Raw genomic sequence first — 121,620 nt, 5'->3', positions numbered from 1 at the left:
TCTTAATACCCAAATGGTCACTTAGGGCCGTTACATTAAAACATACATGGGACCCAGTAAAGGCACTTTTAAAGTGGGGTACTCGCCCATAGATGCAATTTAAAAATTTTCTTATCATTTTAATATGAACTCTGTAAAGTTAATGTACCCTGGCATATATTTTTCTAAAAACTGCCTTCCCTGGGTACCATGATGTTTAAATGGAACAGCCCTTTTCAGGTTTGACTTTATAATAAAATTTACTTATATATTGGTATGGACAGGTAAATGTTTAAATAATGAAGCATCAACATCCCAACAGCTTCTACATGACCCATCATTCACTTATTGTCATCTCACCCAGCTGTGAGGCTGAGCAAGCTTATGATATGGTCTGTGTAAGTAGTGCATTCGTCAACATTTGCTTGATATCACTGGTTGCCATAGTTCTGATTTGACTTAGATCAGACTTGGAACATGGGCTTGTTTCGTCAGGATCTTGGATAAGTTTGATAATGAGTGAAATTCACAATATCAGTGATGTGACATTACATTGGACTTGTTAAGTGATTGCTTGTTGCCACTTTGGAAGCCATATTTCTGATTCGGTTTTGATAAAATTTGATACAAGGTTTATATGATAAAGATTTCACATGAACTCAAAAAATGAGCAAGATCTTGGCTCAGATTGGTGGAGCATGTTACCACTCTAGTGATTGTATTTTTGATCTGATTTTAATTAAACTGGGCGTGTAGACTTAAATCATCACATTTTTATGAGCAAGATCTTTGCATATTAATTAGGTGATCTTGTACCTGATTGACATGTACAGATAAAATTGACATGATATAAAGTGTGAGAGAAGTTTATGTTGGTTGTGTTCATAGAATTAACTAAATAAACCTGCTTAATGTACTGGCCAACTATTGTATAAACTTAACAAAAGATATCAGACCTACTTGTTTTTTTTAAAATAATTAAAAAAAATATTTGCTCTTAAAAATACTTAGCAATGATATGATATATTAATTTGGCAGCCCTGAGTGGCCGAGTGGTCTAAAGCACTCACCATTCCGGATTACTACCATCTCACCTCTGTCTGCATGGGTTCAAGTCATGGGCTCAGATAATGTGGGTACGTGAGAAAGCTTGCCAGTAGCTTCTTGTGGGTCGGTGGTTCTTCCTGGGGTTTTTCAGGGTTCTTCCTCCACCATTAATACTGGATGCCATTTATAGCCTATCGTGTGCTGAAAAATGGCATTAAACCCCACAACAACAACAACAACAGTAGCTTCTTGTGGATCAGTGGTTCTTCCCAGGTTCTTCCTCCTTCATTTATACTGGCTGCCATGTATATCCTATCTTGTGCTGAAAAAATGGCGTTAAACCCTACAACAACAACATATTAGTTGAATGATATCTATAGATTTTTACCATATTCTACAGAGTTATGGCCCTTAATTAACTTAAAATTAGGTACCCTTATGTCTAATCAAAATATTGTACCATCTGCATATTTTGATCAGTTTTATCAGAAAAGCTTACCTGGACAAACTCTTAGGCTAGTGTTATGTAGCAGAGTTTTACTATATTTTACAGATTTCTGACCATTGACTTGAATAATCTGATGGTTTTTGGAATCTGAAGTATTTTTATTTTAACCCATGTGGAGGCTTTATTTTGGCTAGGTCTTTGGTATAAACTGCAAGAAAATGTTTGCATGTATGTTTCAAAGTTATTGCATACCATTTATTTTTATAAACTTTTAAAATTCCCTCATTTCAGAATACTTTGGCCTTTTGGTGACAGTAAGTAGGGATCATTTTCCACGTCAGTGTGGCAACTTCTTGTCAGTTTGGAAATTGAATCCTGCTAGTCAACCAAAGTTGTCACTGAAAAAATTTGAGGGATTTCAGTGATTTAAAGATGTTTGATGTAAAGCCAGATATTATGAAAACCTAATTTAAGTTTGATTTTCATTTTTATCTTCTAAATTTGACTGAGTTAAGGATTTCTGTTTGATTTAGTAGTTTGCACTATGAACTAAAGCTTCTGCCGAATGTTTTTTTTTATAATGACACTTTCTTTTTTCGATTTATATTATAACTATGCTGTTATTTATATCTTACTGACACATTTCCTATTATCAATTTTCTTTTTTTTTCTCCTTTTTATTTAGTTGAGAAGCATTTGACTATCATTTTAGGGTATATGTTGATTTCAATAGATGTAATGTGGAAATGGATGCACTCTTGAGTTCAATTATGTTTTAATTTTTGTGCCCCAACATTATGGTATTATCAGGGCATACTGTGTTACCCTTGACCATTCAGATTATGGTTTGCTATCCTTAGGCACAGTCCAGAATTGCAGTGTTAAAGACCCTTTTTTTTCCCATTAAATAATAGCAAATTTTACTGGAGCTTTTTTCACATTTATGCAAAATCTATAAAATCTGCTACCTTAGGCAGCTTCATTGTCTGTCTAATGGGAAATCTGCCACCTTAGGCAGCTTCCTTGTCTGTCCAATGGGAAATCTGCCACCTTAGGCAGCTTCCCTTGTCTGTCCAATGGGAAATCTGCCACCTTAGGCAGCTTCCCTTGTCTGTCCAATGGGAAATCTGCCACCTTAGGCAGCTTCCTTGTCTGTCCAATGAGAAATCTGCCACCTTAGACAGCTTCCTTGTATATCCAGTCGGAAATCTGCCACCTTAGGCAACTTCTGTGTCTGTCCAATAATAATAATAATAATGAGGACTTTGTATAGCGCCTAATTTTTAGAAGCTCTAAGTGCTTTACAACATTAGACAACACCTATAAGATAAAAAACATATATAATGGTATGATTGCAAACACAAACACCATGAAATTAGAAAACATAGAAAAAACATGCTGAGAATATTTAAGGTAGGAAACATTATTAGGTCTTTAAGTTTGTTCTTGCAGTCGAAATAAGTGAGTTTTGAGAGCACTCTTGAATGGGATCACTGTGTCTTTGTGTCAAAGTTCAGTAGGCAATTCATTCCAAGTTGCTGGGCCCTGGTATGCAAAAGAATGCTGTCCATATGACTTTGTTTTCATAGTGGAAATAATGAGTGTACGATTGTCAGAAGAGGAGAGTAAGTATCTTGCTGGTGTGTACACATGGGTGAGGTTGGATAGGTATGTTGGACTAGAATCCATCAGTGAAATGTAGCACAGAGAACAAATTTTGTGTTTGATTCTGGATTGAGTGGGAAATTGCCACCTTAGGCAGCTTCCTTGTCTGTCCAATGAGAAATCTGCCACCTTAGGCAGCTTCCTTGTCTGTCCAATGGGAAATCTGCCACCTTAGGCAGCTGCCTTGTCTGTCCATTGAGAAATCTGTTACCTTAGGCAGCTTCCTTGTCTGTTCAATGAGAAATCTGCTGCTGTGTAGAACAAACATAGATGTACTCCTACATGCATCGTGTTGTACTTGAAAATGTTTGATAGAGACTACCTCATAAAATGTTTTTGAAATTATTTCTGAAATCTTGACCATGGTGGGTGTCCAGCATATTGGAAGATGATGGTTCCAACATATCGTTACCATTAGATGAACCAATAAGAGTACTATACCCTGTCCATTGAAAGCATGTAAGAATTAATATACTTTATAAATTGCCGGGATTTGCATGTCTTAATATCTTAAAATGTTTGAACTATGTAAAATTTCAAATAAATCAAGAAAATAAAACTTGTTTTATGGGTTTTTCTTTTGAGAAGAGAGTGTCATGTTTATCACTCATAAAAATGCAATGTATTATGATAATGTTGAAGGAAAAACATGATCCCTCAATATAAGTATATTGTAAAAAGATATGGACTGTGACTGTCAATAGGCATATTCATAACTGATACATAAAGCAGGTAGGGAGGCTTGATAACAAATTTACACTGTTTTATTTTTGGATTGAAGTAAATGTGTATAAATTAACATAATGTAAGAGTTGTGTAAAATTCCAAGGTGTCATTTTTATTTGTGCTTCATCTACTTCATCATATCATGCAGCTTGCATTTCCTTGTTATTTTCTGCGGCTCAGTTGTTCTTGATGCATCATCTACAATGAAATTGATGAGATGGCCCTGTTTGACAATATTTCAAGTTTGCCATGATATAGGGTAGCGGAGTATAGTTGTCAAAATCCAGATGATGCAAACTGGGATGTATGATTCAAAGTATCTAGACACAGGCTGGTGACAGGGCTTTGTAACACTAAAATCCAAATGGTGCAAGGAATCAGTGTATGATTCAAAGTGCCTAGACACAAGCCGGTGACAAGGATTTGTAACACTAAAATCCAAATGGAGCAGAGAATCTGTGTATGATTCAAAGTATCTAGACACAGGCTGGTGACAGGGTTTTGTAACACTAAAATCCAAATGGTGCAAAGAATCGGTGTATGATTCAAAGTGCCTAGACACAAGCTGGTGACAAGGATTTGTAACACTAAAATCCAAATGGTGCAAACAGGTGATTCAAAGTACATAAATACTTGCAGGTGACAGGGATTTGTTCAGTTTTGGGCATGTGTCATCCATTATAGAGGAAATATAATTGATTACAGTGAGGGAGAAAAAATATTCATTTTTATTGTTAATGTAAATTTCAGTTCTCTAGACTGCACCACTAGTCCCATTATAAAAACTATGCCAAACACAGAAGTATAATAAAACAAAAATTTCAATAACCAAGCAAGCATTGCAGGAACAAAGTGTTTTCTTAATATGTGCATCTTTAATTGATGACCATGTAATATGTAAACTGTAAAGGTTTAACTTCCTGCTTAAAGAAAGTGAATGGGAACATGTTTGTTTTCATAGCTTCACGATTAGTTGTGTAGATTGATGCAAAACTAAGACCTGTAGCTCAGCATAGTTAATTTTGTTTAATTCATGTTGCATATTGAACTGATTCATATGAAAAACAGCTATTATCTTGATTTTACTGCACTCGTTGGAAACGCCTTTTATGATGTGTCAAGCATATTATTTTCATTTTTAATTTCTTAAATCAGTAATCACTGCAGCCAATTGGTAACCTAAATATATGTTGTTGTTTTTTTTATAGAGCCCTTGCTTTTGTTTTTACCAATCTCAAATAATGTTAACTTTTTAAAATTAATTTCTGATTGATAGTTGATACTCAATCCTAGGCATGCGATATAAATTTTATAAAACAAAGGCCAGATCCAGAATGGAAAATTAAATAGTGTAATCCTTTCTTGTCTACTAGATAATGGTACAGGTATGGGTGTGTGTGTGTGTGAAAATTTGAACTTACTTAGGAAATTATAGAACCAACCTAAATTTGATATAAGAAAAGACCAAGCTCTTAGATCAACACTTTTGCAATAATTGATACTTGTAGTGGAGTAAACGTATTGTTCTCCAAAATAGTGTATTGCAGGTATCTGTGTTCCGACTAAATGGTCTTGAACTAAGTAAAAGAAAAGAGCAAAACTAACGAGTTTAGTAAAATTAAAAAAGTAATATGTTTCCGTAGAATGCAAGGTGAAGGTTTAAAAAGAACTTGCTGTATTGTGATTTAAATCCCAAATAGTCCTAAAAGTTCCATCACAAGTCCAAAAGTATAGTGTTCCAAAATTAATTCCTTTGGTGCTCAGAATGAATTCCAATCTTGAACGTGCTGATGTACCTATAGTCTGAAATGTGGCGATGTGCTAACAGTCCTGATGCATCATAATGATATACTACAGAATGCTTGTAAGTATATTCACAATAATTCCAAAAATAGTGATTTAATTCAAAAGTCAATGAGGACTGTTTACTTCCAATGATTAATTTAAATAAATCCTCTCCAATTATAACTGAACACAACTAAAAAATTGATTTCGCTACAGATCTTAAGATAGGAGTAAATAATTCTGCTGTAAACTGTCTTAATATAAGAACCTTGGGCACACTAAGAGGACCAGGATGATGGTCACAATGTTCTGGAAATGAACTATTAAGTTGTAAAAAAAAACACAATTCATTTACTAAACGTTTAGTGGGACCCCGAGTGGCCGAGTGGTCTAAAGCGCTCACCGTTCCGGATCACTGCCATCTCACCTCTGTCTGCGTATGTTCGAGTCCAAGGCTCGGCTAGCTTGGGTACGTGGGAAAGCCTGCCAGTAGCTTCTCGTGGGTCGGTGGTTCTTTCCTGGGTTTTCCAGGGTTCTTCCTTCACCAGTTATACTGGCCGCCATATATGGCCTATCTTGTGCTGAAAAATGGCGTTAAACCCTAAAACAACAACAACAACTAAACGTTTAGTAAAGAACATAATAAATATCATGTAGACCAGAGATTTTCAAAGGGGAGAGCTAATGTCTTGAACTTGGTTCAAACTAAATATGTTTAGCAAAACAATGCCATTAGTAATGCAGACCCAAATTCCTACCCTCAATTATGGACTAAGGTCATTAACACAATGCAAACAAAATGGACATAACATCTGAGAGACTTAATTTAATCAAACCATTCGAAAAGTATATAAGATATGATGCATGGGCTTCCGGTTTCTCGGAGAAGAAAGTGCAAATTCTGGTCCCTTAGGTTACATAACTATGTTTAAAGGTAAGGATATATAACATTTATCGCACCGGTACATTTTCAATACAGCATGTGCAGTTTCAATTTTTTTTTAAATAGGACAGCATGTTAAAACAGCACTTGATGCGAATTTGATTGGTTCAAATAAGTTCATGAAAATTTTGCACATTATTCTCTTTACTATTTGTTTGCGATCATTGGAAGTCTTTTCTTACCCAACCGTTTGGAAGTTTTGGTTTTTACTATTACTATCAACATTTTTGTGGCAATTTTTCGAATCGATTTTCCAACAGATATTGGGGAGAAAGGTCACGTCTGTCTGAATGTGGCCAATTTACCTCACAGGGGCTCGTTACGCCATACATGGCATATCATGCACTGACAAATGGCACTAAACCGAAACAAGAACAACCACAAATCAAAGTAATAGACTTGACTAATTGAGAGCAGGCGCTGGGAGAGGGGTGGGCAGATTACATTTAGCATGGAATCCATCCTATGTACAAGAGTGATTTAAATGTAAATTCACCTCTGTTCACAGAAGAATGTAGACATAAATCAGTCTCCCACCTGACAACGTTATCCACACAAAGCCTGTTAAGGCAGTGAAGTAGCTCAAACCATCACATCTTTGTTATTGTGTGACGCCATTCCTCTCTAAGTACAATGTGTCTACATCTACTGCAGTCTACATTTCCAAATTCAATAATGCAAATATTCGATCACAAAAACATTAATGGAGATACGATTATCTGCCTCTATAGTCATCCCTTCACATGAATATCCAACAACTGGGATGCTTAGTAGTTAAACTGACACACTTTTGCTGCCAAACTATGTGATATCATACTGAACTTGTATAGACATTCTGTGTTGAAAATTATTTTTTGAGTCAAATATTCTATTTCATAGGAAGGACACTTGGGTCTTTGAATAATAACTGGTAAAAAGATCTACTTATAACTGCAAAAATACCACCAGTCAGGAGCTATTTTGTATGTGCAACAAAGTAAAGTTGCAGTGTCTGAGTCAGAAGGAACGAAATTATTTGGGGTTTTTTCTTCTTTTTTCTCTCCAAACTATTTCCAATAAAATAAAAGCTTAATTGATAAACATAATCTTAAAAGAGTAGTGATTTAATATTGAATTCAGGAAACTCGTTGAATAATGCACAGCTTTTGCGAGCGAAGGCTTGAGAAAGCTGTATATTATTAAACTCATTTAATAAATACCTAACAGATATGAAGATCCTAATTATTCAAATGCGAAAATTCTCGCGAATTGCAATCGCCACCATAGGCCTATTGTTATGTATATTTGCATTAATTTATATCTGATTTATATGTTTGTAAGTTTAAAAATCTTTTATTTAAACTTTTATTATATGTCAAAATAATGTTTTGTTTACTAAGAACTCAATACTTTTCCAGAAAATAGTTTGACCATGACTGTTTATTTGTAAACACATGAAGCTGACCTAGCTCCCGACCTTAATTCAAAATTAGTAACAGTCATATGAACAAGTTCTTTTTTATTATTAATTTTTATTGTGGGAATAATAAGGGTGAGATCGAGACTGTATTGGATACGTGACCCTCCACTTGTAAATAGTTTTTAGTGAATTAATCTTAGAGTAAAACGATTGGTTTTTGTCAGGACCACGTTGAGAGTACGTGATTTAAACATGATCACGGGACCATCATCCGGGTACCTGTTTTGCACAGTGTTCAGGTTTTATATCATTGCTTTAGAGAAATAATCTTAGTCTGGGCTTAAAACATTTGATGTCAAGTTGTTTCCTTCTATTGTGTGAGTTTGAAGTTATTTTAATGATTATTTGAATTATTCGGATTCAAAAGTATTCATTCTTTTTTTCCTGGAAATATGTGTGATCATATCGAATTCTTGAACAAAGACATTTTTAAAAAAATGAATTAGGATGTCCAACACCGGAGTGTTATGTCTTGTGTTTCTATAAGGAACAACATTGTACAGGATACAACATACGTCATCGCCTTCCATCTTGAATTCTTCGTCGGGACTAGAACTTGAATTCATAACTTCCAGATCTCTTCTTGACATTCATGAAACATTGTAAAGAAATTTTGATTCTGTACTGATGTTATAATGGTAAACAAAGACGTAAAGCATTGTAGGTTGCAAACAATTTGAAACCTTTCAAGAAATGCAGTTAGTCATAACTCACAATATAAATAATGCAGTGCTTTTTGCCGCAAAGTAGTCACATTCCTAAAAGCATAATACCATTTTAATTTTCTGCACATCAAGTTTTCCTTTATACCATTGTACTAGATAATGTCTAAACATGTGATATGTACACAACTTTTGACATAAACCGTTTTCAGCCAAATTCTTAAAGTGGCAGGTACAGTTTCGTAAATTGTTCCCTGGCAAACTTTTTAACTTAAGGCTATGTTGTGACTTTTTCAGCTATTATTGTTTACTATTTATAGATATGGGTATATTTGTGAACTAGGTGTTTCGGGCTTGTGTTTTTCTTGAAATTGATGTCGGGCATGTACACCTTCCATAGTTGCTCTGCAGTATATTAATAGTGAAATACCAATAGTCGGCTAGGAAGAAGAGCTAGCCTCCCATAGCAGTAGACACGTGGGTTCAAGGCAAGTAGAATATCTCAAAAATGGCTTGGAAAAATAATATTCTGAATTGCATCAAGCTATTTAGTAGACAATATTTATCAAAATTTTCATCCAGGGAAAGAACTTGCGTTTGCACTGTGAGCACCACATGCTGTCAAAAATGTCCTTAAGATGTGAAAAATGCATGTATAAAATAGGGGTTGGGGTGCTTAAACTTCTTCTGCTGTGAACTTCCATAGACTTCTCTGGTCAAGTGGATAATATTCTTATGCTTTGTTTTAATATAGGTATCTAAAATTATGGACCTTTTTCACCTCACTTGTGTATTTGATTTTGAAGATTTTTTTATACTAGGTCGATTATTAAGGCATTGAATTTTTACATAAAAACATGCCCCTGCCCCCTAAACACAACATCAGTAGGACTCGGTACGGACCTCCTTTGTCCACTCTTAGCAACAACCAACGCTGAAACTGTCAATTTGACGGGTTTGTGTGACACAGACATTCATATCAGTCGTTGAGTTTCATCTCATTATTTCAAGTGTACACTTTAACAACAATACTATGATTAAGTTCTTCAGAATTGCTGAGCAAGTGTTTAGCACAGGAAATTCCATATCACCATAAATGAGTTAATTCATTTAGACTGCGCCGGTGGCCTAGTGGTTAGAGCGTCTGCCTCGGATGCCTTAGGTTGTGGGTTCGATCCCCGGCCAAGTCATGCCAAAGACTTCTAAAAATGATACTAACAGCCGCCTCGCTTGGTGCTCAGCATTAAGAGGTTTGTGTTAGGACTGGTCGGCCTGGTGTCAGGATAATGTGACTGGGTGGGACATCATGCTACATGTCTGCGGCATGATGCCCCCGTGCTAGACATCACTATAAACTGTCACACTGCAGACATCGTAGCGATATGACTGAAAAATTGTAAAAGCTACGTTAAAAATGTCTAGCACTGGGGCATCATTCCGAAGACATGTATCATGATGTCCCACTGTCACATTATCCTGACACGAGGTCTACTAGTTTTAACACTAACATTTTAATGCTGAGCGCCTAGCGAGGCAGCTTTTAGTACCAGTTTTGTAAATCTTTGATATGACTTGGCTGGTGTTCAAACCCATGGCATCCCGCGTTAGAGACGGACGCTCTAACCACTAGGCCACCAAAGCGGTCAAGTTTTCCAGCTTTTTTCTTCTTCTAACCTAATCAAAGAAAGAATTTTTTTGTCTGTAGAAAACTTATAAAGATTTGCTATTTGAATATGTCAAATCAGTGTATTAATTTCTCTAAATAAAATATGAACCGACCGTTTTTATTTCGTTTCAAAAGCATGCAGTGTATATGCCTTTCGAGTCAGTCTTTACATAAGTTACTTCGCACGTGACTCTATTTATAGAAGTATAAAGTAGTTATAGGTTACTGCTTTTGAATGGAAAAATATGAGGTTTTTTTCTTTCTCGGATATATTGCACGGCGTTGGGAGTGCAATATATCCATCCGACAAAACGAGTTCATATTTTCCTATACAAATGCAGTATTCATTTTATTATATACTCATTTTATAATATTCTACCAAAGGCTTAATTATTTAAACAAAAATACATTACAATGAACACAGTGATTACATTTACGCTGTATTTCAAAATAAATACACAAGCGCAGATTCATCAGTACACAACAGCACTATTAATGCGCACATAACTCTGCCCATCGAAATTTGAACTTAGTCGCGCTCTCGACATCATTTTTTGAACGAATTGTCGTTTTGGTCTACTTAAAATTGAAAATTAGAGTCATATTATGAATGAATGTTCATTGCAACATCTTTTCCAGTTGGTCTGGAATGAATGGATTTGGGTTGTTTTCTTGTGTGCCGATTCTACTCAGTTCCGAGGGATTTATTAGTTGTTTCAATTCCACACAAAATGCACGTGTCTGTGATTTGAGCAGTTAGTCTGTGGCACATTTTGTCTCAACTGCATGTGCATTTCCGTTCTGCCATTGATTGTTTGGAGTCATAATGTGGGAAAATATGAACTCTTTCAATTGTAATTATCAAAAAGACGCTGTGGAATTTCACGTTCATTTCATTTGAGAACAGTAAGCAGAATGCACTTGGAACGTAGTCGAAATTACAGTACAGTTTCGATAAATGTGTAAGCATAAACTTCAGAACCCAAGGCATAGATCACTTAATTCGGATTTGCAGAACGAAGAAAGTACATTCTGAGAAACTTTAAGATGCAAAATTGTAAGTATAGTTTTGCCATTCTTATTACCAGCTCAAGAAAATATAGTTATGCGTGGTCACTTGCATACTTCCCCAGTTATTTTATGACCTGTACTCGGTATCATGGCGTCTATCGCTAATCTAAATCCGAAACATTGTATCAACAAAGTTAATGCTGAAACTCGCAAAGCTTCTGGTGTATCACAAAACTTTCACCCAGCGGAAATAAGAATTCTTCGTCGTCTTGGCTTATTGGCTCTGATGATATTACTTTTCTAACAAGACCTTTATTCCCCCCCCCCCTCCGGCGAATTTAGTACTTTCCCGTAGAAAATGATACGTATCTGACAGATAGCCCTTGCCCTCACTATGCTTGTATATGCTATATGTACATACATAAGAGATCACTGGTCATAGTCTGAACCATTCCATCTACGATAAGTTACGAACATTTCTCCTAAATAATTGTTTCAGTGATCAGAATGGTATTTTCAATACTGCGACTCTCGCGTTTATAGTGGATATTGTGAATACCGCGTTCATTTGTTTGCTTGTTTTAAAATTCCATTTGTGACTCAGTAAACTCGTCCACATGAATGTATCGTCTTTACTTTAAAATACACGAAACAGCTGTTTTAGTTCATCCACAAACAATTCTTATAAACTGAAACCTATAAAGTCTACTACATGAGTGTACATTGTTTGTTTACAAAGTAGTTCCCTTAGGCGCACTTGTCATGCACGTGCGTGCAGTATAAGTATTTCTTGGTATCGTAAAATACTGCTCAATTCTGACAATGTAAAGTTAACGGAGAAAAAAGGAGTATATATAATAATTCCCCATACAGTTTTATACAGAAATAAACTCAGTTGGGTCTGATCACATGGTTACGTTCTGACCAATGGAAATCTTCTCTACATTTACATGAAACTAATTATAGCTTCTTCAACACTGAACGCTTGCATGTATTGAAATGAGTGCAGATTATAACCAAGCGGAATGACTCGCCAACCAAAGGTAAATAAACATTTTTAATGTGCTTACAGTTATTGAAGTTATTATTCTACTTTAATTAACATTACTACAACCATTACATTGTATTTGTTCTACATCACTAACTCTCCCCTTTCCGTTGGTCGATTTTGCTAACTTACTATTTGTAGTATTGTCGCATGAGAGAGAGAGAGAGAGAGAGAGAGAGAGAGATGTTATGTGGGCGTTAAGGGAGAATTAGCGGGGGGGGGGGGGGGCTTTTTTGTTATTTATCAATTCCTATGTTTCTTTGTTGGTCGATTAGTCTGCTGCCGGACCAACGAATACAGTGAGTGAAAGTGTGAGGGGGCGCCCTTTGAACATTTTCATAAATAAAAATAATCGTTTGTCAGAACCTTATTATATGTTTATGATAAAAAATAACAATAAGAACAAAACAAGCATTACATAGATTATAGTATGTGTGCCTCAATCGTAACCAAGAAATTTACCGTTTAGTGAGGGTCGACAGGTATTTCAACTTTATATCATTGATACGATAGACACTGTGGATAAATCCCAAGGAAAGTGTACATACAATTAATACGAATTAGGTTCTTGTAGGTTACTTAGTGTAAGTTAAATTTCAAGTGTTTTCATGAAGCCAACGTCGTTATTTCTCTCTCCAGATTTCTGTGTATTTTGGCTCTTATGCGGGGTGGGGTGGGTGGGTGGGGTGGGGGTGGGGGGTGTTGTTACGGAGGGAAGAAAGGATTGCGATGAAATTGTGTACCATGTTAAATTCATTTAGAAAATGAGGATTATTACTATTTGAATCGTTATTTTCTTACGTCATTAAAGATTAATGAGTGGAAATTCATCACTGATTTGTAAAATCGATATCATACAGTTGGTATATAAAATTGCGACATACCAACACCGTGGTATTTTTAATATATATATATATATATATATATATATATATATATATATATATATATATATATATATATATATATATATATATATATATATATATTAGGTACTTATGTGCACCACATCAGTTACAGCTGCTGGAATTCAATCCCGGATAAGCCCATAGCGTGTCCAAAGACACAGTATTGGCTCAGTATAGGTTCAGAGATAGTCCAATTTCAAAGAAAGTCTCAAATACTTATGCGTATCTCGTGCTTCTAACTGACATCGAACTTACATCAGATTGATTTTTCTCACATTATCACCAACTCGAGCTTCGAAGTCTCTGGCAGTTTGACTCGAATGGCAGCATTCTGATCAGTAGTATCACGCGTTAACTAACTCGACTACCGCAAACACTTAGCAAGAAAATGATACAAAACACGTATTTGAAGTTAAGAGGCTGATAGAAAAAAATGCGTGCGCATCCTCTCTATGTTCAGCCAATGCGAAGGCAACGCCCTTTTGAATAGCTAGTTCATGGCTTATTATACACGTATTCATACATAACTCTGTAACAGTAAGGTTACATATTCTTATAAAAAAATAATTTTTGGTGATCTCTCAAGATTTTGTTGCACTTCCACCTGCCAATAACTTGAATAGCTTTCACGCTAGTGAGTATCCATTGTGGCTGTATAAAGACAATAAATGTATAAGACAGTGGCATGCGAAAATAATAAATATCTTGATAAAGTCTATTCTTCCTCTGACAACTGTATGGCACACGGAACGAAGACATTTAATACATCCTTATGCAAAGGCCAGTTCCCCTAAACTAACAAAATATAGTCTATATGCAAATATTCATCGGTCTTAACTAAAATCTACACTCGTATTCAAAGAGTCCGTTTGATACATTTCCATACTCGTGTCCACAGATTGTACTCAAAAGAGCATTGATACAAATGATGTATGTACACATGTCTTGGTCATAAACCATGGACTTTGTGGTCCGTAATATATGACACTAGCGGTTTTGTTGATTGCTAATCTAGGTTGAAGTCTTCTCACTTTTTGTAAAAAGTTGCGCCGATTCATCAAGTATGGCAGCAACGTTGGACTTCTTGAAAATTTGTTAAGTTTACACCTGTAAAATTGATAATAATAGCGACATGAGGTTTTCTTTAACTTCTTATGACATCTAGTCGATCTGAAATGAAAATTGCTTCGTTTTGAACATCCTGGAGTGCTGCTTCTAACAGGATGGGTGTATTAACATGGGGCTGCCATTAAAATAGTTCCTAGAGCGTATAGCTTTTCCTAAATAACAATTGTAGCGATCTGAGATTCAATATTGTTACAACGACTGTTATCTTGAAGTTTTTGTTATCCCGTAACCGTCTGTACGGACAAACATATTGATAGGTGAATTTTATTTTAATACGACATACGATATACTGATGTGAAAATCAGTCTGAAAGCCACAAAATTCTACTTCTTAATGAACTGTCAGATCGAAACAAGGTGAGTTGGACTGAGGCACCGCCAAGAATGCCACCTATAATGTCTAGCTGTTCCTACATGAAAATGGTCCAGATCTGACATCCAATTTTGAAAATCATGTTATGCACTCTCCTTCAGAACAGATAATCGCATTGCCATGGGATTTTCACAGAAAGACTTCTTATGATGTCTACTTGATCCTGACCGAAAATATGCAGCATTCGCTGTTTCCGCTGAGGCGGCCACCTTGAAATCATTATTATGGTTAGTTCGATGATGATATCGACGTGGCAACTTCACAGACCTTCAGTAGGGTCACAATGGTAGTCATCTTGAAATACAGAGATGGGTAATGCTTCTGATCAGATGCTCATATATGCGTGCGAGTTTTACATGTGGCACCATGTTGGTCCTAAATAAACAGGAAGCTAGGTAGCCGAGTGGTCCGAACCACTTGACTTTACAGAACACTCACATCTTACCGTCCGTTTGAGTTCCAGTCTCGGCTAAACCAACATGGGAGAAGGCTTGTCGGTAGATTGCAGTGTAATTTTGTTTTCTTTCCTTTTTCTTACATGGTTCTTCTCCACCTAATATTCTGGCAGCCATATGTAACTTATCATGTGCCGAATAATGGCGTTAAACAACACAAAATCAAACCAAACCTAAACAGTGGTGGCCTTCTTGCCAGTCTTGTTATCACTATTTCAATTCAAATGAATATATTATAGATATGGGGTGTTCACTAAAATACTTCTTAAAATACCATGTAGATGGTCCTCAATTAAATAGTCAGATGAATCCCTCAGAATTTGAGAAATGTAGTAACAGCTAACTCAGCAGGATGGATTGCCCTGACAACATGCAAGAAAAGAAATAAATCTCATGTTCTATAGTTATTACTATACGATAATGGCTCTGATCAAAGCACCAAAAATAGATGTCTTCAGGGCCATCCTATAAATCGTTCTATGGCTCCTTCTCCTGAATTGGTGGTCGTATCAACATAGTATAATCACTGAAACACTATAGACCCTTTCAATAACCTAGTTATCTCCGTCTTATATTAGGGATTTACTATTTTCGGTAGGTAATTGAGCCGCTGGACAAGAAGACAACTGCTATCGTCACTAACGAATCCGTCTTTGGCAAGTGTTTTATCATTAGTTATGTTAATCATATTGCAGGAGTGATTTCTAGCCCCTCTCACATTTTACGATTACTATGAGGGAAAGGACTGGGGAAATACATATGCATACAGTGATGCAATGAAGAAAATCTCTCTCTCTCTCTCTCTCTCTCTCTCTATATATATATATATATATATATATATATATATATATATATATATATATATATATATATATATATATATATATATATATATATATATATATATATACTATGTACAAAAGCGTATACAACTTTTATCCCTTACATTTTGTTCCCCTTTCTTTACGTTAATAAGCAAAGTAGATAAAAATGTAATGCAAATTTAAATATGTAAAATGGTCATTCCTAATATAAACACGATATTCCAGGATTAAAACAATATAGCACACACATATAACACACACAATACATTAGATTGGTCCTTGGCCAAGATCCCTAAAATTTAGGGACCATGATATAGAAACCAGTCGAAGACCTAGTGTCTGAGGAAGGAAGTATATGTTATAAAGGAATATACTCGGAAGGAAAACAAAGGGACTAGCTCCAGGGAGATTGTGAGTACGACACATCGTAAAATAATAAAATGCAAATAGCAATGAGCAACCCGTGAACAAGAATAATAAATACCTTGTTTCTTCCAAATTCTTTTTGATTTGTTACAGATCAACAAACACATACACTATGGGGGATACGGAAAATCATTAGAGCCTCGAAAAATTTTCTATGGCTGGGGGCAGGCGGGCCATTTCAAAGGCCGATGGCTTAACATAGTTAAAGGGCAGGGAATGCCCACAAATAAAACAGAATACTGCTCACAGTAAAGTAACTTTGATAAACGGTCCAGCTATTGTGGAACGTGATCAGTGGATTATAGATATGTATTACTAAAATACGCAACGGATATATGGAATGCAGCTGGATTGATTGATTGATTGATTGATTTTTAACGGCGCATCAGCACTGTTAGGCTATTTAGCGCCAAACAAAGTGTTATTTGTATAATCTTTTAAAACTTATAAAAGGTCCTATATCGACCAGCGATATAAAAGAACAAATGGTTGAAATTAAAAACGGTAGAATGGTAACGGTGCAAAATAAAGCTTCCCGATCAACGGGAGATGTAAATAAGATGAATATGTATTAAAATAGACGGTATATATATTGCATAAAACTGCACAAGGTGATGGGAATGCAGCTGGAAATAAAGTAAGTAATAGAAATTATTTTTGTTTTAATTTTTTCATTGGAAAATTCAAAAGAAGTTTTTAATCATTAGATACATATATATGTTTGAATTGCACCACAAAAAATAGAATTAGTTTTCAAAACTGACGGTAATAATCGTATGAAACGTGCCCTTTTGAGAACGTATGCAATCGTCGTATGCAAATGAAAACTATCACATTAAATAATGTTCATTGCCGAAATGTTTCAGTGTATAAAGCTTTAACACAATGTAAACAAAGTACGCAGTGGAAATTGTTTATTTTATTTGTAAATGATTAGTTAAATTAAGGAAGGTTAACGGAAGGATTTTATTATACTGTGCATATTCTAAGCGTTCTGCATAGCTTTGAACATAATCATGAATGAATGTTCATAATTGACGTACTTAAATAAAATACCGCTTTCAACATTAAATTTAACTAATTGTTTTTTTGGTTTTTATTACATGTTTGTGTTATTCTATTGTTGTTGATTTAACAGTGAATTGTGTGTTCACTATTTTATTATTCCCAAATTATCTTCTACATTTAAAATATTTCAATTGCAGCTATCTGCACAGGTTATACACATACCCTTTCATATATGGTTGCATACATTGTGCCTAACACTTATCTGTTAATTACTTTATCGCCCATTTTGTTTTCAGGACGTTTAATTGGAAAGTGTGCCCATGGAGAGAAATATAATTTCATTCACTTCGTTCTGTTTTGCAATCAGTGTATGCCGACCTGCGGCAATACCTACCGGAAATTCTTCTAGAGCAACCTCTATACACTAAAGAAAAGTAAGGGCAGACAATGAGGTTACCGAAATTGTATATATTGTATATAGTCACTCCAACCAACACAATATATCCCAACTAACTACCGAGAGTCGTATAAATCTTTACAAACAGCAAGTCGTACAATTGCGGTCTCCCTAAACACAGTAATGGACAGTAATGGAGAGTAATGGGCTGTAATGGAGAGTAATGGACAGTAATGGAGAGTAATGGGCTGTAATGGACAGTAATGGAGAGTAATGGACAGTAATGGGCAGTAATGGAGAGTAATGGGCTGTAATGGACAGTAATATACAGTAATGAGCTGTAATGGAGAGTAATGGACTGTAATGGATAGTATTGGGCTGTAATGGACAGTAATGGGCAGTAATGGAGAGTAATGGACAATAATATACAGTAATGAACAGTAATGGACAGTAATATACAGTAATGGACAGTAATGGGCTGTAATGGAGACGAAAATACTATAATGTAAGAGAAATTACAGGAATGGAGTAAATTACTGGAACTAGTTTTATAAGATTTATATGCAGAAATTGATTATCATTTTTGTTCCATCACGATTGTTATTTAAAATTTTACATTCCAGACCACATGATTCACTATCCCTCTGACTTTATCATTCTTTCATCCCTCTCATTTAATTCTATCTATGTATGTCAACTGTCTTGACTTTTTTAGAGACCTCAAGTATGTGTGTTCATTAATTATGCTTATAATGGAGTAAAACTGGTAAGTTGAAAAACTTATGTCCAATCCATTTGCTCTGTATACACACATGTGATCTTCTGGGGGAATCAAATATGTATAACAAAACAAACAAAATATATATGTTGGCACTTGTGAACGGTATATACTAATCTATGTTATCAAATAATAATAATATCCAATAGACATATATTCCTTATATAAGAAGGTTGCAATTTTCAATTTTGTGGACGTTTGTAATATCTTGGATATTATCAGAATGGTAAAAGGAAAGAACAAGAAGCAGTTTCCTTGCGTTGACTTTAAGAAAGCTTGTGAGTCGGGCTGTCTTTTATGTGAGGTATGTCATCTTTTGAATTGCTTATATATTGTTTAGTTTCCATTTAACGATCTTTAATATATACCATTATTATTATATCATCCCTGCAAAGTCTTTGAGCTGTCTGTGCAATCATTCATTTGAATATGCAAACCTCATGTTATCTGTGTTTAGCATTAAACAGTATCTACATAAAATACATAATTGCCAATAAAATGTATCAGTTGTTGTCATTTATATTAAACAGAGTGCTTCAATAATATGATTTCAAATGTTAAAAGGAAAGATGAAAGAAGCGATTAGAATTATAAATAATATGTTCCCAAGCGTATATATGTCCTGTTTGTGTAATGTTAACAACATCACATGTAAAAATTAATTAATAGCAGTACATTTCTTAAATTCATTTAAACTTGGTAAAGTAGATGTTTTTCAGTATTAATTGAATTTTGTCATTAGCTTTATTATCGGATTGATTATTGTATGTCACTGATCGCAAAATGATGAGTTTTAGTCTTTAAATTAGCATTCTATCTTTCCGTCTTATAATTGAGTCTTTGATAAGAAAATTTGACCAATTCCATGTCATTTGTTGCCCATTGTATACCGGTATGTATCTTGAAAATTATCAATGTAATGTAGTAAAATCAGTTTAAAAGAAGAAAATGTACTGAATGTCATAATAACATTTTGGGTGATGAATTCCATTACCTCGATAATACATGTTCTCTCTCTGTCTCACTCTCTCTCTCGTAATGGTATTCATACATCTCAGCAACTTTATGTCAGATGATACATAATGATAAACATATTAGGTATTTTACTGCAGTAATGTATTATGCTGTTTCTGTATTTTTGTGGCAAATCATCCATGTTGTAATGACTCAAGCCTTTTTTAAATTATGTCGGTAATATGCTCTCTAGAATTATTGTCGAATTGTTGTTTTTAATCAGGCCGTTAAATAAATCATATTTTATCTTTCTCATATAGTATTATATTTAAACTTCCAAAATTATCCGCTGGAAATATTACAAGAAAAGATTATCTATCTTCTCATTTATTCTTTCTGTATATCTATATTATGTATATTATTTTCAACATATTCGATTCTTTTAAGAGCCCACATGATAAATTACATTTTTATGTTTATGTCAAATCTTAAACCATCTGATATATCTAAATTAGATACACCCACCACCTTTCTAGAACTAATTGTATTAGCATCATAAAATAAAGTTATTATTATTATTATTATTATTATTATTATTATTATTATTTTATATACATATAAACGTTAATAGTTTACCCATTTCAATTTGTGACTGCCGGTAGTTTGCATCTATACATTTTAATTCAGGTATGTGATTCCTGGTTCCACTCTACGTGCGAAGTGATAACAAGCAAAGACTTTAAGACCTAGTCATCCGCTGATGAGGGATACATCTGTCGTCAGTGTCGTTCGCTAGGAAGCAAATGTGATTACTTGATGGGTATCACATGACTTCAAAAGGTAATGAATTATTTTATAAGTATTTAATTGTTTATTTTCTAGGCTATTCGATAAGTTTCTCCCAAACATTTATAATGGTCCTTTTATTAGACTTGTAATTATATAACATCGATTTCAATTTCTTGCCACTTTTCAGGAGACCAAATATATCTTTGATTGTAATGATCTGTAATTTTAGGAATCTGTAGAGTTACTGAGACTTACTGAAATTTGATTTTTAGTCTATGTGTTTACTTACTGAAATATAGTTATATGTGTACATGCCTTGTATTTATTATTGCGGAGTACATGTTGGATTGTGTCGTTTTAATCAATATATCTACTGTTTGAAAATGATAAAATTACCAGTATATTAGATATCTGGTTGACATGAACTATTTCATTTTTATTGTTACATTTATTAAATTTCATTTTGATCTTTAAATAAATATCCTCTCAAGAAATTCGTAGTAGAAAACCTATGTTTGAAATAGATATTCTACAAATTTATAAATGTATAATGTTTTATTTTTCTTTTTCTCATTACAACAGGCTGCTAAGATTGGACTTGAAAACCCCAAAGCTTCAGTTGAGCGTTAGGCTTTGCTGACTGATGAAAGGTACCGTTCTTGCGAGTATGCTGAACACTCCAGTCTACCAGAAGATGCAATTGCTGCTGACATCTTGTTCCGGTACCATGGTGAGAAAGGAATACCATTAAGAACAACTGGGGACGGATACTGTCTTTTCATCGCCGTCTCAATCCTAAACACTCTTTTCGATGACGAAGGAATTGCACAGGCCGATAATTCTGTAGTATTAGAAGCAAGAATAAAACATGCAACAGATGTCATTTCGGAAAAAGCGCCGGGTTTCCAGCCTTACTTCGAAAAACGAATGCTTCCAATACTGAAAGATCATGTTAACTATCCTGCGAGAGTAAAAAAAATGATGACGCCCACTGGACAAATAATAATGCAGAGTCTGCGAATAATATCATGAAGATTGGAACCAACTGGAAGCACAGAAATATATCCGATCTGACAGACGTACTACAATCGATTGTCAGTTACCAGTATAAAGACGCCGAAAGATCATTGATTTTACGCGGCAATTTCAAGCTGGCATCCAATTATATGCATCACAGAGTTTATATTGACGTGTGGTGTCAAGAAATAGAAACTAAACGAGAAGCAATATTTAGAAAGTTTCTTAAAAACAAGGGTACAAATAAGTTAACAGTTAGGTCGACAAATGGTAAAATCACTATACCAAAGACACCTGCAGGAGGGAAAACCTCACCAGAGAAAAACGATGAGAGCTGAGCGGAGTCAGACTAGAACAAAATAAAAAAGGTGGACAGTCTTATATATATATATATATATATATATATATATATATATATATATATATATATATATATATAGAGAGAGAGAGAGAGAGAGAGAGAGAGAGAGAGAGTTGTTCAAGTTTTGGCAATATTTTAATTAAAGTGTATTATGTGCACTAATAAAACAATATCACAACCACACTTGTTATTTATGATTTATGTCTCTGAGTCCGTACAATAAAGATTATAATATTTAATGTACATTACCTTAATTTCTTTCGCAATATTATATTTTTTCCCCATTACTGTCCATTACAGCCCATTACTGTACATTACTGTGTTTAGGGAGACCCGTACAATTGGGGTGCCCCAAGACAAAATTGTTAAAATTAGCGATACGCGAGATATTGAATTAAAAACGGGCTGAACTTTATGCGACCTCTAAAGTAAAAGTAGAGAAGCCAAGTATTATAAAATAATACGATAATGCTAATGTACTTTTAAAAGCGTCAACGTTGATCTCAGTGTAACTCCGCTAAAATATCAACTTTACCGGTCGTATCCACATGGTCATGCGCTAGCGTAGTAATTTCGTCATTGAGCACGTAACGTTTATCATCATAACAACTCAGCCTGATTTTGTTGAGGGCACACGTGCATAGTGTGTGGTTAATTGATTTTATCGAGTTCATGGAGGTTCTTTGTAGTCTGCCCTGTAATGTTTTTAATTAGTCTTCGTGGAGGTTCTGTGTAGTCTGCTCTGTAACGCTTTTAATTAGTCTTCGTGGAGGTTCTGTGTAGTCTGCTCTGTAACGCTTTTAATTAGTCTTCGTGGAGGTTCTGTGTAGTCTGCCCTGTAATGCTTTTAATTAGTCTTCGTGGAGGTTCTGTGTAGTCTGCTCTGTAACGCTTTTAATTAGTCTTCGTGGAGGTTCTGTGTAGTCTGCTCTGTAACGCTTTTAATTAGTCTTCTTAGAGGTTCTGTGTAGTCTGCTCTGTAACGCTTTTAATTAGTCTTCGTGGAGGTTCTGTGTAGTCTGCTCTGTAACGCTTTTAATTAGTCTTCGTAGAGGTTCTGTGTAGTCTGCCCTGTAATGCTTTTAATTAGTCTTCGTGGAGGTTCTGTGTAGTCTGCCCTGTAATGCTTTTAATTAGTCTTCGTGGAGGTTTTGAATAGTCTGCCATGTAACGCTTTTAATTAATCTTTTGGGTCACTCGTCTCTTGACAATGTTCTTTTATATTCCTTTCGCCCATTTCTTATGCTCCCATCTACCAGTTTGACATTGTACAGTTTGCTGTGCAGTCTGACAAATTCCTCGATGGGTACCGATGCTGTATCATACCGATGCTGTATCATACCGATGCTCTATCCTCCTTAAACTTTCCAATAACCTTCTTATTAACTGGGTTATAATGCTCACTATTCTGAAGATAATCCAAGAAATCAAAGAGCTCTCGCGCTCCATACATATCAGCGTAGACATTTTCCGTCTCGACTTCGTAACAGAACCTGTCTGTGTCGGTAAACACCAATTTCGCTCGATCACATATTGTTTTTGATGAACAGGCAATGACATTCGTCCATCGTCAGCTTGGATAATTCCAGCACGGTAAATCGACAGTAGATTGGTTTATCGAGCTGGACGACCGTCATGTTTTGTTTTGTTTAACTTCAGTTTTTCCTTTTCAATGCAATCACTAATTCTGGTGATACCTATCAATAGTAACTAATTCTGATTTGATATATGGAAAACTTTGGCCAGCATTAAAGGTGATTTCACTGATGGAGCAAAACAACCAGGTAAAGTAATCGATACAAAGAATATATGAAAACCTAATTTTTACCACTAATAGAATATTTTGAAAACTCCCAGTTTAACACGTATGTCCATTGATACTGGATATAGAGTTTGCAGTTGGTATATCTACAAATATTCTCTATATCTTTACATTTAACATAGCTGGTAGACAAATTCCTGCCACACAATATAGTTTCTACTATTTTATATTGATCCCAATCTATGGGGTGAGATATGTCGAAGTATTTAGATACGAGATATCTTATTCTGTTCAGATATCCCAGAAGGGTTGCACAAGTTTCATTAAAATTTATAGTTACCGCCTATATATTGTTTACCGCAAGTACATGTAAGTTAATATAAAGAATGATATAATGATCTGCATATTTCAGATTTGTATAAGTTTTTCGATGATCTTATATTTATTCAGTTGTGACACAAATGCGCAACTGAATTGATGAGAAGCTTTACCCATGTCAGTATTCGACTGGTAAACTTTTTCGATAAAGCTCTGCATATCGTTCCACGAATTCGGTACAATTGGTAAACCTTGGCGGAAAGACGATTTCAAGACCTCATATCAATTTTGTGTTTTAAACTTCACCGTTGAAGGTATTTAGCTACCAGGTGAAGTTTAATGTACTTGAACTGGAATTATATCATGTCTTCATAAGACAAAAGCGAAATGCTTGGGAAGTAGCGAATGAACTGTTTCTCGCCTCTTTATTCTTGTCTTGCGGAAACCATGTATATTTTGATTTTACTATCAACATGAACATGCGTAAAATGATTTTAATTCTCCTACACCGTTCAAAATTTGTGATAGAAGTATAATATGCATTGACCTTTGAAGAATTATCAGTGTAACGGACCATTATTTGCTGTTTTTTATCAAATTTTCCCACATCATTTGCTTTAATTTTTTTTTCTTCTTCTTCTTTTTCTGCTTCTTCTGACAGATGGATTTCCCACCTCGAGAGTCGGGGAAAAGAAGAATTTGCCCAACGCTGCTGGTGATTGTGTTGGTATGTGTGTTCCTGACAGCGGGAGGAACCAAAGACTCTAAAAAAAAGCAGCGTTCTAGTTATCAAAGAAATCAACGGGAGTAAGTTTGCATAATTTCATATCTGGTAATCTTCCAGTAGTTATTGTATGTTTTGTGAGTTCCCTTTATGACTTCATCGTCACATATACGCCTCTGCGTGGCTGTCAATTCATGGGCCGCTACTATGTAATGGTCAGACACGTATTTAGCCTTATGTCTCTGATTAGGCGACCGTAATTTCATGGGCAGGTAATGTAATTCTGTCAGACACATATATGGCACATATATGTCTGTGAGTAAGTGCCTGTCAATTCATGGGCCGTTACTATGTAATTCTGTCAGATACATGTATAGCCATATATGTCCGTAATTAAGTGCCTGTCAATTCATGGGCCGTTAATATGTAATTCTGTCAGATACATGTATAGCTATATATGTTTGTGATTAAGTGCCTGTCAATTCATGGGCCGTTACTATGTAATTCTGTCAGATACATGCATAGCCATATATGTCCGTAATTAAGTGCCTGTCAATTCATGGGCCGTTACTATGTAATTCTGTCAGATACATGCATAGCCATATATGTCCGTAATTAAGTGCCTGTCAATTCATGGGCCGTTACTATGTAATTCTGTCAGATACATGTATAGCTATATATGTTTGTGATTAAGTGCCTGTCAATTCATGGGCCGTTACTATGTAATTCTGTCAGATACATGTATAGCTATATATGTTTGTGATTAAGTGCCTGTCAATTCATGGGCCGTTACTATGTAATTCTGTCAGATACATGTATAGCTATATATGTTTGTGATTAAGTGCCTGTCAATTCATGGGCCGTTACTATGTAATTCTGTCAGATACATGTATAGCTATATATGTTTGTGATTAAGTGCCTGTCAATTCATGGGCCGTTACTATGTAATTCTGTCAGATACATGTATAGCTATATATGTCTGTGATTAAGTGCCTGTCAATTCATGCGCCGTTACTATGTAATTCTGTCAGATGCATGTATAGCCATATATGTCTGTGATTAAGTGCCTGTCAATTCATGGGCCGTTACTATGTAATTCTGTCAGATACATGTATAGCCATATATGTCTGTGATTAAATGCCTGTCAATTCATGGGCCGTTACTATGTAATTCTGTCAGATACATGCATAGCCATATATGTCCGTAATTAAGTGCCTGTCAATTCATGGGCCATTACTATGTAATTCTGTCAGATACATGCATAGCCATATATGTCTGTGATTATCTGTAAAATGAAGATATTTTGTTTCAGGTTTCTGTAAGACATCACCTCGTAATATATCAATATCTTGAATGAAGAAGTCATATTTTATAATTGTAAGTTTAGTATCATTTACGAACACATTTTAATGAAATAGTTAAACCAAACGAAGGACTGTTAATTAGAGATTTGCTTGTAATGTGTACATGCCGAGTCAGTCAATTGTAAAGCAGACTTAAGGGTTATATTTTCCATAGATTTTGTAAACTAGTCTCTCCTCCTAATTTAGTATCATCATTTTTAAAATATGTGTTATCACATGTTTAAAGAATGTGTTATCAGATTTTTTAAGTATGTGTTGTTGTTTTTTTAATTGAAAACGTAACTGTGTAACTGACTTTTTTTTGTGCACCGTGAAAACATGTTTTCATGAAGACAAAATATAAACATCCTATCAACAAGCAAGCAAATTCCACACCATTGGTAAACGTGTACAATTAGGTTTGTTTACACGAGTCTATTATGCACCAAAAGCAAAGATCAATCTAAGAAGAATATAATTGGTTACCCCAACGTCATGCTTACATCTCCATCTCCCAACTTTATTTCACTGCACATAAATTGCAGGGTGTATTTGACTTTGGAATTAGAACATTATTCATCTGAGTTGCATGTAATATGTCTACGATAAAACAACGGATGTTATTGTCGCAACAGCAGCATCGCCCATGCTCAACGTGACAAGCAGGGCCGGATCAGGTCAGTTTTTTTTTGTTGGGAGGTGGCAACATTTCAAAACGGCTAATGACTAAAGGGAGGCTGTTCATTCGATGTATCTAGTTACTTAACGTGTGCATAATACCCAATAAACACTCCCAAGAATAAAACGATGGTCAGAGTTACATTCAAAAAGTAACGCATTGGAAATATTTAATTTTTACAACAAAAGTGACAAGTTACAAGAGTTGAATTGGTAAAAGCAACAAGTTACGTTTTTAAATTAATACATTTCAATAAATGTAAATTATGATAAAACATCGTATGATCGGTAATGCTTCGGCAACTAAATTGAAAAGGAATATCCCAGGTATTTATAAATTTCCTAAGAGACCAAGGTTAGAGACTCTAGATGTCTTACCATCTACGATGAAAAAAAACCCACAAAAAATGTTGTTTTAAACATTACAATATAATATTGAAAGCATACATTGCCGGAACAGACACATGTGCCCCCTTTTTTATGCAGATAAGTCTAAAATTGAGATTGTTTAGCAGGCCATAAAATTAAATTCTGTGCACATTAATTGGTTTACCAAAGAACATAATCCCAATTTAGATCATTAAATTTCCTAAGTACAAATTAGATAAGGATTATACAAGTTCGATAATGATTAAATGATTGATCCCCCACCCGGTGGATTCGGGGATTAGAATAGGCTCAACGAGCCTTCATGCCATAAGAGGCGACTGACGGAGTAGGGAGATACGGAGTAGGGAGATGAAGCGAGGACTCACGACCAAAAGTGTGCAGGTTCGAATCCTACAATCGGATCAGCTACGGTGATGTGTTCTTCTGCAAGACACAGTGCTCCAATAGCTGTGCCATAAAACGTTAAGCAAAGCGATATCAATCCAGTGGATAAGGAGCAAACATGCTCACATACCCACGTTGATGGAGCTGAAACTCGAACCCACGTAGACAAAACTTGAGGGAGAAATGACAGTTGAGATAACAGTAACTATGTTGCAATTTAATTTCTGCAGAATGACAGCCGAAAATATTTCCATGAATATTATTATTATGAGTGTTTTATCTTATTGTTTTTATTAGTTTGCAAGGAGTTGGAGTGTATTATCACATGCTACCAAACAATCCGCACGTCTACCCGTTCGTTTTGCAAAGTAACAAGAGTTTCACACCAGCTATCATGATCTAATGTTGTAAATGGCTTGCATTCTGGGTACTGAAAAAAACTATTGATTTCAGCAGCAAAGAGCTATGGTCTACGTCAATGAATAAAAGAAGAATAAAAGTGTTTGCATAATAACTTTAAGATTACAATACTGGACTAAACTTTGTCAATGGCTTGCACTAGGAATAAAGTAGAGGTCGAATGATTTGGAGTTCAGAGATCAAAGGTAAATGTTTCTGTGAGTGAACATACATGTTCTGCTCAAAAGTTTTAATTCTCAAAAATGTTCAGAGAGTTTGCGGATGGCTTACACTTTGAGAGTATAAATAGAAACCCATTGAGTTCAGAGGGTCAATAGTCGAAAGTCAAGGTCACTGTAATTAAACAAGAATTTTGTGTGCATATTTGCTTTAGTTCAAGATCATATATATATATATATATATATATATATATATATATATATATATATATATATATATATATATATATAGAGAGAGAGAGAGAGAGAGAGAGAGAGAGAGAGAGAGAGAGAGAGAGAACTGTTTGTGGAGGGCATGCACTAAAGGTAAGGAAGTGGCCTATTGTTTTGGGGTCAACAATCAAGTTTACTGTGACTAAGAAATTTTGGGCACACACTTGTGGACGACTTGCACTAGGAATAATAGAGAAACCTATACATTTTATAATATGAAGATGAACAGTTATGGTCATGATAAGTCTAAAAAGAAAATAATTGTTTCAAGACAGTAAATTTGAATATCGCCTACACTGACACAGACGTCAAGGTCAACATGACCAATTGGTCAGTAATTTCCTAAGTCAACAATGCAAGTCAAGGTCAATGAGACCAATTGGTCCTAAGTCAGCAATGCACTAGTAGTGCCTACATAGACGACTATTAAACATGGGGGTGCAGGGACATTTACTACTCAATTAATGGGGGCCGTTTTAGATTATAGCTATTTTGATTAGCACTATTGTTGGTAGTGTATTTCATTTTTGTAGAACTTTCTTTTTGAATTTTGGCATCTAAAACATTGGTACCAAAGAATTCGGATTTCCCAGTTTGTAATCTTAATTTTCATTGGTCTAAAGAAAACATTCATATAAAAAATAAACTCTTCTTTTCCAGAAACTGAAACTCTTATTTTAACAAAATGTGTAAAGTTACTAATGTAATAATCAATGACTATATGAAGAATATACAGGAGATAAAAAATCATATTTAAGACGCTACTGATATCATATGACAGGAACATTGCCACATATACTTCTTGCCAAATATACTTCTTGCCAAATATACTGCTTGTAATGCTTTTGATTTCCTTAGTTTCCTTCATGAACAATTAAATTCCCATCAATCATATCGCTTTCTTTTAAGAAGAATGAGCACAGCGATTTGAAAATTTAAAATGAAAGGTGCTGTTGTGGGTGTTGCAGGTGGAAAATGGTGGATCAGGGATATATAATTATTCTAACCGAAGGTGGGAAAACGTGGATTAAAGATGGATGAGTGAATATCTTGGAGGCTGGGGGATAGGTATTGCTAGTATGCAAATATCTAGTGTTTGCTTTATTCAGAATTGAATTTTCTGGTTTTCAGCATGGAGAATGCATTTAATCGCATTATGAAAAATCTAAAAAAGAACAAGATCAGATCTAACTTAAGGTAAGTATTATTTCAGAACTTTGCAACTTCACCGATGTTATAATAAATGAAATGGAAATAAAATTCACAAGTTACGGTGGGCGACGATAATAAAAGTACTCCTGTTAAAATAGAAGTTCACTCTTCAGAAATTTTGAAATTGAAGCTTTATATTTCAGTTTAAATAAACTAAAATTTGGACTAAAATATTTCTTCCATTTTAAAACAACCGCATGCTAAAGTATGTACTAATAGTGTCAAATATCTTGTTTTTTTTAAAAAAAATTCTAAATATATGTGATTATATAACTAGATAGAAGTTTTGTTTACCTGCATGGAATGGTATAGTTAGATATCAGTTTTGTATCGCCGTATGAGACCTTTTACTATATGTAAGTTATTTGTAGCGGTATATGATTATTTAGCTATATATGTTTTGTATAGCTTTATGAAATTACATTGCTAAATTTATTTCATACAGTTATATTTAATTATGTAGCTAGATATAAGATTTGTACAGCTTTATGAAATTACATTGCTAAATTTATTTCATACAGCTGTATTTAAGTATGTAGCTAGATATAAGTTTTATATAGCGTTATGTATATATTGTGTACTTAATGCAAACCCATAAATTGAGGGTTGGAATATTTGCATACCTGACATTTGTCATTAGTTTTCCAACCTGTCTTTTGTTTTGAATTTAAATAGGAAACGAAGTGCTTAGTAGAATTTGAGTTGAAGAGTTAGCTGAATTTTTTACTGCAGAGTTTGGTTTTCGAGAACAATCTATTGCATCATTGGTTAAGCTGGTGATTATGTATGTCTGTATGTCTGTCTGTCTGTCTGTATGTATGTATATATGTATGTATGTGTGTGTGTTTATATGTATGTGTGTATATGTATGTATGTATGTATATATGTATGTGTATGCGTGTATATATATGTATATATGTAATGTAATAGAATAATATATATATATATATATATATATATATATATATATATATATATATATATATATACATATACATACATACATACATGCACACATACGTGCAAGATGACGCTTTGTTCCAATTAAGATTCACCTGAATACGATTCCTTGTGATTTTCACAACAATTATATAGATATAACACTCAAAACTTTTTAAAAATGCCAAGATATATTTTCTCTGCGACCCAATGACTTGTACCAAACGATAGCTGAAGATATACAGTGGCGTCTTACTGAAGATCCGTATACTGAGCAAATTGTTATTTTTGGTATGATTTCGTTAGTTTTACACAACTTAGATAACATGCTCAGCGTATAATACTGGTGTATTCCAATTGGCAACTGTGGTTTCGCTATGTTAACATCCACAATATGTAACAAGGCCACTTTCCGGTAAAATTGTGGTTAATACCTGTTCATTTTATGTTAATATAGCGTTGCCAGGGCACCTTTGTTATCGTTAACCCCCCTCCCTCTCTCTCTCTCTCTCTCTCTCTCTCTCTCTGAGCTTCAATAAAAAAAACCCAACCCAACCCCCCCCCCCCAAAAAAAAGCAAACAAACAAAAAACAAACAAACAGAAAAAACACAAATAGTTAGACATAAATTACCGAGGGCGAGGGAGAACACTGCTCCTGCTAGTCTTCAAACAAGACGGAGACCCTGATATTTAAATAGCGATGGGTCGATGTCTTAATGCCAGCATATGCGATAAGTGGTGTTTGGTGACTGGAGATCTCGGCCTATTACAGATTTCATCCAGACAAATTTTGTTTAGAAATAATGACCGTAAAAGTTGGCCCATTCCGAAGTCGACCTATAACAAAGTCGGTCCATTACAGATTATATCCATTCAATTTTAATTTTAATTTACTATTACGGTTAGCCCTTACTATCCAACAATGTCGGTTTCGGCGACAAATTTTAACTTTTTTGCGATCCTTACCTTTGCTCTAGTTGTAACATAAAGAAGCCGGGTATAGATTAGATTTTAGCAAAAACACCGAAACAATTTTGTGAGTGAGATGTTTATATATAATATCATCAAACGATGAATTAACCTGACATCAAACTCATGCGGATATCGTCCAACTATTGATTTAACAAATTTATGCGCATTTAGTTAAACCACTATGTTAGGAAATACTATTGTTTGTGGGCTGGAGCTAGTCAGAAAACGCAACTTCAACTCGTTATCAAACAAGAATCAAAAGTATGGAACTTATAACCAAGCATGATTGATCTATCGCACTGTCACCTTGGAGGATCAATGTGCAGAATTTGTGCAGAATAATGAAAAGTGTTTCATCTGTCATCAAAGGTTTCAAAGTCTATGATTTAGACAAATATGAATAAAGTATGACTAAGTCAATGAAAGCATTGAATATGTACAAAATTATGAATAATGTTTCATCCATAATTGGACCGCTCCGTTGGCCTAGTGGTTAGAGAGTCCGCGTCGGATGCGGAAGGTCGCGGGTTCGAACCCCGGTCAAGTGATACCAAAGACTTATAAAAATGGTATTAACAGCTGCCTCGCAAGGCGCTCGGCATTAAGAGGTTAGTGTTAGGACTGGTCGGCCTGGTGTCAGGATAATGTGACTGGGTGGGACATCATGCTACATGCCTGTGGCATTATGACCCAGTGCTAGATATCACTATAAACTGCCACACTGCAGACAGCGATATGACTAAAAAAATTGATAAGGCTACGTTTTGAAAATCTAAATCTCTCTCTCTCTCTCTCTCTCTCTCTCTCACACACACACACACAAACACACACACACAAGTAGGATATATGTGTATTATTTATTTGCATTCGTATAGTGATAGTGAATTATCGATTACGCCAAGTGTATCATGTACCGATTTGAGGTAGTCCGAATTAGTTGTAAGCCGAGAATTAAGTGTGCAGACGCCGGTATAGGCCGAATAGTTCTGGAATCGGGGTGTTTGAATAGAGTGTTCTCCGGTCGGCTGACCTAGGAACTAGGGGTCAAATTAGAAGCAAATTGAAAAAAAATACAATAAAATGTCTCATATACTTGGCAGCCCGTATTGACACTGCTGAACTGATTAAAATTTAATTGCTTCAGTCGAACTATACTTACCAGGTCTTTTTCCTGACGGAATGATGTCCTGGCACAAGGAAGTGGAAGCGTTTAAAAAAAATATCGACATACATTTCGGTTGATCGTAATGCAATGGTAGCCGATCAAAATGTGATAAGATTCTTTACCGAAACGGATCTTTCTAAGAGATTTTGTCATATTCAGTGCGTATATTTTGAAGATCAGTCACATTGCAAATGCTAATTTCATTTGTTATCATGACGCAACTAATGATGTAATTGTGCGTCAACTGACCGAATGAAATAAAAGTTACGAGACTGGAATCAAATAAAATGAAAAATAGATCAGACTTCAATATTAACGTGTCACGCATTCAAACTCGACTCCTATAGCAAAATGAACGAAACTGAATGGAGCATCTATGCATTCTTGGAAAAAATAAGAAATTTTAAGCGGAAATCAATGAAAATGATAACAAATCAGGAAAAAGAAAATATTATAAAGAGTCTAGAACGTTCAAAAAGGAACAAGTATGGCTTATAGCAAATTATTCAAGTAATCATAATACGTCAGCTGCAAATATAGTCTATCACCGAATCTTTCTCAGTGTCCCTGTAACAATGTAAACCTATTGTTTTATTGTTATTCCCGCCAATGTTTACACAGGTTTCAATAATTTTTTTATTATACAATTACTGTTTATTGGTACTAATTTTAATAGTTCGGATATGTGACTCAAGAAGACGAATACACACACACACACACACACACACACGCGCGCGCGCGCGCACACACACACTATTTCGCACACAACAAAAGCACGCTCAATATTTACAGAACTCTTGCTTGAACACCTCGGTTCATAATTCGCATTTCTCGAGTATTACATTTCGAAGGAGTGATGACCAATTTCATTACGACAAAGGTGGAGCAGACAATCCTTGGGACTCTACACACCAATTAATATAGGGAATCGATCATTTAATTTAATTGCCGGGGTGGGTTTTTCTTTCTACCCGAGATATTTGTTTTTCGTTAACCTTACAATCTTTATTTCTTTCTCAATTAATATAATGGATATGAAAGGTTTTATTAAGAGCACAGAGTAGATCAATCAGATTTTCATTTGGACTTGGACTGTCGGTTGACTGAATGTTTCTGACGCATAGCACTTATGTTTCTTTTTCTTTCTTCTTTCTGTTCGGCTAATAAATGAGTTTAGATGGTTCGAGTTGACAAATGTCTTTGTACTTGTTGCCATTTTATGTAATAATTATTTATACACCAAGACGTAAGATCGCTTTTGTTACGTTATAGGCATCTTGATATAACAGAAATGCAGACTCGGACGTTGTGCATAAGTTGCACGATACTTAAGGCGACACAGTTCGCTATCTCAATAGCCAGCATCCGTTTTGTATATGGTCCTACCCTCGAGTTTTTCTTTCTTCCTTCGTCTGATTTACGATACTGGCTTAAACAAGAAACGAAACTGAAACTTTCAAGTTATGCTGGTGCTGCTGTCAGTTTCTTATCAACGATAATAAACAAGTTACTTCAGTTACCAGCATCCGTTATACATATTGTCACACATTCGAATTTCCGTACTTTGTCTGAAACCGACTAAAGTTACGCTGATGGCAAATTCATATCAGCGGCTGTAAAAATGCATGCAGTCCCTCAAATACTAAGTGAAATGTAAAATATCAACGCACCCCGCTAATTGTACCTCGAATGTAAGCATTCATTTTTTATGCATTTTTTTTCTCAGTTGTATTTAATATACCTTTTTATCCTTGAGCTTATTAAATTGCAAATTTACTGCATATTTGGGCTGGAATTATTGAAATTGTAATTGCTTAAATATTCACAATTTATTGATGTATTTTAGGTTGATGAAGGGCAATATGTTTGTGTAAATTGATACAAATTGGTGGATAATAGCATTGATCTGACATCCCTTAATTGAATCTTCATGGTATCTTTTTGTTAATAATCATTAATGGTGCCTCCCGCGTACTTTAAAATTAGGCTAGTTAAACTCCGACCATGGCCCATTACTTAAAATATCATGTTAATATCGAAGTTATTTTCATCCGTTTTAAGAAAGAGCTTCACAGAAAATTTGATTCCATTAAAATAAATAAAATAAAAATAAAAAACAGCCCCCCCCCCAAAAAAAAGCCTCCCCAAAAGATAAACAAAAACAAAAATTTAAGTTGTATATAAATTTATATGCAATCTGTGTTTTGTTACCGAGAAAGTCTTTATGATGGAGCAAACGGTGTGCACATTCAATGTTTTAACCAATTACAAATACCAATTTCCAACTCTTACATTGTAGGACTAGTACATGTAGCGGATATGTAGCCACGACCAAAATCATAAATGTAAAATATAACGGAGCAGATAAGACTTAAAGAGTAATATGTTTCCTGGTACTTTTATAATTTTAACATAATTTCTAAAGTTGAAGATTACACACACACACACATACACGCGCGCGCATGCCACACACACACACACACACACGCCTACCTGTCCAGGCAGCAGACTTCAGCAGGTTTTGTCAACGTTAGGCGACTCACAATTTTACAAATACGACAAAAGAAAAACGGTCGATTGATCCAATGAAGAAAACATCATTATTGTACCACTCTGTGAAAAAAGTCATTCATCTTCAGTAAAGAAGAAAAATACATAATAACTTGCCATAATCCACAAAAAATAAAATACATCTTGCGAATAATTGAGACTACGTCATTTCTGCTCTAGAGAGTTAGACGTATGTGTATATATGTGGGTGTATGCATGTATGTGTGTGTGTGTTTGTGTGTGGTAAAGAATTATTCATTCCTGTTTCATATCAGTCCTCGGGAATCTATGATCAGAACTTGCAGGTGTTCAGATGTAATTCTAGAATAATTATTTATTATATTCATTGTAATTACAAAGTGCTCATTGACCTTTTGGGCTAATAAACTCTTCTTTCTTAGAATTATTGAGAACATATTGAAAGACATCCTGAATTGCATCACTGTGGTACATCAGGGCATTTAAGACTATTGGACTTGATTGGGAACAATTCTGTGTTTTTTGACTTGTGATTGGACATTGAGAAATCTTTAGGATTTAATTCATAATACTGCAGGTCACTTTGTAACTTAGAGAAACAAAGTGTTAGTTTAACTTCCTTTCTGTTACATATTTTAAGGTCTAGTGTCGTAACAATAGCTTTATGTAACTATATTTAAGTTGTATATACTTAATGTAATTACATGTATATAGCTAGATTAAGTAATTACATTTATATAGCTAGATGTAAGTAATTACATGTATATAGCTAGATGTAAATAATTACATGTATATATCTAGATGTAAGTAATTACATGAATATAGCTAGATGTAAGTAATTACATGTATATAGCTAGATGTAAGTAATTACATGTATATAGCTAGATGTAAGTAATTACATGTATATAGCTAGATGAATGTAATTACATGTATATAGCTACATGAATGTAATTACATGTATATAGCTACATGAATGCAATTACATGTATATAGCTAGATGAATGTAATTACATGTATATAGCTACATGAATGTAATTACATGTATATAGCTAGATGTAAGTAATTACATGCATATAGCTAGTTTTATACCATCCACTATGCTATCATTCACGCCCATGTTACTAGGAATTACACCGGCAGGCCAAGATTGACAGGAACAGATGGCGTACGTGATTTGGTGAAGCGCATAGCCCAGCAGTGGAAAGATCATGGACTGGACAAAGTGGAAGTTACACCCTATGAAGTCCTAATGTCATACCCTAACACTTCAAATCCAAATCGAGTGAGTCAAAAAGCTTCTTTAGAGTTTTATTGTCTTGTTTTAAAACTAAAATCTCGCAAGGCATCAACGTGGATACTTTGGATGGCTAATTTGAGGGGAACGTTTACGTTTGATTCAGCCATTTTTTTTTTTACAACACAACACACACAAACAGCACCACACCGGACAATAATAACGATAACGAAATGGGGATGGGAGCGGAAACTTTCACCCTGAACTTTTGCAAATCGAAAATGAGTACGATCCTAAGTTTCATGCATGTCGGGTTCAAGGCTAGAAAACAATCACAAGCACTAGTGTTTGCAAGTATTGGCCTGAGAATGGAAACTGTCATAAGTACCGAGTGGGAACGGAGTACAACTCAGAACCATTATGCAGGGACAACTCGAAGAATATGGCGAAACGAAACAAAGAACAACCCTGATTAAAAAGGAAAAAAATCACACATGAAATCCACAATTGGGAGGACGGGGGATACATAAATTACAAAGCATGACCTTTAGAAACGAAAAACAGGGTGACACCTCCAACTCTTTACCAGCATCTGCTGGAACGGAGTCATGGGGTGCCAACATGACTTGTACTGCATGATGATAAGTAAATCTGTTGACGATGAAGACAGTGTCTTGTGGGGTCTACATAATATACCATGTGGACCCTGAAGACAGTCTGGTTTGGTCTGCATAATCCAGTCTGCGGACTCAAAGAGAGGGAGTTTTGTTTGATCTATTTAATTTAGTCCGTTGACTGGAAGAGCATGTATATTGTGGTGTTTATATAATTTATTCTGTGGATTGGATTGGTTTTTGGATAGTTGTGGTTTCTGTATTGTTCAGTTTGTGGACCCGAACGTAGTGAAAGAGGACTATATAATCTAGTCGATGGACCCGTAGCGAGATGATGTGGGGTATCCATGATTCATTGTGTGGACCCTGACGAGAATGTGTATTTTAGAGTTTACATAATTCAGTCTGTAGAGTGTGAAGAAAGGGCGTAGTGTGGGGCATTCAAAATAAATTCAGTCTGTGGACCCGGACCTGGAGTCTTGTTGGGTCTACATAATTCATTAATTCATTCTTGGGACAAAAGAGAGAGAGAGAGAGAGAGAGGGCGTCATGCGTAATCCACATAATTCGGTCTGTCAGGGGTGTAACTACCGTATATCAAAATTATGTAAATCAAAGGGGCCTACACAATTTTGGACCCGCAAAACTGCTATTAGCGTTGCAGGGGCCCATTAGTAAAGTGTGCATATGCTACGACTCTACAGTCTGTGAACGCAGAAGCGAGAATGTCTTGTGAGCTATATATATTTAGTTGGTATAGTCTGTAATGGAGTCTTTTGGGATCTACCGAATTCAGTTATTGGTTCCCGAAGAGTCGCTCGTGGGGGCTACATAATCCTGTCTATGAACGTTGAATAATGATTGTCTTCAGGTGTCTGCATAACTCCATTATGCTGACCTAGAAGCGAGAGTGTCTTGATGGATCTACATAATTGTTTTCTAAGTGCCCTGTCGAGATAGTGCCTTATTGCGTCTACTTAATTCAGTCTGTGTGCCCCAAAATGAGGGGGTCTTGTGGGGTCTAAATAATTCAGTATGGGGCCCTGAGGAGAGAATTATTTTTTAGTCTAAATGCTGAATTAAATGTGTTCTTCCTGTGGAGTAAGCTTCATGTTGGATCTATATAATGAGAGAGAGAGAGAGAGAGAGAGAGAGAGAGAGAGATTATTTATAGTATTTTCACACCATCCCGATGGTTTGTACCCCCCCCCCCCATGCCAATTTTAAATAAAAAAGACATCAAGAATATAAAATAATGCACTAAACATAGTCATTTCATTCTTTGATTTATACATTCTAATCTGATTGTCACCGGGGAGGGGTGTGTGTCTTATCTTAAACGTGGTCAGCATTTTGGCGTTTCGAATCAAACACGGTCACAATATTTGCCTGGGACAGACTGTTTTTTTTTCAAGCATCAGCTGTGATATAGTTCACCGTCTTTGATAATATCAGTAATTCCGTAAATGTTTGAGTTATCTCTTTGAACACATGAGTTTTTGTTGTCTTTTTATGTGTTCAGTTTGTTTTAGAAATATAAGTAGACATTGAAAATATTGGATGCAGACAATTCTTTACTGAAATAGACTGATATATAAAGCAAAAAATGGACTGCTTGTCCACCGCAGGTGATTCCGTTTGCCTTGAAATGCCAGTAATTCGACATTGTTTGGGAACCCTTGGCAACAATCAAGTTAGAAATTATAAATCAATGAATGAGTTTTGTGCATTGTTTTTATGCTTGGTGCTTTTCGTTTTAAAAGTAGGTAGGGATTACAGACAAACGGGAGGGTATGCTAATACTAAGTGAGGTCTAAATGGTGAATTAACAATGTTTACCATTAGACCTACAGTCACCACAACAGTACTTAATACATGGTGCATTTATTTTCGTGGATAATTATTAACCACAAAAAATCCTCACTGATTATTTATAACTTAAATTGCAAATATCTATCTATCCGTTGAGGCAGTCACATTTGACTATTAAGTAACAGGTCGTACATAGTCAAGACTATAAGAAGGACGAGAGGACAGACAGACGAACAATGATAGAAAAGGTAAAAGTAAGCACAAAAGTGCCAGCCTATGTATTCATCCCTTCATTCTCCAACCAATCCGGCTATCGTAGCGGCGACGAGATAGACAAACCTCAACCGACCCAGCCCTGAGAAACACTAACATATTTCTTAATGTCTTGAGTTCATCTTTTACCGCTCATACGCCGACACCGCTAATCATCAACCGTTCGACGTCTCGTCTTCTGGATTAATAACGTTTCGTAATTAATTTACACTATAATTATAATGTTTTCACTGCCAAGGAAAAAAAGGTGTATTCCACAAAAGGTGAAGTATAGATTGGAATACAGCCAAATTTGGTCTTGCATTCAGTCATCAAACATCGATGTGCATTCTGCTTTTCACACACAGTAAATGTTCCACGAATTTTAGAATATATATATATATATATATATATATATATATATATATATATATATATATATATATATATATATATATATATATATATAATTAAGAGTACCCGGCAGGATTCACTCTGGATTACTTTAAGCCTTCGACTGAAGAACATGCAAGCAACCATTGCTGAAGCATTGTGAATTTTCTTGTTGAACATAATCTGCCTTTCTCTGTTGGAATCAGCGACAGCAAAAGAGTATTTTCTGTCGTGGGGAAAATAAGATGGACTTAGGTCCTCCTTAGGTGCTGAAAATTTGCAGCAATTTTAGTAACCAAGATCAACAATCAGGCATGAAGCCTGAACTTTTTTTTAAAAAAATATATATATATAAAATTACAATAGCCCAAATTGAGCAAGTTCAAGTCTGCCACAGCATCACATCATGACAAATAGCATGAAATTTGTGTATATCAGTAAATTTGGCTACAAATAAATTTGTACATGTAATTAGTGTAAAAAGATGTGTTTATGTTTGTTTTGTGGGGAGAGGGATTTTGATATAATGTATACTGACCATTAAGTGGATGAAGCTGAAGTCCTGGTATAATTTTTCACTAATTGCATTAAAAACTCACTAATGTTTATCCCTCTTTTCACTAATTGCGAGTCTGGAGGGTTGGCAGCTCCGCTCATGTTTGTGATCTACCAAGTCAGGAGCTTAGGCATTTATTAATGGTAATTTGTCCCAAGTCCCCATTGTACGTGGAAAGAAGGTGAACTTGAAACTGTTTGTTGATGCTGATTTCAGTGGAAATTTTTTCTGTGATTTGCCCTAGTTTGGCTTTACGCTAGGGTCTAGTATTTGTCCGTGGGTATATCCACTAGATTGTTCACTATTTTGTACAACACGGTTAGGTGGGCCTTGGCTCACCTGGATTTAAGTGATTTCTACTGGAGATGATTGTACTGATGCTAGTATTTCTGTATCTGTTTGTGGTGAATCTAGCGGCTTTCTGGGGCCCCGAGTGGCCGAGTGGTCTAGAGCGCTCTCCGTTACGGATTACTGCCATCTTACCTCTGTCTGCGTGGGTTCGAGTCTCAGATTCGGCCAATGTGGGTATGTGAGAAAGCCTGTCAGTAGTTTCTCGTGGGTCGGTGGTTCTTTTCGGGGTTTTTCCCGGGTTCTTCCTCCACCATTAATACTGGCCGCCATGTATAGCCTATTGTGTGCTGAAAAATGGCGTTAAACCCTACAACAACAACAACAACTAGCGGCTTTCTTCTAAAACCCCTCTATGTTATTTATTAGATCTCTGTTATATGGGTTCCACATGGTTGAGCAGTACTAAGGTCAGGTAATACAAGCGAGATATAAGCTTCACTTTTAACTTCCTTGTTGTTGATTTGGAGGTTGCGGTGCAGAATTCCAATGTTGAGTTCTCTTTTCACCATCTTGTAGAATTGCATCCCAAATTATTTTGTAGACAGATCAGTAGCTCCTTAAGAGTGTATTTGGAATTTGGACAGGATCGGTGATTTCTTCCTGTAAACTTCAGCATTTTTCTGGGTGTAAGGTCATATCCCAAGTTCTTTCCTAGAGAGCTAGTCGGTTCAGGACTTCTTGTAAGATCTCGCAGTCCTTGGAGATTGATTTCCCGGTAGACTATAATATCGTCTGCAAACATACGTCATTGGACTGGATACTGAAATGTAGGTCATTGATGAACACCACACTACGTAACGACTTAATACGGTTCCAAAATCTCTTTTGCTTGTTAGGTTGTTGTTCTTGATTTGAGTTTCCAACTTCTATCAAGTTTTCAACATATCTACAGTAAGCCAGCTGTTCTAAGCATTGGGATCTTGCGTTTGCTTCTTGGTAAAGTTTCAGAAATATGGCCTTTTCTACTATTTACTGTTTTGCAAACAATTTGTTCCGTCTTCTGTGTTTGATCTTTAGTCGATCCCTCTATCCAAGGCTTGTTTGTCTTGTTTCCACACATGGCTTTGGGTGAGCAGCACAGAGAGTGAACAGAGGAATTTGGTGTGCAGAACGAGCGAAAAATGACGCACCCCTCCCCCCTTCCGAAAAAACAAAACAATGCCCCGTTTACAAAACCGGTCCTTTTTTAAAACTTTGTTGGTAACGTTCGTTAGTCAATTCTGAGGTCTCTACAGCAATTTAATGTTTCCTGCATTATCAATTTTCTTGCCCATGATGGCCTAATTAGGAACTTAGATGACAGTAGCATTGCAACCGAAGTGTGTATCAGATATATTTTTTATCAAGATTAGTAAATTAAAATAAGAGCTTCGTTGTGGCCGATGTACATGTGACGTTTGTGACATATAATACCAAATTAGTATGAATATCAAATTTTTTCAGCGGAACTAGCTGATAACAACTTTTTTGTTTGTTTCACCGGCGTCTAAATTAGTAGACTTAACTGGCTTGGGTGTATTGTCGTGTTTGGCAGCTGCCCCAAATGTATTGATCTCACTGCGAGTTACTGCTGTTAGATTTGCTAAATCATTATCTGCTTTATTGATGTGGTTGATAACAATACCATCTCCAATACCGGCATTATAACATTCGTAATTAAATCGTAAATATTTTACCACCGACCGTAACATATTTTTTTTAGTGCAATAGTCGCAATTACTTACATTACCAAGTGTTTATTTTATTATACTGTGTCTAATGTCACCTGATCTGCTTGATTCATGTTGCTCATAAATCGAGTGTCTTCTAAACTCATAATCGGTGTTCTCAATTTTTGTTTGCTTAATAAATACATTATTGGTTTCAGATATTGTATTGTTGTTGTCATTGATTTGTTTGTCATCATTGTTGTTTTTTTTTCTTTTCGGATTTCTGTTTTGTCATTTTTGATATAGCGAGCAATATAATCTTGAATGTCTTTGATTTTTAAGTAATCGTCGGCATTTCTTAACTCAAAATATCTTTTTAGCGTTCGTAATTTACTTGCAACACATTCTGCACATAACCGTGTTTTCCCATTGACGCCAACACCGCAATTCAGACATGGCAATGGTCCTGTACTGCCGTTTCTGACATAATATAAATGAATACCGCGATAATTACCTCTGCAGTTTTTGCCACATGGTAATTTTGATCCTATTAACAACGAACTGCAAGTGTTTTTATTTTGTGACATTTATATAACATGTATAATCTTTAATTAAACGTAAGTTCATTTAAATAAAAGTAATTGAATAGCATTATTTATTATAACAATGGGACGATGAGACGAAGCTAAATTACTACAGCAACACTATTAAGATCTCACTGTGAACAAAATCACACTACCAAAAACAAAATCAGATATAAAAATCATAAAAGATTACATCAGATCACTAGAATCAACACAAGACGAGTTCACAAAGTTACCGGCGATCGAAGCAGAGTATACATCAGGACTGGATTTCGACATACTGAACGACAACAAAAAACATACCGTTCGAACTAATTCATCAACGATGGTGCTTATCGTGTTTGGTCGACGTTTAAACAAGATGGCGGTGGAATATTTATTGACTTTACAATGAATCATAATTTTGTCAGTAAAATAATTAATAATCTGGAAGACAACAAAAAAATTTTTTTCAGGATACAATTTATTATAAAGCAAGATGATCAATGGATAATTACGAGATAAATTAGATCCGATAAGAGTATCACGATCATCATATATTGTTATGTTGGATAAACACACAAAGCCAGGTTTGTTGATAGTCGTCGACAACTCATTTTATAAGGTTGCTTATCTGGTAAATGCAGCTGTTTACGCAATTTAGAATATAAATGATCCAAATATATCTGCGTTAGCGACAGTGAAAACAGGATTGTTAAATTGTATTGCTGAAAGTCTCATGGAGCATTTTGTAAACTCAAAACGTGGCAGCAAATTAACAGAATCACGAATAAAAAAATAAAAGCTGGGAAAACATGTCAGTGAAACTGGAGTTAGCATATATGACATAGCTGAGTTAGAAAAGTTGTTATAACTCGAACAAATATATGCGTGGACAGAAGCAGTAACCAAATTCCCACAAGAAAGAACAATTAGATTTTACGACGACGATATTTTTTCAAGAAATTCACAGTATTAGTGTGAGTGACCCTTTGTCGGTATGGTTATTTTACAGTGGCGGTGTCGAAGACGCTCGCATAAGTAGCTTGTTATTTTGTTTTCATAATTTCTTGCAAACATTGTGAAATCTTGTTAGTAAGATGGCCCAAGCAGGTACTCTGACGCACAAAGGGGCACGACTCGAACAGTGCTTTCATGTACATATCGAGAAAGGAGATGGAAGAAACATCCTTATTGCCTCCCACCCTAGAGGGTGCCAGATGTTAGATTTCGGGAATATTGCAGAATGCCCCAGGCAGTCGGACATTATTACCGCCCTTAAGGCAAATGGCATACCCATTGAAGGGATTGAGGGCATACAAAATGGTGGGAGAAACAAGTTCATTGTATATCCTACAGATTATGACACCCTCCTACTTGACATGACACAAACTGAAGTAATGGGGCTAATAGCAACAGTATCAGAAGCACCCCCAATAACCCGAGGGTTAGAACCCAGAACAAGAGAAGTCATGATCTCGGTTCTCCCCTTGGAGATCGACAATGAAGTCCTAGTTGACAAAATAAGGCAGAAATTCAAAATCCCCATCAAAAACCAAAAGATGGCGACCGTATGGGGTTACCAAAAAATCAAATCAGGGGTAAGGATAATTACAGTGGCCAAGGAAAACGCCGCTAAGCTGCCTACGTTTTTCTATGTGTTAGGTTTCTTGCTTAAAACATGGTACAGGGGATGTGAATATGAGCGACCCTGCACACGCTGCCGTAAGGTTGGGCATGCACCCAAAGATTGCAAGGAACCAATGGCACAGTATACTTATGAAAGTGCGGCGGCACCCACACCAGTCGAGAAGACTGAAATAGAACTTGAATTTGAAAAGCAGGATGAAGGGGATCCCATAACTTCCCAACTAGAGACAACCACACAATATGGTAATACGCATACACCTACCATAAATACAACGGGAGGCAAAGATCTGGAGTGGGAGGATTTTACTACTCCCAGGATCCCACAAAGAGGAGAGTGAAATACTGATAACCAATCCATATTTCCTCTTACAAACTGATGAGGATAACGCCCAAGAAAGCGAAGGGAAAAAAAAAAGAATGGCCGGTGGACTTAATAGGAACCAAACCTATGACGTCGACCCCTGCACCGTCCCAGAAACGCAAATACAATACGTCCTTACAAAGCTCCTCCCCAGAAGGAGAGTGGAGTGCGGATGGACCAGACCAAAATCAAACCCAACAGACAATAATCCCGCCAGTAAAGACCAAACTAATGAAAAGAATGGCTAAGGACAAAGACAAAGACACAGACGAAGAAACTTCAAAGGAACAAACAGACAACGACAATGAAACGGATACGGAAAATGACAATGACAATGAAACAAACAACGACAATGGAACGGATATGGAAAACGACAACGGCAACGAATAAAAAATGTACAACTCACAAACTACAGAAAATAACAACCCATCAAATGAGGCTCTGGAGGCAACCCAGAGCCCCGTAAAAAACTAAACTAAAAAAATAATAAATATATCGTAACTAGAATGTAAGGACAAACAGTTTACATAAAGTGATGCGGCACCTGGCAAGTGAAGCAAAAATGGAAGAACCAAACTTCCGAATCGCAAATATCAACAGCAACGGGATAGACAAGGCGAAAGCAAAGAAACAAACTTTGACGTAATATTGATACAAGAAACGCGCAATGGAATTACACCGGAGCTAAAATTTCTACTTGAAGACAAACTAAATGCAATAGTTACAAGTAATGATTATATTACTAATGATATCAGCGGAGGAGTAGCAACGATAATCAAAAATAAACCGGGGTTAAGCTGGGAAAAGATAGAGGAGTGAGAGTTTTTCAAAGATCGCTTAATACATGTAAAAATGTTAAACTGGCATATAATAAATATGTATATGCCAGCAAACAGAACTAAAAAAAATAAATTTTATCGAAAATTTAACAAACTATCTACAACTTTATTCAATGGAAAATTTAACAATGGGGGAGATTTCATCTGGGTAGGGGACGCAATAGACAGAACGACTGACTTAACAACTAGCGACAAAATATACAGGACCGAAATGATAAACTTACTAAATAAACATCAATTACATGACATTTACAGAGAACTCGCCATATTAAGAAGGGAATTCACTTTCAATTACAAACAAATCCAAGCTAGCAGACTCGACAAATTTTATGGAAATTTCTACGATCCTTCAACCTATATCAACGCAGCCATAACTAATACCAAGCTATCAGATCACAATATAGTCACAATAGATCTAAGAGTCAGGAAAAGGATACAATGGGGGCCAGGATTATGGAAACTGAACAACAAAATCTTAAATGAAAATGAATATATAGAATTAATTAAAAAAAAGAAATTGAAACTTTCCAAAATGAAGAAACTTTAAACATAATAAACGAGTGGGATATTTTAAAAAATAGAATAAAAAGAATTTCGATCCAATATTCAAACAGATGAGCAGAGAAACTAAAAAAAGACAAACATGAATTTAAATCAACCCTAAAAAAAGACGATAAAAGAGGACGGAAAAACCCAACTGACAGACAAAATAAAAAAATCGAAGAAGATGAGAATCAAGGGAGAATAATAAGGGCGGGAAAATTTACAGAATTATACAATAAAGCAATTAGTCTATATAAACTGGAAGAATTTAGAAAAGGGGGCGAAAAAACTACAAATAAAATAAAAATAAACAATGTAATTTACACGAAAAAGGAAGAAATTTTGAACAATATATTTAGCTCTACAAAGAACTCTATACTACACAGAACATAGATTCCATCACAATCGACAGCTATCTAAACAATGTTGATTGTATGACAATATCATCAGAACATAGAGGCATATGTGATGATGTCATCTCAGATGAAGAAATAAATAAGAACATAGCTTCACTAACTAAGAAAAAATCACCAGGGAAAGATGGAATCACCGTGGAATTCTATAAAAAAATTCCACGGTGAACTAACGTCGATCCTCAACGCCTTATTTAACAATATATTTTTAAGCAAAAAACACATGTCTAAATCAATGAGGGAAGGGATTATTACAATCATATATAAAGGGAAAGGAGAAAGAGATGAAATAAAGAACTGGGGAGCTATATCGTTTTTAACTACAGATTACAAAATTTTAAGTAAAATACTAACAAACAAGATAAAGGGTGGGATAAACAAAATAATCAATGTAAACCAAACTTGTGGGGGAAAAGGGAGGGATATACAAAATAACATTCTAAATACCAAACCGTAATAGACTATATAAATGAAACAGGCACGAAGGGTGCCATGGTACTCTTCGACCAAGAAAAAGTTTTTGACCGATTAGAACATAACTATAAACAGAAGGTTTTAGAAAAATTTGGCTTTGGACCGAATTTCCGAAAATGGACCGAAATCCTATACACAGGGATAACTTCATGTGTACAGCTAAAAGGAAAATGTACGAAAGAATTTGAAATACAACGATCAGTGAGACAAGGATGTCCTTTATAGATGCTATTATACGTAATGGCAATAGAAATTCTAAGCCACAAGATAAGAAATAACCCAGATATACAAAGCATACAAATACCTAACCTAAAAAAAAGAATTAAAAATGCTCCAACATGCAGACGATTGCACTGACTTTATAAAGGAGGGAAGATGTTACAAATACTTAAAAGAAGAATTTGAAAAATTTGGTAAAGCGTCGGGCTCACAAATTAATCACGACAAGACGGAAATCTTAAAAATAGGAAACTGGAGGGGCAACCATCCTGGGTTACTCCCACCCCCACCCCACTGAGAGATACGGTAAAAGCTCTAGGGGTGCACTTTGGGAAAAAGAAACAATAGAATACTACAAACAAATTATCAAAAAAAAAAAAAAAAAAAGAGAGGGAACAGTGGATATCTGGGCCATGGCGACATTATGCATTATGGAGCGAGCCCAAGTGGCAAAGACACACTTATATTCAAATATAAACTATATAATTAAATCCATAGACGTAGATAACAAAATTTTAAATAAGATAGACAAAGAGATAATAGACTATGTCTGGAATTTTAAAATACATTACATAAAAAAGAAACGTTATATAGAGACAAAAGTAGAGGGGCCTTGGGTTTGCCAAGCCCTCTACTACTAAAACTAACAAATATAATTAATAGATTTAAAAAAACACAACCAGACCCATCTGCAGCATGGGAAGCAATATACATTTACTGGTTCTGCTTCACTCTGAGAAACCGACCAGAAATATATAAAAATAATAAATTAACAAAAAGTTAGAAGTACCACGAAAATTCATATATATTAAAGAAATACTTTTAAAGTACAGGGATAAAACGGAACTATGGAAATTAGAAGTAAGCGAAAGTTATCCATGGATTATAGAAGAAGTAACGAAATATATAAAATGTAGAGTAGAACAGGAAAACTGGGGGATAAACTGGACCAAAACTTGGAAAAACTGGAGGAAATAAGATCTTTAAAAACACAAAGTATCATTTTTAAATATTTACACAACGCCTGGCTTACGGGCGAAGAAGCAATTAAAAGTCGTATGATTAGGGAAATGCCAAAATGTCCGCAATGTAAAAAGGCCAATTTCACCAAACTACATACGATGGCCCAATGCGACAAAAACAAAAATAATAGGATCAGGGTGATAATGGAAATTTGTAAGAAATACAAGTATCATAGAAATAATATTTTTTATTTAGATGTGGATCATGATAACAAAACTGTTTAAAAAATAATAGACTACATAATAACAACTATGATATCCTGCGGACACGTGATTAAGTTTTTTAAATAAGAAAACCAAATAGAAAATAAACACCGTATATGCGATCTCGAGTGGGGAGGCGGGGGAGGGTTTCTGTAGTACCGATAGCGGTAACGCAGATGCGAGCCGAACCCTGCCGCACTGCGCGACTAATATTTCCCTGCAGATGAAACATACTTTCAACCCCAACTTAAAAAGACCTTAAACCCAAACTTATAAGAGAAAAACCTTTTTCTTTCTTTTTTTTCTTCTTTTCTTTCTTTGACGTTTTTTGTTAGTAAGGGATACAGGGAACCTCTACGTGGGAAAAGTATGTTGCATAGACGTCGCAGGGCTAAGTCACAAGGCGCTACGCGAAGTGGACAGGCCTGCGAAATAGTGACAGAAAAACCCACGCAGAGGATATGGACAAACATAACAGAAACATGGGGAAATAGTAACATTTAAAGAAGAACAAGTCTAACAATACTAACTTAACTAACACATAAATACAAGTTATAACTTTTGGAACTTTCAATTACACTTTCAATAAAGGAAAGAGCTACACTCCTGTAAAGGAGAAACATTCAGAAAATAAAGAAAAATACGGAACCTTTATCGGACACGCCTCTCATTCAATAAAAGTAGAGAGAAAACGACGCATATGACCACTCACTCAAAACAATAGGTTTCTTTTACAAAAACAAATATCACACCGTTTTCTCTACCAAATTTCGGAAACTCAGTCTAAATATTTAATGAAATAAATATCCTATGAATGCAAAAGAGGACAACTGGGGAAATTCGACAATAAAGGCCGTCCCAACACATAAACATATAGCACACATACACATAACATATACATATAGCATACACGAGACTTAGGGATCTCTGGCAAATATCACCAAACACATAAGGGAAGGAATTTCGACATCGGGGATACAACACAGTGTCGGATGAACAACCCTTTAGATAACACTAGGGATTAAATACCCCATCAAAAATTCAATAACATTTTTGATCAAAATTCTACTGTAAATAATACAAACATCAACACCTTCGGAATAGACAGGAACACATAACAACCTTTTCTTTTTTTTGGAAATGAGGGGGATCTGTCTGGTCCCCCCCCCCAAAAAAAAAAAGCATAAGTAGCTTAGCCATAGTAGCCGTCGACGAATCATTTGATCCATTTTCATTTGCCATCTGGTGTACTGTATTGGAAAGAATCACTCCAACAAAATATGAAAGAAATTGCGGTAAAATATGACGGCAAAAATGGTGATTTACTTAAAATGTGCTTTATACCGACGTCTGTTGTATATCGTATTGTACAACGAAAAAATAAATGGCGTCCAACTCCAAAGGAATTTCTCAACGATATATCACAGTCCATGTGTTGAGCTTGGTCATATAATTCCTCCGATATTATTTCTGTCGACAATGTCGCTGCTTCTCCGGCATCGTTTCTTGGATTTGGTAAGTGTCATCAGTATTATGAACGATTTGGACATCCAACACACGAAATGACATGAGTTGCAGTAAATGGGGTACTACCAAATATTGATCTCACTGGATTTGCCGAGATTGAATCATTCGAGTTTACATCATATGTTCATCCGGTTGTATCATTTTGGCTTGGTAGACACTTTAATAAACCAGATACCAGCGTCAATCTCTATGACTGATACGCAAAACCTCAGTGTAGCTGGGCTCCAATAGTGTTACTACATTTTATGCTCGACGACAAGATCATTGTATCTCTCACAGTAATATCAGTGACAATTTCGTACAAGCAACAAAAACAAATTTGGTTACCACAAGGTAACAAAGATATTTGTAGAAAGATTATTGGCGAATTCACATCATCTACATCAAAAGCTGTGGCTTTGATCAAAATCCGAAAGCTTTCACCAAAAAAATCCGACTAAGAAAGCTGGCGAGAGAACCTCTATGGCTGCTATGCAAAACTCAGTGTAACTGGGCTCCAATAGTGTTACTATATTTTATGCTCGACGCCAAGATCCTTGTATCTCTCACAGTCATATCAGCAAAAATTTCGTACAAGCAACGAAAACAAATTTGGTTAACACAAGATAATAAAGATATTTGTAGAAAGATTATTGGCAAATTCACACCATCGACATCACGTTGTTGTACATGATTAATTATGGATTCGGCAGAATTATATTTCATTATCAGGAAAGTTCTCAGATAATATTTTTTTAAAGTTCTTTTCGCTGTTTTTTCAGTTCATTTAGGTGTTTGTTCCAATGCTGGTAGAAGATCTTTAGTAGCTTTTGTGACTGATTTAAATAACAGTTCTGTACCCTCCGTAAATTCCATGTGAGCATCCTGGCATTGTTGTAACTGTTGCTTGACACAGTCATGGGGTGGAAGATACTTCTTAATTGCATCTAGTCTTTGTCAAGCTTATTTTGCTGTAGAAGATTCCATTGTAAGCGCAGAATCACTCATTGTTATTATTATTATTATTATTATTACAACAACGATATAATTACAGATAACTGTCAGCAGATATACAAAGTTTCACTATATTACAGTAATGTAACATATTGTTTTTCAACCACAATGAATTGCCAGAACTGTTAGACTCTCAATTCTACTCACAATTTAGACATTACCCCGATTACGTGTCAATCAGCCAAAAACATCTATGCACTATTAATAGGCATGTGGGTTTCTCCAGGACAGGCAAAAATCAGTTATCAAGTGCAGGATGCATAACAGTATAAGGTGTGATTTACATAATAAATTATCTATGATGTGTTATATCAATACATGTACATGTTTAATTTCTGAAACATTTGTATATATCTTTTCAGAAATATATTATATTGATATATTCTCTGTGAAAATCACCCATTAACATTCTCGAGCATGGAAATGACTAGCATATTGCAGTGGGTAACACTAAGGTTATTTATAGTGGGGACACCAGCTGGGCTTGAAAGTTAACCAGACGTTCACTGATAATTGATTGTTTGCCTCAACCCCCAAAAGGGGTTGGGGTTTTGTACCCTGGTGTATTCGTTGGGGTGGGGTAGGGGTGGGCATATAAAAATTATCAATAATTAGTGAATGTCCTGACCACAAAGTGAATGGCTGACAAGCCTCAATTTTTTTTCACACAAATGCGAATAAAAGCATTGAAGCAATAAAGCAAAATTGCTAAAAAAAGCATTAAGGCAAAAATGCTAATAAAAATTGCATATTTTTTAGTGTCAGATTACAACATCGTGGATTTGTAGAGAGAGAGAGAGCATTACAAAAAAACCCAGTTTGACATGATCCTAGTCAGTTGATACCTCCCCAATATGGCCATCATGGTCAAGAAAATTAACAATGAAGGAAGCACAATAAAATGCTGTAGAAGGGGCATCATTTTTCTGCTCATCATGCCAGTTACTCTCTTCACTCTCTGTGGTGCTGGATGGTATAAATTATTCATTGACCATATGATCTTCTTAAAACGTTTCCATGTGTCATTTGCAGAAAGGTTAAAATGTGATAAGAGTCTTTAACAAAATTGATCTATCTAATCTAATTGAATTTTTTAAATTTAGTGTGCATCTCTTGCAGATTAGCATATGCCATCATAAAAATATTTTGTCTGTATTACTACAGTATCAGAGTATCTTCCCTTGGATAACATGGAATCTACATGGCATCTGTTTATTGCTTGTTTTGCACATTCATCTGATTTGAATGGGAAATTAAATGCAGAGCAAATAGACACACATTATATCTTCAAGATCATTGTCTTTACTTACAAGCTGATTAATAACTTAAAGACCTGCGATACCACAGCACTCTGGTACATGCTTGAACCTTGGGGTGGGATGTAGGAGTGGGCTTTGTTGGGAAAGTATTAGGCTTGAGTCTTTGCCTTGGCATTCATTTGTTTTTGTCTCATAAAGGCAGTAGTACATCATGAACTGAAAGCCTCTTTTCTCCTTTTTTGGTACATGTACTATACAAGTTAGATATTATGCGTAAGTGTGCTTGATACACAAACAAAAATTAAAATAAGCCCTTAATTGTGTGCTTCAAGTACCTCACCATTGCCTTGATGCTATGCCGTTTTGTTACCCATACTATTTTGTCAGGCTTTTGTCAGTGTTTTTGTAAGGCTAATAATGCACATGACAAATGTCTATATTTTGGATTGGTTAAGAAGTTAGAGAAGACCATGTTTACTTTAATAGTCTCCTCATCAAATGAAATAGAAAATAAATAATCCAAATATGAAATAACAAATAAAATTAAAATATACAGAAAGGACAGCTCATATCCTACTACATGTACTCTTGAGTTTTTCTTGTCCATCTTTAAGATGAATCTTTTCTAATGTATAATGTGTTACAATTAACTGATTAATAGCATTGCCACTATATATAAATGTATGCAGGATTGTATATACAGAAAATTTATGAAAATTTGATGTCTCTTTTGTGGATCTAACATTTAACACTGAGCTGTGGGCATGACCTATATGATGACAGACTCAATTCAGGGGAGATAAATATTAAAATCTTGGATAAACATCTCGTTCAACATCCATAAGAAATTTTTTAATGTTTGCAATCTACTTTTCTCAGTAGTAGATCCTAAATGATGATGTGTTATATTGACTGCTGTGTCCAGCTAAAACATGACACTTGAGAATGATATTTAACTTTCAGGTGGAGATTGTGGTTGACAATGAGATTGCTGTTTTCACCTCTAGCCTTGTGGAAAAACCCCTGGATGCAGATGGCAACCGGTCTGACATTATTCCACCATACAATGCCTTTGCTCCAGCAGGGATTGCTGAGGTACCAGTCTCACATTTATACAGTTTTATTTATTTTTTGTTTCATGCATTGTCCTTTTGTTTATCAATACTTATTTGTGAACATTTTTATGTGTATTTCCTTTGAATTGTGTGATACACCTTTGTCCATAATTGAGGGTCAGGCTTTGGGACCACCTGACTAATGATTGTTTTGTAAACAACATATTACATAGCTAATTCTTGTCTATGATTTTAGATTATATATTAAGATTATTATTTGGAAGTAAACATGTTGATTTGTAGCTTAGTTCAAGTTTTTTTTTATTGCTTTAGAATTTAAGAATGTTCTTCAAGCAACTTGTTTACTAATTCCATGGGTAAAATGACCCTCATCCTAGTTCTCTTGAACCCATTTGGACTAGTCTATCATTTTGACCTTGTGACAGAAGTTTTAGGACTATATGGGTTTTAAGTCATGATACTTTCATTTTATATTCTAGGAAGTTAATTATTTATTGAATTTTCAAAACTTGTTGTTTTTGCTTTTCCTTTTGTACTTAGTTTAATACCAGAGTCGTAACAGCACTCTTTAGGTCTCATTTCTGTCTTAAGAGTACAAGATACATACATTTCAGTTGAATATGTTATGAAAATCAAAAACTAAATACCTGTTAGGAATTGTAATAAATGATTTGTAAAATCACTTGTAGAGTAATGTAAAATAGTTAGTTTACATGTAACATTCAATGTTGAAACTAATTTGATAATATAATTATATTACTAGATGAGTCTGGGCAAAAGGTTTATACTACATTTAAAAAAGTTCAGTCTTGTGGTAACGTGTAATGAAAACAAGCAAAAACCGTCATGGCAACATACCTTAAAATAGGCTTGTGTGTGCATTTCTGATGCACTTCAATAACTGAGGCTTGTACAAAAGAAATAATTATAATTTCTATGCATATTCAATTATGTGCAAGACAAGGTTTTGTTTTTAAGTAATAGCATATTTTATCGTATTTTTGTGTCATAGTTTTTTCTGTGCATATAATTATTGCTAAAAGCTTGACCATATTTGAAATACATGACTGTTATTAGGGAAGTTGGATGTTTGGTTTTAATTCTGCACACCAATTTAAGAAGTTTTAATAATTTTCGATTGTGTCTACATTAAAAAAAAACTAAGAATATATTTTGAAAGTTAAAGGTTAAGACAATGTTGGAATACAACCTTATATTGGCTACCATTCTCAGAATCATGTGATTAAATGAATGACTGGCAGACCTTGAAATGCTTTGATTACCTTCATTTCAGCAGGACTTCCTATGACCATCCCAGCAATACATTTTGTTCTTCTACTCTAAGGGATTTTACTTCTCAGAGGATGGCTTTCCTCCTGTTGCATTATAAAACCAGTTTCTAGTCATTTTGAATTCATACCATATTTTAAAAAATTTGTACTATTTTTCTTTAGCTATGTAGATATCATCATATTTTCAGGCTGAGGCACATGGACCTCTTGTTTGGAATCTATAGACACATACAGGAAACTGGAGATCTTATGCTTGCTGAAAAAGACAGCAAAGATGGAAACACTGTGTTTCAGACAACTTGACTTTTCTGAATGCTCAGCTTGTCTCCTATAGCAGTATTTTGGCAAAAACCAAATTAAAAACAAATACATGAATGATAACCTGCATTTTGTATTCATAAAAGAAAACAGCAAAACAATGTCTTGTAAGTGTTCTTTATAAGCAAGCAAAGATATTAACATAACCTACATTACATAACTCACATCTGATTGGTATTGATGTTTGAACACAGTCAAGATATTCATTCTACAGAAATGGTATTTTGAGGAAAATCATGATTTTTATTTATACATTAATTTTCTAAACACAGAGAAATTTAATATATCTGGATTAATGACATTAATGTTATCACTGTAATGTGTATTATGTTTTTGTCTGCCATTACTCATAGATTATTTTAAATGTATATTTGCTAAGTTTTAGGGTCCAATAAAACAGGAACATTTTCCTTCTGGAATGCTTCCAAATTTATTTATTAAGAGTAAAGAAACCAATAACCTTAAAAACGTGAATGAGAAACTTGGTAGTCTATCCAAACTGATGAGTCCAAAACTTTACCCACTAATCCACCACAGCTCCCATGGGTTGTTGTCTTAATGATTTCCACATTTTGACACTAGGGACCTGGTCTCAGGGGGGTAGTGAAAGACTCAGAAATGCTTGTTGATTGCAAAAGTAACTTGTAATTTGTAATGCAATATTTAACATTAACTAAAAGCAATGATTAGCAATTGTAGGTTTTGTTTGTATGTCAAGCCATCTGAAGTTGACTTAGTATAATTTTGATTTGCTGTAGTATATTTTTCTTTTCCCAAATAGATGGATTACTCATGGGCCATGGGTAGAGGCAGAAACCTAATGAATTGGTGGTCTAAGCTCATGGTCAAAGGTCAAGGTCATGAATTGGGATTTGGTTTCATGTGATATTGCATATTTTCTGTACCTAATGTTCTTCAGACATCATGGGTAAATTTCACATTAGAAGAGGCATCTCTCTATTATATATTCCATAGGTCAGCGGAAGACTTTAAGGTCATTGGAGCTGAAATTGAGATCTTGATTTCTGGATGATAAATTAAGTAAGCTAGCACCCAGTCCTTGTCTGACTTCAAATGCAAAATAAGTCAGGATGATGTAACTCCTATAATTGGAATATCTAGAAGTCAAAGGTCAAGGGCATTGCAGTTGAGATTGTGCGCTTTGTGTCTCCACATAGTAAATTAGGTCTTAAAGATCACCAATTGGTATGGAAAGTATTTGCTTATAAGACAACATTATTTACCAAATTTTTTATTCCTACAGAGTAAATTAAAATATTTATGTCACTATTCCCATCCAGAAATGTATATATGGTTTGTACCTTAATTTGTTCATCCATTTCATTACAGTATTCATTTTAAATTAAATATTATCTACTGCAAAGTGAGGCATACTTTAGTGTAGTTTGTGTCAATTTATTTTGTCACATATTCCACTCAATAATAGAAGTGTATTTAGTTTTGCACTGGTTTTATATTTATTTTACCTCTTAACTTTTAATCTAGTTTGGCTTGTTTATTTGTCTGAAGTGCAACTCTGACTCACTGATGACAAGCCACCCCTTACAGACAGATTTGCAATGTACGCATTGACTAATGGGAGGGTGAAAGAAACCATAGCCTCTTGCAGCCCTAAAACCAGGAAGGGGATTGAATTTTAGTTGAGTGGACTTAAAATCAAGTATTTATGGATTTATGGTATGTTAACAGGGCTTGAAATTAGCGGTAGTCCGCTAGCCCGAGGCTAGTAGATTTTCTGTCGGACTAGTAACTTTCATAATGTTCTTAGTCCAATGAGCTAGTAAGTTTCAGTTATCAATAGTCAGTGTTTGTTTACGCCATTCCCTAATAAAGACTTGACTTAGCAGATGTTCTGTCAAATCAAGGCAGTGGCCATGGTAAACACAGTCATAAAATATTAGCATGAGAAGATGAAGTCAATTTCTGCCTCAGAAATTGCGTTTCTATAACAAGACTCCATCAGATTTTGTGCATTTCACTTAACAGTGCCAATTATGGTCCTGTCATTAACAACAGAAGTTTGGCACTACAGTTGTGTTCGTATCTCCAACTTACAGCTTCACAAATATGTGTGGAGTGCCAAAGCTAGTCCAACCTGCTTCTCTCATGGCAATTACAATTACATATACTTTATTTTGTTTATTTTAATTTTAGGGTAATGTTAAAGGTTGAATATCCAAAGTTTCTTGGAGACACTGATGTTGTCCAAATAAATGATATTCTAGATGAATTATACAGATTAAAAGACCTTTTAAGATCAGAAAATGATTCCACCAGTCCTGATTAGTGGAAAGTTTGATAATTGGTTTATAAATAATTGTGTCACTGCATAATGTTGGTACTAAATTGTTTTATTGATGTTGTTTCTGGACAATGGTGAAAATAAATAATTACCTGATATTTATTAAATATGGGACATTAAATGCACAATAGAAAACAAATAGCTGCTTTAGAACATGTTTTGTATTTACAGGGTGACCTGGTGTATGTCAACTATGGACGAATTGAAGATTTCATGTTCGTCAGAGATAATCTGTCCATTGATGTCACCAATAAGATAGTTATTGCACGTTACGGGAAAATATTTCGAGGTGACAAGGTCAGTTTATTTAATTCCTGACAGTCTTGCTTCATTTCTAAATGTAACTGTTGCTTTAATCTCTGAAGTAATCAAAATGTCAATTAAAATGGCATTCATATTTCTCCTATAATACCACTTGGAACATCAGCCTAATAAACATGTAACAGGATGTGTAGGGCTACATTACAGATGAAGAACTCATTAGCTAATATATTTTATATAATCTTTAATTTCAAAGATTAGCCTCTACAAATACCCAAATTACAAAACACAAAATAGTAACATAGATGCTCGCTGGATCACGAAGAATCTACGATTTAGGATGTGGATAATGTTGTTATTCCACACGAGAACTAAACATCTGTCCAATTGCCCCTTGCACAGCGCAGTTAGCAGGCAGTGTCTATATTTCATGTTCAGAAGCAGACAAAGTACAAAGATGCTAATTAAATTGAAATACAGCGGAATCATTTTGTCTGTGTCTGCCTCATGACACTATGGACCAAGCTGAACTACTAGACTTGACAACAAATACCACAAAGAAGATTTTATGGTTGGGGGTGGGTATTATTGTTTAAAAATTTGAATGGTCGCACCTACACAACCATTATTCTCAACAGGTCACGTAGACCATCAAGGACAAGAAAGACATCAATGATGAATATCAGTGTACCACATTTGTGGACCTTAAGACTCGTCAATCAGGCTCATTGATGCAGAATGAATAATTGTAACTTGCGTTAAAATGCTTGAAACATCGGATGTATTTATCATTACTTTTGAGAATGCTGGATTTGTGTAAATCATTTTCAGTGATATTGTCTGATAAGCAGACCAGATTTCATTCATATGCCTGGTAAGGTTCTGTCCAAAAATCTGAGAAGCATGTGCTCCACTTAACTCTGCAGCATTTAGTATTTCATTAGTAATTGTGATCCAAAACAATAGGTTTTGTATTATATATATATATATATATATATATATATATATATATATATATATATCTTATATTCTTCCTGCTAATTTTGATTTAACATATTATGCAACATGACAGTTTTACTTGAATGAAAGATCAAGTTGCATAAGAATTAATCTACATTTTAGTATGCTAGCATTGTTTAACTAGTGCTTCTTTAATTTCCCTGCAGTATTTAAATTCATTATGCTTATTCTCGATCCTCTTCTTTACTGATCTTGTAACATATCTATTTATAGCACCAACTGGGAATGAAAGCTACCAAATGCCCTATATGTTGTTGCTGTTGTTGTTTTTGTTCTAGGGTTTAATGCCATTTTTTAGCACAAGATAGGCTATACATGGCGGCCAGTATAACTGGTGGAGGAAGAACCCTGGAAAACCCAGGGAAGAACCACCAACCCACAAGAAGCTACTGGCTGGCTTTCCCATGTACCCACGCTAGCCGAGCCTTGGACTCGAACCCACGCAGACAGAGGTGAGATGGAAGTGATCTGGAACAGTGAGTGCTTTAGACCACTCGGCCACTCGGGGACCCTGCCCTATATGTAAATGTGCATTGAAACAATATAAAATGATTAATAATTCTTTTCTACAGGTTAACATACAAAAAACATGCTACAGCTTAAAAAATACTACTAAATGACAGTACTGAAAATTATGTATTACATAGCTTAGTTTTGTTTATTGCTAAGAGTGTATCTGTAAAAAAGAGGGTGGGGGTTCTTCATTCACATGTGGCAGATTTTTCTATGGATCTTTAAATTCTTCATTTACAGAAACCTAAAGTCCACAAAAGCTGCTACCACACAAAAATGAGTGAAACCAGTATTTATTTCCTTCAAAAGTATGTCCGAGCATTGTAATTAGGCAGATCATTTTTACATTGCTGGTCATTATTTCATCACGAAGGATTCAGAAATATAACAAAGACAAATACCTGGTTATCTTCTGATAATGGATTTAATATGCAGTTTTTTATGATGTTTAATACCGTTTTCATGATGTGTAATACCATTTTCATGTTATGTAGTACTGTTTCAGGTATTAAATGCTCAACAATTTAATGCATCTGGTGTGATATTGTACATTGATCCAGCCGATTACAATATTATTGGAGCCTCAGATACATACCCGCATTCCTGGTGGATGCCAAACACTGGCGTGCAACGTGGAGCTGTTGGTGGACATGGGGACTATCTTACTCCTTTCTATCCTGCTAGAGGTATGAAAAAAAAACAAATGTTTAATGTGGATTTTCTTGTTATCGATTTTTGGGGCCAAATACAGTCTGTGTACTCCAATTCCATCCTATGGTGTATTAAATTTGACCAGAAATTTCTCAAATTAGAGAAGTGAAAGAAGACATTTAAATAACATTGCTCTTGACAAAAATACAATTCTTTCATAGATCAAAGGAAACAAAAATCATGCTATTTAAAAATTTCTCCCATGATCAGATTAGGAGTCCACCTTAATAAATTTGTTACAAGTTAGGGTGGGGTTGTTATCAAAAACAAATGTCATTAGTAAATATTTGTCAAACTTGTGTAGAAGTATTGGTTTGCTTATCATCTGTTACACTACAAATATTCATTATTAGTTTGCTTATCATCAAGAATGGGCCCGTTGTCATGGTAACAGATGTGCAATATAGGAGACCCAGATAGTTGTGATTGTTTTTACTGATGATTTTGTTATGTTTTGCCTAGCTCTGTTACTTGTACTTTTCCCAGTTTAATGTTTCCTTGGTTCAGCTTAAGAACGGAGACATTTTTAAATCTTGTCAGCAAATAGGACTCAATAATTATCAACCTAGTTCCTGTTCCTCCATTTTCTTTCTCAAACAGGTCTTTAGATTCAAATTTAATTGTTTAGTTTTAAGATGTGCTCTGAGATTATGTCTAATAGCAAATCAACACTTTTAGCTGGGGCATTCGTATTGACTTGCTGGGGCGTTAATTTTGTTTTATAATTATGGCAGTGTAACTTAACCTTTAGTGGATATTTCCCATTATTGTCATGTTACATCATTTTGTCCTCTTTCAGAGTATGCTCACAGACTAGCTGTGGAAAAAACTTCCATTAATGTTAAGATTCCATGCCAGCCAATTAGTTATGGCGATGCAGTCCACTTTCTCAGGTAATGGAAATTTAATTTCAGGCTGAAAAGTAGGTACATGAATAACAGATCTTGTGAGTTAAATGTTGCTAAGATTTAAATTGGTGTTGATGTTTACTATAACTTATGTATAATGCAAACATAACATAATGTAGACTTGGATTTTCATTGGCAGTGAATCAGAGCATTTTTTATATATAATATCAATGATTTGAAGTGAACAGCATGATGCACTAGCTATTTGGAACTGAGCATAATGCACTAGCTATTTGGAACTGAGCATAATGCACTAGCTATTTGCAATTGAGCATAATGCACTAGCTATTTGCAATTGAGCATAATGTACTAGCTATTTGCAATTGAGCATAATGCACTAGCGATCTGCAGTTGAACTTTGAGCAAAAGGCTCTGTAGCTATTTGTTGTTGGGCATAAAGCATGAGCTATTTATGGTTTAGCATAAATTATACATGGTTAAGCATGGTAAGTGAAATCATTGCAAATTTCAGGGAACTCGGTGGTCCATCAGCTCCTGATACCTGGAAAGGAAAACTCGATATACCATACAGAATTGGTCCTGGATTTGCTAGTGCAACCAGGTATGTAGTTATGAGAACATTCAGAGGTTTGCATTCACTTTAGCACTGAACATGTAAGATTTGATTAAGTTCTAATGCACAAACTTCTTAAATAAATCTTCTGTTTTTCATACATGAATACATCAACTACTGCTGCAAAAAATGGGGGCACAGCTCTTGAATTAATTGATTTGAGAACCTCATTTCATGAAAAAAAGCCAATTTTCCAAGAGATAGATACTGAAAAGCTCTCTATATGGGCCAAAAATTTACAGAGTTTATAAAATTAGTTATCTGGTAATACCATGGTTCAAAATTCATCAAAATTTCAAAATTAAAGATTACAATTGATTTTGGAAAAAAACTGTTTTATATATTACATAATAGGAACATGCTGATGTTGTTACATTTGACTATACAAAAGCCATTTTATGCTAAAATTGGAGATTTTAAAAAATAGTTTTTGTAGTCTGTATATGCAACAACTGAATTGTTACTTTTACAGCATATAATGATATGCATGAATAACCTATTACTAGAATAACATTTGGTTGTGGTGTGTGAAACTCAACAAATTTAAGTCCGTCAGCATTCATTGGTACCTTGCAAATTTAGGTCTGTCAGCATTCATTGGTACCTTGCAAATTTAAGTCCATCAGCATTCATTGGTACCTTGCAAATTTAAGTCTGTCAGCATTCATTGGTACATTGCAAATTTAAGTCCATCAGCATTCATTGGTACCTTGCAAATTTAGGTCTGTCAGCATTCATTGGTACCTTGCAAATTTAAGTCCATCAGCATTCATTGGTATCTTGCAAATTTAGGTCTGTCAGCATTCATTGGTACCTTGCAAATTTAGGTCTGTCAGCATTCATTGGTACCTTGCAAATTTAAGTCCATCAGCATTCATTGGTACCTTGCAAATTTAAGTCTGTCAGCATTCATTGGTACATTGCAAATTTAAGTCCATCAGCATTCATTGGTACCTTGCAAATTTAGGTCTGTCAGCATTCATTGGTACCTTGCAAATTTAAGTCCATCAGCATTCATTGGTACCTTGCAAATTTAAGTCTGTCAGCATTCATTGGTACATTGCAAATTTAAGTCCATCAGCATTCATTGGTACCTTGCAAATTTAGGTCTGTCAGCATTCATTGGTACCTTGCAAATTTAAGTCCGTCAGCATTCATTGGTATCTTGCAAATTTAAGTCCGTCAGCATTCATTGGTACATTGCAAATTTAAGTCCGTCAGCATTCATTGGTACCTTGCATCTGTAAAACCATAAAGTATTATCTAATCTAAACTGATGTCTCTGTGTCTATAAATGCATACAATAATTTTTTGTATGTGTGTATAAATGTATCAAAACTGATATCTATTTATGTTGAACAAGTGCTTCACATGCCATTTAGTTCACTGATATTGTACTTTCTCTTCCCTTTATAAAATGGATTGAAATATTAGTATCAATCATCATCAAGAAGGTTTTTTAGAATTATTTCTAACATAAAGTAAGATCCCCCTCAACAATGCATAAACAAAATGGGTTTCATTGCTGATGTTTAAACATTTTAAGTTCCTCTCTAAAAGTTCAGTATTTGGATATTATTAATGTACAAAATGTATGCACTAACTTTTTTGAAAAAACATTGTCAAGAAATACATAAATTGCCTTTTTCTGTGGCTGATTTTGGTAAGAGTCTGATGGCATGTCAAAGCTAAATGTGTACCTGCACAAACTATTTTAATGAAAGTAGGTGCCTGAGTTAATCTACTGAATCTAATGGAAAAATGCTCATCATTTAGAACTTGTTTTTTTATTATTTGAAAAAATAATGTTTTATCAGACATTGCATGCAAATGAACAATTTTGGATATATATGTTTTGGCAATAAATGATATAAACATTTTAGTTGTTACATTCATACATATTTATTCAAGGAAGAGAAAGGCATATTTAACCCATTTCATCTGGATATAATTGTGGGACAAAATTGACTCTTACAGTACCTACTGTTATGACCCTATGGTCATAAACTAAGTAACAGAAAGAAGCAACTTAACAAAACATTTAATTATCAAAGTTACATAAATGAAAATTTAAGTGGAACCTTAAGTATTATAAATTGGGTCCACAATAATCCCAAAATGGTCCTATACAAGTACAAGAGAATCAAATGTTTCGAATAAATTTCAGATCCTTGAATGAACTGGTCTACCAACAGTCCTGACAAATCACAATGGCATGTCCAGAACTCATCTGAATAGTTCAACTGTAGCCCCAGAATGCTGTAGTCAAATGAGCACTTTATAATTCCAATGAATTTTCAAAACAAATGTTTACTCTTAGATATCTTAGCACAACATTAAATTCATCTGCAGACTTGATGTTACAACAAGAACATAAGAAATAAGAATGAAAGATTGTCTAGTTCCATTTACATATATACAAAGGTAAGAGGTGAAAGTGCATTTTACTCCTAGCTACATGACACTTTGCAAGTCTTCTGCATTGTAAAAGTATCCGCTGGACAAAACCCACCTAATCAGAAATAAATTTTTTCTAAGAAATCACCTGACTGATCTGTCCAAAGGGAAACAACCCCAAACTTTTAAGCTGCTGTTATTATTATTTTTATTAATTATTGTAAGCACCTATGTAAACACCTATTTATAGATCCTATGCAAGCTGCACTCTTAATATCTTAAAATAGAACCTATACCTGAATGTGAAATTTAGTTATAGATAATCACTACAATTTAGTCGTAAATAAAAATTACAAAAATAGATATATATAATGCTACTCCAAATGATCTCTAGTGTAATCCATTATGCATATAGATGTGTCATGTCTGAAATCTTTTGTCACAAAATTACCAGTTTTTTTCTTTTATTTGCAAAAATATTCTATTTCCTTGTCCCTGCCATTCTTTTTAGACTAAATGCTATTTAAAATCCTAATAATTTTATAAATTACAGTTGAGGGGCATGACCCACCATATCTTTTGATGGGATTAACAGACCCATATCGATCTATGACCCTACATGTTACATCCATCACAAAGTTTGTTTCTGCTCAAGTGCATTTGATGCATTAGATAAATTCAAGTGATATTGGTATAAGGATTTACATTAGAAAGACCTTGTCAAAAATTTGATTTTTTTTAAATGTCAAAATTGTTTTGAGTTATAACCCTTATTTTACTTGGAACTTTTCCAAAATTGGCCTATATTGGTTGGATAATCAGTGCCACAATTTGTTTCATATTTTTAATCATTTTTAGTTACAGTAATTTGTTTTTATACTGCTACAAAATGATAAATTTTGAATTGTGTTCAGTTTTATATCAGTATGTTATAGTGTTTGATCTGCTTTAACTATATATACCTTAAAAGCATTGGTTGTACCTTGATGTGATTTGTGTTTCAGGAGCGTCAGATTGACGGTGAACAATTACCTGAAGGTTGTGACAGTGGAAAATGTAATTGGAATTATAAGGGGAAAGGTCGAACCAGGTATTTTATAATTGTTGGTAATTTGTATCATTAGTAAACGTATTCACACAGCTACCAGATCTTTCACTTTTAAAAAGGGTTGAAACACATGCACATATACACACATACACCACCACAACAACAAGAAAATTTTATGTGTGATTGTAAGACTATTCTTTTGGACATGGACGTGGACATACTCAGTACTTGCTAAAATGTCTATACATAGACATACTTATTCTAACCTTTGTACTGACCTAGGAATATTTGATATTGGTTTTGATGTCTGGATAGGTACATACTTTGTAGTTGTTCTGCTGTCTAGAATAGATATACTTGACACTTCTTTAAAGGTCTTGACATTGCCGCTTGTTCTGATGGCTCGAAATAGACCTACTTGATGGCTTGAAATAGACGTACTTGATGGCTTGAAATAGACCTACTTGATGCTTGTTTCTATTGTTTTAGCTTAAAACTACTTGTTTTAACATTTTGGACATGTCTGTTTTAACAGCTGCATTTAGACTACCAACACCTGTTCAAATTTAGGGATACTTGATACTTGTTATTGTGTTTGGACATACTTGATACTTTTACTGATATCTAGAAATAGACCATTTGAACACCTGGATATTGATTTGCTTAATCATTGTTCAAATGTCTGGTCATAGACTAGCTTGATGCTTGTAGCAGTATCAAAACGTAGACCTGATATCTTGCTGTTATAACATCTGGATATAGACTAGCTTGATGCTTGTACCAGTATCAAAACATAGACCTGATATCTTGTTGTTATAACATCTGGATATAGACTAGCTTGATGCTTGTAGCAGTATCAAAACATAGACCTGATATCTTGATGTTATAACATCTGGATATAGACTAGCTTGATGCTTGTAGAAATATCAAAACATAGACTTGACATCTTGTTGTTATAACATCTGGATGTAGACTAGCTTGATGCTTGTAGAAATATCAAAACATAGACCTGATATCTTGTTGTTATAACATCTGGATATAGACTAGCTTGATGCTTGTAGCAGTATCAAAACATAGACCTGATATCTTGTTGTTATAACATCTGGATATAGACTAGCTTCATGCTTGTAGCAGTATCAAAACATAGACCTGATATCTTGTTGTTATAACATCTGGATATAGACTAGCTTCATGCTTGTAGCAGTATCAAAACATAGACCTGATATCTTGTTGTTATAACATCTGGATATAGACTAGCTTCATGCTTGTAGCAGTATCAAAACATAGACCTGATATCTTGTTGTTATAACATCTGGATATAGACTAGCTTCATGCTTGTAGCAGTATCAAAACATAGACCTGATATCTTGTTGTTATAACATCTGGATATAGACTAGCTTCATGCTTGTAGCAGTATCAAAACATAGACCTGATATCTTGTTGTTATAACACATGGATATAGACACACTTAATACTTTTTTCATATTAGAGCTGCATTTTATACAAAAAATCTGGGGCTGTTAATCATTTAATTTTTAAAGTGATGTGAAAAGTTGTTGAAGAATTCATGTTGATGAGATTCACTTTTGTTGAATAATCAAGCATTTTGATGAGTTATTTTATAAAACTTAAAATGTCTTTCTTCTATTTATTGATTAAATTAGTTAATTAAGCAGTGTAATTATTTTTACTGTTTTCTAGACAGGTATGTGCTCCTAGGTAACCACCATGATACATGGGTGTTTGGAGCTATAGATCCACTGTCGGGGACAGCAGCTCTCACAGAAATTACACGGGTAATGGGAAAAATGAAACGATCAAGTAAGTTCAGCATCTGTGGAATAGTATCTGGTCTGGTATCAGTGTCTGCATGTAATGTCCTGCATCATTCACAGCAACTAATGGCATGATGGACCATTGCCACAATTGTAAATATTGTCAGTTTGCTGACATATTCTCTTGTAATGGATCAAAGCCAACTATCTCCTAAATCCAGCCTTACTTTTCCCAGTCTAGACATATAGACTATGGGCAATAACTCTTGACCATTATCTCCCCTTACATTCTTGTCAGCAACAACTACTTAATTTGGAGAAAATGTTTTTGTGTTATTGTATCTGCAACAGGTAGTATACTTGAAATTCATATTTTTGCCAATATTTTTAAACAGAATTAGTCTGTTAGACTAACATACTACAATGGCAACTATCCTATAGTTGTACATGTGTTGCTGACTTAGTGTCCCAACGTAATATTATTATAACGAGTTAGCAACTGGTGTTTAGTTGCATTTTTAGTCAATGATATAGTGTCAGTAATTTCACTACATGTTTCAATAGTGCCTTTTCTGATTTAAGTCTGAAATTAAGGTGTACAGAAATGGCAATCATGCTATCATTATACAGGTGTTGTTGGCTTAGTGTGTCAGTGTATATTTACTGCAGCTTGATGTGATTACTGCAGTCTGAAGTTTAGTCATACTCACAGGTGATATTTGCAATAATGGACACTCTTTTACGGTTCTATGCATTATTGATTTAGCGGTCCAGTTTTGCTTTACATGATAATAACTCTGTAGTTTATTTCATTCAAAGCTGAATAAATTATTATCATATCTGTACTAATTTTATTTCTTTGCGTTGTATCAGTCTGATATTGGTGACAAAATGTAAAAAATGCAAAAGCTGTAAGGCTAATGAAGATAACCACGACAACTGTATGGGTTGTACGAAATGTACTTCTTTTACAACATGCAGCATTTGTCCGAACTGGTCCAAAGACACTTGGTCTACAATACTACAAAAGGCAACTAAAAGGAAAGAGAAGAGAACCGAATCTTGCAAGAAGGGGGATGTGCTGAGTCTACATCCTAAATTTACATCTCTGGCAAGCCTTGAGGGGGACGCTGTCGAGGTCCACCCCACTGAAATTAAGACATCAAGAAACTACATATATGTCAATTGAATGGGAGGAAAAGTTACTGGAGGGATTACTGCCATCGACCATGGAACAGCTGATGCATTGTCTGGTACAGGAGACAATGCAGTTGCTAAGATTTTGCCTCTTTTCCCTTCTGATGCTTTCGCAGAATATTCCCTCAGTTTTAGGCAGCCCAGTGAGCATAAGTCCCCTCGCATGTTTGAACATGGCCTTAGAGCCTGTAAGTCTGGATGCATGGGTCCCTTACTGGATCCATTGGATCCCAATTTTGGGCATGTTTTCTCAGTGCAGCTGTCCAACCATACCGACTGTCTTACCATCTTAACATACCAACCAGTCAGCCATATGGCCTACCAGCCATACAAGCCAACTATCTGTCCTGACCGTCCAACTGTAACGACATGAGGATTGGACAGATGGCCATCCTGACTGTTCAGCCATCACAAATTGCATTTTGGGTTTATAAACTGGCCCAGTCAAATATAATGTATGGGGATCTTAGTAATCAATCCAACTGTCATATTGCACCTATGGCAGCATAATCTTTTATGACACAGATTTTACTGGTTAATCCATCTGTCCAGACTGACCTTTGACGATGACGGTACCTTTTGATACAGAATAGGAATTTGTACAACTGGTTTCCATGCTGAATTTTTGCCACACAAGCCGACCTTCCATCCATAACATGTACATTCAACCATCTTACTGTTCATGGTGTTTCCTATAGGCAGAACTGATGAATTGGATAAAGATGATGGGATATCGTCATTGTTACCTCAGAGCTTGTATATTCAGAAATGCAGGCCGAAACAGACTCTCAGTTGAGTGATGATCAAGGTCTGGCCCCAAAACAATTTTACTCCAATCCTACAATAGAAAGGAAGGAGTTTAGTTTCCAAGCTGCAGTAGAAGAGATCTATAGACTTTTACTGTCCTTGGAATTTTCTCCAATCCCTACAGCCATGACAAATTACAAGGTTATGGAGTTGGTAGATTTGGATGATGGGGAAGATTCTCTGTTGTTCAGTATACTTCCCCAATCAAGCAAAATAAAATAAATTTATGATTGGGTGTTGGGTCAGATTAATGACCCAGGTAATGCCAAAACTATCTTTACCGAAAGCCAAATACCAGCATCGTTCTCATACCGCTGGTACAAAACACATTCAGATGCCTTTTGTATGAATAAGAATATGGCAGCTGTTCACATGTCCATAAAGTGGACAAGAATGGGCTTGCAGCTATTTCCAAACTGGTCAGGAATGTATTGGCTACTTCCTCCATGCTGGATTAGGCATTATTAGCCATTTTGCGCCTGGCAGAAAAATCAGGCAATGGCCATGTCAGGGTGATTATTAGCGCAAACATCATTCTATGGCCAATGCAATGACCAAGTCTGCCAATCTGGACTTGGTCAGATGGGATTAGTGACTCCACTCCACCTTCCTTAAGTCACACCACAGCCTGGCCTTAAGGATGACCCTGTTTGGGTCACTCTTACTCTTTGGAGGAAAGAGTGAGGATGTTTGGAATCCAGCAGCACAGGAACTGACTCTCAAACATCACAACCACGAATAAGGGATGATAAGCAGAATAGAGATGATATAATGTAAATTCTAGTGCTCGATCTAGATCCCAGAACAATACCAGGGGACAGTCTATCTATTGTTTATCCAACCCCCTCCCCTATCTTCTTCACCCCTCCTTACATACATACCATCAGATTGGTTGAAAGATGCATTTTTACAACAGTAGATATGGTCACTTGTCACCCAGCAGGTGGTGGAGATTGTGCAGATCCACACTGTCTGAGGTTTTACTCAAGGCCAACTTGAAGTTGAGATTGATCGGTGATCTGACTCATCTCAGTCAATACATTCTACCATGAAACTTCAAGAGGGAGACTGTGAGATCAATCCGACTCTCCATCACGATGGACAAGCATACCATCAGTCTTAATCTGACCGATGTATATGTTCATGTTCCTATCCATCCAGCATCATGGAAATTCCTTTGGTTTACTTACTGCGATAAAGTTTATCAGTTCAAAGACCTCAAATATTAGCACTTGGGCTTTTACCAAGATTATGATTAACATTGTCACCCAGTTCAGGTCAGTATCATCTACAGTAAGGCAGCGTATTTGGATGACATCCACAAAAAGATATGGTAAATTCGATCTACTGCAAGGCAATAATACCCTACTCACACTGTTACAACAGTGCAAGAATCTTTGCAACTACTAGGATTATTCAGTGCAGAGGCAGACTTGATTCCACTTTGCCACCTCTTTGTGCACCCCTTGCACATGACATTGCTAGCAATCATTCTCTGATCCCTTAGATCAACAAATCATGACCATACCTACAGTACGATCCTTCCTTAGTCAATGGCAGTCAGGACTGGCTGATGTCGGGGATCTCTCTGGAGAAACCACATACAGAAATAACACTTTATACCTATGACAGTACAAACTGTTTGGGTGCCCACCTAATGCCAGATTTTGCTATGGTCAGAGGCACATGGAAATCAGGGAATCAGTAACACCACATTAACCTTCTGGAAAAGAAAGCTATTATCAATGCCTTAATTTTTGGAAGAATCATCTCTCAGGAAAACCAGTTCTCATCATTTCAGACAAATTAGTAGTGGTGGCCTACCTCATTAAACAAAGGGGAACCAAAGCACCTGACTGGTGTGTTCTGATTTAAATTGTCAGTTTCTTAATTGCTGTAAAGAAGTAACATGACATCAATGTAAAAATCTGACATGATCTTGGCGGACTCAGTGTTCTGGCAGACATACTATCCAGGAGGGATCAAGTCATAATCACACAGAATTGTCTCTCCATCTATTAGTCTCTTTTAGATTTGCACTCTCTGAGGGTGCCGGACAAAAGATCTGTTTTCGACAAGATGGAACCACAAGTTGCCCATCTTTGTCACCCTAGCTCCAGACCCAGAAATATGGGCAGTGGATGCATTGCCAGTAAGCTGGAAAGGGTTATGGGCATTTGCCAAGCCTCCCACAGTTTTGGCATAAAAATAATCAAGAAATTACAGGGTCAGAATTGCAAACTGATTCTAACAGCACTCCTCAGATGGGACAAGTCTTGGGTCACAGATCAATTAGATCTAACCAGATGTACACAGAAAGATTCCAGCCAGAGTGAATCCTCTCAAGCAACCATAGTCGCAAGTGTTCCACTCCTGTCCAGAACATCTTGTTCTTCACACAAGGATCTTATCAGGACAGCCCTGCAAAGGAAACAATTCACACCTTCTGTTGAGAGAATCAAGAAGGCCCTCAACTCTGAAAGCTTATGAAAGAAAATTGAGGGTGTTCAAGGAATGGTGTAAAAATTTTAGCATTGTTTCTTTGAGTACCTCAGTTGACCATCTCACCGACTTTTTTCTGTGGCTGAGATAATGTTGGCTCCAATCACTATCAAAGTCTACTGCTCAATGATCTCTAACACTTTCAAACATCATGGCAGACATGATATAAGCCATGATAAGGATCTATCAGATTTGCTAGCTAATTTTGATTTGCAATGGCTAAAATCACTCACCCTATTTCCCAAATGGAATTGGTCCTGGATGTTAACATGGCTCAATTCCAATAAGTTTGAGCCTTTAGCTTGTAGTACACTGAAAATACTTTCATACAAAACCTGTTTCCTGGTAGCCTTAGTGTCAGCATGCAGGAAAACTATGTTGCATGCCCTTTCAGTGATTCAAACCATCTTCAGATCCGATCAGTTGGCTCAATAGTCATCTTGACACAACTGTGATTTGTAGATTTAACATCTTTAGGCAATGAAAGAATTACCATACAGTCACTCTCCATAAATAAACTGAGAGCAGCAATCATGCAAGATCCTGATTGTGCCCTCAAACTCTATTTGAAACAAAGGGAGACAAGTCGAGGCACATGCCAATGACTCTTCATTACAGCCAAAGCTGGAAAACAGGCCCTGTCTTCATGGCTGAAGTGGGCTATACTCTTGGTGTATTCTAAAAATATCCCAAGATCACTTGCATCTCATGAAGATTTCAGCTCATGAAATCAGAACAGTTTCAGCAAGATTAGCATTCATTTGCAATATCTCAATCTGAGATATGGTAAAAGCCATAGGCTGACATGCAGAGTCTATCTTCACAGGATTTTATCTCAGAGATTTAAGTTTGCAGAAATAAACTCTAGATCTGGTGGGCCCTGTGTCAGTGGTCTGGATGACCACCAGACTCAATTAATACTCAACACTGCCTGTTAGCTTCACTGGATTTGCCAGTGAATTTTTCAGGTAAGGTGATTTTGATACTCAGCTTAGCGTCATGGAAGTCACAATCATGTGACCCTAGCAATTAGGTTGAAGGGTTAATCCATTACTCGGGGAATCCAGCATATCCTTAGAGGTTACCAGAGGTAGAGGTAATATGTTCAGCATCCCCTCCTCTAATTACCTATTTTCCTAATATCATGATATTGGGGAACGTATTTGAAGGAGAAAGTAAATTGTGTTTCTCCAAGAATACTTACCAAATCACATTACTTAAAAACCCTCCCAACCATCCAGTCATGCAAGCATCATTGCTCTCATATTGCTCAGCTTTTAAAACTGGCAACACATGGTGGCAGCAAGGAGAGGTATTACCCTTAGTTTATATGAATAGACTGGAATATTTTTATTTTTTTAGTAGGGCATGATTTAGGAGGTAGTAAGCTTATATCCATCTGTATCTCAAAACTTCAGAATCACATATGCCAGTCTAGGTTTTGAAATCTGTTGAGCTGGAAGAGCAAGATTTAAACTTTTAGAATATCATGTGATTTCTATGATTCTAATTTGATTCTGAGAAACATTGTAAACAGTTAAGCTGTAAAACCTAGGTTAAGTGGATAAAGGTTGTGAGAATACATGGCCTGGTATGTTTCCAAAACTCTGAAATTCTTCAGACATTTCCATTACTTGACACAACAAAAAATTCATAAATTGATTTTGATCTCACCAATATAAGCATGTTGAAGTATACTAATTATAATAAGACATGCAATTATGCTTTATTTATGGAAGGAAGCTCAGTTAGTAAAATGACTCTCTACCAATTGGTTTAAAAAATTACATTGAATTACTTTGTAACTGTGGAGACTTATTATGTTTTAGTGTGTGTGTGTTATTTGGATTTTCAACGTAGCTTTAAAACAACTTTCAGTCATCACTAAGATGTATACAGTGTGGCAGGTTATAGTGATGTCCAGCACTGGTACATCATACCGCAGACATGTAGCATGATGTCCCACCCAGTCACTTTATCCTGACACCAGGCCAACCAGTCCTAACACTAACCTTTTAATGCTAAGGGCTAGTGAAGCAGCTGCTAGTATCCTTTTTATAAGTCTTCGGTATGACTTGACCAGGGTTCAGTCCTGTGACTTTCTGCATATGAGGGTGATGTTCTAACCACTAGGCCACCAGAGTAGTTTTATTATTGTTTAATCAGCAGATCTGTGTTTGTCTTTCCGAAAAATGTGACTTGACACCCACCTTCCTAAATATACCATATATAAGTAGAGTACAATTGCAAATAACATAGAGACATCTAAGCGTGCTGTAGAATTGGGGTTCATGTTGTTCATTATACTGATTACTCCTGTCAAACTGCATAGACCCAGATCTGCTGGTGCCTTATGTGACATCTGATCTAGATATGTGCAGTTTGCAGCTGGTCTTGATTAGTACATCTGTAGCCAGTGAATAATTTGAATCAACTTCTTGTTCTTGTTTGGCACCATTGAATTCATGCTGTATGTAACAAAACTCATGTATAGTCCAAGCAAAGCGGCTTAACTTTTGCTCTTGGCATCTAACTGGGCAGTAACCGAGTGTTTACACACATGAAAGAAAAGCACCTTGGAAAAAGTAATGTTTTATACTGGTTGAGCTTTTTTGTACAAAGACTAGATCCAATTGCCTTGGCACCTAAAAATACCACCCTAATTGCCCTGCCATAAAACCCCAACCTAAACCAAACCAACCATTGGATTAGAGTTTTAAGTTCTGAAATATGGAACAGTAGATTAGTAAGTGTAAGTTGGGTGAAACAACTTAACGTTGGTGCAAGCATGATTTAAAAAATATTCAACAACATTATTTTGATATGGTCTAATATTATGAAATCATAATCCTAAATATTGTTAATTATAATCTTTATGGTATTCATAAATATACGTCTTAAGTCAGATAATTACAGTTTATGATGAAAATGTATTTATTAAATCATTTCTCAGTAACAGATCATGCATACAAGCGTGATGGTAGCCCACTTCCAATAAGATTTTGGAAATATCCCTGTCCCTGTAAGAATAATAACAGTAGAATGTTTATATGGGGTGACAAATAGAAAAGTTGCATGTCCTATTTTCTACAGATAATTCAAGTAAAAATATAATCTGAAAGTTGGTATTGTTCACTGTCAATGCATATATATATATATATATATATATATATATATATATATATATATATATATATATATATATATATATAATGAGCATAAACAACACACTGATTATGTATACAGTTATTATTATGAGCTACACAAAATCCATGCAAATGAGAACTTTCAAGCCCATGGTATCAAATATAGTATTTATGCATCCTCCTGTACTCCCATGGTGTCAAATGATTGACACATCTGCCTGTATTCCCATGGTGTAAGATATAATTATATCATTGACATATATGCCTGTATTCCCATGGTGTCAGATATAATTATATAATTGACATATCTGCCTGTATTCCCATGGTGTCAGATATAATTATATAATTGACATATCTGCCTGTATTCCCATGGTGTCAGATATAATTATATAACTGACATATTTGCTTATAGCCATCATGATGGCCATCTTGAAAATATTCTGAAAGGCACTCTTCCCAAATAGAAGGTCAAATCAATATGAGGTTTTTCCTAAAATACATTCTAGTTTGTTGTAAAAAAATCCTGGTACCAATCTGATGTCCATTCTGGCCAGTATGGTGAAAAGCATTATTGCTACACCTCCATAATGGCTTCCTATCAACGTGGAGTTTGCACTATAAGACTGAGCATGGTCTAGTTGGTCCTAAATGAAAATGGTAGCAGTTTGACATTACGGCCATCTTGAAATATTACTATCACTTCTGTTTCTTAATGGATAGTTGTATTGACAGTCACGTGGATCTTCACTAAAAGAATTTGTATAATATCTATTTGGTCCTGAATTAAAATTGTGCTAATATGGCAACCAATATGGTTACTATGGTGGTATTCTTTACAGTCTTCATGGTTACTATGGTGATCATCTTGTCCTCAATGGAAAACTATTTCAACATGGTGTTGTCATAAAAGGAGATTTCTAATAAGGTCTAGCTGGTTCCAGTTCATAGCCATCTTGGAAATTTTGTTATCACAACTTCTGCTTAATTGTTTGTCATGTTGACATAGGATCTGCACTAAAGAACTTCTTAAAAGATCTAATTGATCATAAGTGAAAATGGGAGTCAGTGTGACATCGAATATAACTGGTGTGGTGGCCATCTTGAAAGTATTGGCTGCTTTTTTAAATGGATTGTCATACTGACAATGGAGTTTTCACCAAATGACTTACATTCTAAATGAAAATTGTTCCAAATTGACATCCTGTATGGCCATCTTCTTGAAAATCTTGCTATCTTTATTAATGAATGAAATATTGTATCAAAGCTGGCTTTTCACTTAAGGATGTTATGTCTTGTAGGTCTTAAATTATTATGGTGCCCATCTGACACCGATATGGCCACCATAGTGGTCATCTTGAAAACCTTATTAGGTCTACTCCTTTATGGATGGTATTTTAATATGGGTTGCACTAAAGACTCATTATGATGTCTAGTTGGTCCTACATGGAAGTTATGCTTATATGATGTCGAATTTGGCTGCTGTGTTGGCCATCTTCAGAATCTTTTCAAGACTTTTCCTCCTAAATTGATGGTTTTACTGACAAGGAGTTAATACTTAAAGACTTATTATGATGTCTAGTTGGTCCAAAACAGAATCATTTAACCAAATGTAGTATGTGGATATTTCTTTGCAGTGTCCTTGAACAATTTCAGTGATTCTCTATCTTGACAGTGTCCTTGACAAGGTCAGTGATTCTCTATCTTGACATTGTCTTGGACAAGTTCAGTGATTCTCTATCCTGACATTGTCTTGGACAAGTTCAGTGATTCTCTATCCTGACATTGTCTTGGACAAGTTCAGTGATTCTCTATCCTGACATTGTCTTGGACAAGGTCAATGATTCTCTATCTTGACATTGTCTTGGACAAGTTCAGTGATTCTCTATCTTGACATTGTCTTGGACAAATTCAGTGATTCTCTATCTTGACAGTGTCCTTGACAAGTTCAGTGATTCTCTATCTTGACATTGTCTTGGACAAGTTCAGTGATCTTCTATCCATGATATCGGGTTCAACATCAGAGGTCATGATAAAGAATTTTGTTCTGTACTTGGAGGTTTACTTGAAACCTGTTCAATCAGACAAGTAAGAAAGTATTTTGTTGCTGAATTTATTATGTTGGAGTTTCTCAAGAATATCAGTTAACAGTTTCGGTTCTTGGCATTTAAATATAACAAATTGACAGAAGAAAATTATCTTGGATTTTTGGAAATTCCTTTGAGGGACTTTTGTTTAATTAAAATTAATTTAGCATGAAAATTCAGCCATGTCTTTATTCATCTAACTTTATTTTATTTGTGGTTTTATTTAAATGTATTTTTAAACTGCTGCAGATATTCGACCTCGGAGAACAATTGTTTTCTGTACTTGGGGTGGAGAGGAGGTTGGTTTGATCGGATCAACAGAATGGGTTGAGGTCAGTTATTGGATGGTTTTTATGTATCTTTGTCTGCCTGCCTGCTCCCTACTGTTTGTGCCATTTGGAACATTTTCTGTCAGTACCTGTTCTGTTCAGTGCAAGATGTCTTTTATTTAAAAATGAACTATACAGGCCTTGATAGATAGTCAGGCTATACATTCTACTCAGGGTTTTTGTGGTTCTCCCTCTCCAAACATGAATGGACAAAGAAAATCTTAGGCACCATATATCTACCCTCCATATGGGTACAAATAATTTATTTTATCATGCAAAATTCCATCAGTATTCTTCATATATGACAGGGTTCATACAGACAATGAAAGGCTGTGAAGGTTTGTGAAATTTTAGGTGGTCGTTTCATGTATTACAACTCTAGGTTTTAAACAAAGTAACAGAAAAGCATGAAAACCAACATGCTCTGTAAACATCATCAAAAGAAGTTCATTTCTCTAGAATACAAAGTGATAATATAAAAATAACTTCAGGTATTGGAAATAAAATCCCATCTAAACCTGGAATTTATAATACAAGTCCATATGAATAAAGTTCTGAATAAACTTCAGTGATATTCCAAATTACATCCAATGCTGAAAGTGTTGATGTGCTTGTGATGGCCAGCAGCATGATGATGTGCCAACAGTCCTTTGAATATGACGTTTAAATAAATTTTGATGATTACTCTCCTAAGGTAAAATTACTACCATGAAGTGACTTTCACTTGGATTACACAGAGGTATGTTCACCTTTGCTAATTACTATGCTTTCTGTTGACTTGTAATGTACACAAGTCATAAGTTCTTCATGTTGGTAGGTCACGAAATTTGTAAAAATGGTCAGTGAAAGTTCATGAATTTTGTTTCTCAAAACCCTGTATTAAAATTCCTTCTTTATACACAAGAAGCCATGCATGAGGCGCTTCATCTGGGTTGATGACAATATATCAAGTGACATTTCACTCAACGATCAATTCACTGATATGATGTCATACTGAACAGTAAATTCACCAGTACAGCCTTATGTCCAAAGACAAACTCACAAATGCAACACATTGTTGTATAAAGAGCTTGCTTGTAAAATCTTATGGAATCATAAATACTTGACTTTGTCATCTAATAATTAAAACAAGCATTAGAATTCTCTGTACTGCTACTTATTTTACATTTGGCAGGATAGGAAGGTAATACTGCAGTTCTGGATAGAAAAAAAACAACTGTATTTTGACTCTGTGTGTAGTTGTTCATATCAACCTTAAAAATCACACATCTAGAAATGTTTTTGGGATTACTGCCCATTTTTTCTTAGTCTTTATAGTACATGTGTTTGGGCCACTGGATGAGGTTTCAATGTCTGTTTTAATGTCTTCAGAATGTCCTATCTGTATTCATGTACATGAGAAAGAGGGAGAGTTTTCCTTTGTTTTTTTTTTCTTTCTCTGATGCATGTTTTTAATGTCCATGTGCATTAGTTGTGTGTTACATCAAATTTTCTGTCTCTCTTTCTATCTGTCTTTCTCTCAAAACCACTAATTATACCCTTGTCCATGCCGGCTTTCAGACCAGTAATCAGAGCATGTCACCAACTGGACCTGTCTAGAGCAAGTTCTTTCCAGGTGTTGACATCAGTGTCAAGGGCTTTCATGTTGCACTTGCAGACAACCTTGAAGCAGAGATGTGGCCATCTGATCGACGTGATATTGATATATTGATGTAAACTTTATTATAAAAGATCACTTAACAAGCAGTGCTGTACTTAATATTAGCATGATTATAATGTGTATTTACAAATATTATCTATGCTTAAAATATGACAGAAAAAAGAAAGGCAAAGAAAATGTGGATGAGTAGAGTTGGATGTTACTTCTGTGAGTACAGCATAATAAAATTTGACAATTCTTCGTTAAATAGGAATACATGAAGGTGTTGTACGAGAGAGCTGTAGCCTACATAAATATGGACTATGCTGCAGACTACATAGATTATCTGGTAGCTGGTACAAGTCCACTTCTTCAGGACCCACTGTATCAAGCTGCAAAAATTGTGAGTAAACATTCTTAAATATAATTCTAACACATTTATGGACTTAAGAAGCTCACTGTTGAACATAAAAATAAATGAAGCCATGAAGTCAATGACACCCAATACAGTATAGTCATTGAAGTGAGACATTAAGATCCCTGTTGGAAACTTGGAGGACACTGTGACACATAATACACCTTGTGGCATCTGTGAATGTAAGGCACTTTTTGTACATCAAAAACAGAGGCTATGTACACTCATTGAAATTTGATGCAGCAGTGCAATCAAACTTTTGACATGGGATAGCCACCAAACTTTGGATGCAGTAATAGGTTAACTTGTCAGAAATAATTTGGTCATTGTGATACATGATGCACTGTGTGAATTAGTGCAAGAGAGAATAAAATCAACCAGAAATGTAAAGTCCAATTAAAATCCAGTTCATTTGTATAGGTTTTTCTGAAAACATACTTACTGTTTCTTTATTCATATCAGTGGTGCTTATGTTTACTCCTTCCGTTACGAAAAAGTGATAATGAAAACAATGGCTTTCTATCAGATCCTGAGTTAAGCATGGTGACAGTAAAGGTATTGCTGGATTTGCATAACATTACTCCTAAGTAGATGACTACAGACAATAAAACAAGTCTTCGTTGTATTTAATATGCAACATCTAGTGCTTTTTTTATTCTGCCACATCTGCTGATTATTTTTCATGTGTGGCCAGATTACGTTTACAAAATCAAATGCCACATGTTTTGCATCATTTGAATCTGAAAATGACCATGGCATCATTATCTGGTTCTGATTTCTGCTAGAGAGGATGGTCAGGCCAATTTTTGCTGTGAACTGTTTGTGGCACACTGGTCAGGAGACACCACTTAGGGATGCTTCATCAGCAAAGAAGGTCTTGCCAGATTCTACTTTGGTGAATTGTCCTACCTGACAGCTAGGTTAGTGTCATTCAGTTGTTTTCTGGATCTTGAATTTGGTGAGTTCTCTATCAGCTAGAGGTATTCTTTCTGCTGATGTGTTATCAATATGTGTGCACGCATTCCAGGCACTGATGGTGAGTTGTGTCACTTGTGTTTTCTTGCTAGATATTTGACAGTTAAGATGGTATCCCTGTCAGTTGCATTATGCTTACCAGGATTATGGTGAAGCAGACAATGTTTAAGGTAGCACCATCCTCATGCTATGTAGGTTACCAGTGTAATCTTAAAATAGGATGCTCAGATCTGCTCTACTCCATTTCTAAAAAACTTTCAAATAAAAGTTTGTTTATGATTTTTGATATTATGATTCTGTGCACTATGCCACAGAGAATATTATGATGTTGCAATGACTTCAAAAGTGACAATTTTGTAAAACTTAAGGATTATGAAATTTAAGACTAAACTAGAAAATGTTTGGAAAGTACTACACATTAGCTAAGCAATACAAATATATGTTTGCATATTTTACCATTCTGATCAAGTTGTATCATCCAATTTCAATTTTTTTCTTCTGTTTATTTTTTTATTATTATTAAATTTCTCCAGTATTTCACATTAGAATGTGTGCTTTTTGTATGCTTAGGTACTTTATTTATTAACCTTTCAAGTGGACTATATGTGAAGTAAATCATGACAACTCATACACCAATCACCTGAATACACAGGATCACTCAAATGCTTAAATAATCTCATACCCAGATTACTCACATGCTTAAATAATCTAATACTCATATCACACAAATGCTTAAATAATCTTATATCCAGATTACTCACATGCTTAAATAATCTAATACTCATATCACACAAATGCTTAAATAATCTTATATCCAGATCACTCACATGCTTAAATAATCTAATACTCATATCACACAAATGCTTAAATAATCTTATATCCAGATTACTCACATGCTTAAATAATCTAATACTCATATCACACAAATGCTTAAATAATCTTATACCCAGATTACTCAAATGCTTAAATAATCTAATACTCATATCACTAAAATGATTAAATAATCTAATCTTCAGGATTACTCAGGATGCTTAAATAATCTAATACTGAGGATCATTCAAATGCTTAAATAATTTAATACTCAGCAATACTTAACTCATTAACCCCTGGAGGTTTTTGTTGTTTTTGCGTGAAATAGTAGAGTAGGAAACACATTTTGGGGGCTATTTTTCAATACATCCTAATACATCGACTTTCAAGAGATTTTCCATTAGCCTAATGCATAGTTGTGTTAGAGACATTGTTTTTCATGGTTATTTTGCTCACGCAGTTGTGTTCTTTTTTTTTTTTTTTGCTTAATGGACACATCATTTTCATATCGAGACCACTCTTTATTCCAAATGCCCACCTTATCCTACTTTTTGCAAAGGTTCACCTGTCTGTGTGCAGTTCAGACTGGTCTGCCTTATATCTGAGGCCAAAAAGTCTAAAATCCGGACACAAAATCAGATTCCGACCATGAGCGAATTTTGGATGAAAAAAAATGGGTCCAAAAAATTAGGTTTTTCCCTCTGTATTTTGTAGTGCAACTAGAACATCCAGATTATTGGTATCATTGTAGAGCTACATCTGTCTACCTTTCTACAATACCACCAACTTTAGTGTATCGTACATTACTTTGACCCTACAGAGCTTGGCAGTAGGCTTCTACCTCCTGCCATGCAAATGCAGCGCCAGGGCTTAATGAGTTAAATAACCATCACTACTGAAATACACAGAATCACAACGGTACAAGGAAACATTTGAATACTCAGATAAATCAATACTGTGCTTGGAATCACTGGAATGCTTGGCATTAGTTTGAACTGCATGCAATCTCAGAAAACTCCAAACAATCAAAAGCATTGACAAAACTTTTGGACCCAGACCCGAGTTTTTAAGTCAGACTGTATTTTTAAAAAGTATATTTCCCTTAAAGGTTCCCAGTCCTGATCCCGCATCACCCTATAAGACCTTGTATGACATATGGAACAAGACAAATCCAGGCTCCACAGGGGAACCAAGGTAAAATTACCTTTTTGAAATTTCATTGTAATTTAAACGCTTGTTTCAAACTTGAGTGCATATTTGTAAATAATTTGATACACCATAAACATTCATCTTCTGTCAAAGTTTAATTTTGTTCCTTAGTAGCTTTAATGTTAGTAGCTTTAATGTTTTTAATGAGTAAACAGGAAACTTTCCAAAAATAACTCTAACAGGAAACTTCCCAAAAATAACTCTCCTCCTTCCTCACTGCCATCTACATTTTCTTCTGCTGCTGCAGCTGCTATATATTTTTCTAATGATACTGTTAATAACTTTATGTTACATTACTACTTCTATAATTACTACTTCAATGTATTACTGCCAAAGTGTAATAAATACTGTTCGTTGGAAGCATAGAAGTGGCACATATATGTTAGAGAATATTATATTCAGCGTAGTTCAAGCAGTGCATTCCTAGAGATCATCAGACCACACTAATTGATTAAATAATTTCGTGAAATCACATTTTAATAAGATCTCTTGAGGAAAGAAACAGTTATATAAATTCAGTAGCTGAGTTATAAAATAAAACAATGAGCGATTCAGTGTGTTCCATGAACATACCTGCATTGTAGGAGAGACAGGGATGTATTGGATGACTTTATAGTAATGGACCTCCTCTTAATAGTAGTGCTGCTGCTGTTGCTTCTATTATTATTATTATTATCATTTTATTATTGCAGCATTTATTATTCCCTTGGTTCAGGAAGTGATATGGCTACTTTTTACCAAAGAGCTGGAGTACCCAGCATTGACATGTGGTATACATACGATCATGTAAGTCATAATATTTACTGGTAAGTGCCATTACATTTTTACAAAGTCGTTATAACTCCTTGCTGAGTACCACAAAAAATATTGTACCTCGGAGTATAACTTGGTATTTCTGAAAATACAGCTATATACTGTGATTTACAGCGAAATAACAATTTTATTTCCATTATATTATTTGAAAAAAATCCCTTGACAAAATAAAATAAAATATTTCAGGATGAAAGAAAATTGCAGGCCCTTCCCCATCCTCTGAAAATTCAATGGTCAGCATCTTATAATAGATGAATTGGCTATGTTAATGATCTTTTTTTATTTAATTTGTAATCTCAAAATGTAACAGAAGTGGGATGATTAAGCTTACACTCTAGATGACACTCTAGCTGACACCCTGTGAAAATTATTTTTCTGACATTAGAGAGCAGAGCTTGTTGATAAAAATAGAAACTGTTAACACTGAAGCCTTAACAATACTATCTACACTAGTGATATAATAGGAAGGGAAACTTGAGTGGGATATGAACTCAAGGGTATGATATTTATCAGAGAAGGCTAGTTAATATAAAACACACTCAATCAACAAATGAGAAATTATTTAGTGGATTTGAGAAATTACATAAAATTCATACAGAAAGCAGCTGCTCTCCTTAAAACTCTGTCTTACAGATGAAAAGTACTTAAGAAATGATTACTTTTAAATCCGAAATATTCCTAAACTTTGATTTAACCTGAATATCTTTCACAACATCTCATTTGGCCACCACTCAGGTATACATGACATATGTTGAACATGTGATTAAAGGATCGCAAATATAGTTATATTTGTAATATTCAAAATTAATCTGTGACAAATACAACTGTTTCTTGTAAAAATAATATATACTTGATTTAATTATTTTGTCATGAAAAAAATGAAAACAGAGGATATTTGCTTGAAACAAGTGAATAACGGATTTATTTCATCGAGTGGATGAAAAACTCAGTATTTTCACAAGTGGCGAAGCCACGAGTGCAAATACTAGAGTTTTTCACCCTCGATTCAAGTGGTATTAAATGGGAAGGAGCAGAAGCAGCTTGAGGGACAAAACACATCATTACTTTGCATACAAAGGTTCAAAGCCTTATTATTTACTTGGGAGTGAGATAGAGTGCATAAACAGCTGAAGTTATCATCTCGCACATGAAACTTACAGACTGGCTACATGGATCAATATTCTGTAACCAAGCCCAACCTCAAGAACTGGACAACATCAAGCTAACAAAATGTCTCCATTCCTTCATGACCAGATTTGACCTTATAACTTGGATCGTAATGGGCCATCACCACAATTGATCATACAGTATTGTCCACCAGAGAAATGAATTACAGTTCCATGATTCATATGGTAAGTCTCAGTGGAAATGCATGGAAGCCTGTTTCTAGAATGGTCTTTTTCTTAAACCGAGACCCTATATAATATGGGCATGACTTTAACAACAAATATGAGCTAACAACTGGTGAATGCAATGTGCTCTACCTCCACATATCTTTAAGACCCAGCATAGGCCACTATATTAATCATTGTCACGTTTACCCCGACCCAGAGTAGCCCCAGTTTGAAACATGCATAATCAAAGTAATTCTGACAAGCCATTGTTTGATGTTAAACATTGCCGCAGGCTAGCACTAATCCCTTACGTAAGATTGCCGTGGCTAAAAGTGGAGAGCCAGACCTAGGAGCTGCGATGCCGCTAGATAGTCAATTATCACCTAGAAGTGGAAACGTTTGTCCAGATCAAAAGAAGTTGCCCGAAGAAGTGGGAGTGTCTTAACTTCTTTTCCCTGCAGACAGCCAGCCAGGTTGAACTGGCCGCTAAGACGATTGGACAGAGTCACAGCGCCACCCAATCAGAATCGGGATAGGGGAGAGACACTGATTTGGCTAGAATGAAATCTCCGTGTCTTCTGGCAAGAATTAGTTCGCTAGAGAGATTGCCCAGAGGAGGACAGAATAACTCCGAACATCTATTCGTTATTGGCGGGAATATCTTAGAACAGGAAATTCTAAGTACAGACAGCTTCAAATAAGGAAGCTTTGAGGGACACACCAGTTACAGTTTGGTCCCGTAGTCTCAGATAGCGAGACGGAGGAAAGGAGAAGAAAGGAGAGAAGTCAGGAGAAGTTGAAGTCTAGGAGGAAAAGGGGAGCGAAATTGGAGGAGGAGATAGTCGAGAGGGAAACGGAGTCGAAGGAGGTGTTGGAGGAACGGAAGGAAGGAAGGAATTAGCGGGAAAGAAAGAGATGAGTAGACGCAAGGACGGGGGAAAATCGAACTCACACTGTAAATCACGGGATGAATTAGGATGTCACTTGGTCGAGGGAAAGACGGTTGATTGAGAGTTTATCGTTTTAAATTATCGAATTTATTAAATTGTTATTAATTGAATTTCATCTTCGTGTTCCCTATAATTTAGCCGTCGGCATTGCTGACTGGGGGCTCAGAGCTGTAAATCTACCTCGTCACCAATTTAACTTTCTAACCCACGAGCCCGGGTGGAACTTTCATCATAATTTAATTAAAATATATTGGAAGAACCCCACCCCAATGCGTGCAACCGTCACAATCATCTAATCTCCTCTTTGGTGATCAGGCAAATGGAATTTGCAAGCAAGTTACCAATGGTGTCTTTTTCTATCCCTCATTCTCAGTTACAGCAAGGCAATCAACAAAATATCTCAAAGAATGACTCTAGAGGATGGGCCACTGGGAAGCAGTGCCACTAAATTTGCACTGTTCACCCAGGCTAAAGTGGAAAACACGCAAAGCATGGGCAATTATTTTAGCCTGCAAAGCATGGGAGATTATTTTAGCCTGTGTATCTCTCCATAAGACCTTCACTATCTCAAATGACATCGCTTCTTTCATGCCACCTTTTCCCAGATCCTGGTAGGGGGAAGGCTACAATCCTTTGATGTTGAATGGGGAGGATTTGCCTTGATGACATAACGGACCTGACAAGTGGTTTCTGGGTGACTCTGTAACATGTGTTCAGTTCAAATCCTTCTTTCCCTAGAGTTCCTTCAGCTAAAAGCGCAGCACTCTGAATACTTTTGGGCTCATGATGAAATATAGAAATGAGTTCATTGTTTATTTGACTGGTGCTATATGGCACACTTACACAAGTAGATTATTTAGTGCCGAGGTAATTGGAGTAAAGTGTCCTGCTCAAAGACACACAATGGTAGCTGATCTAGCCTGGTCAGATGGTAGAATTCAAACCCGTATACTTTCAGTTGTGAGTTTGGCATGCTAACCACTGACCCGTACAAAATAATTAGGTGGATTCCACCTGGAACGTAAGCACACTCCAGACGGAATCTGCCTAAAATGTTAAAAATCTGGTTAACACAAAGGCGGACATGGAAAATTTGAGAAGTTAAAGATGAGTCCATCTAGAGTCCGTCTAACTCTAAGATGGACTTTTTTCAAATTCCTGCTATAAATACATCTTTAGGCATAATTTTGGACTTGGTTAATTTTCCACCCACCATCTAGGTGGAATTAGGAACTTAGTAACTGGCATCTATTATATGAAAGGAGGAATCTGGACTTAGTTTATTTTCTAACCAACATCTAGGTGGAATGAAGAACTTAGTCATTTACATCAGTTAAATAAGGCATAATTAGGACTTGGCTTTTGTGTGTCTGTAAAGTTGAATGACTGAAAATATAGTGATACTTTGTGATTGTAATATCACTGACAGTTCAATAAAAATATCAATAAGATATAATAACATTTATTGTTTCTTGTACAATTTGAATGATTTTCAGCAGCATTTATATTTCCTGTTTCTGATAGCTGTAATTTTATTGTTTATTTTGGGCACTTTTTATAACTTCTTTCCACAGTTTTCCTTGTTAAATTTCTTTTCGAATTTGTTATTGTTGTATTTTTGTTTAACTTCAATTGGATTTAACTGCCCTCAAACAAGTTTTCATCTTGTTTTCCGTTTTAAAACATAATTTCGCTTTTCTCCTGACCTGAATTTCCTCGATATGGACCCATTTTTTAATATCGTCTCCGAAACTTTTTTAAATAATGCTCTATCTGGTCCCATTCCACAACGAGCTTTCAAATAAGTATTTGTTCCGTTTATTGTTTAACAGAGGATCGTTGTATAAAGCTTTCTGATTGGTCAAAATTTTGTAATTGCCCAATGAATCGTCACGTAACAGAAACTGATGGGAAAGAGCATGTGTGCTAAACATGGCGATTCGAATTTTCGAGCGGGACGAGAGATTGAATAACCATTTGAAAAATGTGCGGCAATGAGAATACCCTGAACGCAAATTTGATGGGAACATAATTGGTCAGTCTGTATGAAAACTGAACGCCAGGACAAGCATTTTGCTTTTTGTGCCATAAAGAGCTTTACAGTAATGGCTAACATGCTAAATAGGACAAGGAACTGAATCAGGAATCAGGATGATTTCGAAGTTATACAACTCCAAACTGATTAACTTCAGAATTTAAGGACGGACAACGTGTAGATCACTGGTGGGAATTGTTGCCAGGTATCCATGTCTGTCAAAGATAGTCATATCTTTGCGGAATTTTCTTGGCTGAAAAGTAGAATCTACTTTCAGTCTCGTGAGGCATTATTGTGTATATTATCAAAATATTCTTGGTGTGTTGGAATTCAGTGTAAAAGAAGAGTAATTATATTATGATAAACGTTTGTCACGGCTGCTTATGGAACAGGGACTAATTCGAGAGACCACAACAGCATCATAGTTTGTGCAATCAAAAATCCAGTCTACAGTACAAGTGACATAAGGCAGGCTCCTAGCTTTTCTTCTTCTCATAATCAAATTGTCACAAATGGATATTTTTCTGTTATATTGCATTATTTTCACGGCTGAATTTTTCAATGCAGATTAATATTTTATATTTTATATATGTTTATGTGTTCACAGATGCCTGTGCATATGTTCCAGGTTTGATACTTTGATTTTTAAAACCACTTAATTATATAGAGTCAGATACTTCATATCATGTTGCATATACTGTATATGTTGTACATGACATATAGAAGGCCTCAAGGTAGATTAGTTCTGTAACTAATTGAATTACCTTCTCTAAATAAAGTCATTATTATTATTATTAACTCCCATTTCTCTTAGCCTTGGATGTCATATAATTACAACATCTGTATAATTGTTTTGATGCAAATTTAAATATCACCTTGGTTAATAAAGTCATGTTTAATTCATATCCATTATTTCATTGAAACCTGCTGAAATGTCTGAAACACTAAAAAAAACTTCAGTAAAATACTATATAATGATAAAAATTTTAGTAAAATCTTACAAAAGTTTTAGTCAATTTTTTTGTGAAACCTTACAAATATTTCAAAGAAATTTGAGTGAGACCTCAACATAATTTCTATGAAAGTTTTGGTCAAAATATGTGTGAAATCTCACCAAACTTTAAAGTGAAATGAAAAATACTTAAGTGATGCCATGTTTGATTAGATTTTGTATGCAAGAAAGAAAATGGCATTGCCCCTTAGGACAAGAAAAACCAAAATATTATTTGATAATGTCTGTCAAAATAAAATTTATGATCCATTTTAAATATTACTGTGAATATTTATCATTGATTCCCAATAATGTCTAAAAATCATTAGGCAGTTTAATAGAAATCTGAAGTATATTGTAGAAATAGCTTTAAAAAACCCGTCTGAAATCCGCCTTGACATTTTCATTGTTGGATGGGGTTTCTGCAGGTATTTCCATCTAATTAGGCAGAAGTAAAGATTCCGCCTAGTAACAGTAATTTGCATATTTCGAGCTATATTTCACCCTGAATCTGCCTAAAAGTGATAATAAGGGGAATCTAGGCTAAATAAGCGGAATAAACAGATTCCGCCTAGTAGACGGAATAAACAAACTCCACCTAGTAGGCGGAATAAACTAATACCGCCTAGTAGGCGGAAAAAATAAATTTATTATAACCTTTGCACCTCTAGTGTAGAATAGATAAAAAAAAGTATAAATGCCTGCTTAAAAACATAATAAAATGTGAAGCCACCTATTAATAACAACGAATGAAATAGTGGATAGATTTTATACCATGGAAAACATGTTATTTTAGCAAATTTAGGCAATATAGTCATGGCAGTATTGACACTGTACCTGTACGAAAACTTCCGCTCTGACTTTAACCAGATTCCAGGTGGAATTTTAAAGCGGATTTCACTTAAAGCCTAGATTCAACTTATTATAAATTTTAGGTGGGTTCAGGACGGATTCAGGGTGGAATACAGCCCGAAATATGCAAATTAGTCCGTCTATTACTAGGCGGAATTTGTTATTCCGTCTACTAGGCGGAATCTGTTTATTCCGCTTATTTAGCCTAGATTCCCTTATTATCACTTTTAGGCAGATTCAGGGTGGAATATAGCTCAAAATATACAAATTACTGTTACTAGGCGGAATCTTTACTTCTGCCTAATTAGATGGAAATACCTGCAGAAACCCCATCCAATAATGAAAATGTCAATGCGGATTTCAGACGGGTTTTTTAAACAATTTCTGCCTAAACCATAAAAAAAATATTTCAGATTTCTATTAAACTGCCAAATGATTTTTAGACATTATTGGGAATCAATGATAAATATTCACAGTAATATTTAAAATGGATCATAAATTTTATTTTGACAGACATTATCAAATAATATTTTGGTTTTTCTTGTCCTAAGGGGCAATGCCATTTTCTTTCTTGCATACAAAATCTAATCCAACATGGCATCACTTAAGTATTTTTCATTTCACTTTAAAGTTTGGTGAGATTTCACACATATTTTGACCAAAACTTTCATTGAAATTATGTCGAGGTCTCACTCAAATTTCTTTGAAATATTTGTGAGGTTTCACAAAAAAAAATTGACTAAAACTTTTGTAAGATTTCACTAACATTCTGATCATTATATAGTATTTTACTGAAGGTTTTAGTGTTTCAGACATTTCAGCAGGTTTCAAAGAAATAATGGATATGAATTAAACAGGATTTTATTAACCAAGGTGATATTTAAGTGTGCATGAAAACAATTATACTGATGTTGCAATTATATGACATCCAAGGGAAGAGAAATGGGAGTTAATAATAATAATAATGTTGTTGTTGTTGTTGTTGTAGGGTTTAACGCCATTTTTCAGCACACGATAGGCTATACATGGCGGCCAGTATTAATGGTGGAGGAAGAACCCGAGAAATCCACGGAAAGAACCACCGACCCTCGAGAAGCTACTGGCAAGCTTTCTCAGATACCCACATTGGCCGAATCCGAGACTCGAACCTACGCAGACAGAGGTGAGATGGCAGTGATCCGTAACGGAGAGCGCTTTAGACCACTCGGCCACTCGGGGCCCCTATACTACTAATAATAATAATGACTTTATTTAGAGAAGGTAATTCAATTAGTTACAGAACTAATCTACCTTGAGGCCTTCTATATGTCATGTACAATATATACAGTATATACAACATGATATGAAGTATCTGACACTAAATAATTAAGTGGTTTTAAAAATCAAAGTATCAAGCCTGGAACATATGCACAGGCATCTGTGAACACATAAACATATATAAGATATAAAATATTAATCTGCATTGACAAATTCAGCCGTGAAAATAATGTTAAATTACAGAAAAGCATCTATTTGTGACAATTTGATTATAAGAAGAAGAAAAGCTAGGAGCCTGCCTTATGTCACTTGTACTGTAGACTGGATTTTTGATTGCACAAACTATGATGCTGTTGTGGTCTCTCGAATTAGTCCCTGTTCCATAAGCAGCAGTGACAAACGTTTATCATGATATAATTACTCTTCTTTTACACTGAATTCCAACACACCAAGAATATTTTGATAACATACACAATAATGCCTCACGAGACTGAAAGTAGATTCTACTTTTCAGCCAAGAAAATTCCGCAAAGATATGACTATCTTTGACAGACATGGATACCTGGCAACAATTCCCACCAGTGATCTACACGTTGTCCGTCCTTAAATTCTGAAGTTAATCAGTTTGGAGTTGTATAACTTCGAAATCGTCCTGATTCCTGATTCAATTCCTTGTCCTATTTAGCATGTTAGCCATTACTGTAAAGCTCTTTATGGCACAAAAAGCAAAATGCTTGTCCTGGCGTTCAGTTTTCATACAGACTGACCAATTATGTTCCCATCAAATTTGCGTTCAGGGTATTCTCATTGCCGCACATTTTTCAAATGGTTATTCAATCTCTCGTCCCGCTCGAAAATTCGAATCGCCATGTTTAGCATACATGCTCTTTCCCATCAGTTTCTGTTACGTGACGATTCATTGGGCAATTACAAAATTTTGACCAATCAGAAAGCTTTATACAACGATCCTCTGTTAAACAATAAACGGAACAAATACTTATTTGAAAGCTCGTTGTGGAATGGGACCAGATAGAGCATTATTTAAAAAAGTTTCGGAGACGATATTAAAAAATGGGTCCATATCGAGGAAATTCAGGTCAGGAGAAAAGCGAAATTAAGTTTTAAAACGGAAAACAAGATGAAAACTTGTTTGAGGGCAGTTAAATCCAATTGAATTAAACAACAATACAACAACAACAAATTTGAAAAAGAAATTTAACAAGGAAAACTGTGGAAAGAAGTTATAAAAAGTGCCCAAAATAAACAATAAAATTACAGCTATCAGAAACAGGAAATATAAATGCTGCTGAAAATCATTCAAATTGTACAAGAAACAATAAATGTTATTATATCTTATTGATATTTTTATTGAACTGTCAGTGATATTACAATCACAAAGTATCACTATATTTTCAGTCATTTAACTTTACAGACACACAAAAGCCAAGTCCTAATTATGCCTTATTTAACTGATGTAAATGACTAAGTTCTTCATTCCGCCTAGATGTTGTTGTTTTGTTTTAGTGAACTGGTACTGTATTACACATAAGCTGAATATCCGTATGAAATAATTAGGCGGATTCCACCTGGAACTTAAGCAGACTCCAGGCGGAATCTGCCTAAAATGTTAAATTCTGGTCAATACAAAGGCGGACATGGAAAATTTGAGAAGTCAAAGATGACTCCATCTAGAGTCCGTCTAACTGTAAGATGGACTTTTGTCAAATTCCTGCTATAAATACATCTTTAGGCATAATTTTGGACTTGGTTGATTTTCCACCCACCATCTAGGTGGAATTAGGAACTTAGTCACTGGCATCTATTATATGAAAGGAGGAATCTGGATTTAGTTTATTTTCTAACCAACATCTAGGCGGAATGAAGAACTTAATCACAAAAGAAAAGTGAGAAAAACTTGAATAATAAGACATTCTGCTTGTATAAGGCTAAAACTAAATGGACTTAGACAAATTTGAGGCTATTTATTACATGATAAATACAATCATTTATAACAGGGACTCATTTCACAACTACCTTTGCATTATAGTAACATTTACTGACTCTACCCCCTTTTCTATGTTGTGGTTTTGGGTATTTAACTCAGAATTGCTTTTTGTTCAGCATCGGAGTCCATTGGTTGTTTACGTGACATTAAATTTAGTTTTTGGACCCAAAATATTCAATGCCAGTCAGGCGATTATAATTTCAGTATTTTATATTGTTGTCTTAATTGCTAAACCCTGTCTAAAAATAGGCATTTTGTACCTGTTCTTTGGAGATGAAATGCTTTTGTACATTAACGTTAAATTCATAAAAAGGATAATCAAGTCAAAATGGTACAATGTAGCAACTAAACTGAGAACAAAACAATATTAAATTGATATTTGGAAAAAGTTTGCAGTATGCAGACGGAAAGAATGTACTGTACAAAATGACGTTTTTTCTGCATCAACTGAAAATGATATATGCAAGTTTGTCTCCTACCAAAAGTGTTTCAGTGATTATGAATTTTAATCACTTTCACCTGTCCAGTTTGTAATATTAAAGTTGTCAGGTGATCAAGCCAATGAAATAAAATATATTTGTTTGAGCTATTGGCAGAAGAACACAGCAGCATGATCCTAGTAGAGTCTGCATAAAACAGTAGGTCTAATTGAGGTAAATGTAAACACTTATCTTGCTTTGAGAAAATGTACTTTGTAGATTTGGTGTGGGACTATTCAAGAGACTTTAGACTTGAGATTGTATTCTACACATGCACTATGTAAATTTCTTGGTGTGGAAGCATGTTACCTAAACAGTACAGTACAATATTGATTGGGGTGATGACCCTCCAAAAATATTTATCTCATTCTTTATAAGAGTATTTAACGGCCTATAAGTCGATGCGGAGTATAAGTCGAATCAACAAATTTGGCATATTTTCTAAACTTCATCCATATATAAGTCAATGTTGAGTATAAGATGAGGCCAGATAAATATCTCGGAATGCATTTTTCACTTCGTTCCACACAACATTGCGAATTTGATTCTATCTGTAACTCGGTAACCTTTCCAGTCAGGAAACTTGCCAAACTGAAGTTACGGGCTCCAAAACGTGCAATTTTCATGAATTTTTACTGCTGAGACAAGTCCGAGCTCGTGTGATAATTATAAAGTATAATCTTTTGAGCCAATCATATTTTGGCATTGATGTATGTGCCGCATAGTTTAACTATTTTGAAAATAGAGTCGCATGTATACGATGTATGTGCAGTGAAGAAGATAATGCCTAGTTCTTGCATGGAACAGGATTCCTAAAGTTGAATCGAGTTAATGGTAAGTAAACACTTACTTTTGCATCTGACTGCTCCGGTGGCCTAGTGGTTAGAGCGTCAGCCTCGGATGCGGGAGGTCGTGGGTTCGATCCCCAGACAAGTCATACCAAAGACTTACAAAAATGGTACTATCAGCTGCCTCTCTTGGTACTCAGCATTAAGAGGTTAGTGTTAGGACTGGTCATCCTGGTGTCAGGATAATGTGACTGGGTGGGACATCATGCTACATGTCTGCGGCATGATGCCCCAGTGCTAGATATCACTATAAACTGTCACACTGCAGACATCGTAGCCATATGACTGAAAAATTGTTAAAGCTACATTAAAAATCCAAATCACACACACACACACACATGCACACACACACACACACTTTTGCATCTACCATTGTTCTGTAATTAAAAAAGGGATGTATCGTAGAGTCGCAAACATGGTACATGTAGCTCTTTTCACCAGTTGTCACATGTGCGCACACTTGTCCCAGGAGAAAAAATTCGCCAAACTCGCATGTTTTGGAGCCCGTAACTTCGGTTTGGTACAATGCAGAAAAGTCAATAATGGCTTGATGAATAGAAAAATATCACAGGAGTAAAACAAGCCATATAGTATGGTCATGTGTCTTTAAAGATGGAAATAGCAGAAGGAAATTGAGGGTGATGGGCAGAACGAAGTATTTGGAAGTTACATACCTTCTCTCTTATATATTATTATAGAGAGGGTCCTATGTCAGAATGGGTCATGGGGGTAATATAAGGTATTTTTGTCACTCTGTATGATTTTTTCCCATCAGATTATTGTTTTTTTTTTCTGAACATCAAGCTCATGTCAAGCACCTGTGAAGACAGAATACAGAGAGAAGGATGCATATGTATTCCATCTCATTTTTCTTCTTGCACCTCGTGAGCAAAATAAAATATGGTCTGATATATGAGAGAGAGAGAGAGAGAGAGAGAGAGAGAGAGTCAGAGAGAAGCACAGAGAGAGACATAGAGAGAGTTCAGCTTTTTGTAGGGTTTGTTGGGTTTTATTTTAACTTATAACCCTCGTGTTGCTGAAGCTTTGTCAAAAAGAAAGAAACATTAATAAATGAAACATTAAATGTAAACAATGAAATTACATACCATACTCATTCAGGGTTTAAATATTCACAATAATTATATCCATATAGACTCCATTTGGTTAAATTCCAAGAATGACCATTTTGCATGCTGTCTGATTTTCTTTGCAAGTATAAAGATAGTCCAAGTTTCCTCTGACCCTTGCCACCCCATTTTTGATATTTTGGCATTCATGTTGGGTGTAGGGTCAGAGTCCATTCCCTATCAAAAAGCTGGAATTTGCCAACACCATTTGATGTCGGCATGGGGTAGCCGCTTACTAGTCAGCCCAGCAAACTTGAACGACCTTTCATTGAGATATACCTGCATGAAATCGATAGGAATAGGATTTATTTTCTCAAAAAATGTGATCATTATAATAAGTATTCGTTCTGTCTTTAATCCAATGACAGATGAGACAAAAGTACATTGTTGCTGAAATTTGACAGGGATCTGGCCATTTGCATTCCTAGTCATGTGACTACACATCTCTCATAACCTACATGTCAATGACATCAGATTAGCATGTCTGTCTATCTATCTCTATGTCACTGATTCATATGCTTTATTTGATTAGGTGCAAGAAGGAAATTGTGATGGAATATGTCTTTGACATGGTTATTCATCTTCTAACTTGTCAATTCTAACACGCATAAATATAATCAGATTGAAACAACATATATTCCAAATTACTGGTGCATGCTGCTTTAGCGCAGTTACATCAGATCTATGTTAATTTTTACTACTGATGCTCATGCAATTGCTTAAATTACTTATTGTGGTATCTTATAATTTTTCATATACAATCTCTTCCCCAAAATGAAATATTTTTTTACACATTATTTTTTCGTACTCTTGGAGAATTGTTTTCCATATGGAAAGCACTATAAAGTGATTCGGATGACATAATCCAATTATAAGTTGATTTGGACTATAAGATGAAGCTTAGATTTTCTGGTCACAAATTATTGTCTTATAGGCAGACAAATACGGTAACCGGAGAGAGCCTGGAATATTAGTCCAAATACTCTAGCGTTTTCCATGCTACAATTGTCCAGCGTTTTCCATGTCTTTTTTTCCAATACTTTTCCAGCCTACCTTAGATAGAGCCTGGAATATATTAGTCCAAATACTCCAGCATTTTCCATGCTAGAATTGTCAAGCATTTTCCATGCTTTTACATGTCTTTTTTCCATGCTTTTCCAGCCTACACTGGACAGAGTCTGGAATATTAGTCCAAATACTCTAGTGTTTTCCATGTTAGAAATTTTCATGCTTTTCCATGGAATAAAATGGAAAATCTACAACTGCCCAGGGAATCTCATTATATGTTGCTAATCACTGTCTTTTTTCTCCTCATATAAAGACTATTATTTGTGGTTTCTTTTCTTTTTGTTTGTTTTAAGCACAATCTTTACTGAAGACAGAGACAAAGAAGGCTTCATTCTTGTATTACTGATGGTTCAGTACTGTAATCAACCTTGTGCTAAAAATAGACCATGCTAATTGTGCCCTGCTGTAACACATACATAGTAAATACAGATGCTGGTAGCCTTTTGAAGTTGTAAAGAAGGTACACGTTCTTCTCGAAAATTAATTCATTAAGCGTTGTTGTTATGGTTCACATGCAGGTGACCTGAGATACCAGAAAGATGGTTTTTATACTAGTACATGTACTACTACTACTACTACTACTACTAATAATAATAATAATTATAAGAAGAATAATAACAATAAATGCCCATGCAAATATAACAAAAATACCAGGATTATTGGTAATAATAATAATAATACTTATTATTGAAACGATAATAGTATCACTAGAACAACAAAAACTGTAATAATAATTAACTGAACTTGTTAATTTGGATGTCAACATGATGGTGGGTGTTCATGCAGTGCTTTATAGTTTCAGATGTACAAAATACAAGAATACAGTCAAATCACACATCAATATCTCTAATGTTTTCTGGTTTGTATGATGCATACAGCTGTATATACATAGAACATACTGCAGGCAGGAAGATAGATGCCAGCTGAGACTGTCAATTACAACACTTTGGACACAAAAGAGAACTGAAATTCCAAGATAGAAAATACACGAGACAATAGATCATGAAAGGAGAATATTATTACATAGTTTAGAGAATTATTTGTTAGTTTAGATAGAACACTGCTTGTAGAATCGTGTCTTAGAATGCAGTTTGTAGAATCATGTCTTAGAATGCTGTTTGTAGAATCATGTCTTAGAATGCTGTTTGTAGAATCATGTCTTACATCAAGATTTGGATCTAAAAATATGAATTTTCACTGATTGCTGATAAATCTTCTTCCTCATAAAGACAAAGGTGCAAAGTTACCATGTTTCATATTTCAGAAAAAGTGGGACATACCTTCCTATCCCTTATATCACTCTGCGTATGAAACATTCCAGATGTACACCACATTTATAGATCCATCCTTTAACTATACTTTGGCCATGACAAGACTTTGGGGAGTTATAAGCTGGTAAGTCAATTTTGTCTTATTATCTCTTAATTCAGTTGCCGTAACATATGCCAGTTTTGTGTAATGCTGATAAATGAGCAGACTGGACTATCAAGTATGATGATGGCATTCCAGTATGTCTACAACAGTTAAAATAATAATTCTGTCTTTTTATGGCATGTATTATCAAAGATTTAAATTTAAAGGTAAAGTCACTGATAAAACAAGAAATTGCCTGGAATAAAAGTAGATTATTCCAGGATGAAAAAAGCCCCGTGTTTTACAAAAATAGTTAAAGCAGATGAAAAGCTCAATTTTTGTAGCCCAAACATTGGATAGGTTAGTTGCATGATTTAACTAAGTTTATTGTGTTAAAACAAATGACCAGAAGTTTTGTGATACTGTAGAAAAATCTTCGATTTGCTACTCTTTAATGTTATGCTTTCCTACTTGCATGATGATTTGTCAGTTGAGAAAGCATTGCATTGGATGTGAAAAGGCATGTTTAATAATGTGACCAAAGTATCCTACATTTGCTTTGGTGGCTAAAGCTACGAAATTATGTTGATAAAAATAAATTCAGCAGGACTGCATATTTTGGAACTAACTGAAGTTGTCAGCTGGTAATTTTGTACCTGATGACTGTAGAACTTGCAGTTACCAGGTATGTTGTATTCTCTATCTCTGCCAATCCAAGACAGGCATATTCGTTATCAGATTATGTGATTATCAGATTATGTGATTATCAGATTATGTGACCACAACTATAAAGGCTAATGAAGTCATCTTTAAAAATTTTATGAATAATTTGCTTGCTATTAGTCATGTAAAACTTGCTTACCTGCTAACAAGGCCAAGTGAGCTCTTGGTTTAGTCTTTCCTTCAACATTCATTGTACCGCTTCGGTTGCCTAAGTGGTTAGAGTGTTTGCCTCGGATGCAGGAGGTTGCGGGATTGAACCCTGGCCCAGTCATACCAAAGACTTATAAAAATGGTACTAGCAGCTGAATGCTTGGCGCTCAGCATTAAGAAGTTAGTGTTGAGACTGGTTGGCCTGCATGGTATCAGGATAATGTGACTCAGGGTGGGACATGATGCTATTTGTCTGTGGTATGATGCCCCAGTGTATTCTTAAGACATCACTATAAACTGCCACACTGCAAACATCATAATGATAAGACTGGAAAAATTGTAAAAGCTACATTAAAAATCCTTATCACACACACACACACACACACACACACACACACACATCAGTCATTGCCAGTCATGTATCTTCCATTCCAATAGCTATTATTGCTGGTCCCCCTCTTATAAGGCCACCCCTTCTGTACCTGGAAAGTGGCCTTATAAGACGTGCGGCCTAACTGGAGGTAGTCTAAATATTTTGCAAAAAGTGTATGCAGTTTATATAGTAAGAAAGTTTTATATAATTTCAAAGTATTTAATATCTTCATTGAAAAGTAACATTGATTTATAAAGGTCTTAAGAATAGATTCATTTCAAGTGAACATTCATTACAGTAATAGTTTGTATTCTTAAGTCTCAAATGCAAGTGGGATGTTGTTTTTGGGTCATTACAGAATTCTGAATGACACAATTTCCAAGAATTTTAAGAATAACTTTGAATGACCACATATATTGATTTCCAAGACCTATTTTGGCTAACATTTTTTATTGAATTAGGTATTCCAATGAATAGATGAAAAAGTATGGGTTTGCTTTTATATATATATTTCATGCTTCATTTGCTTTGCATATAATAAAGAGTTATCTCCCTTCCATCAGGTTTGAGTTACTGTCCCTAACAAGTTAATTAAAATTTTCAGGTTTATTTCAGTTTTCAAAGACTTTCAAGGACCTCAGGGTAATCTGCTTGATTTTCACAAATTTTCAAAACCTGGAAAATGCTACTCCATTTTCCCCAATCTTTCAAAATCTATGTGAACCCAGCAAAACCATTCAAAAACAAGATTAAAATCATAGTATATACATTGTTTTGGCATTTAGAATACCGGTAATTCTCTTTCCATTTTTTCACAGTTTCTGAATGTCCCTTTTATCTGTTGTGATGTTGTTTATTTAAGTCTTTCCAAAATAAAATTGTTCGGGATGCCACCCCTCCCATTTTTTAGGACGTCAATTCACTTTAACTTTTCTAAAGTATTGTTTGTTTTTTGTAATGATATTTTAAAGCTTTATAATAATTTATTGCTATGTTGCTAATTGTACAGTACTGCAGTATAATTATGCAGATGAAACCTTTGTAAAATGGACGAAATGAATGCATTCTTTATGCAGGAAGTGATACATGTTCTCTCACATGATTTTTTCAGTCTTTGTCTGGTACCCTTTTTTGTTCCGTGTTAATCTCCCTGTGTGTGTTAATCCAAAAAATCTGTATTTAGCTAAAGTTGACCATCTTATGGTCTTGACAATTTCGACTGGTCATACTCATCAAAGAGAAGACGGCTGTGTGAAGCCAAAAACTAGCTTTCACAACATTGTGGATCAGCCATGATTTCCTGTAAACATCGGTGTTAAAAGATAGTGATATAATGTTAACCTTAGCGTACATGTACTTTAGCCAGCACTACTTTCAGCAACAAAAATCTGACATCAGGAAGCAGATATCAGTAAAGATAATTGGATTACTTACCTTACCATATGAACTAAGTACTGGTTCTGGACAGATATAAAAATAAAATGTGGCCATTTGGGAGGGGAAAATTTATCAATTTTGCACTCATATGCTGGCCACTGGTCATGTTAGAGTTGTAGCTGTTCATGAAGGATACTTTTGAACACAAACTTATCAGTGTCACTAGATTTTGTCTGTAAAAAGCAGGTGGCCACTGGTCAGGGGGTATAAAAGAGGGGGACCACTGTAAATACAGTACAACATATCAAAACTGTTTGACCAGTTTGCGCATGATTTAAGAGTGTGCATTCTGTTGTAAAAATAACTTTTCAAACTTGTTGAAAATATGCTGATCATCCATTACAATTGTGCTTTTAAAAATAAACAATTCTTTAATGACTTCTTAAAACTTGTGATTTGGCCAGCCTCCAGGCATGAAGGTCTTTACAAATTGCTCAAATGATATTAATTCTCCAATATTGCTGTTATGATTAGTACAAATAAAAAAAAAAACTTCAAATAACTTCTCTCAGACTGCTCAGTAGATTTGACCAAATTTGACACAAAACATCTTGGAAATGAATGGATTTTAAATTTCTTAAATGATGATCCAATATCAGATATAGCTGCCAATACTAAGATCAGAAATACACCAACCACTTAACAGAATGTGACAAAATTTTGATTGAAAGCACCCAGATTTCCTTGGGTTTCAGCTTTGTTGAAATGATGCTGGTCCGGTACCAAATATGGCCATCTTATGTGACACATAAGTCGACTTTCATCAGAATCAATTAAAAAGCAGCAGAAAATTACTTCTTTCTTTAAGTCACAGATTGCATTGTAGTTAGTATTAAAAGATTAGTATGTATCAAATAATGTGTATGCATAGTTATATTTGATTCAGTACAGCTGCTGTTGTGTCTAATGATATATACTGTATTTTAATGCATGGCCAGTTATCTGATTCCAAGTCAGAACTTCGACTGTAAGATATAGTCCAAAAATGAAGTAAATTTCGATTTAAAAAATGGCAACATGATGATTCTGTTCAGTTAGGGCCTAGAGACATGGATTATATTGTTGCTTTATATTTCAGGAAACTTGCTGATGAAACGCTGCTGTCATTTGATGTAAGGAGATATGCAAAGGCCATATCAGATGTTATAGACACATTCAAGAATGAATTTGGAACTGTATGGCAAGAACACAATGTTAATATTGGTAAGCATTATTGCAGATCACTTAATATGTCAAACATTATTGTGCTATAATATTGTTAGTCCATATTCTTTCATGTTAATACACTATGACGGGTAAAAAATATCGGTCATTAAAGTTCATCAAACAGCTCGATTAATGAATTTGGATTAATTGACTGGTTCCAATGAAATTCTCACACTATCATGGATGAATCATTTGGTTGCAAACAGGCAATTATCCTTTCTACCTCTAAAATTTGACTCAGACCACTTCAGTAGCCTAGTGGCTAAAGCGTCCAACTCGGATGTGGGAGATCATGGGTTTGAAACCTGGCCAAGTCATACCAAAGACTTATAAAAATGGTACTAACAGCTGCCTCACTATGCACTCAGCATTAAGAAGTTAGTGTTAGGAATGGTCAGCCTGGTGTCAGGATAATGTGACTGGTTGGGACATCATGCTTCATGTGTGCTTCATGATGCCCCAGTGCTAGACATCACTATAAACTGCAACATTGCAAATTTATTAAAAATATGATTAAAAAGCTGTTAAAGCTACATCAAAAATCTAAATCAGACACACACACTAATCACTTTTAAGGAGATAATAAAATTGACTGGATAATATTGGAGGCAGTCCTAGTCATGTTGATACTAACACTTATGAATTGATGTACTGTAATTGGATCCAGGTTTTTTCTGGAGTTGGCTTGATTTCTCAAAATTGATAATGCCTTTTCAGTGTCTGCCTTAGAATGTGGTTATATTACTACAACTCTTGTGAGTTCACCAATCAATTTGACTGTTTCCTGCCAGTGGATAGATTCAAATTGCTGACAGCAAGCCAGAACAGTTCAAGATTTGCACTGTCTGGGGATAATGTTATTTTAATGTCAGGAAGATTCTCTGCAAGAAGCACAGTTATATAAATTATGCTTTCACACCCTTTGTTATAATATGCATACACCTTTATTGTCATCGGTATCATCACTATCATTACTCTTTAATAATGAAATCTGGAAAATTATCACTTGCTAATATTATAGACCAGGACAAAGCCTTCATTCATCTCAGGCTTTACCGATTTCAGTGGGAGTTATTATTATTATTATGCAATTAACACATCCAAGTTTTGGACTTTTTTTGACATTAATGTTGAATCATCACTGAGATAATCAATTGAATCATCTATGTACTTCTGTGTGGTATTTGATGGGACATCAGATATCTTTGGTTAAAGCAGTACTTAGCAAAGGACTGTTTTATCATCTATGGTTAATTTTGTCTGAACCTGAATGGTAACTCTTGACTTTGGGTACTCGATTTTCAGAAGTTTTAGCCCATTAAATAGTGATTTCCAAGCGTCTGTAATTTCCTACAGATAATACTGACTATAACACCCAGTTTGGTGTCCTTCAGTTTGAAAGATTTGGTAATGCCAATACAACGTCCAGATAATCATGCAAGGCTGTTATAATTAGGCAGTGTCTCCTTTTATCAGAGTGGCTGTTAGTAATACTGTTGTTATCTTTGTTCATACTTCTCATCAGTTTTCAATTGTGTTGAGGTCTGTGTATGCCTACAGGATCTGGCTTATGTCCTAATTTGTTGCCGTGAAAGTTATACAGCCAACCAATCCACTTTTATAACCTATGGTAACCCACCAAAATATCGGATTGTTCCATCTGCTGTGCTTCAAGATCATTGGATTCATAAGTCAATATTTTTATTCTAAGTTTATGTCAGCCATATCACTAGTGGCATGTGCAGCTGATGGTCAAGTGGTCTGCTGTGCTCGCCTTTACTGACCACTACCATATCACCTGTCATTATGGGTACGTGTCTCTGGCTTAGCCAATTTTGGTGAGAAAGCTTGCCAGTAGCTTGGTTGGTTCTTCCTCTATCAGCTATACCGGGTGTCATGTATTAGTCAATCTTGCATTTGCACTGAGAAATGGTGTTAAACCCTAAAACAACATGTATAATCCATATTTTCCTTCAAAATTGGTAGACACTTGAAACTCTAGATATGGCATTGATTGATCTAGATATAAAGAGTCTATTTATTTACAGTGGTTCATTGGTATGATTCCAAATATCAGAGGTTATCAAAGGGAAATCATCCATTGAATAAGAAGTGAAATGATGATCACTTGTGAAGCTAACACATCAGAGATGTAGAATGCTTATCACAAATCAATGTAAACCCAGTGTAATTTCCTTAAAAAGGACAGATAGCATCCTTCCTATATTCTTCTCCAGTCCATTTCAGATGTAAATGTCACTCATTATGTTAGTATAGGGACCGTCAAGATATACTAGTTTATAAAATGTTTCTTTGTTTAATAGCTCATATATTTCAAATTCAAAAAGGAAATTGGATTGTAAATAACCTATAGTAAGTGCTTCCTTAACGCATCTTATTTCCAAGTGGGGGGCCCTGAGTAGTTGTTGTTGTTGGGTTTAACGCCATTTTTCAGCACATAATAGAATATGCATGGCGGCCAGTATTAATGGTGTAGGAAGAGCTCAGAAAACCCTGAGAAGAACCACCGACCCACAAGAAGCTACTGGCAAGCCGAGTGGTCTAAAGCGCTCTCCGTTATGGATCACTGCCATCTCACCTCTGTCTTCATGGGTTCAAGTCTAGGATTCAGCCAAAGTGGGTATGTGAGAAAGCTTGCCAGTAGCTTCTCGTGGGTCGGTGGTTCTATCTAGGGTTTTCCTGGGTTCTTCCTCCACTATTAATACTGGCTGCCATGTATAGCCTATCATGTGCTCAAAAATGGCATTAAACCCTACAACAACAACAACATTTCCAAGTGAGCTTTGAAAGGTTTATTAACACTTAGATATTAGTCTACATAAAAGAGAAATAAGATTCTTTTTTAGGTGCCTTGGAGTCAGCAAGTAACAACTTGACATTAGCTGCACAGAACTTTTACAACCACATACAAACTGTTGATAAAGATGAGTAAGTATATAACATACATTATTCATTATGTTAAACTAGCGTCACCTGCCTGCAACTATCAAATATATCTTGAGAAATTAAAGGAAACAAGTACTTAAGAGCAGAATTTGTCTTTCAAATATCAGATGTGTACCTCATTCAATAGCAAACTTGAAAATGGCATGTAATTTGCAGAATCTGATGTAGCTTAGTTTCTTCATCACCGTAAAATACATTTGTCGATTCCAAACACTGTTAGTGAAAGTTCTTGCTTCGAGGGCATCCAGATTGTGACCACAGAGTGTCAGGTTTTCAACATTTTGTCTAAAGCAGTGTATATATATAATGGCCTAGACTCATTGTTCTGGGAGGAATTAATCACTTGCTTGTTTTGCATCTCTTATATTTATATATTTACAGAAGTATGTAGATAATATCTTATATATTTAATATAATACTGATGTAAACTTTACAGAACTTTTTGCAGAATAACTTAAAGGTCTATTGAGGCAGAAGTGATTAACTGCTATGTATACATGAAGAACTTGCTTAATGTTGTTTCAAAACAATTATTGGCAAGATGAAACAAAAAATTATATGTGCATTTAAATACTTCTACTTTCATAATGTATTAAGTGTGTATTTGTAGATGTGTTTAATTCTAATTATTTCATGAGACAGGGAGAAAACTTGCATGAAGATGTTTTAAAATATTTATATTTTTTAAATTTTATATTTTGTGGGTAGCTTTTAGTAAAGACCTTATGGGAGATTAGTTGTATTTAACTAACTTAGTTACCCTCTTTGAATAAAGATAGTATTATTATAATTATTATAATTACTGAATGACTACTTTTGTTTTATAATGAAACAAGAATGTGCTGATCCAACTTCTGACATGACCACTGCAATGGTCATCTTGAAAATCTTGTTGTCACTACTACTTCTAGATAGCTGATGATATTATTGAAATTGTACTATTACCAAAAGATTATTTATGATATCTAGATGATATTAAATGGAAATGGTGCCCCTGATATAGAACATGGCCGCCATGGCCTCCATCTTGAAAATCTTGTTATCACTACTACTTCTAGATAGCTGATCATTTTGAAAATGTACTATTACCAAAAGACGGATTGTGATATCTAGATGATTTTAAATGGTGCCTCTAATATAGAACATGGCCACCATTGGCCTCCATCTTGAAAATCTTGTTATCACTACTACTTCTAGATAGCTGATCATTTTGAAAATGTACTATTACCAAAAGACATATTGTGATATCTAGATGATATTAAATGGTGCCTCTGATATAGAACATGGCCACCATGGCCTCCATCTTGAAACTCTTACAACTATTCATCCAAAATAGAAAGACATGTCAACATGGGGTTTCCACCAGAAGGTTTCTTATGATGCCTTGTTGGTCCTAAATTAAGTGTTGCCTTGCTGACTTAAAAGGTTTCAACCTAAGAAGCTAATTTAAAAATCATAGTACAGCTGAAGAATGTCAAGACGGTTATAAAATCTTGCAGTTAAAAGGAACAAATTGTCTTATCTTGAATTCCTGGTAATTCTTTTCAGGTGGAGAATGTCACATGTTTCTTCTTAAAACTATTATTATTCATGTAATACTTACTGATATTATTCCCCAACTTCCCACTTCTCAGCTTTCTCTTTCAGTCTTGGTCACAGTGAAAGAAGCAGAGTATTCCAAATAATGGAATTAACTAAGGCATTAAACTGGGATTAATTGTTTAAGATCAATGACCTCCAATTACTAACAAAAGAATGGAATTCACCTTGAACTAGGGACTAGTGACAGGAAAAGATATTAATAATAATAATAATAATAATAATCATAATAATAATAATTATAATAATAGTGTGGACTTAGTAGAGAACAAAATCTTTAGAAGCTCAAAGTACTTTACAGTATTAGATAACACATAACTTAAAGACAAAATTACAGAAATAAGCACCATGAAATTACAAAACAAAATTATGCTGGCAATAATTAAGGAAATGAACATTATTAAGTCTGTAAGTCTGTTCTTGTAGGCAAAATTGATGACTTTAAGAGCATTCTTGAATGAGATTAGTGTCCTTGTGTCTAAGATCAATGGGTAATTCGTTCCATATAGCTGTTCCCTGGTACGCAAAAGAATGCTGTCCATATTACTTTGTTTAAACAGTTTTAACAAAGAAAATACATCAAAAGAGGAGTGCAAGTTTCTTGAGGGGTGTACATATTTGTGAGGTCAGATAGGTACATTGGACTGGAGCCAGTCAGTAAAATGTAGCATAGTAAACAAATTTTATTTTTGATTCTGGATTGAACAGGTAACCAGTGAAGGTTACAGAACATGGAGGAGGTGTGCTCATTTGTACTGTAAGGATGATCCAAGCAACTTTGTCTTGAACTCTTCAAAGTTTCCACAGTAGATACTGAGATAAACTAGATAGAAGTGAACTAAAATAGTCCGGTCTTGAAAGTACTAAAGAACATGCAAGTATTTTAGTGGCATAAACTGAAAGAAAGTTGCGAATGGAGCTGATATGTCTCAGTGAAAGATATGCAGCCTTGCACTGTGATGATGATGATGATGATGTTCATGACATATTTGTGTAATGATAGAGTATTGTCAAGAGTGACACCTATGTTTTGTACTGACTGTGATATTGATGATACTTATTGTTTGATGTACAGGATGTTATTTTGAAAGTCTTTGCATGGTGATCAGGACAAATCCAATTTTATCATCATTCATCTTCAGCTTGTTACATGTCATTCATGACTTCACATCGGAAATGCACCCTTCTAGACCTTGCATGGTAGACTCAGCTGTCATTGGGCAGCTAGATTTGTATGTCTGAATGTCATCAGCACAGAGTTAGTGAAGCACAGGATCTATGACATTTGAGAGTGGCTGTATAGTCATCCTATGTGGCTGAGAACAGAGCCCTGCAGAATACCAAAGCATAGATCAACTGGGTTGGAGTGTTTCCCATTTATGGACACAATTTGTGTCCTGTTGACCAAGTAGGACTTTGACAATAGTAAGACGGTATTGGGAATACTAAATATATGCTGGAGAAGGTGAAGTAATATATCACGATCTATTGTGTCAAATATCGCAGATAAGTTGAAGAGGGTAGGGATCATGATCTTTCCAATATACAAAGCAGAGAGAAGGTCATTAACCACTCTCAGAAGGGCAGTTTCAGTGCTATGGCAAGGCTGATATGCAGGCTGTACATTGCTGAAAAGACTATTTGAATTCAGATGAGATACAGTTTGGGATAGAATAAGTTTTTCTAAGATATTTTACATGAATGAGACTTTGGAAACAGGTTGGTAGTTCTTTAAATCATTGTGATCAAGCATCAATTTCTTCAACAGAGACTTTACAACGTCAGTTTTGAAAAATGATGGGAATGTAGGAATCAGATTGAATTCACATGACTTGGGATGCTCATCAAGACAGTTGTATGTTCCAAATCCATAGAGACAGGTTCAAATGCTGGTAAAGGTTGTCATTTTATATTTTGTAACACAACTGCTTGGTGATGATGAGTCAGTTGAAATTGTCTTGTCAAACGTATTGCTAATGGATTGAACTTTGTCATGGGAGAAATTTGTAAACCAGTCTGGATGGTTGAGGCGATAGAAGGTTATTGGAGTGGTGTACATTTATTCCTTGACATAAGCTTGGTCACAATCTCGATGAACACTTTGCAGCTGGACCTTCTAGTGATCTTAGGACTGGCATAGGCTTCATGAATCATGTCATGTTGCTTCATGAAAAATGTCATGTTGCTTCATGAACCATGCTTATGACATACTTCTTAGGACTGTCATAGGCTGAATGAACCATGTCATGTTGCTTTATGAACCATGTCATGTTACTTCATGAACCATGCTTATGACATTCTTCTTAGGACTGTCATAGACTGATGTTGCTTCCTGATCTTAGGACTGTCATAGGCTTCATGAACCATGTCATGTTGCTTCATGAACCATGCTTATGACATTCTTAGCAGCTTCATAGATCTGCTTAAGAAATAGTGAGGTAGATGGAAAGCCAAATCCTCTCAGCTTTGTGGCATTTTCTTTTAGTAGTGTGAGGTTGGTCCCTAACACTACCATACCATGGAGAACATGCACTGTTTATTTGATACTCTGCACTTGTCAAGTTGTACTGATGTAGGAGGCAATGAAGTTCTTTGGTTTGCTTGAACTTTATGCATTAGTTGGGTTCTATTTATCATATGAATTTTTCTCTTTTGTAGCAAACAGAGATGGGGAGTTTAGGGACATATACATTTTTAGATGGCTTATTACACAGAGGTGATCTGATGCAAGATCATGGGACACCAATGAAGACTACAATATTATTGCCCGGTCTAAGAAGAATCAATTCTAAAATCTGACCATATTTATGGGTGGGTTGTCTGACTCTTTAAGGTTGAAAATGTTATTTTAAAGAGTTTTGATGTGTATGGGTTACCAGTCAAAGTGAAGGTTGAAATCTCTAAGAATGTTCAGGTTGCCACATATCAAATTTCCATACTCCAGGAGGCTAGGAAACTGCTCAAAAGAGATTCAGTAAAAGAAATTTACTTGAAGGAGGGCAATAGAGACAGAAAAAATGGACTGCCTTTTGTTCCATTTGGGTGTGGTTTCGAGAGGTTCAAATGACCTGGGCTTGAAATTGGAAGTTGCAGTGTAGTTAGGATGGGTGAATTAAAGAGTTCTTTGTGATGACAGCAATTCCACCTCCACAGGAGTGGCATCAGGAAACGACTTGGTGGAGTAACCAGAGGGTGTTAGATTCATGCACTTTGGCTCATCACCTGATTTTTTAGCCATGTTTCTGTTAGGAAAATTACATTGATATCCTGACCATTGATAAAGTTAACTATTTCCGTTTGGTGTTCCAGTCATCATACTGATTAGGTGTTGCAAAATGCAGTGCACAGTGGTTGATAAATCTTCAAGAGTGATGATTTAAGATGAATTTGAATTACGTTTTCCAAATTAACAGTAGAGATTTAAATTTGCTGTGAAGGAAAGTTCAAAACAGAGATTACTTTAATTTTTCTTGTTGTAGATAAATGATGTAGTAATACCAGGTGAATATTTAATAATTAAAATGATTTTTAACCTCAAAAGTGGAATCTTCTGGAATTATATCTTGCCTTCCATTTATATATCCTTTGTGTAAGATGTAACGAGATTCATTGCATTCTTTGCAAATTAGTGCTTTAGTTTTTTCACCATGGAGGTTTCTGGATCAGGGGTGACAAGAATTAAATAACTAGTTTTTTCCATTTCAGTCCCTTGGCAGTAAGGATAGTGAATGATATGATGATGCAGCTGGAGAGGACTTTCATAGACCCAGAAGGGGTGCCAGGAAAACCAACCTCCAAGTAGGTCTTAATTATGTTAGATATGATGATCTCAGTTCCAGGTTTTAATTGCTTATTTTTATTTTACCTTATAACAAATCTTTAGTTCTTAATGAAGCTTTGTATGCTAGAAATTCAAGCTAATGCTTAGCACAGAATCTTAGATAATACTCGTAGCATACCTTGGTAACTGAAATTTAGTACTCTAATGCGGGGAAAGATTCCTATGTTAGGACTTCATACAAATATAGTAAATTCATTCTGATCAAAGTTTTTCTAACTTTGGAATTGAGTAGGAATTTTATGCTTACAGAATTTCAGGATGCTAGACAATGCATGTTTTACATGAAAAATCATTCATGAAAGTTTTTGAAATCTAACGCACAGCACATCATGGATTGTCAATTTCAACTGACTTCACTAGTAAACATTGTCTCACTCTGTGCTTTAGTTAATTTCCACTTCTTTGTCATCACACTGGAGACAAATTATTTCTGATTGGATTTAAAATATATATTTGGATTATATGCTTACCTCATCAAATTTGTTGACAAGCTTGATAATGAACAAGATTTGCAAATAATAATGAGGTGATGTTGCTTTTGAATGCTCACCACATATAAATAATATCCATTTGTCATCTAGATGAATTTATCAGTGCAGTGTAACATTGTACCTTTAGAGTGGGCCAGAGAAGCCGATTCATGGTGCATATTTTGTAAGTTATGCTGCTCATATATTATTACAGTATGATTAATGTAAGAAACATTCTTTTATTGCCAAAAGATGCAATAAGTAACATATTGTAATACATTTTATCATTAAAAGCAAAATATTGGGAAAAATAAGTTGATTTTTGAACTTGATTAGAAAGGGTGCACCATGGCATTCCACAAACCCATTAAAAAGTTTTTATGCAAGATATACAAATAAAATTTACATGACTTGAAAATGTATAGCTACTGATGTTAGCTGTATATTTTACTAATATTTTTTAAAATAGTAAATTAAGGTTGGTTTAAGGGTACAAAAAGTAGATCTTTTGAGTGTTATCTTTGTCACTATCACTAATACAATTTCAAAAGATTTATTAGATTGGAATGGATATTTTCATTTGGTACTGATATTAGCAAAATGTATTAAATCTTAATATAAAATAGGAAAGGTAGAAAATATAAATTCCTTTCCAACAAAAACACTATGTGCCTGATGGTAGTGCTAACAGCTGACCGCTTGGAACCTCATTTTCATATCAAAAGTGAATATGTGATGTTGGGCACCTTGCTGGAGTTTCCATTCCCTTTACTATTTAGTTGTGTCATTGTTTGAAATCTGGAGGCAATATTTTGATCCAAGTTCAAGATCTCAGAAACTTTTGGTAATGAAATAGATCTATGCTTATTAAATGGCATGATTGTGCATGAAATTGTCTGAGCTTATTGCTAATTGGTAAGTCATATTTCTGATCCTGCTTTGATAAAACTTTGAATGTAGGCTTATAGTATCAAGATCCTTTAATGAAATATACACATACATGTACTAATGAGATGATAGTACATCTAATTGACTGGGTTTGTTGCCACCCAAAAGACCATGCATATCTCAGGACTTTTTGATCAAATTTGGAATATCATGGGTTTATGTTTGCAAGATCTTGGCAGATTTTATGTGTGAATGTGTATGATTTTGATTTTTAATGTAGCTTTAACAATTTTTAGTCATATCACTATGATGTCTGCAGTTTGGCTGTTTATGGTGCTGAGCACTGGGGTATCATGATACAGACAAGTAACATTATCTCCCACCCAGTCACATTATCCTGACACCAGCCCGACCAGTCCTAACACTAACCTCTCAATGCTGAGTGCCAAGCGAGACAGCTGCTAGTACCATTTGTATAAAGCTTTGATATGACATGACCGGGTTACAAATTCTCCCACATCTGAGGTGGACACTCTAACAATTTAGGCCACTGGAGCGGTGACAGATTTTATGATCAAGATCCTTGCATACTAATTAGACGATCTTGCCTTTAATTGCCTGAGCTTGTTACCAGCCTGCAAATCATGTTGTTATAAAACTTAGAATACTGGCTTATGTTATCAAAATCTTACAGGAGTTTGATTAGGTACTGCATTAACATATTAAGGAATTGATTTTGCATATGAGTAGCTGGGCTTGTTAATACTGCGATATATATGATCTGATTTTGACCAGGATCTTGGATGATTACAGTTATGATCCATGCAAATTAATGAGGTGATGCTTTCATCCAATTAACAGTGTTTGTCAACAATGTAGCGATTATTTTAGAACTGTTGATCTCACTTTCAGATGCAGTCCTGGCACCATCTCTTCATGTTAAAATTGATTAATGAATATGAATTTAGAGGAGTGAGCCAAATAATTTGTCCATATTGTTGATAGTAAGGATAATTACAGATGTTATTAAGTACATATTAGATTTCCAGATGCAATTATTATGTTGAGACAATAAAAATGATCAGTAATCAAGATATAACTGCATTGTTTTCTCAGGAGATTTATCTTGATAAGGTTCCTAAATTCTGATAAAGAGAATCATAGAATCTACTGTAATATTATATTAATGTCAAAGAAGTGCGAGTTCCATATCTTTACCATATTAGCCTGCATGTAATACCCATCAAAGTTTGATCAGAATAGTTGCAAACCTGCCACATATAACACCATAGTTTCAATGTCTACATAGTTAGCTTGGAATCATAGATATAATGAATAGCATCAGCTCTTTTCTCTCAAAGAATTATCTGATGGCAAGTTTAGGTTTGTACTTTTTGCTGCTGAGTATGTACATGTATTAGTATAGTTATCACTCACTATAACGCTGCTCAAAGGGGGGGCCATAGAAGTGTGATGTATTGTTAACCTCTCCCTTGATAAATCATGCACAACAGGGGTCCAAAAACAGAGACCACAAGATTAGCAAGGGCATGAGTTAGTGAGCAACTTCCGAAAAGCTATTAAAGGGATGGACATTGACGTTGACAAAGGTGGCAGTAAGAAGTGGTTGAGCATTCATTTAAATATTCATGTTGGTAGTAAATGCCAATAACTATCTTTTTCTAATGAAGTTCATTGATTTTCTACATAAATTAAAGTTGATTTTCAATATATCCAGTCTATGAAAGGTTGTAAACATTTTTCTCCAAGTGGTTTAAACACAAAGCACATGTTTACCAGCAAAAACATTGTGCATTACATCACTGCGTTTGGCATATGAATGCAGATATATTCTGATTTTATTCTACATTCAGAATAAACCATGATTTTGTTTGAAAACTGATGGCATTTATTTAGAGAAACAACATGAAAAATAGATGCTTTTTCACAATTATTGTTATATTAGTAAAATACTGATGTGGTGTTTTCATTGCAAACTATGGCAAGAGTTCCTTGATTTGATTCGTAAGATTATGTAACATGATAATACAGTGACATTAACTTTATATTGATTGTGACAATGAAACTAATACCTTGTAAGTTGGAGATTAAAACACAGTCAGTGCTTACTGGTAATGAATTTTCCATGGTAATGCATGATGGTATTATTCCGAGGTTGATTGACACTTTTCACATTTAAATTCAGGAGGCTGTATCTGATTTATGATGATTACACTAAAATCTGATTAAAAGATAAAACTAAAACCTCAATGTCACCTTACAAAGCTTATTTAACTGGTCCTAATTATTTACATTATTTCCACCAGTATACATGTTTAATTTTCCAGGCACTAAGCACAATTTTGAAGCGTGAAACAAATGAAATATCAATGTTTCATTTACCAGTTTTGATTGCATTATTCTAGCATTCAGTAAACATGAGTCCAATTCATTTTTGCATTTTCTAGTGTTGTTACTTTATTGTTTTAAGCAAAAGCAAAAAGTTTTGTAAAATTCAAAAATAATTTATTTTCTTAGGACATAAAGTGACAGTTTTAAAGGAAATTGCAGTACTGCAAATTAAATTCTTAGAAGTCCTAAATGTTCTATCACAAGTTCGAAGTATAGTGTGTTCACATGAATTTCAGTAATTAATATGCTAACAGATTTGCATGAACTGATGAGCAACAGTCTTGATGTATCATAATGATATAATCCAGAATGTTCTACTTGAATGAATGCCAATAATTCCAAAATAATGATAACAGCATGATACCTGGCTGTGTTAGACATAACCATAAACTTAAAGTGTCACACTGCAGACATCTGTAGTGATATGACTGAAAAATTGTTAAAGCTACATTAAAAATCCAAAGCATACACTTAATATTCTTCTTATTATTGTTGTTGTTGTTGTTGGCTGCCTTATACTTGGGTTTAATAATATTACTAATGACAATATTTTACACTCCTCTAGGCATGTGATGTTTGCCCCTAGCAGGTTCAACAGATACATGGGAAGTAGTTTTCCAGGAATTGTGGATGCCATGTTTGAAATTCAGAACAATAATGCCACCATCTGGGAGATGCTAAAACAACAGGTTTATGTGGCCACCTATACTATTCAATCAGCTGCTTATTCATTGGATCCAACTGGACTTTAGGAACCAAGCAAGAAACAAAACAAGTTATCTCCTCTTGAACTCCTAACTATAATGGATATTGTTCCATGGCACATAACTACATAACCTGTGCATATTTGTAAAGATTTATTTGTATTGCAGGTTTCTGTGTAATGGGTTATGAATGATTAAAAATACTTATAATAGTACCTTGATATTCAGTTCACTGTTTGAGCTTACATTAGTATGTATTTTATTGACAATGATACTCATCCAATTAGAACTTTATTAATTGGATATTGTAATGCATACAAACATATTTTTATCAAAAAAAGAAGATGTAATAATAATACAATTATCAAATCTGAATGAGATAAATAGATAAAAAGGGCATACTAATTGCTTCATTCCATTACATACATACATACATACATACATACATACATCCATACATACATTGTTACCTTAATGTTTTAAATCACATTCTTAACAATTTTATAAAATAAACCAATGAAGTCAGCTAAAAGTATACCCACTTTTAGAAATCCGTAAAAAAAACATAACTTTCCAAAAATGTTATCCCAGGGGCCATGGGAATGTTCCACCTAAGAAGATCTTTGTGTTTTTAAAAGACTACAGCTTATTATAAAAGATATGACTGTTTTTTTGAAAGTAGTTTACCCTATTTTGCCTTTGCTTTTTTTAATATAAAAAAAATTATGATACCTAAACCTATGCAGCCAAGATTGTTCTGATACTCTTTCAGCTTTTTATAAAAGTTAATAATTTAAAATATTGTAAATGATGTGGCTGAATAGAGTGTCTTGTTATTTTTTGGGATTATAATACAAAAATAAAACAAAAATTACTACTTGCTCTTATTACTAATTCTAAATATGTTGCTTTAGGCTGAATCCAAAGGTTAACCAAAGAACAAATTCCGTGTGTCATAGTCTAAGTTAATTTTGTATACTTAGGGTCTCAGAGCTTTAACAGGATATTGTTCAGATGTTTCTTAATAATACATCAAAAACCTCAAAAAGAGCAACATAAATACAGACCTCTTCTGATAGGATGAGCAATAATCAAGAGAGGTAGCACAAAAGGGTTACATAAAATGGATGTAAAACCCCAACAAGGTGCAACAGTTTATACAATTACAGAGAACACATTGGAACTGGACATGTCTTCATATCATGCAGTGATTCTTTTATCGGTGACAATAATTGTGGTAACGGTCCACCTTTAAAGGGCATCAAGAATGGCAATGAAATCTCATTGTGTGCCATCAGCTCCAGAAATACAGAGTGCAGATTAATTGTCTCACGACTTATGTCAGGAAGGGATACTCTGGTATCTCCACTAAATGATATTCTAAGTACTTTGTGCAAAAACTTCTAACTGCTCATTGTTCCACAATGTAGGAGGTTTTTATAAGATAATCAAGGTACAGTAAACTTATAATTATACTAGAGACAAAATTGACTTGTCCAATAGAGGTACTATCTTGCTTCTTAAGAATATGGACCAGTACATATAATTTAATAAAAGGGGTTTGGGACAGATCAGAATTGTGGAGCTGGGAAATGTAAGACAGGTTTCTGTATGGGAAACAGATTCATTGTTATGTTTCGATGAACTTAAGAACATAACCAAAAATCATGTAAGTATCAATAGGTAAAACACAACCAGCAACAAGTTGGACTAGAATATGTGTACATTTTTTAATGTAATAATTCTGTAAAAAGGTTTTAGATATGTACCTATTTTGTATGTGGAGTGTTACTTGTTAACATGTAAAATGTCAATACATTAGTCTTGAAATACTGCACCAAACAGTCAGCAGAAAAACAATGGAATGATTATGAATCTCAGAAATTCTATTCAGAGAAATCACACATCCAGACTAAATGTGCTGTCAAACAAACCAGCTGAATTGATAATTTTAGCCTAGCTTGTTGCCATGAGTAGACAAAGAATGTGTTCACTGAGTATTACTGATGATGGAAGTTTTAAGGAAATGCATGTCTTCCTACAAGATACCTGTACTGTGTGAAAAAACAAACTGCTATGTATAAATTGGTGTATTTTTGGGAAAATAAAGCAGTCAGAGATAAAAGGTGTGCAAATCCATACAGACTTCACTGATTGTTATGGCTGGTGTAGTTGAAAGCTTCAAATGGAGCACAGAAAGCAAAGGTATTAGTTTGCATTGTGGAACAAGAATTATGTAATGAATTGTGGCCATTTATATAATTCGTGTTGAATACATTTATATTACAGTAACATATGGATGATAAACTGTAAAATTCCAGGTGCAAATCTGTTTTGTGACATACGGATCAAAATGAACGTGGGAATTTTTAGAAATTGGTGAGTTCCAGTCACAGTATAATAGCAGAACTGAACAAGAGAAAAGATATGTGAATAATTGGACTGAAATTATTTACTAGCCTTAGTATTTTATTACTCATTTCATTATCCGCATGAGAAATAGTGCTAGTGTGCAATATTAGGGTTATATTAACAATGTTGTATTGTTTATGCAGTTTGCAATGTTCATCTTATTTTAGTCTTCGTCCCTTTAGTGATTGTCACCCATCCTAGGTATGCACTGTCCCCTAACTCGAGTATCTGACTGAGTGTAGGTGAATTCGTGACATGTGGAAGGTCAGGTCATGTGACTGTGCCTGAAGTATATAATGAATATACATGTTGTAGACTTTAAAATATCTGCAAGGTTATGTCATTATTGTTATGTTATAGTTGATACCTACGATTCTGTGACTATATGTGCATGATGTTATGCTAGTAATGATATGAATTCTTTAAGAGAAACTATCAAATCAACTGATGTAAGTAAAACTACTTTTATTAACTATAAAACATATCCTTAATGTAGGGGTTCAAAGATTACAATTTTAAATACCATGTTATAAACTGAATGAAGTTTATTTGATGTTGCTTTTACAAAGGGTCAATCTATATTATGGTATTATGTGAATCCTTTTTGAATTCTACATTTCCTTATAGCATACTCTATATCACTATTTCCCAAAATTGTAACATTCTTGTACCTCTTTTGGGACATCGGTCTTATTGACATACCCCTTCTCCCAGTGCTGTAGTGCGAATTTTATTTAAAAGTGAGTTATTTTCTGCCATATACTATTTTATTGTTCCATAATTCAACATAATACTTTTGCTTTCCATGCTCCATTTTAAGCTTTCACCTAAATAAAAGTGATCTATTTTCTGCCACATACCCTCTGGAACCCTTACGCCTACCACTTTATGTTAGTTGGTTGTATAGTTGTTTGTGTTTGTATGGTATATGTTGTATGTGTTATATATGTCTATGTCCCACCAAAACGTTTTAGTTTTTTTCCCCCGCTCTTTGGTTCGATAGAGTTCAGCCCATTGCTACATTGTTGCCAATCTTGATTACCGTGACGTCACCTTACCCGTTCCATTCCTACTGTCATTATATAAACCCAACCTTTTGTCCGTATATAGTCCCAATGTGTTTTTGACTGAGATTTCTACTGTCCATATAAATCTTGTCCATATAGTGTCCCAGTGGGTTCTGTAATTCATTTTCCCATTGTCCATACAGTATCCCCCTATACTACTTTGGGCATCAATATGCCCAAGAATTACTGAGCGGAACGTTGCATGTTCAGGACAGATCTCGTGAATGGGTTGCGAGACTACCTCATGTGGTGGCTGCGTTAAACAATGAGGTCACTCATGAAATTAACAAGAAACATGTCAATGCAATTGCGAAAAGACATATACCACTACGAAAATCACCAGTGGATCAACCAAAACAAGTGTTGGGTAGCAAAGTAACAGTGAGGTATGTGTATGAACCTGGTGAACTTTAGGGTGGTGGAGCAAGAGCAACTGATCCCATGTGGACTGTAACAACACATACAATTTTCAGCGTGGTAAGATCTACGATGCGTCAGGCAGTCTACAGACTAGATTAAACAGCTACTCGATGTGTATTTGTCCGTGAACAATTTCAGGTAATTCCTGAAAACACCCAGTTACCAGCAGATTGGATACGCTCCAACAAAAAACACCAATAAGAGCCACGCACTCTTAGGAACGAAGCACATCTACGTCTGTTACATTCAAGACATGTCAGAGAGACATTTCGCGTGTGTGGCCGAGACTACTATCGATTCTGCCCACACTAAACTGTCATACGTCATTAGGAAAATATGGCCACAACATTATTATGTTACAGCAAGTGCAGTGATTATTTTGACGTTGTTTCAGCACCATGACGAATTCCATAACCAGCTAATTTCTTCTTTATGATTCCTGGTGACGATGTTGTTTGTGCTGTTGGCAGCTCCAACAAGTAGACAATCCTGTGTAATTTGAGATATTATTACTCTACACACAGGCAGATTAACTAAATTTGACCATTCGATGCGATCATCGACAGTCCAGATATTGGTATCTGATATCGGTAACTCCTGAGACGAATGAATTGTTATCGCATATCCCAGACTCCAGAACGATGAGTTTAACCAAAACGCTTGTTCTACAGCCTCCCTTGGAACCTAGACGATATCATTACGAACGAGTTTTGTTTCATGCCGACACCATTTTGGTCACCAGGAATGTCAACGAGTATATTGTTTTACCAGAACCACCTAGACCATTCAGATAGACCATGATATGTCTCGTGATTGGATCATACACTGACGGTGACTATGAAATCTGTGATAAATTATCGTTGCGATAATACACATTAGGTGCTTTAACGTCAGGTGATTCAGAATATTTACGTATTTATTCTTATTTTATTTTCTACGAGCTCCATTTGGCATCGCTTATGACTTCTTCGATAAATGGCTCAAGAAGTTCCATTTTACAACGACTAAAATAGAAAGAATATGTCATTGTGAAATCTACTGATCTTTGATAATATATTTATTGACAAGTATGTCAGCATAGATGATCTCAAATGAATAAATTGAGAACTGCCATCTCAATAGCTAATACTAGTTCCAATAATTGTTCCATCGTGTGTTGTTGCATTTTCCGTGACACGTATATCCTTTTTGCCGCTGTATCCATTGACAACAAAATCGAATTCTGTTGGATCCATGATTAGTCTTGTACAACGACGTGATTTCTCCGACATTAATTAACCAATATGATCTCTGTGGTCTGTATCCTTTTCTCTCAGTCAGTTGTTATGGTCCATGATTCGCAGGCTTAGAGAAATATGGAGATCACCGGTGAATGCATCAGTCTGACATTCGAATTGGGTGTGATGTTCTTGTCGTTCCAGATGGGCTTCAGTTTTCTCAGCATTGCTGTTGTCTGTGCAATCCTGGAGAGTACTTTAGGCTTCGATACTTAATCTGTTACAGTTACCCCCAACTATTTGAAGATATGGACTGTTTCTAGCTTCCTGCCTCGGACCCTGATGTCAGTGATGATGCCCTTGGTGTTGTTGGTCATCATTTGGGGCTTCTCTGCACTGATTTCCATGCCGTAGGCTGCCAAGGATTTGTCGAGTCTCTACTAAGCTAGCTAATTCTTGCTCATTTCCTGCTGTTGTCGGCAAAACGTAAGTTGGCGACTGTTCTGCCTCCGGTGCTGACCGTCCATTCATGCTTTTCAAGCGCGTCTGCCATGATACACTCCAGCACCATGTTGAACAGTGTGGGAGAGAGCAGACAGCATTGTCTTACTCCGGCTGTCGTTCTAAACCAGTCCCCTATGCTGCCGGTGAAGTATATTGCACTGGTGGCCTTGTCATATAGGTGCTCTGTTAATGTGATGAGGTTGATATCGATGTTGTACAGTCTCATGGTCGCCCACAAGGCTGTTGATCCAGCGTTTATTGATGCCGTTCTTGACTATGACACAGGGATCGACATAAAATACCATTTTGGTAGCAAGCTCTTCCGTCTGAGTAGACTACAGACAAAGAGATAGTTAAAGGATGAGACTGTTTCTTATTTCCATCTGATCACGATTGGTCACTGCAAGCCATATCTAAGTCTGACATGCGACACAGGGTGGACCAGTTCTCTTTTGCTTGTGACGATTTCGACATCACCATCAGTATCAAGAAGACAGAGGTGATGAACCAGCTTGCACGAGGAAAACCTTACAAAGAGCCTACCATCGTAGTAAAATTTCAAACAATCGTGGCAGTAGACACCCTCATGCTATATTTACAAATAGCAGAGGCTCTGTTAAATTCGTTGATATGTAGAACATTGACTCTAGTGTTGTTTCTTTTAGTGTGGCAAAATAAATCTAAAAACATTCACAAACGGACTGCCCTATCTTTTAATAGGCCACTTATGATTTAAACACGGAAGATGGTTTTCATGATGAAAGTAGTGCACTATAAACACTTGGTTAGCTACGCCTTTCACATGAACGCTTAGCCATTCACGTACCGGCGCAAGGAAATTAATGTGGAATACAAACTAAGCGAGTAACGAACCAACAAGAGGTAATTAAAATATTATAATATATTTACAGTTGATCTAAATCATTTTTCTGCATTAGTAACAGTACCACCTACCATAAATTCTCTCTCTCTCTCTCTCTCGTGGGATGGCACAACGAAAATCCTTTACGCTCGTCATTTCATAGATTTTAGAACATTATAAAATGTTTAATAACAAAACAACTAAAATTAAATGCGTCACAGTATGTGTACCATGTAACAGAAATTTACTGTACAATGTTGACATGGTTTGCAACTTTTGTATCTTTGATAAACACTGTAGATAAATCCCAAGGAAAGTTCACACGTATCCTTACGACGAATCGTATTCTTATAGGTTAGTTGGTGTAATTTCTGTTTCAAGGTTTTAATCCAGACCAAATTCCTTTTCAAATTCGAGCCGATGCCATACCCATACCCCCTCATCTCAACCCACAACAGCCATATTTCAAAGAAAATTTCAAATTATATTTCAAATATTTAAAAAAAAAAACAATTTTTCTTTTAAAAGAGAAAAGGGAAGGCAGGAAAAAAAGGAAAGAATGTGGTTTTTTTCCTGAAAGAAAATTCTAAAGACATATATAGTAAGGGATACAGGGAAACTATATGGGGAAAGTAAAAGGCGATGACATCATGGAGCTAAGTCACATGGCGCTACGCGAAGTGGACAGGCCCATGAAAGAGTTTTTGAAAACACCCCATATAGAACATAAACAGACAAAACAGAGACACAAATACATCCTGGATAACACTTAGTTTAAAACCCTACTAACTTCTATAACTTAAAAACCATACAGCTCCCGCACTGTATGGTTGACCACTATACAATAATGTGGTCTCATAAACAATTTTGGATCTTTCAATAAAGAATACTCAGATAAACAATATAAAGGAAGCCTAACTCGACCCAGGAGAAACACATAGAGGATAAAAGAAGTGTGGACCTTGGGTTGATCGTAACCTACCTTTTTAAACATCTTTAAAAACTATTACGAGGAACGACACATATTATCACTCGAATTGGAAATTATTATTATTTTAACAAAATCTAAATAGTACACTGTTCATCGTCAAAATTCGAAAACCATAAAACAAATTAAAAGATAAAATATAATATAACGGATCTTAAATCCAAATTAGTAAGAAATAAAACTGGGCAAGATATTTGATTTATACTTGCTGTCTCAAACATACAGAAAATATAGCATACATAAAGTAGCACCACTACATATAGCAAACACTGAGACCTAGGCGACCTATAACAAAGGTCACAACATTTCAAGGGAAGGAACTTCGAGCAAGGTGAGGGAAACCAGGTTCGGACGATCAACCCTTTCGATAACACTAGGGAAATATAAATACCCCATCAAGAATTCTAAAAACTAAATTTTTTCTATAAAATTTTGTTTTAAATAAAACATACAACACATCTGAGGGGGAAATACTTTTATTTATTTTTGGGAAATTGGGGGGGGGGTATTTATGTCCCCCCCCCCCTCCAAAAAAAAAAAAAGACAAAAAAAGAAAGAGAGTGGAGGGGGAACAGAAAGCAGAAATGATTGTGATGTAAATGTGTGCCTTATTAAATTCATTTAGAAAACGGGGATTATTAGTACTTTGTATTGTACTATGCATATATATATATATATATATATATATATATATATATATATATATATATATATATATATATATATCACAAAAACATTAAGATTTTGCATTGATATTTATGTCTTTGTTGTTAATGAATGGTTAACATTTTTTTAAAAATCATTTGAAAAACATTATTAATATTACATCATTCTATTTACATCAGTGTAGAGGGGCACCGAGTGACCGAGTGGTCTAAAGCGCTCTC

At 35.1% G+C, this 121,620-nt stretch overlaps 1 protein-coding gene across 4 annotated transcripts; it reads left to right on the top strand.

The window, feature by feature from the left end:
- Positions 1-12,279: 12,279 nt before the first annotated feature.
- Positions 12,280-113,478, top strand: LOC149789193 (N-acetylated-alpha-linked acidic dipeptidase 2-like). Of its 4 annotated transcripts, XM_089975342.1 has the most exons (21): positions 12,298-12,434; positions 17,857-17,994; positions 24,598-24,743; positions 29,438-29,503; positions 36,250-36,406; positions 53,016-53,147; positions 57,233-57,358; positions 59,361-59,541; positions 60,366-60,459; positions 60,947-61,036; positions 64,450-64,535; positions 66,195-66,314; positions 76,254-76,336; positions 78,244-78,375; positions 81,281-81,366; positions 82,074-82,167; positions 96,405-96,535; positions 100,255-100,379; positions 103,250-103,331; positions 108,654-108,746; positions 113,125-113,478. In XM_089975342.1, exons 3-21 carry the CDS (start codon positions 24,598-24,600, stop codon positions 113,309-113,311), a joined length of 2,211 nt encoding a protein of 736 aa, XP_089831468.1. In that variant the 5' UTR covers positions 12,298-12,434; positions 17,857-17,994; the 3' UTR covers positions 113,312-113,478. The 4 variants fall into 4 exon arrangements, with proteins under 4 accessions (XP_089831466.1, XP_089831468.1, XP_089831469.1 ...); XM_089975340.1 differs by lacking the exon at positions 17,857-17,994 and having other exon boundaries at positions 12,280-12,434; XM_089975343.1 differs by lacking the exons at positions 12,298-12,434; positions 17,857-17,994 and adding an exon at positions 18,085-18,462.
- Positions 113,479-121,620: the final 8,142 nt, after the last annotated feature.

This window comes from Sinohyriopsis cumingii, chromosome 11 (assembly GCF_028554795.1).
Source record: "Sinohyriopsis cumingii isolate HCF-2022 chromosome 11, ASM2855479v2, whole genome shotgun sequence".
NCBI classification, from domain to species: domain Eukaryota; kingdom Metazoa; phylum Mollusca; class Bivalvia; order Unionida; family Unionidae; genus Sinohyriopsis; species Sinohyriopsis cumingii.
The sequence above is the reverse complement of the archived record's forward strand: the minus strand, read 5'-3'. Positions and strand labels throughout refer to the sequence as shown.

What these genes read in the sequence shown, in the direction of transcription:
- LOC149789193 (XM_089975340.1), top strand. An exon ending in AAGGGGAAAGGTCGAACCAG is followed by an intron (nt 64,536 to 66,194) that starts GTATTTTATAAT and finishes ACTGTTTTCTAG; the next exon opens with ACAGGTATGTGCTCCTAGGT. An exon ending in GGCTCCACAGGGGAACCAAG is followed by an intron (nt 81,367 to 82,073) that starts GTAAAATTACCT and finishes TTATTATTGCAG; the next exon opens with CATTTATTATTCCCTTGGTT.